This window comes from Saccoglossus kowalevskii, chromosome 12 (assembly GCF_978046115.1).
Source record: "Saccoglossus kowalevskii chromosome 12, keSacKowa6.1, whole genome shotgun sequence".
NCBI classification, from domain to species: Eukaryota; Metazoa; Hemichordata; class Enteropneusta; family Harrimaniidae; genus Saccoglossus; species Saccoglossus kowalevskii.
This window is the reverse complement of record NC_140652.1, coordinates 15,943,487-16,087,665: the sequence shown is the minus strand read 5'-3', so window position 1 is coordinate 16,087,665 and position 144,179 is coordinate 15,943,487. Positions and strand designations below refer to the sequence as shown.

General features: G+C 34.5%; 5 protein-coding genes across 10 annotated transcripts in view; 3 read left to right on the top strand and 2 right to left on the bottom strand.

Annotated features, from left to right (window-relative positions):
* Nucleotides 1–7,426: 7,426 nt before the first annotated feature.
* LOC144342135 (uncharacterized) lies at nt 7,427–15,517 on the bottom strand. The gene is made up of 8 exons (XM_085505923.1): nt 15,434–15,517; nt 11,206–11,287; nt 10,823–10,900; nt 10,067–10,171; nt 9,520–9,618; nt 8,202–8,300; nt 7,905–8,000; nt 7,427–7,467 (listed from the first exon to the last, which is right to left on the bottom strand). Exons 2-8 carry the CDS (start codon nt 11,264–11,266, stop codon nt 7,427–7,429), a joined length of 579 nt encoding a protein of 192 aa, XP_085362049.1. The 5' UTR covers nt 11,267–11,287; nt 15,434–15,517.
* Nucleotides 15,518–28,199: 12,682 nt separating this feature from the next.
* LOC146735567 (uncharacterized) lies at nt 28,200–28,979 on the top strand. The gene has a single exon (XM_085505922.1). The coding sequence runs from the start codon at nt 28,200–28,202 to the stop codon at nt 28,977–28,979; it is 780 nt and encodes a 259-aa protein (XP_085362048.1).
* Nucleotides 28,980–35,430: 6,451 nt separating this feature from the next.
* LOC100373465 (aldehyde dehydrogenase family 16 member A1-like) lies at nt 35,431–57,678 on the bottom strand. Of its 2 annotated transcripts, none has more exons than XM_085506444.1 (12): nt 57,575–57,678; nt 50,642–50,871; nt 49,253–49,431; nt 46,629–46,891; nt 45,845–45,997; nt 44,359–44,655; nt 43,119–43,361; nt 41,989–42,146; nt 40,884–41,051; nt 40,384–40,588; nt 39,824–40,009; nt 35,431–38,119 (listed from the first exon to the last, which is right to left on the bottom strand). In XM_085506444.1, the coding sequence occupies exons 1-12, from the start codon at nt 57,671–57,673 to the stop codon at nt 37,820–37,822; spliced, it is 2,481 nt and encodes an 826-aa protein (XP_085362570.1). In that variant the 5' UTR covers nt 57,674–57,678; the 3' UTR covers nt 35,431–37,819. The 2 variants fall into 2 exon arrangements, with proteins under 2 accessions (XP_085362570.1, XP_085362571.1); XM_085506445.1 differs by lacking the exon at nt 35,431–38,119 and adding an exon at nt 38,527–38,651.
* Nucleotides 57,679–57,957: 279 nt separating this feature from the next.
* On the top strand, nt 57,958–124,039 carry LOC100313746 (synaptotagmin 1). 4 transcript variants are annotated; one of them, XM_085505852.1, is made up of 11 exons: nt 57,958–58,288; nt 70,698–70,770; nt 106,380–106,604; nt 108,796–109,007; nt 114,432–114,557; nt 115,367–115,534; nt 116,409–116,582; nt 118,337–118,360; nt 118,702–118,822; nt 119,839–119,972; nt 120,918–124,039. In XM_085505852.1, the coding sequence occupies exons 3-11, from the start codon at nt 106,409–106,411 to the stop codon at nt 121,095–121,097; spliced, it is 1,335 nt and encodes a 444-aa protein (XP_085361978.1). In that variant the 5' UTR covers nt 57,958–58,288; nt 70,698–70,770; nt 106,380–106,408; the 3' UTR covers nt 121,098–124,039.
* Nucleotides 124,040–129,463: 5,424 nt separating this feature from the next.
* The window catches only part of LOC144350706 (uncharacterized), an 18,998-nt gene continuing 4,282 nt past the window's right edge, over nt 129,464–144,179 (top strand). For both annotated transcript variants that reach the window (XR_014931227.1, XM_085506443.1), the window contains exons 1-19: nt 129,464–129,555; nt 133,933–134,168; nt 135,064–135,205; nt 136,220–136,339; nt 136,986–137,108; nt 137,510–137,617; nt 137,937–138,074; nt 138,207–138,341; nt 139,018–139,128; nt 139,285–139,395; nt 139,876–139,986; nt 140,452–140,490; nt 140,902–140,919; nt 141,255–141,293; nt 141,951–142,254; nt 142,375–142,484; nt 142,594–142,757; nt 143,629–143,718; nt 143,965–144,070. Coding sequence is in view for 1 of the 2 variants with exons in the window: in XM_085506443.1 (XP_085362569.1) it covers nt 133,959–134,168; nt 135,064–135,205; nt 136,220–136,339; nt 136,986–137,108; nt 137,510–137,617; nt 137,937–138,074; nt 138,207–138,341; nt 139,018–139,128; nt 139,285–139,395; nt 139,876–139,986; nt 140,452–140,490; nt 140,902–140,919; nt 141,255–141,293; nt 141,951–142,254; nt 142,375–142,484; nt 142,594–142,757; nt 143,629–143,718; nt 143,965–144,070 (2,179 nt within the window). In the remaining variant the exon portion in view is untranslated. The remainder of the gene's footprint in view (nt 129,556–133,932; nt 134,169–135,063; nt 135,206–136,219; nt 136,340–136,985; nt 137,109–137,509; nt 137,618–137,936; nt 138,075–138,206; nt 138,342–139,017; nt 139,129–139,284; nt 139,396–139,875; nt 139,987–140,451; nt 140,491–140,901; nt 140,920–141,254; nt 141,294–141,950; nt 142,255–142,374; nt 142,485–142,593; nt 142,758–143,628; nt 143,719–143,964; nt 144,071–144,179) is intronic.

Here is a 144,179-nt window from a genome sequence, read left to right as displayed (position 1 = left end):
TCCCGCAGTATCTGCAATGCATTTTCCCGCAGTATCTGCAATGCATTTTCCCGCTGTATCTGTAATGTATTTTCCCGCAGTAGATACAGTATTACCCCGCAGTATCTGCAATGCATTTTCCCGCAGTATCTGCAATGCATTTTCCCGCTGTATCTGTAATGTATTTTCCCGCAGTATCTGCAATGCATTTTACCGCAGTATCTGCAATGCATTTTCCCGCAGTATCTGCAATGCATTTTCCCGCAGTATCTGCAATGCATTTTACCGCAGTATCTGCAATGCATTTTCCCGCAGTATCTGCAATGCATTTTCCCGCTGTATCTGTAATGTATTTTCCCGCAGTATCTGCAATGCATTTTCCCGCAGTATCTGCAATGCATTTTCCCGCAGTATCTGCAATGCATCTTCCCGCAGTATCTGCAATGCATTTTCCCGCAGTATCTGCAATGCATTTTCCCGCAGTATCTGCAATGCATTTTCCCGCAGTATCTGCAATGCATTTTCCCGCAGTATCTGCAATGCATTTTCCCGCAGTATCTGCAATGCATTTTCCCGCTGTATCTGTAATGTATTTTCCCGCAGTATCTGCAATGCATTTTCCCGCTGTATCTGTAATGTATTTTCCCGCAGTATCTGCAATGCATTTTCCTGCAGTATCTGCAATGCATTTTCCCGCAGTATCTGCAATGCATTTTCCCGCAGTATCTGCAATGCATTTTCCCGCAGTATCTGCAATGCATTTTCCCGCTGTATCTGTAATGTATTTTCCCGCAGTATCTGCAATGCATTTTCCCGCAGTATCTGCAATGCATTTTCCCGCAGTATCTGCAATGCATTTTCCCGCAGTATCTGCAATGCATTTCCCCGCAGTATCTGCAATGCATTTTCCCGCAGTATCTGCAATGCATTTTCCCGCAGTATCTGCAATGCATTTTCCCGCAGTATCTGCAATGCATTTTCCCGCAGTATCTGCAATGCATTTTCCCGCAGTATCTGCAATGCATTTTCCCGCAGTATCTGCAATGCATTTTCCCGCTGTATCTGTAATGTATTTTTCCGCAGTATCTGCAATGCATTTTCCCGCAGTATTTGCAATGCATTTTCCCGCAGTATCTGCAATGCATTTTCCCGCAGTATCTGCAATGCATTTTCCCCGCAGTATCTGCAATGCATTTTCCAGCAGTATCTGCAATGCATTTTCCCGCAGTATCTGCAATGCATTTTCCCGCAGTATCTGCAATGCATTTTCCCGCAGTATCTGCAATGCATTTTCCCGCTGTATCTGTAATGCATTTTTCCTCAGTATCTGCAATGCATTTTTCCGCATTTGTATACATTTTTACTTCTCAATGGTTATAAACTTTATGAAACATCATCTTCGGCGGCATCGAAGATGATTAGTTATATGGCATGGTAGTGACCCATGTTGTCACAAATTGGTTTAGCTTAAATGGTAGTTATTTATGGGTGCTATTCCATGTCATGGTTAGGTAACAAAATAGTCATCAACAGCAATTCATACTTGTATTGAATGTAAGGTCTAGGATATAAGCTTGTTTTGGATAATTTCTGCTATTTTTTTATTGTATTCACACATAATTAGATACATCGACTATGTACTTTTATAGCCTCATAATATGTTAAAACTACCTTATAACAAAATGGTTTTAGGTTTTAGTTTAATTAGTTCTGGTTCTATGTTGGAAGACAAATAATTAGTTGAATTTAATATGATATGAATTGCTATATGGTATGATTGAACCATGTTTAGAAACTATGAAACACATGTGAATCAAGATATATTTTGTTAGGGTATGTGAAACACCTAGCACCAGATTTATGCCCAATCAAAACACATTCACTTTCAAATATACATTTGCAAGGGTTGCTAAATTGTGAACTTTCAAGCACTATCAGACGATTTGATTTTTGTTTGTTTCTTTTTACTTTTAGACATTTTTTTCACTCCTGATTGAACAATTGCTAAAGGTGGAACAGCAATTCTGAGTCCTTTCCAACATTGTTTAGATGTCTTCTTTACCTGTTTATATACTTGATGTTTTAGTTTATTATGACCCGAAGCTTTTCCCTGTCTACACACTTGATATTTTTGTTCATTATCATCGCTCATAGCCTTTACCTGTATACACAATTGATAGTTTTGTTTATTATCATCACCCATAGCCTTTCCCTGTCTACACACTTGATATTTTTGTTTATTATCATCGCCCATAGCCTTTCCCTGTCTACACACTTGATATTTTTGTTTATTATCATCGCCCATAGCCTTTCCCTGTCTACACACTTGATATTTTTGTTTATTATCATCGCCAATAGCCTTTACCACTGTACTTGGTTTTACTTGAACATCAGCAGCAACATCACCATCACAGCACGTTGTATCTTCATCAACATCATTATCAACAATATCACCATCATCATCATCACAAACACCATCATCATCATGATCATCATGATGATGATGATCATCATCATCTGCATTGTCGTCGTCGTAACCGTCATCATCATCTGCATTGTCGTCGTCGTAACCATCATCACCATCACTGCTACTACTATATAACAAAAACAACATGATCATATAGTTGTTTATAACACGAAAAAAACCCACGACATCGTATAGTGTATCCTCAGCTAAAACAAGCAGTATTCCCTGCTATACCACCATTAATAGCACTACTAACAACAGGCACACAAAGCTAAAGAATATACTCTATGTGCTGAATAAGTTGTAATATATAGAACGAATTTTTTTAAATAAACATAGAACGCTTACTACAGTGGTATTTAACTTGGTATTTGTAGTTAATTTAAAATTAATAACAAATTATGTTGTCGTCTATGGTTTTGGGTCTTATGTAGGAACAACCATGCAAAACATAAACGCCAAAGACACAAACATGAACAATCCACTGAACTATGTATTGGGGCAACACAAAAACGAAATGTTACGTATACATAAAGAAAGAATATCAAATCGTTCAGATGATGGTGACACATAACATGGACTTTCCATTTTCGACATTGTGATTTTTTTTCGTTTGAGGGGGCTGAAGACAACTGATTTTGATAGACAAAATTCTGTAATATATTGAGAATATTGAATAACAAAATGTATTCCATATGCTCACCGCTGATAATTGTCATAATAACCGACTATACAAAAAGAGATAATATTATATTTTGCGTTTAATTTGTCTTGAATTATGACTGAAAAAAGTGACTAAAATTACAAACTATGTAGTGTGTTCAACAACTCGGGTATAAGTTCAATTTAATGAATGTGCATTTTTCTGCATAAAATGAAAAAATCTGTAGATCTGCATCGTACTGTTAAGTTGTAAATTTAGATCCAGGATCAAAGAAAGACGTATTGAAACATAGCCTAAAATACACAAACAAATGGAAAGCTACAGATTTAATTGCAATATGTTGACATCTCTTGTAATAAAGGCAAAAACAATGTTATATAAAATATATATTTTAGGCATGGGGACTGGTAATACAATCCGGGAAACAATAAACAAAATTATGAGTACAAAAAATATATCAAAATAATTAAAAAGTGATTATGAAATTATGTTTCTACAGACCAAAATATAGCTAATGAGTTTAATAAAATTTTTAAACCTCGCTGAAATGCAAATCCAGATATTGAGTTGACAACATATCTAACGAATAGAGTAACATGTTCAATTTATTTTCAACCGACTATCCAAATAATTTGCTTCAATTATCTACTACCTACACCCTTACATTGTGACCACTGGATCCCAATTAAACAAATATATTATGGATATTAAAAGGAGTAGGTTGCATGGTTACATTGTTACATTTATAATAGAAACAGTTTGTTAGGGTAAACAATGCATTGTCAATAAAATTAAATATAACCAGTGGAGATTCCCAGGGTAATATTTTAGTCCTTATAATTATTTATATATAAATTATATATGTAATTAATCGTCTGCGTTTAATGTTATGTTTGCAGATATCACAGACTTGCTACCCTTTTCGCGAGAAATTTAATAAGGTGATTCATTGATGGAAAGTCAATAAATGAATGAATGAATTCTTAAAGTGCACGTGAAATGACCACTAACACATTTACGTTTTTGGTTTTCGTCGTCCTAAACATTTATAGAAAAATACAATACAACAATAATCATGACAGCAGTGAGAACACAACCAAATACAGTTCAGACAAAATCTGACTGTCAAATTTGTAAATCTTCCAATGCCAACCACATTGAACAATAGTACTCTCTTAACTGCATATATGTAATAAACTGACCAATTAAAAATTCAGAAAATTAGTTCTCACCCTATTTCTCCATGTAGTTCAGTTTTCTGGATACCACATTTATTACTGTTCCCATATTTAAAATCAACTTTAGTTTCTAAAAAAATCGAAAAAGAAAGAACTATATGTTTCATATTTCAACTGAATATATACATTCATATTTGTTCGATTAGTATTTCTTCAGGCAAGACTATGCGTTATATACGACATGATCAGTGAATAACACCTTTGTCATACACATAATTGCATGATCCGAGCACTTGGAAATGTTGCTACATTGTGTTTATATTCCGCTGTAAAGTGAGCAAGACATCAAATTACCATTATAGTGACCATAATGACAGGTTGAAACAAGAGACTGTATTTGGAATTGTGCCGTTGATAACAAAGGTGACATGATAACTGACAGTGCATGCTCTTTACTTACCTGAACGAATGGGGTATTTTCTATGAACAACTATTTCCCCGGATACAAGATTTAAAATATCAACTTCACTTTTTTTATTTCCAGCGATGAATATCAGTTGAACTTGTTTTTTAAATACATTGACTTTTATATTTTTCCAATCCTGAAAGTAAGTTCATTTAATATGATTTTGCATTATTATAATTAAAGTAGTTGATTTCGGATCTGTAAATATTTTAGTACACTCTGTACACAAGGCTAATCTGGGGCGATAGAATGAAAATGTACTATGTAACGACACACTTATCCATGTATGTATGATTCAATACAAACTAACCCAGATAATCCCCTGGACAACATTGGATTCGAACTTCCAGGCATAGCAACATAGCAGGTCTCACCAAAGCTTCACATAAAAACGGCCAATGCTATATTCAGTTCCACCCACTTACACTGACACCAATGATGAACTGTTCTCATTCATGTTCTTTCGGGGTAATAGAAATAGTATATTCAAAATATACAAACCTCGTTCGGATATTTTTCTATCAACCTTTTGTATGATAATTGTATGCAGTGAACATCATCCGGTGATAAATCAAGTTCTTCAATAGCATCTTGAATGATACCATAACCAAAGTTTTTACACGTAAAACTTTTGATAATATGCTTTTTGGTTACCAATTCATCTGAAATGACTAACATAATATGAAAACGTTCACCATCATTGATTGCAGAAACATGACATTATGTCATTCTCCAAATTCTAATTCTGGGATTATTTGCAGTCATTATTATTTGATTTTTGTCATGGCGCAAAAGGACAACAATGACACCAGGGTTTCCTCAAGCCATGTAAATAATATGTAGAACTGTCTATAAAGAATCGGCTACCAAGGAAGACATGATACATACATGATACTAATCCTGTTCAATACTTATTCGCTCATTTATTTTGATCATATTTAAGTTTCCAGTAGGGAAAGTTGCTATAAAAATTGAGGCTGCCGATAAATACATGACAACTCAACACCAACCAGGTGAAGTACATGGGAATGCTGATCCGTTGAGTAAACCGTTTTCACATAATTCACTAATATTGCAGGCCACATAGGGCGATGGACCAGACAAGTTTGCAGTATTTTCGACTATATTTTTGGCTGATGAGTGCGTGTAAATAAAACTACATTTAAAGGCTGATTGCCGCTTCCATAGAATTGGCATTGTGAAACCAAGTTTGAACAATCTACTTGTTGCGGTTACTCACGGACTATAATGATTGGTGCTATGTTGAAAAAGTTCCCATGAAGCAATATTTTAATTACCCGTAAGACACATCTGATTTTCATGCTGTGACATTGATGTTTCTTTTGGCTATGCTATATAACAGGTGAATCTAGGTGACCAGATTATAGATTCCCGACCCAGATTCCCACATTTTGTTATCAGAAGTGCTTAATTTATTTGAGTGGATTTTGGTTGCAAGCATAAGATATAGACAATATAAACAAAAGTATGCGCTTTTTCTGTTGAACATAGTTTATCCAAATTAAAACTTCAGTAAAACTCTCATGATAAGGCTTAATTTTGGATAAGAGAAAGATACTTGGTTTGACATTCCAAAATTCAAAATTATCATGAATTGTAATTTGACCTAACAAATTATCCATTATTTTGTGTTATAAAAAAGAAAGTATTGGCAAAAACTTTGCGCCAAATCTATCTCCTCCTATAATTATTGTGTGGGCCAAAAGTTTCTTTCTTACAATTCCAATTCATTGCTGCGAGATTGGGGTTTTTAACTTTTCTGTGATTGGCGGGAGTGAGTGTGGGACTGGCCCAATATTTGTCAAACTTGACCGGCAAATAACACCTGCACTATAGATAGGTGGAGAAATTTATAAATACTACTACTAGTACTACTGTTTCCTTGACAACAACCAAAAACTTAATTTGTGGCCATGTATTCTGAAACTTTTTCAAATAATAATACAATAAATCGACAAATATTCACCTCTTTGTATGGATTGTCCATCACAGTCTTGCACATTAATCTTTTTTTCATCATTGGCGTCTAAAAAAGGAGTACCAACTTTATCTCCATCTGCATCTGTTTGATATTGGAATGTAAATTGTAAATTAATTTTGTAAATCAGAGGTAAATTTGTATGCAACCATTCCATGTTAAAATTAGTAATCCTTTCTCTATCCTTATTTCTCAAATGTACATCTAACCAAGATACTCTAAATGTCACATGACTTAATAAAATAACATACTATGAAAGAGAAACAATTCAAAACACGCTCTCACTAGTATTCCTTGATTGTCCATCGTCTTCGTAATCACTATGTTGCTCCATTTTGTCTTCAACATAAGGAATATCACTAAGTAATTCCGCCAATATATCATCTAGATAATGAAAGAAATTTTGTATTATTCAACCTTAACCTGAAGGCATTGTTAGTGATAAATACATATTACCATAACTGTCCAATACGGACGGAACTACTACCGCATACATTAATAGACAGGCGGACGGACCGACCACCCGTTCGTCTTAAAGTGCGCAAACAATGTTTATTCATGTTAACATCAGACACAATAATGTCTCAGTAACAAATAATACAAAAACAACTCACAGTGGCAATATAATTCTCTGCCCTCACTTTCTCTGAAATCGTGATGCATATTTGAGTAATCATTGTGTATCTCGCATACCATCAATACTATCACTACTATCTGATGAAATGAAGTGATTTATTCAGTATTTCTGAAATGCTAACTAGTGTCTCTATGATCTCTTTGATCTAGGGTCATTCAAAATAGGGGTTTTATAGGATGTCCAATGTTGGTATAAATTAATGACATAATGATGTTAATTTCAAGCCAATATTTTTCTTAAGTTTCGTTGACATACTAAAATACTGGGACTATTTCCTTGTCAATAATGTGTTACTTTATATTGCCAAATTTACCCAATTTTTATGGTCATGTAGTCTGAAACTTGTTCAAGGTCAGCTCAGGTAAAGATTAGAGGAGTTTTGCAAAATGGGCCATTGGTTGAAATCAATAAATTGATTACAACAGGTTTTATCACAAGAACTACTGAACAGTGTTGCTTAAATCTCCCAATATAATAATACAAATAATAATACAATAAATGGACAAATATTCACCTCTTTGTATAGATTGTCCATAAATGTCTTGCACATTTTTCTTTTTTTCATCATTGGAGTCTAAAAAAGGAGTACCAACTTTATCTCCATCTGCATCTGTTTGTTATGAGAATTTAACTTGTAAATTAATTTTGTAAATCAGAGGTAAATTTGTATGCAACCATTCCATGTTAAAATCAGTAATCTTTTCTTTGTCGTTATTTCTCAAATGTTCATCTAACCAAGATACTCTAAATGTCACATGACGTAATAAAATAACACAATATGAAAGAGAAACAATTAAAAACACACTCTCACTAGTATTCCTTGATAGTCCATCGTCTTCGTAATCACTATGTTGCTCCATTTTGTCTTCAACATAAGGCATATCACTAAGTAATTCCGCCAATATATCATCTAGATAATGAAAGAAATTTTGTATTATTCAACCTTAACCTGAAGGCATTGTTAGTGATAAATACATATTACAATAACTGTCCAATACGGACGGAACTACTACCGCATACATTAATAGACAGGCGGACGAACCGACCACCCGTTCGTCCGTCAGTCTTAAAGTGCGCAAACAATGTTTATTCATGTTAACATCAGACACAATAATGTCTCAGTAACAAATAATACAAAAACAACTCACAGTGGCAATATAATTCTCTGCCCTCACTTTCTCTGAAATCGTGATGCATATTTGAGTAATCATTGTGTATCTCGCATACCACTAATGCTATCACTACTATCTGATGAAATGAAGTGGTTTATTCAGTATTTCTGAAATGCTAACTAGTGTCTCTATGATCTCTTTGATCTAGGGTCATTCAAAATAGGGGTTTTATAGGATGTCCAATTTTGGTATAAATTGATGACATAATGATTTTAATTTCAAGCCAATATTTTTCTTAAGTTTCGTTGACATGCTTCTTCATTTTTAATTGAGTTTATTATCAATTGAGCCAACTAAATTACTGGGACTATTTCCTTGTAAATAATGTGTTACTTTATATTGCCAAATATACCCAATTTCAATGACCATGTATTCTGAAACGTGTTCAAAGTCAGCTCAGGTAAAGTGCAGTGGAGTTTTGCAAAATGGGCCACTGGTTGATATGGACACCTACCACAATTTTAAGGTCCGGTAATGAAAATGGCAAATTTATTATTCATTAATGTTTCATTACCAACTAACACATTGCTTAAGAATTTGCACAATGATTTCTTACTAAACGTTCAAACTCAAGTGGTCAAATGTAGAGCCTCAAATATTGAACTTAACATTGAGCAATTATTTCAAATGATATATCAAGTGCAGTTCACTAACCAATAACCAGTTCAAATTCAAGTCAATAAAGGGTGAAATGACATTTAATGTAATATTTTATTCCATCCGTTTTATGTGGATTGATTTAATCATTGCAGTCTAAAAACGGAGTACCAACACTATCTGCATGTGTTCGTTATTAACATATAAACAGTAAATTAATTAATTAAATCAAATGATGTAATGCTTTCTCTACTTTCTTATTTCTTAGATGTACATATGACCATGAAAATCTAACTGGCATATAATGCTATAAAATTACATATTACTATGGAGAGGAAACATTCCAAAACGTGCTCTTACTAGTATTCCTCGATTGTCCATCTTCTTTGTAATCCCCATGTTGCTTCACCTTGTCTTCAACATAAGGCATATCAATAACTGATTCCGCCAATATATCATCTAGATAATGAAAGAAAGTTTATTAGTGTAGTATTGAACCTAAACCTGAATGCATTATTAGTGAATAATTTTTAAATAGCTGACTAGGAATTATTGTCCAATACGGACGGAACTGCTATCATATACACACAGGCGGATAGACAAACGAACAGACGGAACAACCGGCCGACCATCCGTTCATCCGTCGGACTGAGAGTACACAAACAATGTGTATTCACTAACCAATAACCAGTTCAAATTCAAGTCTCATCAATAAATGGTGAAATTACTTTTAATGTAATATTTTGTTCAATCCGTTTTATGTGGATTTTCCATCTAACTCTTGCTCATTGGTCTTTTTTCATCATTGCATGTGTTCATTATTGAAATATAAACATAAATTAATTAATTAATTAAATGATGTAAATGATTACATATTACTATGGAGGACAATCAATTCAAAACGCACTCTCACTAGTATTTCTTGATTTTCCATCGTCTTTGTAATCGGTATCTTGCCCCATTTTGTCTTCAACATAAGGCATATCAGTAACTGGTTTCGCCAATATATCATCTAGATAATGAAAGAATGTTTCTTAGTGTAGTATTTAACCTAAACCTTAACTGGAGCTTATTAATAATACATTTTACAATGACTATGAATTATCGTCCAATACGGACGGAACTGCTATCATATACACAGGCGGACAGACAGGCGAACAGATGGAACAACGGCCGACCATATGTTCGTCCGTCAGTCTTAAAGTTCACAAACAATTTATATATAAATGTTATCATCATTAACAAATAATAAAAAAACAACCCAGAGTCGAAATATAATTCTTTGCCCTTGCTTTCCTCGAGGTTCTTCCTAAAATCGTAATGCATCACACCAATTCTATCTTCAGTATCTGATGACGTGAAGTGGTATATTAAGTACATATTTCTATATGTTTATGATCTCTTTGGTCTAGAGTTAGCATAGCGATTTAATATTATACCCAAGTTTATTATCAATTGAGACAAATAAAATACGAGGACTCATTGATGTCATTGCCAATAATGTGTTACTTTATATACTCAGATTTACTCAGTTTCTATGGCCATACATTCTGAAAAATGTTCAAGGTCAGCTCAGGTAAATGACAATTAATTTAATATTTTGTTAGATGCACTTTATTTTATTAAAATTCCAGAGACAGTACATAACAAAACAACCACTCACTTTCATAAGCTGATTTCAAAACATATTCTCCATCACCATGTCGAACAATTTCTTTTTCTAAACCATCCCATGAACGATCTTAAAGACAGAATAATGCTTGTTGTTTAAAATATCAGGAAGTATAATATTACGAATATGGTAATATGCATGTAGACAGTTCGTTCGGCAAAATTGTGTTAACCGCTGTTAGCAACAAATGGATAGTCTAGTACTAAATATACATTTAATTTATAGATATGCAAGATCGTAGTGCAAATATCTTATAGAAAAATATTGAATACGTCATTTAGTTTACACACATTAACTTCTTTGATAGCTGCGAATTGACCATGTGAACTGTATCTTAATAGCTTTAAACACTGTTCATTCATGAGTTAACTTACTTTGGTAGTGCCACTTCTTAGTGACTCCCATGAGCACGCCCGCTATCATGAAAAAAACCATCTTCCCGCAAGCTAAACGTCTCTATAAATATAACCATAAAGATGGAAAATATTAGCACAACATACATCGACAAGTTCAAACCACGCCAACCTCATGTTTTGTCCAAGCCAAAATGTCATTATTATAGATTTTCCATTACGTATAATGTTATTAATTAATTTGTTTACACATAAAAGTTCCCCCTGTGATTATGAGGGACATGCCTGGTTTAGGCCAGTTTGTTTTAAAATAAACAAATAAACTGATCCCTATATTTTTAATCCATTGTAATTTTGCATTTACTATTCTTTAGCCGTTGAAATGTTATTCTATCCATTCTAACCACTATCGATAGTTCAGCGCAAGGGCAGTAGCCAACTGTTGGGTCACAGGTAGCATAATGGATGTCACATCAGACTCATGAACGGTAGACTAGAGCCGAAATCCCACCAACAAAAAGGGTCGACCCTAAAGTATCTGAGGGTGAGTGAGCCACAAACTCAATAGGTAGGCCAATTCCAAGAAATGCTTTGATGAATCTTGGCAAGGTCCGCCTGTGCTCGACTGGGTCTGGTTTACGCCAGGATAGCTCAATAAATTGGTAGAAAGATTGCCGCAGAATAAGTCAATGACATTAAATATATGGATCTGTTTGGATTTTAATTCCGAATCGATATATCATTGAATGAATAAATACATTTAGAGCCGCGAATTTATGGTAAATTATTATAACTGGACAATAGTATAAACAGCAATAGGTCGTGCACAACGTTTATCACTGACAATGTGATTTTAATGCATATTTTAGTTAACATCAACAGCGGTCTTTTTGGTTACACAGTCGTAGTAAAATGTGATCGTGCTCTGAATAAGTGAAACTTTACAAAATTTCGGCGCCGTTTGCGCTTTTGGTCGCGCTTGTTTTAATCGTTCTATAACATGACGGGTTAAGACAGCGCATTCCATTTTTGCTCAAACAGTCATTGCAGTTGTTGCTATGCTGTCCTAAATACAGTCAAATAAATTGATCTTGATCGTTCAGTAGAAAAAAAGTAGAAAGTTTTTTTTCAGCCATTTTCGAAACATAAAACAAAATTTCCATCTACATTGCTTGATCGAACCTAAAAAAGAAAAGAAAAAGTAGAAATTGTTTTTCTGCATTTTCAAAACATAAAACAAAATTTCCATCTACATATTGAAGACATTGCTTGATCGAGCCTATTTATCAAACTTGTAAACGTACACTGAATGTTTGGGGCGTTTTAGGGAGGAGCATGCCCCTGGACCCCAATTTTAATTCGAGCCTTCGGCGCGAGGGATGCTGAGCAGATCTCGACCCTCCATGCTAAACTTCGTGCCGCCGCCGACCATGATAACAAAAACAAGGAACGAGTAAAACAGGTGGGGAGGGGGTGAAATCGTCTCGTTTACATAAATTATGTTCACGAGAAATTAAATCATTGTTTTTTTAGTAAAAGTAACCACAGGTATGTAGTTTCACGAGATCATAGCAAGATATGAAAATCATGGTAAATACAGAGGTTAAGTGGTGAGTGAAGTTCGGCTCATTGTTGTCGATGGGGCTAGTGCGCGAAACTACAGCTTTGCAAAATAGCTATCGAATTTGCAATCTAATTAGCAAACTAGCTAACTGATTTGCTAAAACACGTACGCTTGCATGGAACGGTTTGGGTGTGCTCATTTGGACCGTATCATTATCTTAGAGGGGTGGGAACATAAAAACATAAAAGCGTAAAAATATAATAAATGTATATTTTGACGTATTAATGTACGCCATCAACGTAGTAAGTCATATAATCAACTATTAACTTAACATGAAAAGGATTCATATGCCAAACTGGCCAAGTTGTTTGAACCTCTGCTCCCTGTGGAAATAGAATAAGTCTACACAAGGCGGCTTGGGAAAACCCCGGAGTTAAAAAGATAAACTTCAGTATTCACTAGTTATATGGTAGCTTGTAGCTGTAAACAAATCCGTAAAAAGGGGTATTTGTATTACCAGCAAACAAGAAACAGTGTCATTTCAACGTTCTCGAGTGGGCGAAGTCTGGCAGAAATTGCATGAAATATAATTTTTTATCACTGATACATTGACGTATTCTAAAAATGTTAGTCAGATTGTGGCGCAGAACAACTCTGAGTCTGAGTCAAAACATGTCACCACAGAACTGTGTGCTGTACTGCTGTTCAATTATGTGGGCAATTAACTAATAACTTATTTTAGCCAAGAATTTATATTTCTTGTCTAGCATTGAGAAACTGTAGCTTACCCTCGCACATTTACCTACTGCCCTTGATCAGCGGTCTTTTGACCATTTTTTGAACCCTGGCTTAAAGTCATACATGCAATATTAACTCAGCTAAGTTAATATTAGACCTCTAATGTATTAGTGCGTAACACTCGAAACTAAACACATAATCCGAAATTTTCAGTTTTCTACGAGATCACGCCTGTTGCGAGAAAGTCATAGGCCAAACGCCTGCTGCAAAACTAGAACAATTTTACACAATTTTTATTTCAATTTTGACTAGCCTATAGTGACAATGCATATCCATCATTATGAACCACATAGTTGTAAATGTAACAAAATAGCGCGATTATTTTTTAACGATTTTTAGAAGCACTTGCCTCACCTGGGGTATAAACAAATTAAAACCTGACATTGAAGGATACATCGTTATTATAAGACCAACAAACGCGGGGTATCACCTGATATGCAGTCTATTTAATAATTTATTTAATATCTTACTTAGTTGTACGAATGTGATGTTATCATGTTTGTTCAATCAGTGGCGGTTTAATCGGAAGTAAAGTCTGTGGATTCAAGTGGCATCATTCCAGAATCCAGGGTATGTTGAACTGTGTTAAGCTGTATTTGCTACACACGTTCACTATACACATAGTGGCGTAACGAATGATATTCACATAACGTTGACAGTCTAGCAACCTTGGAACACAAATCCCGTCTGCAGACACTAATCTATATAATTATACAGCACATCATCATCGTACGATGTTTGACAGAATTACAAGAAGTCAAACAAATAAAAAATGTATACATAAAACACTACAGTTATTGGTATAGTCGATTTAGCATCAAAAGAAATTACAAACATACTTGGGTTTTAGAGACTCTAAGCAAAGTTCCCATGGCTACAGAAAGATGAACTTGTCTAGGTATTGCCCACGTACGTGTGCTCACACACCAACTGAACATATGTCAGGTACAGTTTAACAGGAATACATTTAAAAATTGTAATAGCAGTAACCTATAGGGTGACACTGATTTCAGCTAACGTACAAAATGTACATGGGGAAACTTCTGGCCAAAATAAGTTTTAATAAAAAAATGTCTTTTAACCAAATCACCACATACATCTTGAAATATACAGCCGCTAGTCACATTAAATTTAACCTGTTTTTGTATAATGCTGGATATACAAGTCTAGTCTAAAAAAATATACCGAGAAGATGTTTGTAAAAGTAAAAATAAATATTTAAGGGAGTTAAACATGCTTTTTAATTGACTTTCATCCCAGTCAAAAGTGATTGGCCATCGCATTGGGTCACATAGGATCCATCCGCGCCGTGATCAGGTAATTTACAGCCCCGTTTCACTGACGATAGCACGAACTCAGCAAATAGGTGATTTTCCGTTCTACTGCGAGATCTCGCGAGATGCATGAAAGACGCGCGTCGAACGTCTGCCGCAAAAATCGAACGATTTGATTTTGAACTCGAATTTCTTTATTTCGTAGCACACATCGACCGACCGATCTTCGACAGAGGAATATTGCTTTTGAATACCCTCACTAATTGAAATTGTCTATCATCAAATGTGTACATGTACAGCACATTATTAAGCATGGAAACGCCCCCAAAATATTTTCGCGTTTGTTGAATCCCACGCGATGTTTGACGCCACTACGACGCTATGACCTTTGTTTGTCCTGTTTCTACGTTCGATTTCACGCACAACGCGTGATTCTCGCAGTAAATGGAAAACGGAAAAGCTGTCCCACACTTGGAACTTTTGTACTAAAATACATATGTATAAATTTCGATCGACTATGTTGTCCTTACTCATATCAATACAAAGTAAAAAGTAATATGGTTTCACTGAATCATACATTAAAAAAGTCACATCAAAATACACTTATACGTACCTCTAATTATGTACTTCTGAAATAGTCTACCTCCACAATGAACGGAAGACTTCTCCAAAGTAAGTGTCTGAACTGCATCCAGTGCAATGAATGAGAAAGGCAACTGGCGTAGACAGATTAATAAATGCTGTGGTAACATGTGATTGGTCATTTTAATTAGGACTTTGTATTTTTGATAGGAAATGTCTGAGTTACATCTAGTGCCTGGATGAAGAGGGCACGAATCAACCCTCTGAAATGAGGGTATCAGTGTCACTGTGTATTCAACAAGTTCTAGCAATCTCTAAATTATATTCTCGTGTTAGAACAAGCTCCAGTGTAAGTATTATGCTATCTAATAAAGTGTGTACCCTTTACCAAACAAGATATCAGATGTAAAGACAATTACGAAGTAAATTACTTATCTAATAAATAGCCTGAATTTGGCAGCTAATTATGGAACTCTTGATGATCTGTCGTATTGCCAGGTTTACAGAAAATCAGCATCTCGTTCCCGTTTCAAATACACTGACATCGAAATATAATGCGTTATGGTTAAGACCATATCTGTGATAAAACACTATCCATAATTCAAAGTATAGCTTAATCTACTCCAGAAGAATTGTATTATCTACTCCAGGAAGATTTGGATAATCCATTAGTTGAATCATCCAGACAGAATAATCTAGTATGATAACAGAAAAGATGACAGAGATGTGTTTAGTTCATTATAAATCACTCATTATTGATCGTCTTCTGTAAGATATAAGAGTATTGTATATTACATCTTTGTATATTACATCTTTGTATATTGCATCTTTAATATATTGCTTGATGGTCCATGATTGAACAGAGCGCAATTCGTCAAAACTACCGGCACTGATTGGTTATCTTACAGTGCTAAGGATAACACGGCTACTTGCTAGAAGTGCCAAGTAGTGTGAAAAGTTAATTGATTGGTCCAGTTTTATAGATAGCATATTCTATGAATTTAGCTGGCGTTGTTCCACAATCCATAGTTCATCAATCCCTATGAATAACGTCGTGGTCGTTGTAGTTCGTAAAAAAGAACACTAAAAGAATAATTGTCCAAACAAAATAAGAGCTACACAATTCCTTGTTCATATTAACTTCTCTTTTCCAATCACAGTCATTTTCAGTGTATTTTTTTATTTTAGGCTTGGTTGGAACATTTAAAAAAAAATATTCTTCAGATAGGCCGTTTAAGTAGCATTACTAATTTCATACATACAAAATGTGCGTGATTGTGACTTGGAGAACAAACTCTACTAACCTTCGAAACTGCACCCAGTGTCAGAGGCGACAACATAGACAAGCACGTTGACGACTTGTCAGGGCATTGACCTTATTTTGAACTGCATCCTGTCCTTAGAACGAGTGATGTACAACCATACTAGTTGTAGTTGTTGTTTCTGCTCTGCTAGTAATTTTTAAAATAAGGCGATTCGCACTTGGTAGAATTGGTAAAAATAAACTAAATAAAACAGACAATTTCATTAAAATACTGACATACTTCATACCACTAGCAAAGTTTCTAAAAAAAGGCAAACCTTAAATCAAGTATATGAAAGCTATCACTTCTACAGTGGGAGAATCTTTTTTTTTTCAAATCTCATTTTTCCTATTATGCTTTTAAAATACCTCAATTTTAATTTTATCTTATCATAGTTTATTTTATTTAGCTGTATTGTTTATGATTTGTGTTTTATTTCATTTTATTTTATTTACCATACTGCGCCTTCTAATGGCATATTAGTGTTATAAAGTTATTATATAACTTGAAAAGGACCTAAAGTTGCGATTTGGTTTCGACTGCTCTTGAGAAATAAGTTTGGGTGGAGCTTCCTATTATTGAACTGTAACGCCGTAGAAGTCGACCATTGGCCGAGTTGTGTGATGGCTGTCAGAATCACGGCGATTATCAGATGCTCATCACCTTTGGTGTCACCAAGTCTGAAACTGTAGCAAGTCTCATAATTTGATCATTTGTTTGTTTAAAGTCGGCATTCTGAGTCGTAATTTTGAGTTGGAAGGTTTGTTCATGTACTTCTGATATTCTGACCAAAGGAGCTTCCATTTTGCTGCCGATTCCTGTTTGTGAACTTTTGATCCAAAAAATGTATTATAGTATGTTGTTTGTGTTTGTAACATGATGTTGACAATTTTGAGTGGGTGATACTTGAATAAAAAGTGGAAAATAACATTTCTTAACGAATAAGTTATCCCTCCCCCACACGAATCTATCTGATTACATAGCTCCCGGGTTCAAATGAGGATGACTTCTAATACGCGCTACACGCATTGACGATGGAAGTCGGTGTTATTACTACACCGATACAATGGCGATAGACGTATTCTAAAAATATGAGTCTGAGGAGCGAGTCGCAAAACATGTCAACACAGTACTGTGTGTGGTACTGTTTTTTCTGGGTGCGATGTAACTATTAACTTATTTAAGGCAAGAACTTTATTTATTTAGTATTGAGAAACTGTGACTGGCCCACGCACTTTTGCCTACTGCCCTTGATCACCGGTCTTTTGACCATTTTTTGAGCCTTGCCACAATCATTGATGTTTAAATTCAAGTCATACATGCAATATTAATTCCGCTAACTTAATTGTAGACCTCTAATGTATTAGTGCGTAACACTCCTGCGCGAAACCAAACAAAGGCAAACATATAATTGGTTGTTTAACAGTGATATCTTGCGTATTGAGTGAAAGACGTGGACCAAACGTCTGCCGCCGCAAACATAGAACAAAATGATTTAGTTAATTTAGTTTCATCATCGCTCAGTACATTGTTGTATAATACAGTGTAAATTTGTTTTAAACATTTTAAAAAAATTTGGAAGCACTTGCCCTGCCTGTGCATGGAAAGTCACATTATTATTATAAAAAACAATAAACCTGATATACAGTCTATATAATAAACCAAATACACCAATAGAAATTTATTTAGTGGTACGACTGTGATTGTATCATGTTTGTTTAATCAGTGGAGATTTACTCACATGTTAATTCTGCGAATTTAACTGGCCTGAATCCAGCATCCAGGGTAGGTTGAACCATAGACCTTAGAAAACAAGTCAAAGGTTAAACTGTGTTAAGCTGTATTTGCTACACACGTTCACTGTGCACATGGTGGCATAGCGAATGGTATACATTCACATAACGTTGACAGTCTAGCAACATTGGAACACATGTCCACATAATCTTACTTTTAAATATACTAGGCACAGTTTAGCAAAAATGCATTTAAGGAAGCAAAAGCATTGATGATATCAGCCAGTGTACAAAATGTAGATGACAAAACTGCTGACCAAAAAAGTTTCTAACAATAATGAACTTTATTTTTTAAATTAACCAATTTTTCTGTTAATAGGAAATGCCTGAACTGCATCTAGTACGTGGATGGAAGTCGTTTTGGACTTGAACTGTCCCTCTGAAATGGGGATTTTGCAGTGTCACTGTGTATTCAGCAAGTCCTAGCCATCTCTACGTGCTCATGTAACGTACAAGTGTACTAGCTGTAGTTTGTGTTTCTCCCGTGCTAGTACTTTGTTAAAATAAGGCGGTCCACACTTGGTAGAATTCATTATTCATACTCAAGTGATGTACGTGGACGATTTTTGTATTAACAAATAAGTAAAATTTTAAAACGAGTAAGATGTGTATAACATTATTTGAATAGGACCTGAAGTTGCAATTTGTAAACGCGGTGAGTGCTAATATCTCTAACATCAGTCTCGTGGCACATGTTTATAGATAACTCTATTGACTGAACACGTGGCCTTATATGTGAGGGTCGCGTTGTTGCGTATTAGCAAAGCATGATTACACTGTGTTACATACACCCCATCGTCAGGATAACATCACAGCAGATCCAACGTGTCGCGTATTATTGAGTCTTCCCGGGTTCTACGGGTATGTGCGGAATGTGTGGACATCGTCAACTGGGGTTTTCATAGATACCTTATATTATTTTTTTTACATTAGCACAACTTCAGAATACGCCTGCCTACCCCTAGTGTTGGCTGATGCAACCTTGGGACAGCATTTTTGTGTTGATAGGTGTACCCCGGAGTACTTTTAGTGTTGCGCGTTGTATCCCGGGATAGTTATGTCTACCTTATCCCTAGTGTAGACTTATGCAACTCGGGATGCTCATGTCAACCCCTAATGACTATTTGAATCACGGGACACCTTTGTCTTGTGTCACTGCTCTCTACTCATAGAGTTGACTGTTGTAAACACTAAATACTTGATGTTTTATTGACTACATTTGCATACTTCGATGTATAACAAATATTCAATAAAGCACACAGACAAGAATAAAACGTTAATTGAATATATTTGTATGATAGAAAGCGCCACACAAATGAGGACGAGTTCCCTCAAACGTTTCATTCTGCCGTGCGAGGGCGCTGCAGAAACGTAATTAGTGCGATCCTGACTGTTCAGAGTTCGTGTACAGTGTGGTCAATAAGAATTGTCATGTCGGAATGGTTTGACTGAACTTTCATTAAGCTGTGAGAGATCATTTTCAAATTATTTGACAGCTTAATATATTACCAACATAAACGAATAAATTGGAAGGAAAAATGTAATTTGTGAATTACTACTCATCAAAGTATGTTGGTATATATTTTAGCTCATAATTGCTTGCCAATAAATTTAACTATCTTTCAGGTTCTAATACTAATACTATTTTTCCGTAAGTACACAGCCTGGGTAATTGTGAAATTGAGGCATGCCATTCTTGTTGACAACAATATTTTATATTCTTTGAATTAATATCTCTAAAAAATATGCAGTATCCCCAACTTGTTATTCAAGCCGGACAATTCCGAAACCATATTTGAACAGGAGATTTTTTATGTGGGTTGCCCAAGTAAGTCTTCCGGTCTCGTCTAATCGTTCAAGCATTATATAACATGCTTTCTGGAACCAGCTATTTTTTATTGCAAGTAATTTCAACCAATACGAGATACAATGTTTGAAAGAAACACAGCATAATGGCAGCCTTCCACATTCGCCTAACACCGCCAAATTGTTTGTTGAACTATTAACACCAAGTAGATATCTGCAAAATTTTGTCTGTATCCCTTCGATGATCTCCGAATATTCGTACTCCCACACCTCGCTACCATGAACAAAAAGCTGACACAATTATATTATTGCATCAAATAATTTAAATGCATTATCCAATGGCATACCACCAAGTTTTCTTACAACTGTTTGATATGCGGAATAATGCTCTTATGGCCCTTAGAGCTAAGTTGCTTTCGGCGGGAGACCATATCAATCTAAATAAGATAACCAAACCTAAATAGATGTAATGTTTTACAAATTTTATTTGACGACCCTCATAAGACCTTTCGTAGTTTCTAAAAACGCCACCATTACGAAAAACTACAATTTTTGATTTATCTAAATTACTTTTTATGTTCCAATGCTGATAAAACTCTTCCAATTTGTTTAGTTTTCGTTGAACCCAAATCTGTATGTCCGCGCAACTCGCCGCGTCATCTGCATACAAAAGTATACTAACTGACGGAAAATCCTCTGTGACGTAAATTCCACCTGCATGGTCAAAATCCATGTACCTTTGCATTTTATTTACAAAAATAGAGAACTTAGGATACACCCTTGTCTAGTTCTCAATGAACAATTGAAATAATCAGTTAATGAGTCATGCATGTAATTAAGAGTAACACCCTAGCACCCTTAAAATGTTACCATGAATACCTTTTAATTTGTTAAAAGTCTGTACCATGGTCTTTCGTGATTAACTCTATCGAACGCATTGGAAAACTCTATGAAAATAAAATACATGCGGCCCCCCTTTTTGACAAATATTTCTGAACAATAGCATGCAAATTAAATATGCTGTCAATATTTGAATATCCTCTTCAAAAACCGGTTTGTGCCACAATGATAATAGTGTTTTCTGCTGCCCAGCTGTTTAGTCAAAATTTGTGACAATATTTTGCTAAGGGTAAAAGAGAAATGCCACGGTAATTATCAACTTTTAAGAGGGGGACCATTTTTAAAAATCGGTTGAATGAAACCTTTACTCCATTTGGATGGATATACCTCAAATCCGTGATTGTATTGAACGGTGTACGCAAATACCGAGAAATAATGTTTAAATAACAAAACCATCAGGACCAGGCGATTTGCTTAAATTAGGTTAGTTATTACGTGTTTTAATTCAGAAATTAAAATATACTAATTTAAAGATACTGGCAGATTGTCACCACGTAAAGCACAATCTGAATCCTGGGAAACAAGCGACCTTGTAATATTTAAAGACAAGACTGTTGGGTAACATTCATAACCTCCCACACTACTAAGTAAACTTTTAAAATAACCATGTGAATGGTGAAATATTACTTAAAGTATAGCTTATTAATTGTTTGCTAAAATGTATTACGTTCATACCGACTATTCAACAACGTATCTTTTTTGACATTTTGATAGTCTCTGAGTTTAGTTTTACATATACGTGTAAATGTGTTCCAATCAGTAGTATATTCTACCCGGTTATCCTCCCGATTTGAATGTCGAAACCTGCGTAAAGCGTCGAATTTCCTTTATCCTAATTCCCACATTCTTTTTTTACCAGAGTTTATATTTATAGAACGAGATTATGTTTTGCGGCGTAGAAGACATAAAAGTGTCAACAATATTTAGTGCCCTATTGGTGTTCAGATTTGAAAACATCACTTCAAATTCTCTACACAAAACTTGAGAATCCATACTTTGCAAATTCGAAAGAAAATCACTCGACAATTCTGACTTCCATGTAAATATACTTCAAGTCAAAACAGGAACATTGTCAGGCTCATCCGTACAAGTTAAAGCAGGTGTTGGAAGGGTTACTTTGCAAATCAAAGGGAAGTGGTCCGAAACATCCATGGAACCAATCGTAAGTTTTGTAAAGTACTCAAAAAGAGACGATTACGCTATAATGTAATCTAATACACTGCTGCCGCAATTCGCAAAACAAGTGAACTCTCCTTCAAATGAACAAAATGAACGTTACACAAATCTACCAAAAAATTGCTATAGTTGTTAACTATTTCATTTTTTGAATTTCTATTCATATTAAAATCCTCAGTTTTAAATAAGGATGGAGAGTTTTCGCTTATCTGCTCGACAAAGAAAAATCTGTCAAATCGCCTGTCCTTGAGTTAAAATCATCCCCATGGATGTCACAATTGTCATAATGCACTGCAATTACTTCTAAGTAATTCTCAATTCTGCCAATACCGTTTATTACACCTGGCCTTGCCTATAGATCGTTGGCCCTTTAAGTCACGATCTGGAAAATGGAAAAGATCTTTTGATAAAAACAAAAACACTACATCTCTTAAGTCATTAAACCCTCTTAACATGTATAGATAATTTAGATGTAACAACAATGGTAATACCACCTACATGTTTACCAGTGCTTTACATTGGTTATCGATAAGGGGTATAACCGACGTAACCAGGTAAAATGATTCATACGCCAACAAAATTAAATTCTAATAGAAAATTTGGAATATTTACATCGAACTCGTACTTGTTGAGACCATTGATATTCAATGACATAAAAGAAACTCTTTTGTTCACATGAACATATTCGATCCGACCAGTGTTTGGGGCCTGGCCTTCTCCCTACAATTTCACAATATCTTGCTTGACATCACCATGTTTGTGCCGAATTCCGTCAATAAAACAATTAATTATCGGTTCGAGGAAATGAGTAAGCATACCGTGCTGTCTAGTCGCATCCACCATGATTGGTCTGAACTTGTATTGCATGACAAGTGATGTAATCGTCCTGACAAGTCATAAGCGATCTGTATAGAGTCGTAATTAAGAATGCTATCTTGCATCATTTGTTTGACAGACAAATCATATTTGATAATTATCTGCTAATGTCTTCCATAAAACGCTTTGAAAGCCTTAACCAGTATATTTCTCGAATATTTCTCTTTGTTTAACTAGCTTTGCAGCTAGTAAGATATGTTTTACTCGAAAATCGTTCATATGACCTAGATGTTCTACAGTATCTTAAAAGTTATATACACCATAAGCTAGAGCTACAGGAATGTTTGTTATGTGTCATTTCGATGCATTAAGATATGACAATATAAAAATGTCCAGTTAAATTTAATTATGAAAAAACGGATTTTAAAATATTATAGTTCAAATTAGAAACATTTAAATTTATATTAAAATTTGAGTACTTGAGCTTAAAATATGAGCATTTAAATTGAAAATATGAGGTTTATTCGTTAAATAGCATAAACTATTGCGATAGTTTGTACATAGCAGAATGTGTAGAAGTTGTTGGACCTCTCCTGCAGAGAAGTAGTGACCGAACACTGTTACGTGCATTTATTCAGTGTAGTTATGCAGAGAAGAAGTGACCGAACATTGTTATGTGCATTTATGCAGTGTAGTGAGTGAAAAACATTTCGAAACTGGAGTTGAAAGTGTCATACCTGGATGGGTTTCACGTCCTTTGGTGATGCGAAGCTTATCCAAGTTTTTTTTCACCTGAGTTAGCTTCTGGACAATCACATAAGATTGCATGTACAATGTCATGGCTCTCACTGAATATATAAATATGTGTACAAAAGTATATAAATGTGTAATTAAAAATAAAAATGTGATAGGCAAAGACACTGTGGTCGGCTGAATGTTAGTTTAATCTAGGTTCCGGTTTATGTCATGGGAGCGCGGAAGTGTGTACCCCACAAATATATAAACACATTCCAACAAGACGGGATGAGTGAACTGGAAATACCATTGCGTTTTAAGCATCGATCACTCCTCCTGTTGTGACACTCCAATTTATTAACTCTGGCTTGATTCAAGAAATGACAATTTATAGTGGCTTATACCTGTGTGCAGGACAGAAAACTACAGTGAATGGCTGAACACTCTAGCAAGATAACCGAGTCGCCGAAGAACAATATTAAACACATTAGAATAATCCAGGCTGTAGTTTAATGAAAGGTGTGTGAGCCCATTCATAAGGTTCACAATAATACATTCCAGGTCGCTACTCAATAAAATTCCAAGAATGCAAAATGCTTTTCTAGTAACATTACCATGGATGAATGTGATTACCTGAAGCTAGCCGATGATAAATTGTAGGCGGTGGAGATGGAATGTTCATGAACCCCAAATGAGCTTCCTTTGCTGCTGATGGAATCAGATGCTTCTAAACTGGATATTTTAAAACCAAATAAAATCTGCCTCACATAGTACAAAGCAGCAAACAATACGTGTAGGTGACAGGAATCAAAGCAAGTGAGGAATATACTTGAGAATGATGATTTCTAGTTGAGATAATCCAAGAATAAATCTGGTAGGCAGTGATGGCGTCAGATTTTCCATTTTACGAGTGAGATCAATCATTGACACCAATAATTGCTATTCACTTTCCCTCAATGGAATGGGGTCGAAACATAGGCTGAACCTTGTTGCTGACTTAACTATTAACTATATGAAAATATGGCCAAGAAAGCATTCATCTCTGACATCTGCGCCAAAGCAGATTTCGATGGAGGCTACATGCAATAAGTTATTACTATGTACCATGGTATGCATTGAATTGATAATGCGCAACTTACAGAGCGTTCAGTATACAATATATCTCATTATACAGTGTACTCGCCTCGTGCATTTAGAGGATAGTTGCCACAACAACAACGATTACAATAATACATACATTCAAACTCGTGTGATTATCAGATGTTATCTATTATCGATTTTATCTGTAAGCTGGTGAATGATATTCTTGAAGTCATATGCAGTGGGACAAGAGTGATTCAATGGAGAAGTGGAAACACTGAGAACCTGCATAGTTGATACACTTCTTAAGTTCGTACATTGAAAGGTAAGAAGTCCACTTTAAAGTAGTATGATGTACGTCCTGCCATATTAGTCTAACCAAACATAAATCAAATACATCATTTGAGGCATGACAGCAGAATCTACAATACATTTTGTCATTAGGTCCTAATTCCTCCACATTTTGAAAGTTTATTATGAATCAAGACATCCAAAACTACACAATTTCAAGATTCAGAGTAGCTATATCGAAACAATACACGGTCAAACAAAATTGACCTCGAAATTCTTGCCATACATTTTTTGTAATACGCATAAGCATAAGGATTGCATAATGGTTTCAAAACTTCAGGTTCTTAATAATATTAAAGTAGGACAAACGCCTGCCTATATTTATTCATAAACATTATGGAGAAACAACAACACTGATGAAGACTCAGTTATGAAAGTAGTTTACTTTTCATTCTTTACAAAGTTCTGCGATCAGTTGCCAAGCAGCATTTTAGTTACAAAGGCAGTGTGAGCAACATTGTCCTAAATACCAACTTTTCCTGAGCACCTGCAAATTCTTATCCAATGCAGACCGATTATACCTCACAAAAACTCGTCAAACTAGTTGTGATGAGGAGGATCAGGACAGGAACAGGACCCCCACACAACCCAACTACAGCTCACACATGTAGAGTCAACAGTCACCTTTCTTTAAAGACTTTTTTATGAGAACCTAAGTAAAGCATCAGTTGCTAGGTATGTTGGCAGATGGTGTAAAACGACTACGTGCCATTGGTGAAGCCCATATCACATTGGCCAGAAATTATCTTGACCTTAAAGGGCGGTGGTCTTCACGTATGTGCAACATTTGTGTTGAAATTCGTGTTTTTTTTCTGCAATCCAATTCGCTGAGTTTTGACATCAGTCCCACCTGCACTAATTACCGGCAGAGATTCCTTGATACCTCCCAATCACAAAATAATTATCTAAACAGTCAAAGTCGTTATCTTTGTTTATATATAGTGCATGTTGCATGACGACCACCATCCTTTAAACTTGATGCATTTATTTAAGAACTAGATGTTAATGTTTTAGGTCACCATTCAGGACAATGATATTGCTGTTCAGCCTTTTTTACAGTTTAAACCATTTTCACTGTCATCATTATTTTATTGTAACTCAACCTCATATATCCAGTGGATGTGATTACAGTGATGCGTTGATAGTTGTGTTTTATCCAGTTGATTGTGTCGTGTCACCTTCACCTTCACCTTCACCTTCAGGCGAACAGCACGGACTGTTACAAGTTCAAGTATACCTAGCTCTTCTATTAATAATGTCAGGCGTATGAGTCAGCCAGAGACAGAAGGCGAGTTCTTTATTCGTGTCCTTCCATGGTAAATGTGTCTGGTAAATTTTAGACTCGCTTTGTAGGCTATACTTATAATTGTCATCAAGGACAAATAGACCATTTTCCGTTCACTGCGAGAATCGCGCGTTATGCGTGAAATCGAACGTAAAAACAGGACAAACAAAGGTCATAGCGTCGTAGTCGCGTCAAACATCGCGTGGGATTCGACAAACGCGAAAGTATTTCGGGGACATTTCCATGCTTAATAATGTGCTGTCCACATTTGATGATAGGCAATTTCGATTAAGTAAGGGTATTCGAAAGCAATATTCCTCTGTCGAAGATCGGCCGGTCAATGTAAGCTACGAAATAAAGAAATTCTAGTTCAAAATCAAATCGTTCGATTTTTGCGGCAGACGTTCGACGCGCGTCTTTCATGCATCTCGCGAGATCTCGCAATTATACGGAAAATCACCTATTCATGAGTGTCATATCAATCGCTGTGCCAGGTCCAATAGTTCAACGTTCACGTTAGCATTATCAGCTGACCCCTATATAATCTTGATGGGTAGGCATTGTCGGTGTTTCAAATGGGAACTCGGTAAGTCTGAAACATTTCTTGTTTGAAATTCATCTAATCCCTGGCATGATCATGGACATCGGTGAAATGGCGTAATGTTATCTAAATGACCATAACAATAATTAGTATGCTTTTCCAAACGATATATGTACTAATATATATATATGTCAATAATATCCGTACCAAATATATATCCATACTAAAGTGGCTGCACTATGCGTTTTACAAGTGAACATCGAGAAAAGGCGTTATTTATGTTCAGCTCACTACACAAATTATACTGAAGACAGCAGATTGTTTTTACTTATTTCATATTTTTTTAATTTTATTCACTTTACTCATTAAAAAAACGCACCCTCCGCTCCATTCAGTTACAGCAAGCCATGACCTAGCTTCCAGTTATCATGTCGATCTCAGTTTGCTTGAACAATCCAAGGCAAAGATAAACAACACATTGGCTCTGAACACCACAGTTGTTCAATTAGACTTTAGCTTTCGGGTATCAGCGCCGGGTCTGAGCAACCAGCCAAAGAATTCTAAAATGCACCCAAATTGATTTGGCCTTTAACCAGCATTTAATTTTTTTATAATGATATCAAATATATAAGATTAATGAAAATGTATGTAATTAGTATATCTTGAAATCACTCAAAACCTTGCATGCAGTTGCTTTGGTTTTAAATTGCAGCACATGGTGTACAGTGACAGTTATATTGACTGATACTTCAAAATTACAAAAATGCGCTAAACATATATACAAAATGACGTCAAATTAGGCGTGCTTGTGCATTAATTAATTAACATATATGAACACACATTGTTACTCACCATACTAAACCTAAAATTGGCTTGATCACTGTGAGCACACACTTACAAAACTCTACTCAGCCTAAGATGTCACAGTCAACATACTGCTCGTGTGTATACTTATTTTTTAACCACATATGACATATGAAAATTATTATATTTTCTCTGGACAGGTAGCAATGACGTCACATCCCACACGTCGTGTTGCAATATGGACACACCAAAGAACTACATCAACAGCTCTTCTACAATGTTTTGCAGGTCGTGAAAATATTAAAACGTTTATGGAACCTTATGCAGTTCCATTCATAGAAGAATGGAAACATTGCTTGGAAGATAATCCAACATATGTCAATAGTCGTTACAAGGAAGTAAAAACCATGTTAGAGTCCGACTACCCTGGCAGTACGTTGATTGTGTTTAAAGATATGGCTGATTTTATAGTTGGGAGATACGACAAAATCCCGGAAGGATACACCCATACGTTTTTGATTCGTGAACCAACACAAAGTATTTCAAGTTTCTGGAGAGCAACAATAAATACAGGACGAACATCATTTCCACGTAGATACTCATACGGTAGCATCAAACCAGTATTAGATTTGTACGATTATTTCGCTAAACAAAACCAACCTTGTATAATTATTGACGCTCACGATCTGTCTCATTTCCCTGAGATAGTACTGAAACAGTTCTGTCAAAAGATTGGTGTAACATTCAGCGACGATATGCTGAGATGGAAATCGCAAAACATCGGTGATTGGGATCCATTCTTGAAATATCGCAAAGAATGCAATATTTGGTTTGGCAGTGCACTTGAAAGTACCAGTTTCCATCCACTACCTACCAAAGACACTCCGATTGATTTGTCTGTAATACCAGAAAAATACATCTCTGCATTAGAGGAATCAAAGCCAATCTATGACGTATTGTTTGCAAAACGCATAAAGCCATTTTAGCTGAACATGTAGGGCACACATGATTCCGAAAGTAGATAACCGATCGTGAATTTTTCTATGACGATTATTCAATAATGTGCTTATAAGAGTTTAAGCCATATTGTTTATTTACTGATTTACTAATTAATATTTTAGTCATTGTATGTTTGTTTGTGTTTTACAACATTATTTCAAGTGTAATATGCATAATAGAGTATTCCATTTTATGGAAAAGCTCAATTGGAGTCATATTATTATTCAGAATGTTTTTAGAAAAAATGACTATTGTGTTATATGTATTGTACAAAAACACAACAAATCGCAGTATTTTTTACATAAATAAGTGTTAATGGAAGATCACGTTTTAGAATAACACAAATGTCCTCAGTTACTTAACTTTATATGATGGCATTTGTCGTATTCAACGAATTTAGCTGCAACGCATCATATTTATTATGGAGTAGAATATTCGGTGGTATTATTTTGTAGTTTCGTAGAGTTGTTCAGAACTCATAGTAGGACACTAGAAGAATAATTTCTACTAAGGCTATAGAGTGTTTTGTTCATATTAACTAATTGGCCTGGTGTTCATATTAACTAATTGCCCTTGTGTGGGTTTTTTTTCAAAAGAAAATTCCATTAAAAACAAATTATTTTCTAGTTAAGCCGTTTTAAGTAGCGTTACCAATTCCACACACTTGTAATGCACAAACAAACCTGCAATCCAGCAATCCTGTGGCTTGGAGAACAAACGCTACAAACATTACGTACTGCATCCAGTGTTTGGAATGATGACATAAGGTAGGCAACACAGTGCTTTTCTCTATAACAAAGTCGCTGACCTTATTTTATCATCATCATCATGTGTGAAATTACAGGATACATGAATAATCATAAACATTTTGTATCATGGTTTTCGACCAAATGTATATTTTATGTTCTGATCGAATGCAGGTTTCGAAGGAGGTTGCAAGTCTTTTTAATGTACCATGGTACGCATTGAATTGATCATGAGCAACTGACAGAGTGTACAGTATACAAAATATTTGTGTTTCTGTAGATTATTTTATTCTTTATTATATAATGTACTCGAAGATAATGGTCACAACAGTTTACATTCATACATACATTCTAACTCGTGTGAATATATGCTCAACGGCAAAGTTATAAGTTTACCAATATATACAATTCTTCATGTGATCTATTTATTTGTTATCATCAAAAATCCTTTGAACAATATTCACATATAAATGGACAAGGTGGTGTTGTGTCAACTTTTACATATGTATAGAAAATATGAAGTTACTGAACGTCGGTCTTGTTTATTGTGCATATACACATGATTTGGCTTAACTAAAGGCAGATTGGCTTGGACCCTGGTTGCACTAGAAGTAGACTCGAGTATCCAGAGTTTTCTTATTCTGGCCAATTGTGTCATAACAGATAACATATGTTATCTATTATCAATTTTATCTGTAAGCTGGTGAATGATATTCTTGAAGTCATATGCAGTGGGACAAGAGTGATTCAATGGAGAAGTGGGAACACTGAGAACCTGTATATAGTTCATACACTTCTTTAGTTTGTACATTGAAAGGTAAGAAGCCCACTTTAAAGTAGTATGTTGTACGTCCTGACATATTAGTCTAACCAAACATAAATCAAATACATCCTTTGAGGCATGACACCATAACCTACAATAAATGTTGCCATTAAGTCCTCATTAGGTTCTCTACATTTTTCATTGAAAATTCAACATGGATCAAGACATCCAATACTACACAGGGTTTTATGGAAAAAAGTGATGCACCTCGAATTGACACTGGGTCAAATTGTTGCCCGTCACTTCTCGTAATACTATTATCAAGGCTTCTACATTCATTTTGAAAGCATTATGAATTCATTATGGTTTCAAAACATCAGGTTTTTGGACTAATATTAAAGTAGAACAAGCCATGCATGGCACAGTCCCCGTTAGTTATCAAATTCTAGTACTATATATAGTACAAGTACTTGTTCATATTGAGAGGTATTGCCCTGGAACAGCATTAATTGAAACAAAATGGCCATTTGAATCAGATCGTCAAACCAATACATCTGTATATCTATGACATGGTGCATAATGAATATGTAAAAGTTATAGCTTTTCAGAGATATGGCTCTGGAATCGCATTCATGAAAAATGGCTACCTGTCAGCCATTTTGAATCCAATCTGAAAAACAAAATGACGTGCTTCAGGCACCTATAATGTCTAATGTATGTACCAAGTTTGAATGAAATTCATCAATAAACGACCGAGATCCAGTTCCAAAATGCCAGGAATGCTTGATTTTTTATGACTTTTTAGCACAAAAACGGCCACCATTCAGCCATTTTGCCAAACCAATAATTCTGTAGAGGATGCACAATGATTATTTACAATTTGAACATAATCAGTCAAAACATGTCAGAGATATGGCACAAGTGCCACATTCATTAAAAACAAAATGTTTGCAAGTCGCTCATTTTGAATCTTATCTGAAGAACAAAATGACGTGCGTCAAGGCCCCGTAATGTCCAATGTATGTAATAAGTTTGAACAAAATCCATCTGTAAACAGCTGCGAAATGCTTTTCAGTACAAAATTTTGAAATTGATGAACTTATGCATAATATTATGTATGATGTATGTGTGAAGTTTAAATGTAATCAGTCCAGGCATATCTAAGATACAGGTCCGAACGCATGGACACACAGTCGTCATAGTCATGGAAGATGTCTGTTATGATGGGTGACCAATATTAAACAACAAGGGGAAACAACAACCATTGATGAGGAACTCAGCAATAGTTTACCCTTCATTCAATCTAAGATTAGTTGCCAAGCAACAGCTAAGTTCCCATGACACAAAGGCAGTGTCACCAACATCTGTCAAGCGAAACGTAAGACTGCCCTAAATAACAAAATTGTCTGAGCACCTGCAAACTATTACCCAATGAAGAACGATTATACCTCACCAAAATTCATCAAAATGGTTGCTATGAGGAAGACCAGGATAGCAGAGATGAACATGACCCCACTCAACGAAACTAACAGCGATGACCCTGATCAACTGAATAACAGTCAAAGTCGTTATCTTTGTTTATATATCACGAATGTTGCATGACGACCACCAGCCTTTAAACTTTTGTTTAAGAACTAGACGTTAATGAGTTAGGTCACTATTCATGACAATCAATGATATTGCTGTTTAGCCTTAAATGCAACAAATTACTGACAGATATCATATATTATAGAGTAGCTGGCACATCTCAAAATCGTCAGGAATGGGAATGGCATATTCGCAATTGAACCTCACTATGACCAACATCATCACAAACATGGCCACAAATTGTACCACTTCTGTCAAATTCACAATAACCCATTACAGACAAGGTTGGTAGTCGCTAACCACATGATACAACTATAAAACATTGAGACAGCATTATTAGGTTCTTAAACTCATGCACCCATATGACAATGATTTTGACCTATCAATGTTATGCTCTTGGCAAGCTTGAGTTCACTTGTGATAGGCTTGTCACAAGATACACGCAAGTTTGATGATATCGAATAATTGGGAGTATTTCATCTACCAGAGGATGTAGGAGTTGCAGTTGAGTATCTTAATAAATCAATCAATCAATCATTACTTTTCGAAAACCAAACCATACATTCAAATGAAATGGTATTTTCACAGTCTCTGTCTGCATAGAATGGTGATGGTCATATCTGGGTATGAAAGTGCTCTAGAACGGATGGTGTGCCACGACTTAGATGACTACATTCAAGAGGGATGTGTCACAAAACATAGTTTATACTATTTATAGTTTATACACCCCAACAGAGCTTCTACCAGAGTTGGAAAAAGCTTCCCTAAGCATTGAGCAAATGTAACATCCATTCTCCAGCACCCAGAACAATCTGCCCTATTGCAACCTCAATTCTAAAATGGATTTGAAGGACAACTTGTTACAAACCTTCAATGCAACTCCGACGACATGTGCAACTCCTAACACTGTTTGAGGTCTAAAATAGTTTATGAATTATTGGGTTGTGTTGTCAGACACTATTGTGCTGCAATACTAGTCACACTTGATTTAGCAACTTCTAGATTGATGTCATAATACAAATTTCAATGGTTTGTTACTTTCGTCAAGTTAGCCCAAGCACTACTTTTCAAGTATAACACCATTATACTCTTTTGCCCATTAGGCCACCTCTGGGGATTGGAACTGATGGCTCTGTTACCTGACATGCCATCAGCACAACTCATAAGACAACATTAGTAGGATTTTTCACAAACATCAAATTGCATGATTACCATGTAAAATTGCATCGCCAAGCTCTATCGAGGAAAGTTCTTCGCTAGCACTTGCTTTAGTAAATACCAAGTTGCAGATTGCCACCTCACTGGTTGAACAAATCTACCACCAGATTTCACTAGCTGTAAACAACTTTAATCTGAGCCACTGCCAAATCATTGAACAAACTGAACATACTGTTGTACGATCATATTCCATTCAAGACATTGTCAGTTGCAAAACATTCTTCCATTTACTACTACAACAACAACTTCGCATCAATATTGAGATTGTTCACATAAAGAAGCAAATAAAATAAAAACTCACTAGTTGAACTTGAACTTGAAGAAGAACTTTTGCATCAGTACGCAATTATACTGGGTTAGTCTGGTCATTACCACTGTACGCTCAATTTTTGCATACGTTGTTGCGGTCATTCCACATGCAAAATAGGGACACAACGTTTCACTAACAGGCAGACTCTACTCTATGGATGTGAACTCATAAATAAACAACTCAAACAGCATAATACCAACCATCCATTCAGACTTCATCCTCCAATACGAGATGTTAAGATGGCAAAAAGTCACACATATAAACAGTAGATTCCATTAGGCCACATTGAAGGAGAATAGTACTTTATCAAGAAATTCTCAGGTTCACATCTAATCACTACTTCATACAAAGTTGAGTGCAAGTAAGGTACCTAGTCATCAGTTCTCAAGCAATACTCAAACTACATCACTTAAGATCAACAACTTTGAAGGAGAATACCAGGAGTGAAAATATTCAGTATAACCACACGATGACTCCAATCAAACTGCACACAATGACATAATGTATTCCTTTAATGATACTGCCAATGCTGAACTAGTATTGATAATCAGCCGTCAGACTCTGTGTATAGTTCGATAATCAGCTGTCAGATTCTGTGGCTATGTCACACGCAACATAATATTACCGTAATTGGTATAGTACAGGTGTGATGGTTCAAATACCAAAATGGCAACAGTAACATAAAGACTTTCTTGGCGGCGATGATAACATACGAACACAGAGTCAACAGATGAGGTTTCAACTGGTACTGGTATTATTATACTCTGCAAACATCAAGTACAATAACTCGGTAAAACTCCAAACCTCCAATAACTAGATACTTAAACTCCACCACAATTCAACGAGATCTCCGATCTAATCTCAGTGCTGAACAACTCCCCTATATATACCCACACGGTCTATAAATAGACCATTACATCAGCATACATAACGAGTCTGGAACATACTACAAATTTCTAGAATGTTCCATTACCTTCTATTGCCTTCTACAGTGTCCTATTACCTATTCAACCAACTTCTAAAAATTCCACCCAGACACAGTACGGTTCTAGAACATTCTCAGTCACACGGAAGTGGTAAACAAGTCGTATGCGACAGGCTAGTACTTACAAAATTTGATGATCACCAAAGACCACTGAAATGCACAGAAGATATTTTTCGTTACAAACTCTTGTAAGATAGTTCAGTGACTCCTTGTTACTATCAACTATCCATTAGTATGTTTGTATTGTTCTTGTTTACCAAATTGTATTTGATTCATGCACAGTCACTCTCCTAGTAGAGTGACTGTGATACACGTTTTATAACTGAGAGCTTGTGCCAGTGGTTTTAGATTATCCTTTAGCTCTCTCATTGCACGATGGATTTATTTGCCATTGTTGTTTTATTCGCATTAAAGGGGCACCTTCCAGTTAAGATTAATTTTACAACAAATTTACTTTCTGGATTAAAATAACAATGGATAACAAAAGATAGATTAACATTGTAAACAACATAAACAATAGTGTCCCATGATTCTTTGGTGCAATCCAAGGGATTGAGCGGTTCCCCTTTAAGCTAATTCATTACAGTTCACCATTACCGTTTATATTTTGTAGATCACAGCCATAAGCATGTGGCATTTTTTTTATTTTTTTTTACATCCAATAGGTTGCATCCAATAATTAATAAATTCGGGGTACTCTAACTTGTTTAAATGGAAATAATGACTGCGATTTTCTCTGTGTCAAGTCTAAATTCAGAATTGTTATATTTCATAATTGAAAAACTAGCTCAGGAAACTAAGATATTTTGTATACAAAATACAATAAAAGTACCTGTCTATATTTATTCACACTTTGTCATACACATACAACATCAGATGTGGTAAATACACACAATCTTACAGGTGAGACCGAAATTCTGAAGTAATTGAAAATAAAAAGTTTCAAATTACATGTCTCTATTGCTGGAAGAAGTTACTTGTAATACAACATGTTGAATATACAGTTAACGGGTAATTAAGTCAATGCAGCGGCAAATGCATGCTAACTGTCATGAAAAAAATGCATGTATTTGTCCAAAAGGCTAATTTGGTTTGAAGCTGAAAATTGAAAATTGGTTGGCACCTTGTGGTTGGTTGGATATTAATGCACGGAGAAACAAAATACTGCAAAGTATGCACAAAGACAGTACAGCAGGAGTATCGCCTGACACATAGCAGTGATCACCGAGACTGTTTACTGTGTCAGAGTGAATACTTTGTGCTATCATTGTAATTAGCTTTAGCTTATGCCCAGAATAGAGAAAAATGATGACAATTATTGGAACATCCTCACTCATTCTCCAGGCATTGACTGAACGCACTGAATCAGTCTCTACCACAGGTGAATTTGAATATTTAAATATTCTTACAGTGCAGGTACGTGATTACTTCAACATTTATAGTGATAATCAAAAATTAGTAGAAAGACTAACATATGATTACGACTTCATTTAACCAGAAAACACTTATTTTAGTTAGTTTTCTGTGATTTATCCAGATTCTTTCAACAGAATTACATTAATAATCAAAATTCTCAAGCTGAATGTTTTACAGAAAGTGCAGGTACGGTGGCTCGTTCATGCCACTATGCTCAAGAGAATGCACCTACTTCTTTGTTTTTGGCTGCTGAATTATGGCTGGAGAACATGTTTTATATGAAATATATAAATAAAAAAAAATATTAGTAATATAGCATATGTCACCTGTCACAGAGAGTGATTCTGGACCCTGAACCACCAATAGCAGTAATCAGTTGAGGCTTGGAGAATGATTCTCACTACAAACTTTGTTTTCAAAAATGCCCATCTTTTTGGGGAATCTTTTCATATTTGTTATTTGCCAGTTATGGAAATATCGGTGCTCGGTGCTGCCTTTAGTTGGGTGGTACGTGGTGTGGTGGTTTTTGTGTGCTTGGAAGAGTATAAATCAGGGTAAAAGTACATAGTAATCAATGTAACTTTACACTCAGCAATATTTTCCTATATCGATACAAATCTAGGAGTAATATCATATAGTGATCGCATTCTGGGCAATACTTCTATGGATAACATACACATATAGCTATAATATAGCGTTTACAGTCCCTTATAGTATTCATATCACAAGACAGACACACAGAGCACCATTATCTGATTAGATAATCTTCAATACTATTGCATCATTTGACTAAATTCATGCAGCTTGTACCACTAAATGAACAACTTACATTCTAATCAACCAAAAAAAAGATTATTTCCCGCAGTAATACTTTTATTGCTTATGCTTGCCCACATACATCACTTGTAATTTTATATAATCTTACAACATGACACCATGTGATCCATGTTGGCCAATGCTGCAGCACGAATTTGTTTACAGAATATATCACAATACATGTATATTATCATTATTCACATATTTCCAGATTGAGTTGCAGGCATCTACCTTATTTATAGCTATTTTATGATACAACATCAACAACAGACTAATAAGTTGTATTATTGGCATTTGTCTAGAAATGGAACTCCACACTGTTGTAACCATGGTAAATTCCTACTCACCAAAGATACAATGCACTAAATCTGATAAATCACCAAATTACCATATATAGTCAAATACTAGTCACATGACTGAGAAATGCATGATGGGTAGAATTACATAGAATATGTTAATAGAAGGTATGTAGTTATATTGGTGTCATATTCAAGTATGTCACCATGGAAATTATTTGAAAAAAAAAAGCTTGTGTTGGTGATTAACATTTCAGGAAGCACATAAATTATGCACTGCATTCATGTTTTGAAGTCAAGTGACATAAAATGTATACAATCAAGATTTTAGTGGAAGAGGTATGCATGTGGTGTGCTATGCGATGACGATCTCACAAGAATTGTGAGATGATCATGAAATAGCATGACAAATATACATAGTTATTGTTCCTCTTAGGGTGGTTGGCCACATATTCCAAAACAAAATTACGTCTATATCATGTTTTTGAAAACGGTGATAGTCTCAATCATTGCTATTTTCACAAATGGATTTTTCCACACATTCACTACATCCTATGATGAAGATCATTAGAAATGCACTGACATGCACATAGAAAAAGATATTCACCGCATATCATCGTAAATATATATTGAATATGCATTCCTATCTTAATAACCTTTGATACAATTTATTTATGATTTATTTAATATCTAGTTTGCAAAAGTTTCTCCCATTGGTATCCAAATATTCTTATTTTGCACAGCATGGTAAAGAAACTCTTCGCCTTGTCCCTGTACTTTATCTGACCAATCACGCGACTTTCCATAGCTGACCCAAGTACGCTTCACACTATCAGCCGACGTCCACTCTACGAACTTTGACCCTTCAGCTGATCCAAAATACCAGACAGATTGGATGTTCTGATGTTCTGCAAGATACTTTGTCAAGTGATCTCGATCTCCAGTGATGATATTGACAACACCACCTGGTAAATCTGATGTCTCAAACACCTACAAACAATTCAGAACAATAAGTGACAGTGATGATATTGACAACACCGCCTGGTAAATCTGATGTCTCAAACACATACAAACAATTCAGAACAATAAGTGACAGTGATGATATTGACAACACCACCTGGTAAATCTGATGTCTCAAACACCTACAAACAATTCAGAACAATAAGTGACAGTGATGATATTGACAACACCGCCTGGTAAATCTGATGTCTCAAACACCTACAAACAATTCAGAACAATAAGTGACAGTGATGATATTGACAACACCGCCTGGTAAATCTGATGTCTCAAACACCTACAAACAATTCAGAACAATAAGTGACAGTGATGATATTGACAACACCACCTGGTAAATCTGATGTCTCAAACACCTACAAACAATTCAGAACAATAAGTGACAGTGATGATATTGACAACACCGCCTGGTAAATCTGATGTCTCAAACACCTACAAACAATTCAGAACAATAAGTGACAGTGATGATATTGACAACACCGCCTGGTAAATCTGATGTCTCAAACACCTACAAACAATTCAGAACAATAAGTGATTTTAGATTTACTGTGGGATCTTGCGTAATGTTTGAAAGGCGCAGACCAAAAGTCTGCCACAAAAATCAAATGATTTGATTTTAAAATTCCTTTATTATAGTTCAAGTGTTGATCTTTGAAAGGGGAAAATTGCATTGTGATTCCTTTACTTCATCAAATGTGCATGGCACATTATTAAGTGTGAAAATATCCCCCAAATACTTTTACATTTGTCAAATCCAATGAGATGTTACAATATCACTGTGATGGTATGATTTTTGTTTGTCCTGTTTTTATGTCCTATTTTACGAATAATAATCTTTTAGGATAATTTCAGTGGTGACCATGTCTAAATAATAGTATTTTAGTAGCTGTGTATCACTGATATAAATATTGTATGAATATATATACTATTCATTATTGTTTGGACCATAGAAAGCAAATACACTAAAGGTATGTATGGTCAAATCAAGAGATATTACAATGATCTAGCATATAATGTATACAATTTGGGGTTTACAAGTTTTCATTTCGAGAAGAGTTTCTAATAGAGCAAATACCAGTGAATGTTAGATTGTTCTACAAAAGAGATTTCACCAAGGAACAAGGTAGGAGAAATTTGATAGCATAATGAACATGCACATTGAAGGGCCTTCTTTCTTTCTAGGCACTTTTTGATAATTAAGAAGTCATAGAAATGTACCACTTTTTAGCATTTCCAGCCTATTATTCTTCTTAAATTCTTTTGTTTAAAAAAGAAATATGCCTGCCAAGAGCTGTTTATAGTGCAATAGGTCTTCTAATGCACAAACCCCCCAAACGTCACACATCCTCCTATTTTGAAGGGGTACAAGTAGACTAGTAATGACAAATGCAGCAATTGTTAGTAAAGTCAAGTTAACCATAATGTATGCCTAATAAACATAGGAAATGATCGTTAAATTGAAATGACAAAATTATCCTCATAATGTATGACCTATTGTTGCTATATACACCAAGAAATTGCTCTTGAACTTGCTTATTGGGAAATAAAATTCACAACGAGGTGTAGAGGGTGGGCATTCCCCTCAACCCCGCCTAATGGATAAACAACTCCTATGCACGATATTTGAATTCCAATTGATATTTATATCTCTATGACAACTGTTACTAAGGAACTACTCACCTGATAAAAATCTAGCGCTGCTAGCGGGTATTTATCACTGGGTATGATGACAACACAGTTCCCGCGGATAACAGCAGGTGCAAATAATGAAATAAAACTAAGAAGCGGGCTTTCATCGGGACATGCGATCGCTATGACACCCACTGGTTCATGTACTCGTACTGTAGCACCATACAACGTGGTTTCCTACAAAACAATGGTTTACAACATTAAACATTGGAACCGACAATTGATTGGTTTATTATGCAAAAGATAAACATACTCATTAAACCTTTGAAAACCATCAGAAAGATCCTGAAATTTTACCTAGATAACAATCATATCTCAACATTAATCATTTTGACTGAAGTCTATTTTCACTGACATTTTGATGAGTTGGAAAAAATGAAATCGTTCCTGATTTTATTTCCACTGATTCATGTAAAAAGCCCCTTAGATTGACAACGCAAAGTTGCAAAATATGATGCCCACCATGGAGAATAAAATACAGATGTATGATATAGAGACTCAGCGTGGTGTTATTATTATTATGAGCACAGAAAATATTGATTTTTTTTTACCTGTACACTACCACCATATTTATCAGCATATGCACCCCAGTGAAACAATCTCTGAATAGACAAGTCCACCTCTTCTAACGCATCTTTCATTGTCCTACCAGTCATTCGTTGTAACTTTGTAGCAAACTCATCTCGTCGTAATTCTAAATTCTCTGCCATGTAGTAAACAATTTGAGCTCTGTTATGGGCAGCTCTCTTTCCCCATCTGAATACAAACATACATGACAATGATAGGGAATAAAGTAATTTTTCACAGAGTCGCAGATTTATTGGCAATATGACCCCTGACCCTAGATGGTCATTGGTCATATAATAAAAGTCATTGGTAATTTGACCTTTGACACATGTCAGTCATTGGTCATATAATGAAAGTCATTGGTAATTTGACCTTTGACACATGACATTTGACACATGACAGTCATTGGTCCTATAATGAAAATAACACCATGCCCAGGGTAGCCATGGGCAATACATTCACTAGGTTGAAAACATTCACCTACCCTGGTGCTGCTGCATGTGCCACCTCTACAGCATTCCTAATATCTTTTCTGTTGCCATCAGCAACTACGGATATCACTTCACCAGCTGGACTCAAAACCGGTCTGGAATACTGACCATCTGGTCTCTTCTGTCCTCCACCATAGTATAGTTTATAAGTCCTGTCAATGCTATTGAGAAATGCATATAGACTAGATTGACAATCAAGAAAATATATTGTGAATAGAAAATGTTTGATAATTTTAATTTTATTGAACACGTGTAGAAATTTTCCTAATTTCTGAGACTTTGACAAGAAACATAAGAAAATTATTACACAAAATATCGTCACAAAGTAATGTCACAAGCTCATATTGGAGTGGGTTAACGAAAATATCCAACAGATTGTACCATATGGAACAGGCATGATACATGGCATACTAATGTGAGTGAATATATAACAGGTAAGAAAACATTTTTTTGTTTACACTTACAATTTACACATTGCATCATGGGTGAATTTTGAGACACAAGACATGAACAGATCACATATTTGACAGCAACAAACTTTGACATTTGTGCCATAATTGACAAGCATGGGTGGATTTAGAGTGAATGCACAGGAGTTATCATGTGGGAACACATGTATTAATGCACATGTATTACCATAGAGCAAACTACTGAAACTATCGATTGTGCTACTTTCCAATGAGTAAGAAACACTAAACAGAATGGCAGACATAACTCAAATTTATATACCAAAGTTAACTTTTGTAACTAGTCACAAAAATGAAATGAACATAATTTCTTTATATTTGTCTCAAAATTTTGATGAAGACATGTAAGCCAATAAAAATTTGTATCTACTGTAGAATACTTTGCCGAAAGGGTGATTCCGTGAAATAAAATCCAGCGAATATACTTTTTTCACTATATTTCACATTCAACTCGTCAAAAACCAGTGAAAATTAATTCCATACAAAACACCTAAAATGCCTTTTCAGCAAAAATTAATATCAAAAATTGTTTTGAAAAATGCTTAAAAATAAGTGATAATCACTGTATCAAGCTGTCATGCATGTATTTAAGATACTGAGAACAAAGAAAACAAATTAGCATGTTTCTTACCATGGCATTTTGACACCGTCAATTTCTATTGTATTTTGTTCTACAGTAGCGTTACTTGGTGGTGTCGGTAGCGTTGCACCAAACGTTTTGTAATTAACATCAACGTTCTCAGGTTTGGGTTTCTCCATCCAAGTCGGCATAACATACTCGTATAGACCCTGTCGATAAGAAATTAACAAATGTATCCCATAATTCAGTGCTCTTATGCAGTATGTGCTGACTTGGTCAAATGGTTAAAAAAACTGCAAAAGCAAAAAAATTGGTTTGATACCAGTCTTAGACATATGCAATATAATAAAATAAATTTGTCTGATGATAAAACATTTTTATTGGCAATGTTTTCATCACAACTTCTTGCATGACGCCCTCTAGTGGCATTTGTGCATGCTCATCAAGAAAAATTTAATATAAAAACAAAGGATTATATCAACCCAAATACTAGAGGGCACTATACCATACAAGGAGGCAATTTACCAAGTGGCCCCAGAAACTCCAGGCAAGAAATCTAATATCTCTAGTTAAAAAAACAAAAGAATATAAATTCTCTAACACATGAGGGCATGATATAGACCAAGAATATGAATTAACTGTAGCAGGAACAATTTATATGAAACCTGTATTTCTTACAGGTACTGTATTCGCTATATCTGAAGCACATCTTCAATAAGAGCACATATATAAACCAAAAATCGAAATTATTAAAATATTATTTATTTTGATGACACTAAAAACTCTATAATATTTCATGTAAGTGCATGTGCTTCTAATAGAATGAATATAGTATCTGTTCTGAGAAGAAGGTGTTTAAAGAAAGTTTCGGCAACCCCAATGATTTTCTGAAACTGAAGTGTATTCCCATAAATATATATATATACACGGTAATAGAGGAATTAATACACAACTACATGAATATTGAAACTCGACAGCACTGTTTAGTAAGGTACAGGAGCTTTATATGAGTGAGGTATTTGTACCTTACTAAACAGTGCTGTCGAGTTTCAATATTCATGTAGTTGTGTATTAATTCCTCTATCACCGTATTCACCCGCTCTACATATACTTTATATTGACCACTTTTGTTTTGGAATAATCAACTCCCACATCTAGACTATATATATCTATATATCTACCTCTTTACCCCCATCTCTTCCATATCCACTTTGTCGATATCCGCCAAATCCCGCTGCTGCATCGAACATATTATGACCATTAATCCACACAGCGCCAGCTTTCAAATTAAATGCTACTTCCAATGCCAGGCTAACGTTCTCAGTCCAGACACTCGCTGCTAAGCCATATATAGTATTGTTACCGATAGCGATGGCTTCTTTGGCAGTACGGAATGGAAGCACAGTTAATACTGGGCCAAATATCTAGAAATAAATCATGATAGTATTTAAGGTTTTGTGGACATGTAGCTGGGACTTAGCATTGCAGGGTCTTGTGAACATTGAAGTCACTGTGAGTACACTTTGGAAAACAAATTTATCATGCTAGTATCGTTGCTATGATGCAAAAGACCACCACAATATCATAAACCATTGCCATCTTTTCAATTGAATTAAACATTAATTACTACTATGGTATTATTACACCAGGACAATCTTATCATCAGAAATATAAAATGGACTGTCGTTTCTGAAATTTCCAATTTTTTGGGGGATCAGTAGATTTTGGGTCAGATTTTTTGAGTTGTGTTTTGGCAAATGAAATGTCAAATAGTTTGGAAAGGATTGGTGTTTGCAATCTGACACATATGTGACCTCAGATGAGGGAACCATGGTCACGGTCCAAAACAATTAAGAATAACATACGTACAATGTATAACCTACTCATCTCAGTTCACAAACATTTTATACCTTCCTATTCATTTGTTAAGACCAAATTTGTGTGCTTTAAAATTCACATATATTATAATTAAATTTATTAAATACCACACTCAACACCACAGTTGAATTAGGCTGCATGTACTAAAGTAATGCAGTCACAAATCTGAATAAGAAATAAGAATAGCTGAAATTTCAGGAATTGCCAAAGACTTCTCGCAAAAGATTTCTCAGATTGCACACTTTTCCAAGGCCTTCAGTATGCTAGAGTTGGCTTATGTTACTTTAAAGCGGGAGGGTGTCACCTGCACAGGCACGGGAATTGAGTCCCCAAGCGACGATAGCAACACACACTAAAAACACAAAGGCTCGTGGGTGGACGCTTGTTTGTAAACAATGACACGCTATGACCATCTAACGATTGCACAGGTGACAACTCCCCCACTTTAATATCCAAGAGTCCTAGCTAGGTGCCTGAAGTTAACTGGTCTCATCATCACCAGTTGTCGTGCATCAAAGTTTGATAAAAATAAATGTATCTCACCTCTTCTACGACCACTGTAGATGATGTCTGTACATTAGTGATCAATGTTGGTGGATAGAAACATCCTTTTGTTGGGAAGCAGTCATGTGCCTGGAAGACTTCTGCACCTTCAGCCTTAGCACCCTGTACATACTCGTCAATTGTCTTACGTTGTGTAGGATCCACTATAGCCCCCATATCAATGCATTTATCAAGGGAATCACCAACTCGTAGGTGTCGCATTCTTTCTTTTAGTTTGTCAACCATCTTCTGAGCTACTGTTTCTTGTACCAGGAGTCGAGATCCGGCACTACACACCTGGTAATAAGTGTTATAAAGCAATCGTATTATAAATTCAAATTGAATACCAATTATTATTCAGATAACTGTTTCCTTCAAACCTCATTTACATATAAATTATTTGCATTTAACACTGAGCGCCAATTTTCCCCATGCTCAAAATGGAATACTTTAAATGCATTAAATATTAGCTAATTTTACTATTGTCGTTGGTAAGTAGTATTCTCTAAATTAAATCTATGCATGTAAGCATGTAGAAAAATAATAGAACTCAATTTTTCCCTGCCAAGCTTATGAGTTAATCCTCCAGTGAAATTGCTCAAAACATCAAAAACAGTGAAATTAAAAGCCAGCCAAAATAAATGGTATTACAGTGACTTTTTTTCTAATATTTTTGGGAATTTTCACTGAACTTAATCTCCATTTTGGACCAAAGAGACAAAATATGACATTGCTTCTATTTTTTTATAAAAATAAAATAAAATTTGCATCAATATTTTCTGTTGAAAGGAGCAGAATGAAAATATAATATAATAACTATTGTGCATGGTGAGTGTCATTGACTTTGTTGTTCAGAAGGTTGATGTCATAAATCAACAAATTCAATATTTAAATAAGTTGCTAAGTGCTAATTTTTTCGAGAAAGAATACATGGCTTAAATAATTTAAAACTTCACACAACACTCCTCAGTGCATGTATCTGTCATAAGATGGCTGCCTTTGAAAACTATAAGGTAATCACAGAAGGTGTAACCTCTAAGTTGGCGTCACGAACACACACAGATTTTGTGTGCCATCATTGACGCAACATAAATTGTACATTGATTTAGTTATCTTGAAAAACCGCCATAGTTATTGGATTTGTAATTTGGTAAATTAAAATTCTCATTTTACAAACAGAAATGAAGAAAATCAGTAGTTACATTTTCGTTTCCGCCTCAAGTCATCTATACCGTAACTTACACTTTTTTTCTTGAAGAACAACCCATAACTCTAAACAAGAGAAATTATTTGACCCTATTGTAAAATACTTTATTTTAGTTGGAATTCATTTTCGCTGAACAGATTTTTTGGGTGTTTTGTATGGAATTTATTTTCACTGATTTTTGATAGGTCGAATGTAAAATTTAGAAAAAAATAGCGAAAATTAATTCCAAGCAAAAATAAAGTATTTTACAGTATCTCGCTACCCCTAGTTTAAACCTACCTGTCCTTGATTAAACCATATCGCGTCTACAACGCCCTCCACAGCGCTGTCCAAGTCTGCAGATTCAAACACAATAAATGGTGATTTTCCTCCTAATTCTAATGAGATCTTTTTACCGGAACCAGCAGTGGCTCTTCTCAGTATCTGACCAACCTGGCAAATAAAAACAAATGAACATGTTAAGCTAACACAAGAGGGCACTATACAACAACTACTGTATGTTGTGTTGTGGGCACTTTTCTTGTCTTTCATGTTTCTAGTGTATTATTTATCTATTATATACAATTGTAAGTTCTCTTCAATAATATACTGCATATATGTGCAGTAACTTTCAGCAAAATTTACATTCAACTCAAACTTCGCTAATTTAATTTCCTCAATATTTAGCTGCTAGGCCACTTAGGCCAACCAAATTCACTACAGCATAAACAAAAGAAAACGTCAAGTCCAAAACAGGAGGGCACTGTACAATTTACAACAAGACATTGTCCCTTTTGCAACTTTATCTATGTATACATTTGCAGCCAGATCTCTCCCAAATCTACCTTCTCTTCATTAACTCAAACAAAAGAAAGACGTCAACTCCAACACAAGGGGGCGCTATAACATAGAAATATTGGCCACTTACCTGAATTGATTCAGCAAATGCAATTTTATCTATATTTACATGTCTGGCAAATTTACTTTCAAAATTGCCTTCACCAGTAACACAAATAAAAGAATATATCAACTCCAACACAAGAGGGCACTATACCATACAAGAGTCCACTGCTTGTTCACTCACCTGTGTTGACCCGGTAAATGCAACCTTATCCACACTGGGATGTGTAGCTAATTTACTTCCAAATCTTCCATCTCCAGTGACAACGTTGAACACACCGGGTGGAAGTCCAGCCTCAGCACAGATCTCCGCAAACAATAAGGCTGTCAATCTGGTATACGTAGCTGGTTTTAGAACGACTGTGTTACCCATGGCTAACGCTGGGCCTACTTTCCATGTAAGTAACATGAGTGGAAAGTTCCATGGAACAATTGCACCAATCACACCTACAAAAATGAAATACAGTAAATGAAAAAATCAAATACTGTACAAGCATTAAATATTCTTGTTTATATTTGCACAAAAATTCGTTAAATTAAAAATATTTGAACATTTGAGTTGCTGAATTGTAATTAAGTTCTTGGTTAATTGTTGTTGTTGAGAGCATGCACACATAACTGGTCAGTGTAAATAAATCTGGAATTTGTTCTTGAGGTGCACAGATTTAGATTGTTTTGATAATTCAGATGTGAAAATGTGAAATGTACAACCTACAAAATTAGAAATAAAACACTTAAGAAATTTAACAATTAAATTTCTCCAACTTTTGGAGACGTTTGGAATTTTATTTGATATTTTGTTACATTAATACTTTGTTTACATATTACATAAAATAACACAGTGATTGCTCATGTATTAAAAACTGATTTAAGAATTTTGATGAGTTGCATAGCAAAGAGTCAAAATAAATGAAACAAGCAGACTGTCGGCTGAGATAGCTCCGCTGTTAGCAATGCACATTACAATCAACAAAAATTCAAAAATATTCAAAATTAGATACCCCGGTAATTGATGATATCATCACAAAATGAACAAATCTGAGAGAGGTCCACATGTAGTACTTATATATGTGATATCGAAGCAATTGCACTTGCGTTTTTTAACAAGAAGTCGAAAATATCACATTTTACCAAAAATGACAAAAATATTCATCAAAATTAGAGAATTGAAGATATCATCATGAAATGAACAAATCTAAGAGAGGCCTACTCAAGTATCAAAGCATTCAGGCTTGTAGTTTTCAAGAAGAAGTCGAAAAAGTAAAACATTGACACGGACAACGACGGACGCTGAGGAACAATTACTCATATGATAAGCTCCGCTCGACAAAGTCAACAGCAGAGCTAACAAATAAAGCAGTGTATAACCATGTAAACACTAACTTTTTGAACAAAAGATGTGACTTTAATAATCAGGATTGAATACAATGTTCAGTAAAGTAATTCAATAATCAACTCAAAGTGTTACTTGGTCACAAATCAGGTGACTGTCCTGAGTTTGACTGCCATTTGGATACGTGTATCTGATTATGATTATAAAACTTGACGACATTCTATACTCATACTTGAAATGTAATGAAATAGTTTGCATTGTTCAATTTTCTACCAACTAAAATACCCTGAATTCTGTTTGAATACTTATTCTAGGAGGACTGTGAAATTCCAGATAGAAAATTGAGTACACTAAAAATATAGTATTAGTTGTTGTGTAACTTTGAACCAGATGCTACTTTTGAAATACTGTAAAATGACTAATTTTCACTGATTCAGTATTTCAGGCAAATTCAGCAGGTTTTAAATTCATGGTTTCATCATTTAGATAATGTGTTCTATGCTCAATTTTACATGTTCACTGGGTTTTAATTTAGCGCATTTTCCAGTCAGCGAAATAAGCAAAATTAAAACCCAGTGAATAATTAACCCTTCTACAGTATTTGGTATTTCCTGTATCACAAGCCAAAGGGCCTGAACATGAAAAATCTAGGAAAGTAAGGGATGGATTTTTCTCGAGGAACACATCAGAAAAAATTATTTTTTTTGTTTACCATAGTAACCATCTTACTATGCAAGAAAAATTATCCAACTTACATTTTTCATTCACCATGCCAAGCTCAGGGGAAAGTATTCTATGTTCGTTGTGTAGGCGTTCATATGCACATTTTCCACACAAAAACAAAGAATTGGTCAAATTTTGTTAGCGGTTGGCTTAATGTAACCCCAACGGAACATTCGGCTGTATAAGATTGGTATTTTTTTCCTGATTTGAAGGAATCTGAAAACCTTGTTTCACAACACTTCTCTTTATTTAGTTCCATGCCGTATTTAAGATAGTGTCCCCCATATAGTAAATATCGCATTTATTTTATTATCACTTGTGCGCCAGCTGACTGCATGAAATTAATTAGTCTGAGTGTAATCCATGTCAATAACATTCATGCCGAATTGCAAAGCAATCTGACAAGCAGTTGTAGAAAAAATAATTTTTAGCCATAAATTACAAAAATATTCGGTTGAAAATAGAGATTTAATGTGATGTCATGAAATGAACAAATCTGACAGCGGACCATCCCAGGTAGGTGTAATATGTATAGCATGGCAATCCAGCTGACAGTTTTGGAGAAGAAGTCGTTTCAATGACGACAGGTGTGGTCAACTCATGAGCTGCACTTGATGACAGCGGAGCTAGTAATAGTGGTTGGCTAATACTTGGGGAGGGCTTATGATCAGAGCAGTATGGTATATCATGAATATATTAAAAATGCAACTATTGATTTATTCAATCATGACATGGTAACTATGGCAACTTACCAACAGGTTTCCATCCAGCCATTTCAGTGTCCATCAACTGTGCCCATCCTGCATGGTGGTAGAAATGCCTAACTACAGTCGGTACATCGGCATCACGTGATTCACGAACTGGTTTACCGTTATCCAAACTTTCCATAACAGTTATCAGCCGTTGGTGTTTCTGTACATGCCGTGCAATACTGTGACAATAATAGAGACACTACATAATGGTATAATGTCATATTTTACCAGAAACTCTTGAAAAATATTAAATTCAGGTACTGATAACAAACCTTTTGACATAAATAACAAACACCAGAGGTACATTACTTGGGGTTTGCAACGCGCATAGTACTGTATGGTGACATCATGTCAAGATCCTATTCAAGTCTCATCTCGTAGATAGTGAGACTGATGCTACGACCTTCTGACATGAAATAGGCGGTTTGTTATAATCAATAAAACATGTATTACCACATTCATAGTGAAAAAATGTAATACATCAAAAATGTACAGAAAATATAGTTATCGTATTCCGTCATATCGTGAGCAGCTATTTTGATCCACTTGGACATCCCGGTATCCTAGTTACCTGAGGCATGCGCATTTTTCTGAGTTGGAACGCTTTTGCGAGAGCGAGATTGAAACGGGATCTTTGAATTATGTCACCGTAGTTGCAAACCCCATGTAATGTACCTCTGCTTATACCTAATACATGTTTATGAAATTCAGCCATATTTATTTACTATTAGACCACAAATACTTACAATAACATATTGGTTGCTATGGGTAACTATGTCATTCAAAAAGTAAACAGGTGGTTGTATGTTAAAACCGAGTTGACCCCCTCCGCAAGGCAAGGTTGCCACAAACTCAATGGAGCAGTCTAAGCCAATGTTGGACATTCTCTCACTAACGAATGCAACTTTAGAGGACCTTGGTTAAGGTACTTGGGTACTTGTGTTTGACTGGGATTTGTTGATGCCAAGATAGCATTGCCATTTGTTGCTTACTTAGATGGTTATACATCCCTATCATAGGAAGTCCTTAACAAGCAATATTTTTTCTGAAGAAAGTTACACTATATGGACTATCAGCCATAAAAATGGTGAAAACAGAATGAACCTGTGTTCAAGTCTGTTTTGTTTTTAGATCACACATGTTTGGTCTAGAAAGATTTTACAGCACATAATGATTCTATAACCATAATTGTAAGATACATGTCCATATATGGAAGTTGCATGATCATAGGTCAAAGTAATATGACCATATATGGAAGTTATATGAGCATAAATGAAAGTTGCATGACCATATATGGAAGATGCATGACTATATATAGAAGTTATACATGTATGACCATATATGTAAAATATGTGATCATAATAAGAATAAACAGTTATATTTACTGACCTATACAAATATCTAGCTCTGACATGGCTTGGTAGAGTACTCCATGATTCAAATGCTTTTTTGGCTGAAGACACTGCTAACTCAACATCCTCATCTGTTCCTTGCACAGTAGATGTTAATTTTTCTCCTGTTGCTGGATTCTTGCTTTCATATGTTTTTCTTCCCTCAGGTTTTACCCAGCGGTTGTTGATGAAGTGACCCAGACTCCTGCCATGATTATCCAACCATGCCTGTGAACCAAATACATGCATTAATCATAATGTAACATATTTACACAAAACACAATCTGTACACATTATTTAATTTGAGTTGTGATCACCTATATACATGTACATCTAACAAAATGACTTTTCAAATCTTGTTAGCAGACAGTCTCTTGTCCTCAGGCTTTTGTAGTGCCTAACATACATTTACTTTGAGGACTATGTAATATAGCCATAGGACAACCCAATATAGCCATGGGACGACCCAATATAGCCATGGGACTACCCAATATAACCATTGGAGTACCCAATATAGCCATGGGACGACCCAATATAGCCATGGGACGACCCAATATAGCCATAGGACTACCCAATATAGTCATGGGACGACCCAATATAGCTATGGGACGACCCAATATAGCCATGGGACGACCCAATATAGCCATGGGACGACCCAATATAGCCATAGGACTACCCAATATAGCCATAGGACTACCCAATATAGCCATACGACTACCCAATATAGCCATAGGACTACCTAATATATCTGTAGGACTACCTAATATAGCAATGGGACTACCCAATATAGCCATAGGACTACCTAATATATCCGTACGACTACCTAATATAGCAATGGGACTACCCAATATAGCCATAGGACTACCTAATATATCCGTAGGACTACCTAATATAGCAATGTGACTACCCAATATAGCCATGGACTACACAATATAGCCATGGGACTACCCAATTTAGTAATAGGACTACCCAACATAGCCATAGGACTACCTAACATAGCTTTGAGACTACCTAATATAGCCATGGGACTACCCAATATAGCCATAGGACTACCCAACATAGCCATAGGACTACCTAATATAGCAATGGGACTACCCAACATAGCCATGGAGCTACCCAATTTAGTAATAGGACTACACAATATAGCCGTAGGACTATCCAATACAGCCATGGGACTACCTAACATAGCTTTGAGACTACCTAATATAGCCATGGGACTACCCAATTTAGTAATAGGACTACCCAATTTAGTAATAGGACTACACAATATAGCCGTAGGACTATCCAATACAGCCATGGGACTACCTAACATAGCTTTGAGACTACCTAATATAGCCATGGGACTACCCAATTTAGTAATAGGACTACCCAACATAGCCATAGGACTGCCAAGCAGCAGGCTTGGATGGTTTATGTATTGAACTTTTGAAATACAGTTGTAATTTCTTAATTGATCCTCTAGTTAAATTATTTAATTTAATTCATGAATCTTCAATATTTCCGGATATTTGGAATACCAGTATAATTACACATTTATATAAAAAAGGTGACAAACATGATCCCCAAAACTACAGAGGAATATCTGTATCTAGTTGTATTGGTAAACTGTTTTGTAACATAATAAATTCTCGTCTTAATAACTATATTGAAGAGAACAAACTAATCTATAATAACCAGGCTGGTTTTAGAAAGAACCATCATACTATTGATCATATTTTTATCTTAAAAACTCTAATTTCAAAACAATTATGTAAGAAAAAGAGACTTTTTGTATGTTTTGTTGATTTTGCTAAAGCTTTTGATTCAATTTTGAGAATATCCTCTTTTACTTGACATCAAAAAACAAATAATAAAATATTGGCTGCATATCGTGGAATTACCAGATGATAATCTAACTAAACAAGCATTCTATGAACAGAAAAAGTCATCTATATCAAATAGTTGGTTCATTAATCTTAAAACCATATTACAGGAAGCATCATTAGATTTTCTTCTGAAAAGAAAAATCCTCAAAACACAAACAGCAACAATTTGTAAAATTTTACAATCAAATTTACAAAGCAGGTATGTGAACAAGTGGAGAACTGCTATATCAAATGAAAATTCTAAACTCAGAACATATTCAAAATTTAAAACAAAGTATAATTTGGAGCCTTATTTACTTAATTTGAACGGTGAAAATAGAAAAATGTTCACTAAATTCAGGGTTAGTGATCATAGTTTAGCTATTGAAAAAGGCAGACATTCTATCCCAAAAGTACCAATAAATAACAGACTTTGTCAATTTTGGAATAATTGCATTGAAGATGAGATCCATTTCCTTTTAGATTGTCAAAAATATGAACAGCAGAGATCTCAACTGTTACATAAAATTAAAGTCCCGGCTGACAATAACATTTCTTGTTTCACATATTTACTTTCACATCAAGATAAATTAGTTCAACAAGAGATATCAAACTTTATTTTAGCTGCGACCAAAATTAGAAATTAGATTTCTTTAATAATTTATTTGTGTATTTTTTTTTTTTTATACATATTTATTTATTTGTGAATTTTAAGTACATTCATTCAAGTTATTTACAAAATTTGTTAACAAAAATTCTTTATTGTTGCAAACACCCTATGTAACCTACTCTTTTTTACACGGGAACAATAAAGTTCATTCATTCATTATAGAAATGGGACTACCCAACATAGCCATGAAGCTACCCAATTTAGTAATAGGACTACCCAATATTGCCATAGGACTACCTAATATAGCAATGGGACTACCCAACATAGCCATGGAGCTATCCAATTTAGTAATAGGACTACCCAACATAGCCACAGGACTACCTAATATAGCAATGGGACTACCCAACATAGCCATGGAGATACCAAATTTAGTAATAGGACTACCCAACATAGCCATAAGACTACCAAATACAGCAATGGGACTACCTAATATAGCCATGGAGCTACCCAATTTAGTAATAGGACTACCCAACATAGCCATAGGACTACCTAATATAGCAATGGGACTACCCAACATAGCCATGGAGCTACCCAATATGGTAACAGGACTACCCAATATAGCCATGGAACTATCAATTACATGTATAGCCATGAGGCTGAAAAATTGTATACCTTCAAACCATGATGCATCTTAGAGCTACAGTTGCTGTTCTAACAAGAAATAAATAAAGTTTTTTATATAAATTCTTATAAATTCAAATTGCCTGATTAGAATTCTGATTGACCAACCAACTAAAATAATATTCATGGCTCAGTTTGAAATTAATATTCATATTAAGTACTATAAAAGATAAAATAAAAAAATTGTTTATTATAAAAATAATTCAGTCATCGCTTACAACTCGATCCTGGTAAGAGATCGAAAAATAACCTGCATTGCGGCATGTATGCATGCATGCAAGATATAGGGAATAAACAATAAATCTGAACACGGCACAATTGTGAGTAACACTGAATGTTTTATATTGATGTCAGACACATCTACAATACCAATTGATAACAGACTGATTTGTGGGGAAAAAAAACACATTTAGTGTGTTTTTTTATCTGAAAATGTCTACGAATCTGTAGTCAATCAGCTTTGATTGGTTTACAGGATTTGAAATTACAAAGCCTTAAACCTACCAAGTACCAATATGTTGGGTAGTTTTAAAATTATTAAAAAGTTTGTTTTGAATTTTTATGAAAATTGAATTTAATGTCCATTGCCTAATATTTTAAAATCTGGTGGGATAAAGTAGACTGTAAACAAATGTTTATTATAGGTGGCTGAATTGTTGGTAGTAAACCAGCCAATGATTGAAGACAACATGCAAAGACTCATGGGTAATTTGCATTACAAAATGGCTACTATAACCAATAGAACCGTCTTTCTTTATATGTGAATGAGAACTAGTTATAGATCCATAGCTCTTCCTGTGTTGGTCTTTAGTCTTTACAATGGTATTTTTGTTATTTCTGATGTATTTTGTGTCATTAAATTTGTTATTTTCAGATATTAGGACTTATCAAAACAGAAGAGTTATGATTCCTCCCATAGTAAGACATTGATCCTTGTTTGGTAAGTATACAAGTAGCCAGTGTTGTCACCAGGAACACTACATGGCCTACATGCTAATTTGCATAACATTATAGTATGTTAATCACCTCCACTGTTTTTTATTGTTATAATTAAGCTTAATTGTTTCTCCAAAATCTATGGAGTGGGGAGGGAGGGGTTCTACTCAAGAACTCTGATAGCTCTGCTTGTTCATCTTCAATGCAAGCTGAATTAACAGCAGGGTAAGATTTGTGAGAAAATAAAATTGTGTTCTTGTAACACATAGCAGTATTGTTAAATTATAATGACTAAGCTATTGCGCTTCTGTTTCAAATTACATGAAAATATTCACATGTGTACTTGTTTGCATCTAATGAATACTGCTATTGACAAAACAATTTTACAATACATCATACCAGGACTCAAACGTTTTATCAACATGTTATAACATCAATCAATTAAACAAAATATTAAACATTTTCAAAAATGTTCATTCACCTTGATTTTTTTAATTAATTTATTATTGAGAGCGTAAAACTTTTTAGTTTTCATACAGATTATGTTCTTTGTCTTGCATATTGCATGTAGTAATGAGGGTTTTCGTTAGAAGCCGGTCGCCGGCTTATTTGTCGTCTACACGATCTCGCACGGCCGTCTACTGTTGCAGAATTCAATTGCAGGTCTAAGGTCACACCTGTTGTCACATGGTGTCACATGGTTGATTTGAAAAATGGTGTCCAAATGTAAGATCGCACAGGCAAACAAGAGGGGAACAAGTCATCTTTGTGTTCGTCATACTAAAGCAGAGGGGTTGTCACGAGCGTGTCCTTGAAACTTGAGTTCCAAGTGGCGTATATACAACAGATTGTTTATTTACATCAAAACGCATGTTCCATGTAGTAGTAATATGGCCAAAAATAAAAACAGCCGTTATTCGGCCATCTTTGATCTGATTATGAAATACTGAAATGTATGATGTATGTGCCAAATACGAATGAAAATGGTACATAAATTGTGGAAATATAGTAGTAAGGCCAAAAAGTCAGATGACTGTCAATCGCCCATCCTTGACCAGATTTTGAAACAAACCGTCATGGACTTGTATCCTAACATGTATAATCTATGTATCAAGTTTGAATGACAACTGACAAAGCATGTCCAAAATACAACATTTTCAAAAAACAAGATGGCTGCCAGTCAGCCATTTTGAATCGAATCGCTAAACCACTGCATGTGCATATGTCCCACATAAGGTACTAGGCACATGCAAAGAATGAACAGAATCGGTCCACAGGATTCTGAAATATGATTCTGGACAGACTGACGCACGGACGGACGGACAGACTCAGGAACTCACAGACGGATGGGGACATGTATCCTACATGTATGATCTATGTACTAAATTTGAATGAAAACTGACAAAGCATGTCCAAAATACGACATTTTCAAAAAACAAGATGGCTGCCAGTCGGCAATGTTTGATCCAATTGTGAAATAAATCGTCATGCACATGTATCCTAACATGTATAATCTATGTACCAAGTTTGAATGAAAACTGACAAAGCATGTCCAAAATACAACATTTTCAAAAAACAAGATGGCTGCCAGTCAGCCATTTTGAATCGAATCGCTAAACCACTGCATGTGCATATGTCCCACATAAAGTACTAGGCACATGCAAAAAATGAACGGAATCGGTCCAAGAAATTCTGACGGACGGACGCACGCACGAATGCCCAGACGGAGACTGAATTATAAGTCCCCGTTTTCAGACTTTGTCTGAACGGGGACTAATAAAATGTATAAATAAAACGACCACAAATAAAATCTTTCACAATGAACAAATTACTATTTTGGTCTTTACTTAAACCATATGCCCACATATATTGAAACCTGCAACAAAATATGTCTTGCACTTTCCAAAAGTCTTCGGTCCACAGAGGGAAGACACCCCACTCCTGCCCTTCCCCCGTGAAAGCAACATGCTCGCATTGCGCTGCGAAGCCATTCAGGAGCCTTCTAGTATTTTAATTTAGCCTCCTACTTTGAAAGTCAGGGAAACCCCTGATTAATAGCAATTATACTAAATTTTATTGAGATAATGGTCGCATGACACTGACATACAATTAGTGTGCTGCTTTATTTGTATCTGACTGATGTAAATCCAGGTGTGTTGAGCAAGGAAGTTAAATATACACGTAAATGAATTTGTGAGCCACAGTATCTGTGATTTAAATATAAACAGGTAGCAAGTCAAAACAACCAGCTACCAGAGGGTAAAAAACAAAAATTATAAATGTGGACAAACCAGTGGCTTTGCAGTATTTTGAGGACCATGTCTACAATCCAATAGACAAGATCACAAGATTTTGAAAAATCTATAAATAATAGTAAAAGTTTTTCATCATCAAAATGGAGTTCCGTTGACTTGTTACTTCCAAACCAGAATTCATTTGTTTATTCAACAAAGTATTTAGACACAACAAATATAGATATAGTTTATTCGCTCCGAGATTAAGCTGATTTATAACTTTTCAATTATAGATCGGTAGTGCCCCGCCCATCTATATAGGTCAAATGTGACCGTTATGTAAATAAACAGCTGGCTTTTGGAAATCAAAGAAACTGGAATATCAATAAAAAATTAATCTTGTCGACAAATTATGATCTGACAAAACCGAATATATTCATGTATGGAGCAACTCGTTAAATTGAAGCACATTCTCCCGACCAAAGTGCCCTCGTCCGTTCCAGTCAATCCATTATCATCGAGTCGGAGATGAATCCGCGATGAGCAGTCATAATTCATGTCAAAAACCTAGCGATATTATTTTCACAAATTTCAAACAGAAGTGTCGCTTCAGCTGTTCTACAGACCTGTGCAACGTTGGCTGCTTCAGGGGCTGGTCCATATGACATGCTTTTGAATATTTCGCCAACTGAGTTCGGCGTGCTTTTCCCAGTCACGGCGGCCATTTTCAAGAGATGGTAGTTTGACCTTAGACGCAAGCACGTTTTGCAAGGGGGGTCAGGAGGGCAACACCTTTCTTATGAAATACAAATTAAAAACACGATAATTAGAAAACTAACGAAACGATTAGCAATATTTCAATGTTTCCTTATTTTTGACCAAGGTCATTGGTGCATATTGATATTATTAGTTGGCGACACGGCCCCTCTGAATGTTTAATTGCTCCCCTGTAATAAAATCACGTGAATAAATTATATCACCCAAATCTCGCGAGAGAGAACCTGCCCACGCGAATTGTGGTTACGTTTTAGAATGACATCAACAGCTACCGCTTTCTGTACGATGTGAGTGTGGTTGTCATTTCTAATACGAGGGCATTTATTGTTGTCTAGCTTCTGATAATTTCTCCCACGCTCAGACGATAGGATATCAACCAGAAGAGATTCAAGAAAGAAGTACGGGCGCTGGGAGAGTGGTAGGCGACGATTGAAAGACGACGATACTGGCGATAAAATAAACAGGAGCAGCCATATACCGGTAAAAGCAACCACCTGCGATAACAATCTTTGTGGCCCCGATACTTTTCGTCGTTTGGTAATTTCATACCAACAAAATAAAAGGTAAGTTTACTCACTGATAAATTAACACAAAATGTGTATCATTATTTTGTGCGATCGCTCCCCAGTAAATATTTAATGGGTCTGTGGAAAACATTGCGATCGTCAACACTCAGATCTGTAAACACGCCCACACTTTCATTATCTCTCCGTGTTAGACAATTACCGTTCGTCTTTCACGTGTTTCTTTTCTCCTTATTCCTCTGCCATTTAAACATTCTCGGTCAACGACTGCTCCACTTCTTTACGTGTCGTTTTCTTTAATACTACATTGATTATAAGGGTCTTCAACGCCAATGTTTATCACAAATATATTCGTCCACATTAAAAAACAAACAAACATTACATTACATTTTGCTAAAGTCATTGAATTAATCAATATACCTGGAGTAGGGGAAAATGTGGTCAAATTCAAGTTAAATTATCTTTACTAAGAACTGGCTGGTACAGTTAGTAATTGTACTCGCCAGTGACCCACGATAATAAATAATGTTGTGGTTGTTCCTATAATAAATAGGGAGGGATTTTTTTTATTTTTCTATATATTTTTTATTTGTTATAACTCTGTTTTATATTTTGACTTATAATAAAAATGAAATGATATGAAAGTCATAAATCATTTTAATTTTCCATTAAAATCTCAATCAAAGCCTGCAACTTTTTCTCAAATACAGCCCAAAAAGTTTTGAGTTGTAAAAAATAGGGTAGGTCTAGTTGTAAACACCACATAATTTTTTTTTACTTGAATGAAAAAGTAGTCTGGCAATATTAGGCTGAAAACAAAATAAAAATATAGATAGATGTGACAGTTGCAATAGTAAGCTAGTATCAATATTGCTACTTTGTTAGAAAAACGGAGTTATATTGAAATATAACTGCTGATTGGGTTGCTTTTTTGTTCACAGTAATTGAATTCCTGGGTTTAAAAGTAAATAAAAAAAGTTGCATGTCCAACGAACTGGTTGAACTGTATAAGTATATAAGTAATTCTTCAATTGGCAGAGTAATTATCTTTAAAAAAATTGTTAATATTTTATTCTTGCTTGTCAGGGTAATGTTTTACATGTGCATGTACCTCTCTGTATGTCCTAATCCTGAAACATCACCCTACATGAACATGCAGTGTGTATCGCTTTAACTAGAGTGTTTACAACATTTTTCAATTGTGTGGATTTTCAAATTTGTTTATCAATTCTGTAATCGCCAGTCATGTTTCATTACCTTACCTGGTAAAATTTGCATGTTCATATTGAATGGACAACCCTAGTAATAAGGCTTAACTCTATTAAGAATTGTATCATATTTTACTGGTATTGAAAAGGGTGTAATTTTTTAAGTAGCTGACAAGGTCAGATTACATTTTTTATTACATCCCTCCCCATCTCTCTTTCTCCCTCTTTTTTATGGAATACATTCCTATCTATGTATAACTCCTCAAAAAGAAGTTGTCACCCCTCCTTTCATCTGCTTCTGCCAACTCCCAAAATACATGTACTAAACATACACTAGGTGCAGTTAATCTAGGTGTACAATACAGACTAACACTAACAGGTTGACCATTAGAAACGTTAGGAACAAGAGGAGTGGTGTTGGGGTGATGGGATACATTTCAAAAATTCTGCAATAAACAATTAAATAAATTTTACATACCTAAAAAAACCCACTCAGATGTACATGTAACTGAGAAATACCGAAAAAAAATGATGCAACATCATCGTGAAAAAACAAATCTATCTCAAAACTATAAGTGAACACAACAAAAATGCGCAGTTATTCTATCATCTTCCCTCTCAGAATTTCTAACGGTCGACTCCTAAACCAATCTAAAGTAAGCAAATAATGTCAGCTAACAACAAGACCTCACATGTTCCCTATCTTTCCTGGCTATCTTGTATTCTTGACATGTGTATTTATTGGCAGTTGGTTATCTATGACATATTTGTGTCTTTGTAATCGTCTGCTGTTGTCACCTTTTGACCTAGACAATGTTTCTTCTTTTCTGTTCATAAAATCTTGATGAAAATCACTATGTGAGAATCTTCAAAATGAAATCTGAGTGAATTCTCAAAATTCAAAGGTCATGGAGGTGATCACTTAAGGTAGCTCGCTAACATTGAAACATAGAAAAAATTTAACATGGTAAATTGTTGTGTGATGATGTCCATACATGCAAATCATTCTTATTTGAAGTTTTTACGACGAAAGAAGCATGTGTTTTCAAAAAGTCGCATGCAAAATAATTCAAAAATTGCCATTTGGAAAAAAAACCAATTGTAAACTACTCAAAACATTTTTGATTAATTAATTTTTGAGGTCGTTTTGTGGGAAACCTTGTTTGGTGCCCATATATGTTTATTTCAGAGTTTTGAACATTACAGTATTTTTTTTTAAATAGCAAACTACCTTAAACGCGCTTCCAATGTCTTGATACCTCTCAGTTTTTGTTTCCAGTAACCTATAGTATGCCAACCCATACTTTTTATGCAAATTACCCAGTTTTGTTATTTATATGCAATTAGCTATGGTCATTCCATCAATGCTTTTACATTAATGGAGTTACATTTACAGCAGTTCTGAGAGTTATTCAGACATGAGTCAGTTAGATAGATGGCTTACAACTGAGCTAAAACACTTTGCCTTGTTTTAGACTTGATGGCGCCATTGTACAGATAGCATATTTTGCGGTATTCACTATGGATTGTTAACATATTGTAATGATTTGCCATTCTAGTTTACAAATTCAATAATTATCCTTCAATTTTGTTTGTATCTACATTATATGTGTTTTGAGAAATATTAAATTTTAAAACACAACAAAATAACTGTTCGTTTATTTTGATTATTGAACACGTATCATTTTGAAAAATTGCACTTGGCTACTGTCTCGCTAGTATGTGTTTATACAACCATGGTACATATATACACAAACTTGGTAACGGCAAGTAAAACCCCCAAAATAATCATAAATAAATAATAAAAATCAAAAACAAATAAATAAATTATAAAAATACAACAAATTCATAAATAAAAAAATATGAAAACAAAATGGAGCTCCTGTATTTGATTTTAATCAGAATGGAAATGGTATGACTTGTGCGTGTGTCAGTTGTAAGTCATCTTGCTAACTGACTGTCTGATTAATTCTCAGAACTGATGTAAACAAATCAATCATGAAAACTTAATAGGTAGTAGAAAACCACGAATATATACCAGTGCAACAATATTCAGGGGTTAATGGAATTGCCAAATTGTTTTCATTTCTTCCCTCTGTCTCTGGTCATTACAATGAGGTTTTGTGATACGATGTAAATGTACAGAATGCATTTAGCACCAAGTGTAACTGTAGTATGTTATCTTTAATTGGCTAGATTGTTTATATCTACAACAGTTACTGTGTAGCACCAAGATTAACTTAATGCACTCTGCTCTGTATGTAAGATAAAGTCTAATCCAGTATGTTTTAGTAAGAATACATAATTGATTTAAGTTATAGTATTACTTGTACTTCCTCGCATGTACTTTAATACTTTGATTGTGGCATGTACTGTAAAGTAATGTATTTCTGCTTGGAATTTATTTTCACTATTTTTTCCCGAAGGGATGATTCAGTGAAAATAAAATCCAGCGAATATACTTTTTTTCCTATATTTTACATTCAACTTGTAAAAAATTAGTGAAAATAAATTCCATACAAAACACCCAAAAAGCATTTTCAGCGAAAATTAAATCCAGCTAAAATAAAGTGTTTTACGGTATATACAAATATATTGCTGAGTGGTAGAAATTTGTTAGGGGTATGGGGGATTTATAACTTCACTGAGGCATTCAAGTTATTATTTCAAAACATTCTGAGGGATTCAACAAACGCCAAACAATTTCTTGTGTATTTCCCTGTCCAGTAATGTGCTACACACTTTTGATGATGGTCAATTACGATGAAGTAAGTTCACCTCAATGCAGTATTCATTTCTGAAAGATAAGACATTAATATAAAAAAGAGAAAATCAAGTTCAAAATCAAATAATTCAATTTTTGTGGCAGACGTTCGGTCTTCCATGCATTACATGAGATCTCGGCTGTGAAAATCATCAATTTCAAGGCATAAATATAAATAAAAAATGTGTTAAATTTACTACATTTGCTTTGTTACTTAGATGCATCCCTAATGTATGGGTTTATGTGATTGAAATCATTGATTTGGTAGAATGTTTTTATGCCACACCTAACACTGAATGTCACACTGAAAGCTTCTAATAAAACCAATATAGTTATAATTGTGAAGGAAATAGTTTGAAGGTCACATGATGCATTTATAACAGTCAGATGAGTCATCTAGTTTGCTTAGCTTTCTTTTTCTGACAAGTCAGGGAAATAAAATTGTGGGTAGAATATCAATTTTCACTATTCAGTGAATGATAATTACTATTAAAGGTTGATATGACGATTACTGGTCAAGCCATCTTATTTTGGTAGATTTTTGAAGAAATAGCCCTCATTTTGTAATTCAAGGTAACCCTGTCTTATTTTTTTAGGGGAGGCTAATTCTGTAACAGGACTTGAAAACCCTCTATTCTGAGGGAACCAAATTGCATAATTATTTGCCATATTTTGGGTGTAAAACAGTAAATTTAACCGAAAACACTTGGGTCCTTTGTCGGAAATGATTGACCACATTAAGGACATTTTGAAAAAAAATAAAAATACCAGAAAATTGCTGATATTCATCTGGTAAGCATCTGAATCACTGAATATTGATGATTTGTTGAATATATATCATTATGCTTTCTCTGGAAATTGGTTGTTTTTCTTATTTTATGTTCAAAATTATTATTACATTTACAAAATCCAGAGGGCTTCCAGATTCACACTTTACCAAAACCAAGTGACTGTAACATTTGGATTTAAATATTGACAATTTAAATCCTCTTCATATTTTGTCATTTATGTAGATTCTTCAGATTCAATTCATTTGAATATAAATCAGCAGTATGGGCAATTTAGTAGATTTTTTGGATCTGTTATTTATTGCTATTAGGCAATATGCTTGGCAATCATGACCTCAAGGAAAGTTGTTCATAAGATAAATAAACCCATCAAAATCAATTGAACCCCTTTTCTTGAATTAAGTTATTACTGGGTAGTCCCTGTTGAAATAGTTTTGTTATCTATTAAGTCAGGATAAAAATCTTGTTCATGGACCCCACACACTTTATAAGCAAGCAATTACTTGGTGTTTTATTGTTGTGTTGTATTGGAATGTGTTTCTATGTGAGGTTTTGCTATGCATGCTACGCATGAATAGTGTATTTCTGCTTTCCATTGTTAGAGAGTACTGGTTAGAGAATTAATAGTCTCTTAACTACAATTATTGTGAGTCAGTTTTCTCATGCATTATAATCATTTTAAATTGAGGTCACATGCATGCATGTAACACTTTACATTCAAATGTACGTATTTTTAGTTTTTTCATCACTATGGTAATATACACATACTAATGTATACCAATACTGGCTAAAACTGCATTGTTTTCACAGCTAATTTCAAACTGGTTTAGCCACTTCAAAAATTGAGGGAAATTAAAAATCACACATTTTTGTGAAACATGCTACTGTAATGTACATTTTCTATTAGCAATAAGTTTTCCTGATGTTTAATTTATACTTCTATGAATGATTACTGGTATTGCTTTAAAATGATATGACCTAAACCTTATAATATACTGTGGAATACTTTATTTTCGCTGGAATTAATTTTTGCTGAAAGGGCTTTTTGGGCGTATTGTGTGGAATTTATTTTCACTGATTTTTGATGAGTTTAATGTAAAATATAGGAAAAAAAGTATATTCACTGGATTTTATTTTCACGGAAACATCCCTTCAGCGAAAATAGCAAAAATAAATTCCAAGCAAAAATAAAACCTAAATATATAGTGGTATATATTAGGTATATACCGGTAGTGTTCAATATTTTTGAGTTTCATGTTATTTATACTGCTGTGCGTTATAAACAATTCCATTGATAACTAGACATAGCTCGCTTTTTCCAAATATTGACTGATCAAAAACATTTTGTTTGAAGTCAGTTCAGCAGAATTGATATGAAGTACGATGTTTATAGTCAATGTTTACTTTATCTAACAGCTTCAAGTAGCAATAGCTAGATAAGGAACAAGAAACATTGGTTCTTGAAGTACTCTCTTCCGGCAGTAATATTTTATTGGGAAATTTATCATTTTCAATGAAGTGCTCAAGATGTAATCAATCAAAAGTTTTACCAAAATATTATTTTAAGATCCCATAAAATGAAAGATTATAGAGATTTCTTTGTCTTGTCTAGAAGAGGTTCATTTGTATATTTGAAGAAAAAGTAATAAATTTACCATATTGACAAATACTGTCTTAAATTTAATTAGTATTCTGAATCTGAGGGGACATTAATTAAAACTTATGGAGGAATTAGCTGTCTATTTTGAAGGGCACCCATTAAAAAGTTGTTAATGAAAAAGTTAATGAAAATGAAAAAAAAAAATAGGGTCACCAAATGATTTTTGGAGATGCATTGTACAAGGTACAAAATTGTGCTCGGTAACATGGGGTGAAATAGTTGCATGTTTTTATTGACATGATTCCCAATATTGGGCCAGTGGGGTGGGGTGGGGGGTGGGGGGTGGGTGCAGATATAAACTGGAATGGCCCATTGTGAAAACATTTGAAAAAAAATGACATTATTTAGTGAGTTTACAGGGTGATACTTATAGTTTTCCATTATATATGATGGGAGGTTCGCTCCCACGATGCATTGCATATGTGTGCAGTAACATTCTGAGTAAAACAAAATTTGAATATAGCTCTAACTGTCTTAATTATGAGAAATATATAATAAACATTCAAAATTTGGATGTATTTCAATGCATTTGGACATGGTGATTATTTCAGCTTCTCATTCGATTGCACGTTTGAATCACTTTAATTTGTTAATGTTTTTGAATAGTACATGTTGCATCGTGCATGGATTCACAAAGATTCGCTTCTATTCTAAATCATGCTACATGGAAATTACCTTTGCTTTGCGTTAAAAATAGAAGCCAAATAATAGACATAATAATTAAATTTATGAGATTATTGAGTATTATTCTATTATCAAAATGACAACTTTTGCTGAACAAATGAAAATGACTTCGTTTTGTGTTCATCTTTTATGTCCAGGAGGACAACTAGAGAAAACTTAAAAATTCATTTGTTAGACCACATGGGTTTTAGAACATGTATATTTATTTTAAAGTCATATGAGCTTCAATCGTGACCTTCATAAATTTCAAGTTCATCTTATGAATCTGAACACTTGAACTTGTTATGCAGTCAAAGGTTATGAAGGATTCAACAAGTGAGAAATCGTTTTATTTAGTTTGAATACAAACCTTGTCTTTGAATACACATAGCAGCCCTGTATATGACACCGTTTCGATATGTGTGACTCATATGGTATGTAATCTCTTCCGGATGTTTTTGTGTTTGTTTTTTGTTTATACTTTTTGTTTCTCACCACTATGGCAACGTGTCACCCTAACCTTTAAGTGGTGTCAGTCTCTTTGGCAACTATGGTGCTAAACATACATACCTTCAAGTTATTTAGAGTATCTTTTTATCTGATTAAAGTAGGCTATATATATATGCTTGCATCTATTATTATGTAGATTCTAAGGTATTCATTCATAATACAAATACTTTCTTATTTTGAGTGTTTGCTGTGCCAACTAGTTGTATATCAGTACGTTTTTCAACTTTTATATGCCTTTCCAACAAAATTCTAGTGTAAACATTTTGCTTTCGGATGAAGTAAACAAAGTTTAATTTTCCACTTCCAAATTTTTTTGGAAATAAAAAAAAAATTCAAAATTTTTCTGGAAATGAACAAAAAATAACCCATTTTTGTTTTTGTTTTTTGGTTTGGTTTTATCACAATTTTTTTATGGAATATAGCTATAACTATTATATTAACATTATTGATATGCAAATAGCTTACTTACACAATAACAAAATAACAAATATGTCAACAGATTTTCCAAAATTAGTCTGGACGCTGTTTGGTACCTATGAGAATGCAATTAAACTTCATCATTCCTTTAATTACGAGCTAGATGCTTGTATGAATATGGTAGTTTTATTGGATGCTCTCTAAGATGGATTACTATTTTCTTTGCTTTTTCATGGTAGTGTGAAAGATTGGTAGATGCATGTACTTGATGCTGTCCAGGTGTACAAGTCATATGAATTCATACGTCAGGTTCCCGATTTTGCTCACATTTCGCCTAAGCCGCCCATAACTTTTTACATCGACTTGATCAGATAAGGGTTAATGTATTCACTCATAATGTGAAATATTCATTATTCTTTGTTAATTAGTTACAGGCTTTTGTGTTGCCGGAGAGTAAGCCCAAACAGACAATGAACTAAATATATAATTTTTTTTGAGTATGTGTATATGTACCAAATTCAAACCATTCACCATGTTAAGTGCCAACAAATGTACCCTGGGTAAGTCTAAAATTACTCCACGACTCATTAGCTGAGGCCACTAGCTAAGATTTATTTAATAATGCATTCATATTTAAGTGAGTAAGGGAACACCATAACACTGAATACAATAGAGTGATTAACATATTGTATGGTTTTGCAAATCTATCAATATTCTTTGGAGACCACTGAGAACCTTGGTTAAAGTCGACAGGTGGTTGCATGCGTTTATCATTTTGACAGCACATTAACTTCATATAATGATAAGAAAATGGTCATACAGCCCTGTCACATCACCAAAAATGCAATTTCTGTGTAAAAATGCTCTATATTCGTTCAGCACTTGTAATTTTCATAAAAAAAGTTGATGGAGATGTTGAAGTCCGTAGTCTGGACTACGTGTCAGTGATGTCTCTCCTGACTGAATGATATTTAATGCGGGAACTGTTGCGTGTAGTGTTTCTATTTTTAGCCAATCATTAGTAGGTGATTGCATCCTGCTTATCTGTGTGATACTACGCAGTGCGTTGTTATTGTTCTCATAATCTCGTTAACTATTCATTAACTCTCACTCTAATTACTTGTTGTGAGTGACTTGAATTAACTGCATTCATCAATAAAACAATGGTGTTATCACTAGGAGCAGATAAAATGGCTCACCCCTGAGAATTGAGGAGCGGTCCTATCTGCTGTATAATTGATGGCATAGTACAAGTTATTACTATGTGGTATTATAATTGACCCATAGTTCACAGGTTTTTGATGACAGTTGATTTGACTAATAAAATTGGTATGGACATTGCTAAATTCATAAAAGTACACATACAACTGTATGCCTAATACAAAGAAAACTAGATTCTTGGTTCTTGTTTGCATTAATTTTAATAAAAGGTGTGCATTTGATGGTGTTAGCTGCCAAAATATTTTTCAAAATGATTTTCTTAGAAATTTACAAAGATAAAAAAGAAAAAAAATGTGCATAGTTTTTTTTTTTTTAATATGCATGTATCTGTATTGGTTCACTTTTATACCTCCTCAGTGTGTTGGTTGATGTAAACATTATGTTATGCAAAACAGCTGCACATAGCTGATACTCTGCTGTTGAATTTAAAAGTCATCCAGTCTTGAAAAAAAATCTCATTTACTAGTACTATTTATTAGCAACAGAGAGAGCATAGATATATTTTTATTTTTACAGATATGTATTCAAATATTATTTATTTTGACACAGTGATGGCATCAGCAAAGTGCAAAGAACTGCATCTATGCAGACTGATATATTATATAAAAATATTATGTTTTTTTTCAATCCCCCATTGGATAATCTTGTATATAAATAAATAATTGATTGGTTTCAGTATTCAGAGTAGACTTTGTGAGAGTGCATGGTTTGATGACATTTCTTGAGGGTTTTATTGAATAATTAAATATAATTCCAGGATATTTTCTAGTAAGTTGATGTCTGTATTCACGAGTGATTACTGCCATTATTTTGTATCAATCTGAGCTGTAGGCGAGAATTGATTCTATTCTGATGGCAACCACAAGTGTCTACCTGACAATACCTGACAATATTGTGGGATTATGTATTCATCACATACAAAAAGTGAAGCAGTTGAATTTTGAATGTGGTGGTATGGCTGAAATAATATCAAATAGGGATATACATACATGTACTTGCCTTGTACAATGTATGTTAATTTTGTTGACGTTTCTTCATGATACTTTCACTAATATTCTAGAATTCCTTTTTAATTTCAACTGATTGTTTTAAAGCGAGAGGGTCGTCACCAGCGGATGCGCAGGAATTGAGTACCAAGCGACGATAACAACGCGCGCTAAAACGCAAAAGCTCATGGGTAGACGCTTGTTTCTAAACAATGACATGCTATGGTCATCTGACGCATGCACAGGTGACGACTCCCCTGCTTTAAGTGACTGAATAGTAATTGTGAAAGTAAACACATGAGCTTACCAACATGAATCATTTTCCAGCTTTCAGTGAAATCAGCAAAAATATGAGCCAGTGAATAGTTAAGCTTTCTACAATGGTTGACACATATTAGATTGAAAGTGTACTGAAATTGCTTTAATAGACCATTTTCCATTCACTACGAGAATCACGCGTTATGCGTGAAATGGAACGTAAAAACAGGACAAACAAAGGTCATAGCGTCGTAGTGGCGTCAAACATCGCGTGGGATTCGACAAACGCAAAAATATTTTGGGGGGCATTTCCATTCTTAATAATGTGCTGTACACATTTGATGATAGACAATTTTGATTAAGTGAGGGTATTCAAAAGCAATATTCCTCTGTCGAAGATCGGCCGGTCAATGTGAGTTACGAAAATCAAATCGTTCGATTTTTGCGGCAGACGTTCCACGCGCGTCTTTCATGCATCTCGCAAGATCTCGCAGTTGAACGGAAAATCACCTATTATGTTGGAGACATATTTACACGAGTCTCGAGAAAATCGCAAACACATAGATTTTACTGTGGTTTTAATTCTCTAGGCATCGAATGAACGTGTTGAATGCATTTCTGCCACAGGCTAATTTGAATATTCAAATATTCTTGTATTCTTAATGTGTATATTTAGTGAATGCTTGAACACCTGTAGTGATACAAAAAGTGTACTCAAAACAGACAAACACGTCATTATGAGCTCACTTAAAGCGGGAGGGTTGTCACTTGCGCACAAGCGGGAATTGAGTCCCAAGTGATACTAACAACACACGCTAAAAACTCAAAGGCTCATGGGTAGACGCTTGTTTGTGAACATTGACACGCTATGGCCATCTGATGCATGCGCAGGTGACGACTCCCTCGCTTTAACCAGAAAATGTTTGTTACGTTTTCTGCAATTGTTTCAACAGAATTACATTGGTAATCCCATTCATGTGATGCTCAGAAACGCCCAGATAAGGATCCTTCATGCCAATATGTGTAAGAGTGGACTTACATTTTTGTGTTTGGTATATAAATAAATAAAAAAAAACTATTAGTAATATAGCGTATTTAAAAAAAAACGCTTAATCACCTGGTGTGTGTGTAAAATGTTGCCTGTGGCAGATACTGATTCTGGTTCTCAGCCACACTACCAACCGCGGAAATCAGTTGAGGCTAAGAGAATGCGTGGTCTAAGAATAATGACAGTAACATTAATAACATTTCATTGTTGTTCTAATAAATGCCCTTGAATTAGCTATACCTTAACTGACACATGTGAAATTGTTACGGTAATATTAAAATTTGACTTGATGTCAATCATTAACACAATAAAAATATGAGAAGTGCTTTTCCCTGAATGCACATGTATTTGATGCACTGTGACCTCCAGTAGTAGCATAATGCATTCCAATCACATATTGCACTCACATACATGTATATATGCCCTGAAAACTGATGTGACATGTTTGGTAATTGCAGCCATTTTGAAGAAATAGGATCACGTTCTGTCTAACTGTTCTATCATAAAGAATTATAGGTAATTTTTCAGGCAAAATTGAACATTTTTTTTATATGACAGACAGGCTTAGCTGCAGTTTTTCCAAAAGAAACTATTGGTATCAATTATAATTTTTTCTGCATCTAGAAATCTACTACTGGAGTCTTGCATACTATACATGCACCAGGTGATGCTTGAAGCAGAAAATGCATGCTTATGAATGGTAATATGAAGGCATTCTAAGGCTAGCACTTATAAAAATCAGTCCATTTGAAATTATTACCAGACTCTCCTGAAGGCACCTAAGGCAGTCAAGTGGGGCACATTAAAAAAATAGTCTTTAAGAATTTTGAGTTCTGAAAATGGTAACATATTTATTATATAAATGGATCATGCTTTATTTTATATCACAGTAAATTACTTTAATATACATTCTTTTTATTTTCAGACAAATCTCCCGTGTATGTAGATATCTATATCTATATCTAGATTGAACCTGGAAACAGAGCAAGACCTAGTAGGTGAGGCAACTTTAGTTATCCCTGCCATTCTAACCCTTCTCTCCTTCAATTTTATGGAGTATTCCAATTACAAGAGGTGGGTATGGTGCAGATGTTAGCATGTTCAGCTTGCATCAGGGTCTGAGGAATGTCCTCAGCTGACTTGTACTCAGCAGCATGTTGAATTGGTTGTTCTGTTTTTGGGATTGAATACCGTTGACCCCATGAATTATATTGAATAGAAGACATCATTTCTTTATCTGTAAACTGATATCAATCTGGAATTACAACTTGAATTAGTATAAAAAATACTAATTTCCTAATTGATGTCTTTTGGTACATTTAGGTACTACCGGTACTTGTTTTATTGCTTTATAATTTTTCTGGAGTATTGTATTTGTTGTATAATTTGTTTGTGAAATAGACCAGTTACACCTGAAAAGGTGCTAGATGTCACAAATTTCTGTATTTCAAATTTTGTTAAAGTACCACATTGATGTTTATTATTGGCCTTTATACGGTGTGTATGTATGTGATTTGTTTGAAAGTGTAGTGACTGACATTCTATCAATTGCAAATAATTAAGCCTTGGTTTTTAAATTGTATGTGTATGATTAAAATAATCACCATACGTGTGAAAAATACATAAATTGCAATGCGGAAGAGTTGTTACCTGCACATGCACAAGAATTGAATCCTAAGCGGCGATAACAGTGCATGCTAAAAACGCAAAGGCTCATGAGTAGACGCTTGTTTGTAAACAACAACATTGTAAACTGAGAACAGACTTCTCAAGGTAGAGTGAACCAAGTGAGTATTGGTCACCAGATCCGGGAGGAGAATAACACACTGGAGAGGAGCACTTGTAGCCAAGGTGTTTATTGCTCAACTGCTAGGCCTGGAACTGAGTCTAAATACTCACGAGATGTTCCATACAATGTATCAATATCATTATGCAAATAACTAAACTAAACGTCATAGCCTCAAATCATTACAAACATGCTATGTCCATCTTTCGCATCCGCAGGAGATGACTCCCTCGCTTTAACTGAGGGAAGCATACAGCCACAACCAGTGTACCGCATAATGCCTGTTAATTATTCTGTTGGTCGGCAATAATCAAAATTTTGAGTTGGGTTGATAAAAGATCATTATTTATCTACACAGTCAACGTTCTATTGATTTTTAAATTCTCCGTCGCTGACATTCGAACACAAGTGGCGTCAGCTGCCTTCCTGATCAGATCAACAACATTGATTTGCATGACTTTACTAGACTAAAACTTTTTCATTATTCAAAATGTTGAAAACTTCCCTTTCATCATATGAAAGGGAAGTTTCATTTCATCATAAATTGTCTTTATTGTTTTTGATTTGTTTTATTTTTTTAGAAAAGTTTTTTATTTTTTGTTTTAATTTCTTTCTGTAAGACCCTTTTTATCCTTTCCTAAGGATTTTATGCGTCTAATAAAAAAAATAATATGAGTGAGAGACGTTGTGTTTGCCACTGGAAGAATTGATGTATAATAATTTAAAACAAAGTAAAATAAACATTTTGGACAATACCTCTAGTCAAATATTTTTATTTAATTTAATTTTTATTTAGTTATTTTGATTTAATTACAAATGAAAATTATCAACTATTCTAACAATAATATAAATTGTGAAAATATTATTTAGGAATGGAATGGCTTTCTTTAGTCCAGTTCCTCATATCAGTGGGTGTTGTAAAGTGATCTGAATCATGTCTGAATAGAATCATGCCAGTCAATAAAAAATAGGAACGTTGAAACAAATCAAATGTGGACTAAGTGACAATAGATCTTTTTAAACCATCAATGTTGTTGAGGCGTTTAAATATTTTTTTTTTTCAAGTTTGAACAAATTTTAACTTCATAAATATACCTGTTATTATCGTTTCTGTATCCTTATTTGTTTGACGGAATTAAACAACTTTATTCGCATTATTAAAAAATACTTGTATTATTACTAGTAATGTTGGGTTTGAACTTCACTATTTGCTCAAAGCATATATATATGCATTATGCTGGGCCTTCATGTACATAGTGCATGTGTATACATACATGTACCATGTCAAAGCTATATTCCAGCCAACCAGTACATATAATAAAATAAAGTTTGGTACTTAAAATGTTTTAATATTCACTACACTCTGAGTGTATACAGTTAACTTCCAACTTTCTCTTAGCTGGCTGGCTTTTCACAAAAACTTACAATTTTTGTATGTAAGTATTATTATCGTCAATTATTTTAATGTATTCTTTGTGGTGTTTACCTATGTTACAAAAATAAGATGTATTTAGGCAGATTTCATATTACACACATTTGAGATATGTGGCAATTTGACACGAGCTAAACTATAGCTTTTAAGCTACATGTAGTTAAAAGCTGCAGCTGCGTTTACTTGATAGATTCTACAGATTCACTTTATTCCTTTGACTACCACCCCCCTGTTCAGTTTATGAAATATGCATTGACATGAATAAGAGTAGATTGCACGGTTACATGTATTGAAATGCCAAACAGAATGTGTAGTTAGTATACATATGTTGCAGCTTTAATACATTTGTAGGTCAATAAAATTTGCTTCACATTCCAGCCAAAATTTTAAAATTGTGCAAAGATGTTGTTTTATGGTTTTTTTTGGAAAATTAACATCACCTTGACAACAAGATCTTTATAATGTTCAATGTAGCATTTATTGACTACTGGTATATACAGTCTAAATATATACAGTCTATAATATATTTAAAAATTGTGCAAAGATGTTGTTTTATGTTTTTTGGGAAGATAAACATTATCTTGGTAACAAGATCTTTATAATGTTCAATGTAGCATTTATTAACTATATACAGTCTAAATATAACTTAACAAGTTTACCAGGCTAAGCTAGCTTTAAGTCAGCTTAGTGTAGATAAATGCTAATCTATTCTCTGACTGTACTGCACATGCTTCAGAAGAGAGGGTGACCTTTTGGCTGTGCAAGAAACAACTGGAAATTCAGATGTGTATCTTGGTATGTTTCACATTCAATAATGTAGTGATTATATATATATGATCAGAGGTACATTACTTGGGGTTTGCAACTACGGTGACATGATACCAAGATCCTGTTTCAATCTCGCTCTCGCATAAGTGTTCCAACTCAGAAAAATGCGAATGCGCATGCCCGAAGTAACTAGGATACTGGGAGGTCCAGGTGAATCAAAATAGCTGCTCATGATATGACGGATTAACATAACTATATTTTCTGTACATTTTCGATGTATTACATTTTTTCACTATGAATGTGGTAATACATGTTTTATTGTTTTATTACAAACTGCCTATGTCATGTCAGAAGGTTGTAGCATCAGTCTCGCTATCTACGAGATGAGACTTGAATGGGATCTTTGCATGATGTCACCATGCAGTACTATGCATGTTGCAAACCCCAAGTAATGTACCTCTGATATGATCCATAGTCTTTAACAGAAAATTCTACATTGTCCCCTGATGTTAGGAATGCTGCAGTCACAACTGAATCTACAGAAATGTAGTACCGGTATCAGTTGATGATTTTTGGCAATTTGCAAAACTTGCGAATATACTATAACTGTTGCATTTAAACAAAATGTTGCTGACAATACAACTCTGAGATTCCCCAGCTCATAAATACTGCTATAAAATGTTTCTTAATTCTTGAAATGCTTGAAATTAGAGCAGTTTACAGCACACAGCACTTGAAATCACCCAGAATTCTCTATTATTGGTACCACTGATCATTGATTTCTCTAACACTTTTTACTGGTTTACCATACAGACTGTATTAAATTCCTAGAGAATCTGCTGTATTTGTTTTGCAATTTGTGATCAGAATGTCAAATCGACCCCAAAGTCTGGTGAAGAACAATTTATAGAGGTGATAATAATGCTGTCAATCTTTGGGGAGTATAATCTGCAACTTAAGTACTCGTCCTCATCACCTGGCAGCTAATTTGCATATTTATGTATAAAGCCACCCTGCCACTTGCACGATTCTGTGCCACGCATTGGCACGACTGAAGTTGTGCCAGTGCGCAAACTAGTCATAAACTGGAGTGAAGTGTGCGTGAACCTGTCGCGACTGCATGCCATGTCGGGAGGAGAATTATGAAAAATTTTGGTCAGACCTAGTCGTGAACTATGCGCAAACTGTTCGTGACCACGTTGGGACGATGCAGGAGGATGCGTGCCAGTGTGTGGCAGTGCGAGCGAAATTGCACAAACAGTTTGTGCCAATGGGAGAAGTGCGTAAACTATGCGCAAACCATGCGTGAACGTGTAGTGCCAGTTTGTGTCAATGTGGGCACTGATAGGCACACATTCGTGAACTATTCATGAACAGTGCGAGAGCCTCCCAAGTTCGTGCCCCAAAATGGCACGACTTGCCACGACAAAATCATGACCAAAAGTCATGCAAGTGTCAAGGGTTGCTTTACATGCATTCAAAGACAAAACCAGGTGTTAGGGATTTCTTTATAATTATCAAAGAATTGTATAATATGGTTATAAACTATGTTTGGTTTACTGTTGGCAAAAAAAAAAAAATACTACTCTCACAAAACATTCAGCAATTTGGAGAAAAAAAAAATATTTTGAAAAAATACGTTTCCAGAATGCATGAAGCATGAACACAGACTGCTGTGTATTGGAAAAATTCACCAAACTTCTACCGACCACTATATGTAATAACTACAAACCACACAGGATTGTGGGTAATCACAGGCGCTGTGCAGCAGAGCAGGGCTTGGAAACCTTGTGCATGCATGTCTAAGGTGTATTTTTTTCTGCAATTTAATATTGTGTGATGTTGATAAATTATTCCCATTGTAATTCGACAAACCCTTAGGTGTTTCATGGAAATCATTCAATTGGATATACTCATACTAAGTTGCCATAGTGATGCTATGTGTCTGATGACATCACTGAGTGTTGTTAGGTGTTTTTGTGATGAGATTTTCTTTGATTTCCCCGTAGCCTCGTTATAAAATAATATTCTTAGTTGAAACTCCCCCAAAGAATCTCCTAGATGTCTGTAATGCTTTAGGGGGGTGTGGATAGACAAACATACGTGTCCAGTAACAAAAGTTGATTTAATATTTGGGAGAAAGATTTTTATTTCATTTTCAAATGAATGAGGGGGAATATAAATCAAAGCCTTCAGTAGTTTAAAGTTTATTTTAATGCACCTTAAAGCATGTATCACTGTACATCATTGCCATTCTGTATTGATGCATTGATTGCACTGTATTTGCTTTATTAGAAGAGCATCTCTAATAGTGCGTTGTTAGCTTGGAATCTAGCCATTCTGATAACACCCAAGAGTAGCCTGGTGAATCGCTATATGTAAATTCTACGTACCGGTAGGCAGCACTGAACTCTGTCATCACTGATTGGTTGTCTCCATAACCTCAGTATATTACTACGAGTACATACATGCATTGACTGACCCGCATACAACACTTAATTCTTACTAGTTCAGTCTTTTATTATTCATAGCGATCTTACACATAGCGTCTATTCTAGTGCACATGGTTGAATATTGAAGTTCCACAGGCATATTTTTTTTTTGAAACATGTATGCAAATTTCCTGCAAACATTTAAACTATAAATAAACCACTTTCACTTTGTGTTTAATAGAAATATTTTCCCAAATTTTGTAATTCAGCAAAAGTCTTGATATTTGTGGCATATTTCATGTCAAGTGTCAATGACTTTTGTCGAATTTTGTCTTCACGGATGCCATAAAATTCTTGATTGTTGCAATTCACCTAGCAGAGCTATGATGCACATATGACAGCAATGCATGCTGGGTATAATGTAAGGAGATGCGGTCTTTGAACATGAGAAATTAGTTTAACACATATTTAATGGGCATCAGCCTAAATGTATCTTATTTTACATGGGCTCTATTGCTTAAATTGCAATAATTTTACCAAAAATGCAATGGCAGCATTAAGTCTGTGTCAGAATTTTTTTATCATTCTGAAAAAAAAAGTGTTATTGTGTTTGTATTTAAACCGCCCACCTTATACCATATGTTCCATGCTGCATTATTAATTTAAGCTCTTATCAAACATGAAGTGAAAGAAGAAAAATTTGATTGAATAATATATGAAAACAGTCTGTTGCGTGACTTTTTAGCGCTTTTATATCAAGGTATTTTTTAGTATTTTTTCTTCCAGTAGAATCACCTATTTTCACAGCCAGCTTTAATATAGCTCTTTCCTCAGAGTTTAATTCTTCAAGATAAGTGTGCAAATTCAATTGAATTGCTTAATTTCCATTACTTTCATAAAGCCACATGGGTCCAGATCAGCTACATGTATTTTCTTGTATATGATATATTTATCTCTAACACTTCCGCAGACTGAACCGAAGCATTCTAATTTGTTTTTAACTACCCGGTATATAAGTGCACTATAGATGAAATGAGAATATTTCAACTGTTTCAATCAAAGTTTTCAAGTGTTGAATGGCTTCACTGGGCTTCAGAGTAGAAGGTTTTGATTTATTAGCAGTATTATGGTGATCATGTCGCAGTGCAAACAGAATGGAGAAAATGATATGTGATATTTATGAGAGATTTTGTTTTGTTGAGTCTAAGCACAAGGCACAATTTGATACGATGAAACAGATCAACAAACAACCTGTTCTTTGATTGGTCTGACTGTTTGGTATTATGGTTGGGTAACCAATCATTCAAACTCTTGTATGTAGTTTTGAATTGATTCAAAATGCCTGGGTATAGGTATATGTAAAAGAGTGTTACACTAGAATGTTTTGTCACCAGGGGAGTGTGATAAACTGTCTTCATCAAATAATATGGTCGCCTGCCCTTTCAGTTGGATGAATTCCCATTACATGCCTCAGTTAGAGTTCAGTTTTGTGTTTCTATGGTTGCTGCAGTCGAGCGTGTACCTACAGCAGAATCGAGTGCTGATTTTATAACCAAGTTTGTTTGCCTCGGAACCCCGATATAGATACTTCATAAAGTGCACATTATGAAAGTGTAGTAAGATTGATCTCCCCCGACATCATTGTTGTCCATATGGTAGACAGACAACCTTAAAGTCTGCTATTCACGTTACTGGTGCTTTATGTGCATTCATGCTGTGTTAGCATTGGGTCATGACAATCATTAACCAACTACTAGTACCCTATATGTTATAAGGCAAATAGTATGGACCGTGCGGATCATCCCTAAACTGCACCCTAACACTCTAGCCCCTCAATATGCCCCTCCAAATAACTATAAGTGACCAAAAGAGGGGTATATACAATTGAAATGGGAGAGGTGCACTGGAGGGACAGCAGAGTTAGGATTTATAAGTGAGGAGCCCGAAGGAACTCTTACCAGCAGTGCTAACACAGTACATGTACATAAAAATGTAAAGTTGAGCATTAAAAAAATTGTCAAAATCACCAAAACTGCTGTCAGGCACAAAAAAAGTTGAGTATTTAAACTAGTGATTATCTCTTCACATCATGAAAGCATGACTGTCGTCAATTTGGCATCATATGGCCTCTGACTCGGCTACTGACGTCATATAAACTGTTACCATAGAAACACTACCCAGTGTTCCCGGATACTTTACTTGTTTGATATGCTGATTGTTACTTCCATAGACTGTATTAAACTTTCCAGTATTGATGTAACATATTGTATGCACTTCATGTGTGGATTATAGCTGCTGATTGCATGACGTGTACAGTACATGTACGTATTATTATTAGTTGCATAGCTTTGCAACTCAACCAACAGACAATATTGTACTTCTACTTTAAAGGGCGGCAGTCGTCGTGTCACGTTCTGTTCGATATGGGACTCATATCGACGTATACAGCGCATGTAAAATACATTGTTTATTTACATGAAATTCAAACACGCGCTGCACGAAGACCACTGCGCTTTAATTGCCATATAAAATAATATTTTACCAAGCTGGCTCTCAACTAGCTTTGGATTTTTGAAAAAAAATTTTAATGTTAGTATTATTGTCATTATTAATTTTAACTTAATAATATTTACCTAAGTTACTAATAAGACATATTTATGCAGATTACTGAGCAATTTACATACCTAATGATTTTAAAAGAAAGTTAAAGCGAGTCGGTCGTCACCTACGCATGCGTCAGGTGGCCATAGCGTGTTAGTGTTTATAAATAAGCATCTACCCATGAGCCTTTGCGTTTTTAGCATGTGTTGTTATTGTCGCTTGGAACTCAATTCCTGCATGTGCGCAGGTGACGACCCTCCCGCTTTAAGCTAACTTTAAGGCACCTGAAAGCCAGCTAAATGTTTAACTACACTTGTTCTGTACTGTAGATGTATAGTAGATTTAAAAGCAGTTTTAAGCCAACCACCTGTGGAATTACCAATCCATATTAATGGTTTGTTGATAGGTTAGCTCATAACAATTGAACATCAAACCGTGATTGGCCAAATACCTGTATATTCCATATTTCTGATTTGCTAATCATAAAAGCACACTAAACCTGGTCTTGTTTGGTTGGTGTTTTTTCAAACTTTGTAAAACATACCATGCACTCATCAGCTGCATGTAATCACATGTACATGGTTGCAATATGAATAATATACCTGCCAATCATGTCTTTGATTTGATATTATGTTGGTACCAAGTGACCTATCAGTGAATCAGAAATTGATTGATGTTTCACAGGTGGTAGGCTAATATACCAGCCAATCATGTCTATGATTTGATATTATGTTGTGGCCAAGTGACCTATCAGTGAATCAGAAATTGATTGATGTTTCACAGGTGGTAGGCTAATATACCAGCCAATCATGTCTATGATTTGGTATAATGTTGTGGTCAGGTGACCTATCTGTGAATCAGAAATTGATTGATGTTTCACAGGTGGTAGGCTAATATACTAGCCAATCATGTCTATTATTTGATATAATGTTGTGGTCAGGTGACCTATCAGTGAATCAGAAAGTGTATTGGTCTTCCATTATCACAAGTAACATAGGTAGCAAACAATCAGCTTTCATAGTCCTGTGTCATAGTCCATCAAGCTTAAAGCAAAACAAGCAACTTTCATAACCTATAAACCCATGCTAGTCAGTTTAATTTGTTTTCATTCACAAGATGCACAATTTCTTATTCTTAATTTAATTATTAATTACTCGATCTCCAGCAATCTCCATTGGCCACAAATTTAATTAAGTTGTTCTCTGCCATTTCCTGTTATATAATAAACCTCACTCATTAATAAATTGTATGTCAAAACTGATTTGTCCCGGATTAAAATTCATGAAAGCATTAACATGTTGTTGACTCTTGAGTGTTGGTTGGAGAAGGTGAACATGATAGCATGAATAGCATACATGTATATGCTGGAATTATTTGCACCAAATATTGTTTTTTTATTGTAAAATGCACAGAAATACGTGATTGAAATGTAAATGTGATGGGTTATGTCAACGCTGTACTGTACCTGATTGTCCACATACACCTATATATATCATGTAACAAACAAGCTAACATGCATGACCTTGTCGTCTCTACCATTTGTCTTACAGTAATTGTCACTTTAAATGTAAATAACGTTGTAAGGTGCAAAACATTTCTAGAGTTAAGGCATTACCTGTCCGCTGTGTTAAGACTAGAGAATACATGTATATGTCTAGATGAGAGATGACTGTTAAGGGAAATCTGGTGATATTCATAGAAGATATTCAAGGCCAAAATTTAAACTACTTTATATTTGATCCAGCCAGCCCTATTGAATATGAATACTATTTTTTACTAAAAACAATGTTCCATACATTTACATGACACTTGCATATGTTATACAGGAAATAATATTCATCCATTTACAGGAGTTTTTGATAATTCTAAGTTAAAATGGAGCATTCTATGGCTTCCTTGGGGCCAAAATTACTATCAGACAGGTCACAGTTGAAGACTGTGGCCACATGTGATCCCTGGTCAATCAGAATTTTATGGTTGCTAGAGGATCTGCTCCCTGGGGTAAGGGGGGCGCATGACCATGGGATGAGGGCGCTGCGCCCCTGTTCCCTTGTTTAAACAAATCCCTGCATTTATATATCATAAATTTTGCTTAGGTGTCACTTTGTCACAAGTGTGAGTGCTGTTCAAGCTGTATTATCTGTTAAACTTATTTGAAGTCATTAACATGTACTAAAAGGAGCCAGGAATTGGAACCAGCAGTTTTGGCGTTTATGAGTTCTGTGTGTTAAAACATGTCTGATTGTTTTTTTATCCCAAATGTATCTAAAATCCCAACATGCAATGCTGTTTCGATTCCTGCTTTAGAACACACTCAACACAACTAGGTAGCCTATGAAGTATAAAATGTTTCATGTTTGCTTGGACACACTGGTAACAAAATGCTATGAAATCTCTATATAACATTTATAAATTTAAAAAGGAAGAAAAGAACAGGACAACTTCAGAAGTGGGTGTTCATCAAACAAATGCCCTGACTTGCATCTTATCCAATTGATTAATTAAGTTGGCTGCATTAGAGAGTTGTCAGTTGCATATGTGATTTAAAGGACTTGTTAATACCATAAGTTACTGAAAAATTTGATCACGGCCAAATCTTCATAAATGCTCGGCGATGTTCATCTATTTGCTAAAAATCTCTGACCCAGATATCTTGCAGATCTTGTATTTGGTATCCTTGAGGGCAGACATTTTCACCGCCTGGCAACCCTCGCGGTGAAAACAAAGGCCTAAAACTCGCAGAAAACAGTACTTTGGGATGGTTGTTGAGGCTCTCAAGAACAGTGTAAGATTAGCCCTACGTGTGTAACATATATACCGGTACATTTGGTTGTTCAGGATTACTTCAAAGTTGAGTCTGTGTTGTCTTCTCTTTCAACGACATGACCGGCGTTCCACAGCAGCACGCATAGAGCTCATAGAAATGCATGTACAGTGATGCGCATCTTAGCAATGTGGAACGTCTTGTTACGTAGCTCCACCCCAAGGATACGGCACATATTACTTTATACTTCAAGTGCTACAAAAAAAAAATATATCTAAGATAATATTGTCATCGAATGGTGAATATTTCTAAAGATAATTAAATTTAAGTTCACAGTATTTGACATGTTGGATAGAAAGTTTTTACTTTCAGTCATATCATGTCACATGGTTGGTTATGTACATTCAAACTTGTGCATATAGTGATCGCTTTTAGGCAGTCCCGAGACATAATAACCTGTCTGTAAAAAACACCTGTCTATAGTGACACTCTTTCAGCAATATTTTCGCAGATTCACCATTTTTTAGGAGTCAAAAATAATAATTTCGCTTATAAAGCAGTACCATCTTCTTTAATAGTTTCTTGACAAAACGTCAAATGCATAAGTTGGCGTTGATCCATAAGAAAAAAATAATCCAATCTACATCTAAAGACCACAGGTTCACATTGTATATGTCTGTTTGCTTTACTTAGGTCTGACTGTATGTATACATACATTTGCCTTATTTGGATGCAAGTCAACAAATAATTACAAATTCATTAGGAAAATGTTATATGAAATATATCTATGAAATGAAACAAGTATGCCATAGCCATTTTTTGAGGTCTCTGATCTGGTTAGTTAACTGGCATCCATGAAAGTGACGTCTGTCTTTGAGACAATCAGTCAGGAACGCAGCAATTAACTGATGAGTTTGGCACCAGTCATTCGTCACTCGTGAACATCCGGTACATTGTACATGTGCTTAACAAATGGCTTACTGTTAGCTGATATGATTGATATACAAGCCATGTCAGTGGGCGATGTCTCAACAGTAAATGCTTATCTAGTCTGCTTATAATGTTTTTAGTAGGCTAACCCATTCTGTGATTTATCAGTCAACTTAATCTTATTCATTTTAGCTCTTCTATGCCCAGCAGAAATGTTCTTTAAAGTGCAAGCATGTACATGCTTTTTAAAACTTAATCTAGTTGTGCTGTAAGTGTTGACAAATACTGTAAAATATTTTATTTTCGCTGGAATTAATTTTCGCTGAAAAGACTTTTTGGGTGTTTGTATGGAATTTATTTTCACTGATTTCGAGTTGAATGTAAAATGTAGGAAAAAAGGTATATTTACTGGATTTTATTTTCACTGAATCATCCTTTTGCGAAAATTAATTTTGAGTGAAAATGGCGATGTATACAACGCGTGTAAAATACATTATTTATTTACATGAAATTCGAACATGCGCTGCGCTGCGCGACGACCACCACGCTTTAATTAAAAAATCATTACATGTACAGTAGTTTGATTGTCAGGCTTTAAATGCAGTACAATTAAGTCACGAACCGTTCCTCGTGTTTATTAGTAGATAAGTCCTATTAAGTGACCATAGAAGGCCAATTGGATGCATGCGTCTACTTGATGCTAAGTGTGCATATTCTTGTTATCTCTGACCTTTTTTGACCTCAAAACTGGTAGGTCTCATTACGGTATATTTACCATGGTTCTGTCAAATAATCTGTCTGTGCTGTTGTTTGTATACTACCGTGGTTAAGTAATGTACATGTACATGTAGATGTAGCACAGAAATGTTTAAAAACTATAATATTTACATGTCCACCAAACTGAATATTGCAAATGTAATTTCTTGGCAGGTTGTTGTAATTTGTTGGCTCCTAAAACTCAAACTGATCACAGAATTATGTATTTTTTGATACTCCAACTTTTGTTTTATACGGTTTAACACTAATGTAAGCTTAAACACTATTAAAAGACAGTTTCTCACTCACTATATACGTTTGTATAGTTGCACTAATAAATGCACATGTAAACAAACAGATGTAAACACACTCCATTCAAAAGATAAAGGCAACTAATGGTACACTTCCTGGAAAGGTCAAAAGGTCATGTGAGGGCCCTCGTTCTGTAACTTTTGAGGGGTGCAGCAAATGAAGCTGGCCCTTTCAGACCTGATATACTAGATGACTGGTAATAATTAATTTAAAAACTGTCATTTACCAAAGCGCTACTAATAGAGCTGATGTCATTTTTAGTTTTTCTAGGAAGGATATATATAATGTAAAATTCAACTTAGTTTTATTGAGAGTGATTGTTTTTAGAACACTTAATAGATTTTGTTTGAAGCTCAGATCTGTCCACAGGAGCTTGTTTCGTTAGAATGCACAATCCTAAACTAATTACGGTATGAAAAGTGGCAAATCAAGATTACTGAGCTGAAAATTTACTGAGTTTGACTGAATAAGAGAAAACTTGAATGTTGGAATGAGTGCAGATATGGCTTTTTCAAAACTATAAATTCTATGTTTTTTAGTACTAGGTACATGTACCTGGTATATAATATAATGTATCATATTCTCGTTGTGTTCTTAAGTGAACTATTAAAATTTAGTTTTCATCTGTTTAGACAGAATAATTTAACTATGACATGTACTTTTGTGTATGTTGATAATACATATACTGCGACGTCACACAATTGTGTTTGATCAGAAAAACTGCTAATATGCGTGATGCTTATATGCAAACCATTATTAGTCCCTGTTCGGACGAAGTCTGAAAATGGGGACTTATAATTCGGTCTCCGTCCGTCCGTGCGTCTGTGCGTCCGTGTGTCTGTGCGTCCATGCTTCCGTCCGGAGTCATATCTCAGAATCCTTTGGACCGATTCCGTTCATTCTTTGCATGTGCCTAGTACTTTATGTGGGACATATGCACATGCAGTGGTTTCGCGATTCGATTCAAAATGGACGACTGGCAGCCATCTTGTTTTTTGAAAATGTTGTATTTTGGACATGCTGTGTCAGTTTTCATTCAAACTTGGTACATAGATTAAAAATGTTAGGATACATGTTCATGACGATTTATTTCACAATTGGATCAAAGATGGCCGAATGGCAGCCATCTTGTTTTTTGAAAATGACGTATTTTGAACATGCTTTGTCAGTTTTTCATTCAAATTCAGTACATAGATCATACATGTTAGGATACATGTCCCCGACCGTCCGTCAGTTCCTGAGTCTGTCCGTCTGTCTGTCCGTCCGTCCGTGTGTCCATCCGTCCGTCCCTCCCTCAGTCTGTCCAGAGTCATATTTCAGAATCCTGTGGACCGATTCCGTTCATTCTTTGCATGTGCCTAGTACCTTACGTGGGACATATGCATATGCAATGGTTTAGCAATTCGATTCAAAATGGCCGACTGGCAGCCATCTTGTTTTTTGAAAATGTTGTATTTTGGACATGCTTTGTCAGTTGTCATTCAAACTTGGTATATAGATTATATACATGTTAGGATACATGTCCATGACGATTTATTTCGCAATTGGAACAAAGATGGTCGACTGGCAGGAATTTGTTTATATTTTTTTTTCATGCGGTATCTTAGACATGCTCTGTCAGTTTTCATTCAAATTTGGCACATACATGTACTTTATACATGTTAGGATGCATGTCCATGACAATTTGTTTTAAAATCTGGTTTAGGATGGCCGATTGACAGCCATCTGACTTTTTGGCCTTACTACTATATTTCCACAATTTATGTACCATTTTCATTTGTATTTGGCACATACATCATATATATATCAGTCAGTGTGTTTCATAATCAGATCAAAGATGGCCGAATAACGGCTGTTTTTATTTTTGACCATATTACTAATACACGCTATTTGTATACGCCACTTGGAACTCAAGTTTCAAGGACACGCTCGCGACAACCCCTCCACTTTAATATGACGAGCACAAAGAGAACTTAATTTAACAGGGTCTGTGTCATTTTCAATGACTTGTTAGAATTTGAGATATGATGCATTGTTGATCAGGCAGATAAAAAATGTGTCACTATTATAATAATGATTGAACCTCAGTCACTTTATACTGCTAAATATTGCACAGAAGTATTCCATATTCAAACTGATTTCAATTAAACATATGACTTAATATTTTTAGGACTTCGAACTTGCTTTTATCACAATTTTTCATCTAATCAGAAAAATTCTTGTAGTGCAATCTTATTAGTAAATAATGTAAAGAATACAAACTTATATTTGTTCAATATTTATAAACAATGGACATGAGCGTTCAATTTATTATTGAAAGTATACATGTATGTATTAAATATATCGCATTTGCTCTAGTAATGTATGCGCTTATGTAAATTACAGAGTTGTTTCTATGGTCAGAATAAATATTTTAATAATTCAGTATACAGCTAATGTGAATTTTGGTTTTTAGTGATTCTAATAAAGTAAATGTGGTATTTTAACTCTATAATTTTTTTGAATTGACTCATTTCTGGGCGATGTGCCTGTTATCATTGACCTATGACCTCTAGGAATAACTTAAATTGAGTGGTATTAGAATTATTATCGGCCATATGGTGATAAAGGAATTTAGAGTGGGACAAGCATTTTATTTTACTCATTAGATTAGAAACCAACTCATTTTAGAGCCATGTGTATGCATTATCAGTCATATGCTTCCTGTTTTTTTAACTCAGAGTCAAGGTTGTCTGATAGTAATTCTATAATTATTATGCATTTTCTTTGTAGTAATCAAGTTTTATTAGAAAGTGGCAAACTGGAAAAAAAAAACTACCCCTTGAATTATTGCATGCTCTTCCCCCATACCAATTCATACCTGTGAATATAATATTAATAATAATAACTTTATTGACATTATTCATTTTGAATAGAACACACTGAAATAATGAAAATAAATATAATATTAACACTGGTTTGGAAAAGGCACTTTTGTTAATAAAAACTGCCAGTTCTATATGTATGTTGCCCATAATATATATAAACTTTGCTTCATTATCTAACATATTGAAATGATGATTTGAGGTTTGTGCTGATTGAAATAACCTCATTCCTGCTTGTTTGTCTTTTGGACAATGAATCAGAAAGTGAAATTCATCCTCAACTTTATTAGTACCACACCTTTCACAGATTCTATCATCCGCGTTTGTTTTTGGTCTTGTATGAATTCTTGTATGAATATATGGATACATTGTACAGTGCATTTTAGCACGTATAGGCTGCATACTTGAAAGATACGGTAAACTTTATTTATGCAAGATTATCAAGCACTCAATTTATATGACATTGTTTGTTGTTAAGTTGGCCAGGTATAATGTCCTATATTGTTTGAATAATGGTGAAATCATGGTGTTCTATAAGGCGTGTATAGGTGAACTGCTCAATGCCGAGTCAGAGCATGGAGCTCCTGGGACACGTACATGTCTGCATGATTGCTGCTGTATGCTGATTCAGAAAATGTGCCGATTTTATTTGCATATTCCCACTGAAATGTAGCACAAAATACAGTAATTATTATTATACATCTGTCACCGTAACACCATAAGTTACAGCGTGCCGTAATTTTGAGGTATTGAACTGGGTATTTTCATCTTACCATATTAGGAAATTTGAATTCCAAATATGGAAGGATTACGTGTGTAAGCGTTCTCTAATAATAAAAAAAACAGGGTTTGACCGGACCTCACACTAAGAAGTTTGCTAAATCTGTTCTAAGCGTTCCAGATTTCAGTATTCCCATAATATAGTCCTGGGAGGAAAAGAAGTATAATAATAATACATGTATGATCATTATGAGGATACTGCAAAGTATGCACTCAGACAGTACGTGATCAACTGCGCGTCGGTCGATACTGTCATGGTGCATACTATCCTCGCAATATTCTCATATTATACACATTGTACGGATATCATCATAGTTTTTCACTGAATATTGCAATTTGTCTATTATCTCTAAATGTAAAAAGTTCAGTATGCCAACTATTACGTATATTTTGACATTTCATGCTTGTTATTCATACTCAGTAGGTCTTGTTGTCTAAATGGCTTACTTTATGATAAATGTCAAGTGTCCGCTGCTACGACAACACATATTAATCTAACGCACCTCTCCAATACATGCTGGCCTTCAGCCATACATAGAAATCGCTTAGATGCATTAGTGGAAGACATGAATAATAATGTTTATTCAGAGCAACTATTTAGTTTGGTTGTCTATTGTTCTTTTAATTTATAGAAAATATTAACTGTACTTTTAGGTAAATTATCTAAAAGCACTATTTATTATATAGTATATAGAGTTGTTTCCACAAAATTAAAACCACTGGTACATGACATAGCGTAACTTTAAAAAAAAACAAAAAACATCCATGTCCTGTAAAGAAATAAATATTAAGTTTAGTATAATTATGTAAATTCCTACTAAAACACAATATATATATTTTTTTCAGTTTGCAATTAAAGCGGGGGAGTCGTCGCCTACGCATGCGTCAGATGTCCATAGCGTGCCATTGTTTACAAACAAGCATCTACCCATGAGCCTTTGCATTTTTAGCGTGTGTTGTTATCGTCGCTTGGGACTCAATTCTTGCACGTGCACAGGTGACGACCCTCCCGCTTTAATGTATTCATGAAAATGCAACGTACTGGTACATGTATGATCTCTCATTAACATAATTAACTTCTAAACTCACTTGTTGAAAATGCATGTTGCTTATATATTTTTTATAATCTTTCTATACTTGTAAGCGAGTTACTATTTAGTTGTCTGAATAGCAATTTTACTTATCTCGGCAATAGGACTACTAGTACCCTTACTGTCAAGCCTTGCTTTTTGTGTAAAAGCAGGAAAAAAATTTATCAAAACTCATTATTCATTCAAAAAAAACTTACTGTAGAATACTTTATTTTTGCTTGCAATTTATTTTTGCTATTTTCGCTGAAGGGATGATTCCGTGAAAATAAAATCCAGCGAATATACTTTTTTTCCTATATTTCACATTAACATCATCAAAAAGCCTTTCAGCGAAAATAAAGTATTCCACAGTAATTGAAATATAATGATTAATATGTTTCAGTCTTGCTTAAAAGAACAATGGGCATTTCAGCCAACAATAAAAAAGATGACATTTAATTCCTCATGTGTACCTCATGTGTACCTCATGTGTTTGATTACCATGGTGATAAATTATTCAAAGTTCCTGTCTTGTTTGCTTACTTTATTAGTTTTCCTCATCAAATCGAATAACAGCCAATTACTCTCTCATAAGGCTTAAAGTGCCTGTGAAATGGCTGCTATTTTTGCGCCTAAAATTATCAATTGATACATAAATATTATTAATTTTTATGTTTCTAAGCATGAATTATTTTTTTTAAGTGAAAAAATGTGTTTTAAACTCAGTCTATGGCAACTTTATTTTTGTGTATTTTAAAACGAGGCTTCTAGCTTCTCATTTGCATATAGAAATTCCCCTTGTGACGGCAGAAGGGGAAGTCGCATGGCAGCTTGCATTGCGGATACGTGTAAATAAGGCAAATTTCATGTGCAGTTTTCTCGTCTTTGACTATATTGTCGCTTAATATGTACTTGTTTGTCGAGGAAGAATGGACCACAATGAACACATAGTATCAATTTTTGTTGCATGGGGTTGAGTTAGATGCAAAATATATCCGTTTTGGTGTAGCTGGTCAACGTGATCGTCACCGACACCGGCGCACGTTTGTACACTGTTGCTGGACAAAATAGAATTTGACGTCGGAATTATCTCGTTATTTAGCAGGTTACTAGGCACGTCACTACACTGTTTTATTTCATCGATCGTCTGAGTAAAACTTTCAAAATTAAAATAAAAGAGAACATATTTTCACATTCTAAACATTAGACTATTAATAGTGATCACTATAAAATAATTAAAAAAACGACAAATCACAGTTACTAAATAAATGACAGCCGCGTGGAAATGAATTGACATTTTGTTGAAATAGGTGAACGCGTTGGGTCACGGCGAGGGCAAGTGCGTTAAAAGCGGCATTTAATTGGATAACAAAAATAATCAAGATCGACACACATACAGATAAATTCAGAGTGGATTCGAGTTAGCTTGATCCATGGCGTGATTGTCATAATTATAACATCGTATTAAAACTTTATTTGGTGGAAACACATTGACCAAGGCCGGATTCTTATTTCATAAATTATTACGCAGATCAAGCTGCAAGCATGGAGGTAAAAAAGAACAGAGGTGTGAATTCGACATTCAACACCAATCACCAAACAATTCAGAAACTTTTAGCCTTCGAAAATGAAAACAGTTAGCAGTGTGTAAGGGCTGTGTAATTTCCTGTTTGTCCGATGCTTCGTTTTCGTGTCACTGTCAAAATTGTTGCTACCTTTTACTTAACAGGGACTAAATGGTCTCTATAAAACGATAATCAGAATCGCAAAAAAAGTCAACTGATTTGAAACACTTGCCGGACGTCTCTCTCTTCTGAAATCCGCCTCGGTGATCATGGGCTGGTCCGGAATCTATTTCTTTCAAAAGTGTTGCGCCAAGTTTAAGGTTAAGTGATGTCGCACCTTCGGATCGAATAGAAACGTGTGAATACATACACTATGGCTATACGTTTCACTGCAACTGTCCACAACACAACATCTAAAAACTCTCTTTCAAAAAAAAAAATAAAATAGACAAAAAAAAAAGAAAAAACGCCGACTGCAAAATGTATATCGTTTAAAAGTATACTGAATGACCAGTGTTATTACGGCTCAGGGGTATGACATCCTCTCACATTTTGTCATTTGGTGGCGCACTTTTGGCGAGAGTCGGAAATCCGGAAACAATAGACCGTTTCACGATAGGTGGGTGTGGCTACAACACGAAAAATATCCCAAATTTATTTGAATACGAGTAATCATTTGCAGCAAAAAAATCAATAACTACCCTTTTCAGTGGGACACAGATCTAAAATGGGAAACGTGAGGGTGGGCATTGCACAGGCACTTTAAGTCAACTGTGAATACCATAATATATATATCCCATAATAGTAATTTTAAAACTATCAAACTCAAACTGTTTTTATCTTGGAGTCTTGATCAAATAGTTTTTTTGGTTTTCAATGTTGCGATAATTGATGAGTGTACTTTGAAGGACTGTGTTCCTTTTGACGCTAAGGTTAAAATTTTGTAAAATTAACAACAAACTTCATCTACCCATGCACTTATTCTGTAAACGCTTTCAGTGTTGTGAAAGACGAATAAGGGAATAAAAAGCGATATAAAAAAGCTGTAAATTGCATTCTTCTCTCTACATTCGTTTATCTGGACTTCCATGCTTTTCCATAGTCATATCTCTGACGCACACTCTGACCAATTTTTTTCAAACCTTTTATATATGTCCTACATAATGTTACACATTTGCACATATATTCGTTCGATGACTACTATATATTCAAGATGGCCGAATGATGGCCATTTTAATGTTGAAAATTCATCAAAATAAAGCATTTTTACCATTCCCTGAATCCGGATCTCAGTTGTGTACATGTATGAACGGATTTTGTTCAAACATGGTACATACATTGCATGAACATTACATCATTTTCACTTTATATATATTTATGTTATTTTTTGGGAAAAAATAGGTGAAAAAAATTCTGTGGGTATTATTCTGTTAAAGATGACAAAAATTGATCTAGTGTTGAATGAGTTAAAATTATGCAATTAGAAGATTTTACAATTTTATGAAATTTGTGGTTAACGATTATGTAAACAAAATATAATTACCATTACATCAGTGTACTTAATTCTAATTTAAAGTCTTATTTTTATTCCATATTTATTCTAATATTCAGTTTAAGTCAAGAAATGAAAAAAGAAAAGCTTTTTCAATTAAGAATAATTTGATCAATTTTTTTAATTTATCTGAGTAACGACTCGTCTTGCTTCCTCTATAGGTGATGTAGTTTTGTTGTATTTTTGTCTCATTTTCTTTTGTTGGCTCAGTTACCGCACTTCAATAATTTATTGATCATGAATTGATTTTTGTTATTGACGTCAGTCTGTGAGGGCCTCTCTTTCTTTCAAGGGGTTGAATACCAGTTGAGGTGAAACATTATCAACATTTAGGTACATCCATGTGTGTTGTCAATGATAAAAATATTAAAATAACTGAAAATTTTATTTTTATGTATTTTAACTCAAAAATTATATTTGCGTAGTGTGCTTTGTTTGCTGAATAATATCTCAAAAGTGGGCAATTGGTGTTAAAAAACCCTCACAATTGAGCATAGCACCCCTGTAAGTGAGTAGACTGATCCAGGGTTGTCATGGTTTATTCAAATGAGGGAGGAAATATTGAGCAGCTTAAAGGGTGATTCCATGATTAAGAGAGGGTGGATCAACATGGAAGTGGATGGGCTGAGCTGAGCTCTGTGTAGCATATCAGTGTACTTTTTGAAATTTGTCATGTTAGCATGACAATAATTTTTACAATTTAAAACATATTACGTCATGATAGTATATGATACAAATTTAAAATTTTAAATATTTTTCCAAATCAATATTTAAAAAAAAATCTTTTGAACTATTAAATATATGTTCTATCGCATCCTGTTTACTAATGTTTCAAAGTTAGTAGTTACTATTACAAACATGTTTTAAATAATTTGGGTATGTGATAAAGTATGTTTGTTCAAAATTGCATTATATTAATATTTATATGTGTGTCATATTTATTATATTTTATGTTTATATGTTCTAATAGCTCCAAAGAATTGTTATGATCTATAAACAAATCAGATTTATAGACAGCTGCGAGCTAATTTGATAACCTATCACCCCTTGTGAGAATAATGGAATATTCTGATTAAATTTGCCTTTTCTCCCTCATCCGTATTTGCATACATTACATTTCTACTGTGTAGTAGCCGCCATTGCTATCACCTTTTTTCACTGTTTTTTCTCGTGGATGAAATTTATTAATTCCATGTCAGATTGGACTATTTTTATTCCTCACATGTGATGATACCTCTTTATCTGTTTTTTTGGATATTTTAAGGAACTGGTATTTCCTTTATTCTTCATCTCTTTTTTAAGGTAAGCGATGTGAACGTTGACATAAAATCATTTTTTCCCCTCAATATTGATTTCCTGTGCATAGGATGATGTTGCAATGTAATCTCCCTCACCAAAATATAATTTTTTTCTTGCACCAAAATATCCTGTAATCTGTCGTGGTATTATGGGATGTTTTCAGTAGAATGGAAACAGTTTTTTCAGTCGTTTTCGCATTCCTTGACAGTTTGACATACTGCGTATTACTCTTTGAATTAATTTGGGCCTATCGTTAGGGATTTTCATCACACAAATTGGACAACAAGAAATAGCAATCATAATTTGTACCTCGCACCTTAATTTGTTGAAAATTGATGAAGTGTCAATTCCAACGTAATAAATATTTTCAAATTTACGTCACAAATGACCGGATATTCAAATTTATTTTTTTCAATTTTATTTGAACAATTCTGTGAGGCAATAAAACAACAGTTAGATAGACACACTGGATGTTGTTTTTTTACTGCATATAACGTCCACTTATCATAAGAGTCGTAATGGTTGAAACCTGGTCAGGGTTGTTTCTGTTTTGAGTACGTGTGGCATATAGTGTAAGCTTTCGTTCCGTATAACCAGTAGTTTTCATAACTCCGTAGTGATTAATAATCAATTAACATTCAAAAGGAACATTTTTTTTTCAGTAATTTACATAATATGAATAATTAATAAAATTATTACAAAATATATTATTTTGCTGTTGTTATTTAAATCACTTATTTGAATAAGACTCTTTTATTGTGATTCATTTCCTTTGCAGCATAAAAAAGTAGTAAAGATTTTACTGCATAGAAAGAACGTCATTTTTTTCTACTGTTTTTCACATTCTTGCCTTCAAATAGTTGTATTTTATATTGTGTAACTTTTAACACAATATTCACTTATTAAATTAAATTAAATCTCAAGTTTATCTAATATAAATAAAATGTTCCAAGATTCATTAAAGTCCTCACAAACATTAATATTTGTTTGCGACAAAGATTATCGTAGTTCATAAAATAATTTAATAACTCTACATGCTTCATGGGACACTAAATAAATAGGTATATTCTGTCGTTTTAATTACACATTTATTATTCATAATTATTTTAAATACATGTACATGTAGTTTGTTTTAAAATGGTCTATTATTTAAAAATATAATGTTAAAAATACTACCAGTACTACAGAATTTGATGACTTAAATTGCTGACTGGTTTGTTATTCATGTTGATAAATAACTTTAGTGTTTTTTTTGAAGTTGGTAGAAAATAAAGAAAATGACCAATATTAAATTTTCATGAAATTTTTATACAAATTGATTTTTTTCAAATTATTTGATTAAAATTACTCGTTTAACAAAATTAAAAATAACACTTCAAAAAACATACTAATACTCTAGTATGAATTAATAATGAAGCTGAAAAACAATATGATATTTAATTCTTCTATGAAATATGAAGGTTCTATGAATTATTATGAAGTTAAAAATTAAAATTAAAATGTTGAAAATGTATATTAGGTTGTGTCAATATGTCAAGTCGATGCATGTCCGTATACAGCGAGTTAACCTCCATTGTATACATTTCAACTGAATCACAAAATAGATAATCATGCTTTTATATCTGGTTGCATTGTTCCATAATGAAGCCGTCCAGATTTGTGTTAAATTTAACCATTTTATTTTTATTTCCAAATGACCTTTATGAATGTCACTGATTTCACCTACTGTGGAATACTTTATTTTCGCTGGAATTAATTTTCGCTGAAAAGGCTTTTTGGGCGTTTTGCTTGGAATTTATTTTCACTGATTTGTTCATGAGTTTAATGTGAAATATAGGAAAAAAAGTATATTCACTGGATTTTATTTTCACGGAATCATCCCTTCAGCGAAAATAGCGAAAATAAATTCCAAGCGAAAATAAAGTACTTTGTATTCTACAGTATTTTAATTCAAAATGGCTGACACTGTGGTCTTTAATGCTAGCAAAATAATATTACTGCATTTTCTCTCTAAGTGAGCCTTCTCATTCTTGTTTTACCAATTGTAGATTTTTTGATGTAGGTGACATATGGAACCTGCTATCACTGAATATAAATAAATAAATAAATAAATAAATAAATAAATAAAAGCATCATGTGTAGTCCAGCCATAACTTACCATTCAGCTTAGCTTTCAACTGCATAACCTGAAGCTATAGGTTATACCCAGCTTAGCTTGCTTTTCAAAACCACAAAACTACAACACATAAGTTGAAGTTACTCAGAACAAAATATATATGAAAGGCAATTCCAGCTAATATGGCCAGCGTGGATGTTAAGTTTTACCTGTGAGTTCACATTTACACTGTATATTCACTGGATTTTATTTTCACGGAATCATCCCTTCAGCGAAAATAGCGAAAATAAATTCCAAGCGAAAATAAAGTACTTTGTATTCTACAGTATTTTAATTCAAAATGGCTGACACTGTGGTCTTTAATGCTAGCAAAATAATATTACTGCATTTTCTCTCTAAGTGAGCCTTCTCATTCTTGTTTTACCAATTGTAGAACCTAGATTTTTTGATGTAGGTGACATATGGAACCTGCTATCACTGAATATAAATAAATAAATAAAAGCATCATGTGTAGTCTAGCCATAACTTACCATTCAGCTTAGCTTTCAACTGCATAACCTGAAGCTATAGGTTATACCCAGCTTAGCTTGCTTTTCAAAACCACAAAACTACAACACATAAGTTGAAGTTACTCAGAACAAAATATATATGAAAGGCAATTCCAGCTAATATGGCCAGCGTGGATGTTAAGTTTTACCTGTGAGTTCACATTTACACTGTATATTCACTGGATTTTATTTTCACGGAATCATCCCTTCAGCGAAAATAGCGAAAATAAATTCCAAGCGAAAATAAAGTACTTTGTATTCTACAGTATTTTAATTCAAAATGGCTGACACTGTGGTCTTTAATGCTAGCAAAATAATATTACTGCATTTTCTCTCTAAGTGAGCCTTCTCATTCTTGTTTTACCAATTGTAGAACCTAGATTTTTTGATGTAGGTGACATATGGAACCTGCTATCACTGAATATAAATAAATAAATAAAAGCATCATGTGTAGTCTAGCCATAACTTACCATTCAGCTTAGCTTTCAACTGCATAACCTGAAGCTATAGGTTATACCCAGCTTAGCTTGCTTTTCAAAACCACAAAACTACAACACATAAGTTGAAGTTACTCAGAACAAAATATATATGAAAGGCAATTCCAGCTCATATAGCCAGCTTTGAAGTTAAGTTTAACTCATACAGGTGACTATGCAGTGTGGTATCTTAATTTGCACCTTAATAATAACATACATAGGTCAGTGGAGTGTGAAATTATTACTAACTTCAATATATTCTGAAAAATTCCCATATGGTAAAAAACACTTTTATACAGGTATCACATTCCTATGCATCACATGTAGCATAGATTATATTTTATTTTGTTTGTGACCCTTAGTCTTTTTACTCGTCATTGTATTTTGAATGATTACAGTAATTTGCATGTGGGGCATACACAGCGGCCGTACATTTACTTGACTAAACAATGCAAATGACAAACAGAAAGTATATTCTACTCGCCACTTATCCAGGCTCAAAATAACGTACATGAGTACACTATATATGTACCTGTGTACAAAACCTCCCATTACCTTAATTGGTTCTTTTTTATAATTAAAATAGCCATTTATTTAAAATTAAATTTCTGAATCAACGCTCATGAGCAATTTCAATATGAAAAAAAAAAATTATCTAAAAAAAAAAATACACTTTTACAGTGCATTTGAACCTGTAACAAATTCATTAAGAGTTGACTGGTTTGTGTGATCACAAATTGAGTCAATACAGACAGTAAAAGATGCTGAATAAAGAAAAACATTTAATGAAAATTATCTAGGGGCCAACAAAAAAAAAATCACTAAAACACTCTGAATGCGGGTAAATGCCCTATATTTAGACTGACACAGATCCACAAATATGCAATGCTTAATTTAAATAACTGTACGGGAACTGTCATCTCATGTTAATATTTTGTACACGACATGTGCTTATCATCACACTATCTCAGACTAATTTGCCATCTTAATTTCCTTTAACTTGTATTTTTATTTTTGTTACTTTTGTTAAAATTTATTACATAACGGCCTAAAATGATTTATTGAACTTTTATTATGATGTAATAAGTGAAGTTATTATTATTATTATTATTATGTAGCTTTCAAAATTCCAATGTCAGTTGTACCAGATATTCCATAAAAATATCTGACTTTTCACATTAGGCAATTAAATCACTGAGGAATGCGTGAGGAAAAATGCTAAGTTTTCAGTGACAATTTACAAATTGTACCTGACTGACTAAATTTCCTGAAAAACAAACATGACGGATTTTCAGGAGATGTACAAATGCTTGACTGATCTAGTGACACAACTTACATGTACATCATACAAACAAGGTGACTTGTGCAGGGTAACTGGCCTCAAGCTTTGCTAGGTGCATTATTACTTTATTGTCTTGTATGTTTAAACCGCCTTTACAGCCCCTCTTGTCACATTGCATCACATGCTACGTTGATGAATACAATGCATACATTTTAACGTATATGTTTCTTTCCATTCACAACACTTAAGAGTGCTTACAACAGACTTTGTCGCTATACAGATGGTATATGTCTATTCACATGTCTGAAATGTTGCAAGGACATGTTCATCATTTCTGTTGCAGAAAAAAATGATTTGGTATTGCAAAAATTACCACAGTTAATAATAATGAGCGAAATCTAGGGGTATCGTAATATGAAATCTTTCCTTGGGCATCATTAAAATCAACAACATTCAATGTCTAATTTCTAAAATCCTTGAGAAAGATATCAGTTGTTATAATGAAGTAAAATGATGATTGCATGTTTACATCATTAAAATTAACAACATTCAATGTTTAAATTCTAAAATCATTGAGAAAGATATCAGTTGTTATAATGAAGTAAAATGATGATTGCATGTTTACATCATTAAAATCAACAACATTCAATGTCTAATTTCTAAAATCCTTGAGAAAGATATCAGTTGTTATAATGAAGTAAAATGATGATTGCATGTTTACATCATTAAAATTAACAACATTCAATGTTTAATTTCTAAAATCCTTGAGAAAGATATCAGTTGTTATAATGAAGTAAAATGATGATTGCATGTTTACATCATTAAAATCAACAACATTCAATGTCTAATTTCTAAAATCCTTGAGAAAGATATCAGTTGTTATAATGAAGTAAAATGATGATTGCATGTTTACATCATTAAAATTAACAACATTCAATGTTTAAATTCTAAAATCCTTGAGAAAGATATCAGTTGTTATAATGAAGTAAAATGATGATTGCATGTTTACATCATTAAAATTAACAACATTCAATGTTTAAATTCTAAAATCCTTGAGAAAGATATCAGTTGTTATAATGAAGTGAAATGATGATTGCATGTTTACATCATTAAAATTAACAACATTCAATGTTTAAATTCTAAAATCCTTGAGAAAGATATCAGTTGTTATAATGAAGTAAAATGATGATTTCATCTTTACCATAATTGTAGAATATAGAAGTGAGTTAATATTGACACATTTGTAACATCAGTGGGGCCCAGGTCCAGGGTAGAGACATTCATAATACCCAGTGCCTATATTTCCCATTTACGTTTTAATGAATTAGATATAAATTACAATCCTAGAATTGTATAATTGTTTGTAATTTAATGGACTTCTTTCCTTAAAACTTATTTTATAAAATTTATTTTATGGTAATTGACAGAATGAAGCTAGCAATAATGATGGAAATGATTTTGTTTTTAAAATGTGAATGCATGCATGGCTCATACATGTAATAGCATGCATTTATAATAATCGTACAGATCGATCAACATTCAATTCTATGTTCTTTTCTATGTATAAAGGTCACCCATCAGGAGGATAGTGGTGGGGGGGGGGTGCTAGCTAGCTCATCGAATAAAGACATATGACATAATGCTATTAGTGGTGAAAAAAGAGATATAATAAAAATGCGAATGTATATGTGCACAATAGCTTTTATTGTATTGTATAATATTCAATGTATTATCTAATTTATCATTAGGATTTAAAACAGCTCTAACTCTAGTGATGGGATAGCTCATCAAAACCATAAAGGAAAGATGTGCCTGTATGACATAATGCTCTTAGTGTTGGTGAAAAAAAAAATATAATACTAAATATTCAAATGTATGTGCACAATAGCATTTTGAAATGTAGTGTACATATGTACTGTAAAATTCAATGTAATATCTCATTTTCACCAGTGTACAAAATGCATTAGTAGCAGCCAAATTACATTAGGTTTTGGTAGTGGCATTAACAAATTTATCAAATTAAACCATTAATATATATATATATATATATATATATATATATATATATATATTATATAAATGCATGAACTTCTTTGCCGACAAACAAGCAGTTGGCAATGATTTAGGTTCATGCCTTTATTAGAATGTCTGCTGAAATACAATATGAGCATTTAATAGTCTCATTTATAAAAGAGATTGCAAAAACATTAAATTATTATTTTACTTAAGTACAGATTTTTACAAAGTACAGATGATATTTTATTGCTGATAGCATAGGAAAGTTGAAAGCTAACTATTGTGAAATACTTTATTTTAGCTGGAATCATTTTTTATTTTTTATTTTCGATGAAAAGACTTTTTTGGTGTTTCGTATGGAATTTATTTCCAGTGATTTTTGACAAGTTGAATGTAAAATATAAGAAAAAAAGTATGGATTTTATTTTCACTGAATCATTCCGAAAATTAGTTCCAAGCAAAATTAAAGTATTTTACAGTAACAAACTCTAAGTATTGTTTTAAGCTTTATTTATTTCATATAAATGTTATATTTGGTGACTGTAGAAAATGTGTATTGATATAGATATAATAAAAATGTGAATAGTCACAGGCATGTACACTTTATTACTGTTAACACGTTCTTACTCATAAAAAATCATTTGCAATTTTTCACCAAAAAAATGTATTATCTAAACCATATAAAACTAACCAAAGTAGTTATAATATTTGTAGCAGTTTATTGTTTGTCATATACATGTATATTCTTGAAAAAATTGAGAAAGCTGCTAATTAAGACTGATAAATATGATATTTAGAAAATGATTGTAGGGAATCATAGTCCCTGCTAATTAATCGATATAACAAGATGTTTCAGGCATATTAAGATATTACACTGTAATTGGCCTGAAATGTTTGATTATATTGAATAATTATCATATATATTCATTGGTAAGGTTCATGTTGCTATATGAGAAATACTTCGACCTTAATGTAACATTATTAGTGTAATTTATTAAAATTACCAAGGCAATACGAGCTGTTTGTGTAATGCATTGAAAAAAGTTCCCTGCAAAGAAATTAACATTAATCCACTATAATTGTATACTTATTCAATTTCAGCTGCAGTCAAGGTCAATTATAAGAAGCTGTTTATTGGCCGGGTGCTGCAATAATAAATGATTTGACAATTCTTAATTAACTTTTTCACCACCAGTTCCTTCTTTTCATTACAAATTCACAAAATACTGTGTTATAGTATGCATTTTTTTTTTTTAAGATTGGGACAAAAGTAGCAGAATTTTTTGAGTAAAAACTGAAAATTTACTCAAATTTAGTCTGTTGGCTCCAAAATTAGTGTTCATTTCCAGAAATATTGAAGAATATAAAAAAAAGTGCAGTCAAATTTGAGTGAGAAAATGGTGGTGAAAATGTTTCATTTTGAACACTAAAGTCAGTTTTTCATCATTGTTACAATAATTCTCCATAATATCTTCTATCTTTTTTTAACAAATTTGATCAAAAATTTTGTTAAAAATAAACAAAGGAATTATTAATTAAAAAATATTTAAAAATGGTGGTGGTCAAAATTATGGCATTCAGAGTTTTATTGTTTGCAAAATTGCATTTAAAGCTTCTTGCTTAATAAACAAATAAATAGCTACGATATTGCAAGATATATCTGCATCAAAAGTTACTCGTCAATGTAATTGAGTTTTCATCATTTTGAGATGTCAGCAAGTCACCGATTTGCACACAAGATTCTCTGTTCAACAGTTAAAGATTGCAGAATCAATATTTGATGAGAAGCATTTTCCATTAAGATTAGTCTGAGATACAAACCAGAATATAGAGTTAATTGTTTCCTGTTTATATAGCCATTAAAATCCTTCCCTTTTGCATTCGTATGATGGCTATTTAATTTATGTGATCACAGCCTCTGTGATTAAATTAGTTGTGTTTAGCACACACATGAAACAAAATTCAAACTGGTCACTGGTAGCATAGTGGTTGTCGCTTCAGACTCATGATCGGTAGACCCAACCAAGTTCAAATCTCACCTCAGGCTGAACATCAAAAGGGTCGACCCTCCCCTGGGTGAGTGTGCCACAGACTCAATGAGAAGGCCACTGGCCGAGATTCATTCACTAACGAATGCGACTTTAGGGGAACCTTTATAGTTAAGGTCCGCAAGTGCTTGTGTTCGGCCGAGCCTGGTTGGCGCCAGGATAGCGCATGCCCATTTGATAGGAAGTTGGCCGCACAGCCCTGTCATGTAGTCCAAAACATGAATATGACTTTAGTGGCAAAAATGCACTATGTGTCAGCACTAGCACTTGCAATTTGCACATACAAAAAAAAAGAAAGTCAGGAGAGACAACAGTGATATTCAATGTCTGGAAATGTCGCCTGGCAAAAAAAACCCAAAACAAACTGTAATGCATGACAGGATTTACATGTATTGTTACAGTAGTGAAAATAATACATGCGCAGTATATCATCTTTTGATTAGTATAACTTGCAAACTCTGTAACTATAGATTTCAAGTAGATATTCCCAACAATACAACTTTAAGATTGTTTGAGATTAGTTGTAGTCTACTAGAGGGGTTGTGGAACTAATTCGGCATTTGGTAGCCCCATCGTACATCTTAAAGTGTGGTGGTCATTGTGCCGTGTCCTGTTCGATATGGGGCTCATATCAACGTACTCAACGTACATTGCTTGTTCACATGCAATTCGAACACGCGCTGCACGATGACCACCGTGACCGCCCATTGAACAGGTTGACGATTGAGAGACCAAAATGATCGAAATAAATCTTTATATATTAGTTCTACCAGTATGCTATACTAGAAAAGAATTATATATAATGATATGATATATATAAAATTATTCATTCAAATTGTACAAATGTTTTTACACATGAACGCTACATAAATACATGTATTTTGATTATTGTGCTTAATACAGTAATTCTTTTTAAATAATGTTTAGTTGTTATCATTCCTCCTAGCTGTATGTTATTGTATAATGATTATTGTAAAGTTGTAGTAAAATACAATATTATGAGACACAACTTTCAACATTGACATAAATGCTGTATGAATAGAACTGCTTGGTAAAATTGATATTTAATAAATTGAATATGTTCATATGTTATCTCTTCCACATAATTTGCTGAGCATAACAAAAAAATTATTTGTTTCAGTCTGAAATGCAATTTTTTTTTTCTGATTTAAAAAAAAAAGGCGTGTCACAGAAAATATTTTTTAACTTATCAGGACAAGAAACAAATCTTTTAAATATTTTTTAATAGCCTTGAATAATAAAATAAATATTTTGGTACAATATTATTGGTAGTATTAGATATAATATATGCTCTTGGTAAATATATTTCTGTGTTGAGTATTTCAATCAAGTGTTGTGTCATTTGTATGATAATTGACATGTCTGTTCTGTACATAATTATTGTACCATGAATAATTAGCATTGCTGTTTCGTCAGCTCTATCAGAATCCTTGACATCAAATAATTAAAATGTCATAAATTTAATGATTTATTATAAAAATTAACATGCTCTAACTAACGTCAATGTAATAATTATAATGAGGTAATTACGAGGATACCGCAAAGTATGCACTCATGTAGGCAGTGCACTGATCTTATTGGCTGACACATAGGAGGAGGTCAGTGCAATCCTGTACTGCCTGAATGCATACTTTACCTAATTCTTATACATCTGCTTGTCGTAATAATTTAATAAATAATCGTTTATGTGCAGCTTAATATAGTAAATATGATATTGTCAACCACCGACTGACGTCACCGCTTTGTCATGGAGCTCTATGACATATGGGGCATTCAAAAAATATTATTTCAGCAGGAAAGTATGGTGAAATCTATTGGTAATATACTAAATCTGGCGTAATTTTAAAATATGTAATTAATCTATTCTGTTACTAATGGTGAATAATACATGTATATTGTGTGATTATGAGTAAGTATCACAGTGGTGGCAAAAATGTACTTCAGTTCAATTGTGTTTTTCAGTGTGTTATTTTTTTTTTATTTATAAAACTGTCATGTACATTGTGCATCCTGATTGACAACTGACTTTAATCCTTTCAGAAATTTGACCCTTTATGGACAACAGCAAACATGAATAGTTAATTCAAAGTTGAAAATTTAGCAGGCAATAATTCAGAGAGTTACCAGCTGAGATATAGGAAGTAGAACTCAATATCTTAATGCTGTACAAATTTTACCATTAAGTAATTTTTAAATAATATAGTAATATTAATGTAAACAATATTATACATTGTGCAGCTGTGGCATATGTAATCTAAAATGAAAACTACTGTCCTTGGGGTCACACCAGAGCAATATTCATCTAATTTACATAATCAAGATATAACTCAGACTCGAAATATATATACTGATAATTACATGGGCGTTTAAATCGAATTGAAGGTTATATCATTTTATTCATACTTTTTTGAGTGCATTTTATGAGTACAATCTGTCAAAGAATATTAGCAGGCAAAATGAAAATTAGGATCATCAAGAGTCATAATTGTTATGGAAAATTGCTCATTGTTGACTTACGGGTTTCCATGGTAAAAGTACTTTTAATATCATAAAACTTATTACTTATTGACTGAATGTCATATATATTATTATATATCATAATAATGACAATGTATTTATTTTCCATTGCATGAACTAGTTTTTGAACCTCAGTTTTATGTACATATTTAAATTTAAAATTATCCTAAGAGTATGAAAACACACTCTGGTACAACCCCCCCCCCCCCCACATATTATTTTTTTTCAATAAACATTTTGATGAAACCTTTGACTTAAAAAAATTTTAAGAATTTAAAATTTTTCATATTTTCACTATTAATAGTTACCATAGTTACCAACATCCATCTTCAAAATGTGTCTTCACCGGATATAGCTCAGGAAATTACCGATAGTATATTAGTAATAGTTATAGGTAGTCATTCATTCATTGATACAGACAGTTTAATATCAGGAGGAATATCACTTTTTGAATGCAAAAGTATAATTGTATTGTGACATAAAATGCATTTATAACATATAACCTGAATCACTTAAAAATTACCAGATTTTTCAAATTACTAAGTAACAAAATATGAGTCGTTAATTTTTATAATCTGCACATTTTTCTATTTATTCACTGATGGAAATATACTATATGTTCCTTTGTGAAATTCTGTTTTCACAAATACTTATTCCATAATGCATTCCTGAGTACCATCCCATTCTAATTGCCAGTCACTTGTGATTGTAAAATTTGAATGCTTTCCGAAAAACTAATTCTCATGAAAGAATATTGTATCTCTGTCTTGCACAGAGCCCATAATTGTCTCCATCCTGCCCAGAAAACAACATTGTGTCTCCATCCTGCCCAGAGAACAACATTATGTCTCAACCCTGCTCAGAGAAAAACATTGTTTCTTCATCCTGCCCAGAAAACAACATTGTGTCTTCATCCTGCCCAGAGAACAACATTGTGTCTTCATCCTGCCCAGAAAACAACATTGTGTCTCCATCCTGCCCAGAGAAAAACATTATGTCTCAACTCTGCTCAGAGAAAAACATTGTTTCTCCATCCTGCCCAGAAAACAACATTGTGTCTCCATCCTGCCCAGAATAAAACATTGTGTCTCCATCCTGCTCATAGAAAAACATTGTGTCTCCATCCTGCCCAGAAAACAACACTGTGTCTCCATCCTGCCCAGAGAACAACATTATGTCTCAACCCTGCTCAGAGAAAAACATTGTTTCTTCATCCTGTCCAGAGACCAACATTGTTTCTCCATCCTGCCCAGAGACCAACTTTGTGTCTCCATTCTGCCCAGCGAAATACATTATGTCTCCATTCTGCCCAGAAAACAACATTGTGTCTCCATCCTGCTCATAGAAAAACATTGTCTCCATCCTGCCCAGAGAAAAAACATTGTTTCTCAATCCTGCCCAGAAAACAACATTGTGTCTCCATCCTGCCCAGAAAACAACATTGTGTCTCCATCCTGCCCAGAAAACAACATTGTGTCTCCATCCTGCCCAGATAACAACATACTTGGTTCCCTCCTGTCCAGACAACCCAATTTTACTGCTCCAGAACTGAATGAACCACAGAAATAAAATTAAAGCAGTTATACTAAGACTCTGAGTTGTATAGATCAATGAATTTGATATTCACTCAGTGTTTCTGTAAATCCCTTTATAGTTTGCACACTTATCATGGAGTTGTGTCTGTTATCTTTCCCTTTCACTGGGCAAATAAAGTGAATTGTTGATAACTAATGCCCATAGTCATTGACAGTTTTTGTTCAGATGTTGTAAAGAGCATGCAGTTATTAGCTGGGTTTTATTTTTTTTGATGTGTAAACCTAAAACTTAGTGAATATTCAAATTTGACAACAGAATGTATTGTTGAATAAGCTAGTAAATTTAAAACCTAGTGGACATGTGAAATCTCCTACAATGAAATCCATTGAATATTCATATTTAACAGTGATGCGTATTAATTGTTTCCTTCATGACTTCATGAGTTAGTTTTTCCTTCCTTCATAAAACACAGTCATTATTACATCAATTATGCATCTATTCTATTCTATTCTATTCTATTCTATTCTATTCTATTCTATTCTATTCCACCATTTTTCAGATATTTCTATTTCTATTTTTCTATGTGTATGGACTCCATGAAAACTAGGGCATATGTGTAATTTTCATTATGAATATTTCTATAAATAACTCTTTCAACTCATCACATAATCACCAATTAACTCCGCTAATGTTTTTTTCTTGCTGAACTTTCATCTCATTTAAATAAATATCATGAGCTTAGTTATTACGAGAATACCGCAAAGCCGGCTTGCAATAGGGACCAAAATGCCTGCAAAAACATTTCACTGAATCATGCCTTGTGTTTTGAGATGTGATTCTATTTCCATCTCATATTACATTGCTTTTCAGTTCAATGTGACGTGAATGTGATGTGCATTCTAAGGAAGACATCCACCACTTCAAATTTGTCAGTTTATGTGCATGTTGGAATTTACATTTGTATCGCTTTAGAACTCGTATTGAATCTAATATGACATGATGACAACTGTTATTTGAATTCTTGTTTGTATGGGTTTTTGTTTAAATTAATGATAAATTTTGACCGTTTTTGCAGCCATATCGCATAAATTGTTGAACACATCCTTACTGACCTATTTCATTTTCATTACTTTCAGGTCACAACTTTCTCTTATTTTAACTCCTGATGCCTTTTGTCATGTCTGACAAATATCTAGGCAGGAGGCTGCAAGATGCTGCCGAGGCGACGGATGCCATGGATACGGCAGCTGCAGCAGCAACAGAAGGAGGAGATGGAGGTGGAGGTGGAGGTGGATTGGATTTGGGACGTGGTGCACAAAACTTAGCTAACAAATTTGTAGACAAACTGAATGAACTTCCAAGTAAGTGTAAATCTATTAGGGTGCTATGAAAACAATATGGCTGTTGAAATTTGTGGTTCCATGGACAAAGCTATATTGAAAATATATGTTAAATACATTTTATAAATTATTACTTTTTGTTTTCATTTAATTTAAAATTGTTTACTTATTATTATTTGATGTGGGACTGCAGATACTAGAATTTTGTGATGGTCAGCTGTGATAATAATAATAATAATAACTTTATTATATTTTAATTATAATAACTACAGTCATTTGGCCTTCGGTAAAAATCATTGATGAAATTATAAATGCATTTATTGGTTGTGAAATGGTTTTAAATTTAACTGCCTTTACTAAATAAGATGTCAACTGTTATAGATTGGTTGGTGAAATCCTACTATTTATTTAATCAAGATGCTGTGATGTCTATTTCTTAATTGCTAATCTTTTGTAATTATGAACCATATACAAAATTATAACTACACATGCAGTCTCTACAAGAATGTCTTTCTTAATTTGCAATACCAGGAGAAAACATTCTGTTTCAAATTTCATTCTGGATTAATTAATAATGTGTGTTATTCCTGGAATAGCTTGACATATTCTTGGAAATATGCAGAAAAGGATTAGATTCTGATTTTAGGCCAAAATTATGGAATTTTATTGAAAACTGCCTGATATTGAATCTCAAATTCGCATTAACATTTGCCCCCTGTTATGTGTGAAATTTTTTTCTACCTGTTCTGTTTTGAAGACAGACACATTTTGAGAACCACCTGTTAAAACCTATTTATCTGATATTTGTGTCCTGGCAATGTATTTATTCATGATACCACATATTTCATGGTGACAGCGGTTTGAGAATTGTTTGGCATCTTTTGTGTATTTAGCTGGTCTGTGGTAGAGACATTCGGTTAGTGTGGGAAGGCATGTCATGTTAAAAAAGATAAACCGCTGCTCATTGTTGCATTTTTTTCATCAAAAATCCAGTTCTGAAAATGTTGTTTATATTCATTCTATATTTTGTTTAAAATTTTTTCGAGGCAATGTGATTTGAATAGTTTGCTCAGATGTATTTTTGACATGTACATCAAGCTAATATAAGCCAACCAAAAAAAAAAAAAAAACTATTTTGTTTTGTGACATACAATTGAACTAAAATGAATATTTATTCTGCTTAACTGCTTTTCAAATGTGACATGCCTACCCATAATGCAACATGATATTCTAATTCACATAATTTTTCTCTGAGTTGACTCGTACTCTTTGGTGCTTCTATGCTGCATGCATGTCTCAGTTAGTCTGATGAAGAATGCCCTCTAGTGGTTAAATTGTGCACTACTTTTGTTTTTGTTCATGACTGAATTATGGTTTCTCTACCTTGATCTGATTTCAGGACAGGCTGTTTACTACTGATCTTTGAATTTTTTCACCTTTCCCAACACAAGACCAGATATTGGTTTTCTTGATTATACCAAACTGATACCTAAAACGATTGATATTCAGAACAAATAATTTATTGTAATTTATAAGGGCCTGAACCTTAGTATCAATTTAATTCATGAGAAAAAAAAAATTATCCAACTCGCTGCTGTAGAACAGTTTTACCAAATATTTAGGGAAACTTTCTGCGAACAATGTTTTTTTTTTTCTGCAAAAAAGTTGCAGATTTGTTTTCGAACTAAATTATTACATATACTTTTTTGTACTATTGAGAGTTAAATAGAAACTATCGCCTCACATAATTATTCCATTATTATTATTAAATTACTTGTCATCTGTATGCTCTAAATTTACCACTTCTGGCACAAATATATTTGTATCAATTCTGCTGTCAATTGAAAACGATTTGTTGCACGAACAAAACGAAAGTCATTTTTTACTAGTTGCCATATTTATTTTCCCAGCGGTTTTGAAAAAAACATTTATTTTGTTTTCGGCTATAATTTATTTAGTCAGTTGCCCAATTGGTAGGCTTAGATGCATTGCCGATATGTACTATAACTATATCATCAAAAGAAAGTTTTTAACTTTCATTTTATGTATTTCTTAGACTTTCAACCAAAAGCAAAAAATATGACTAACCAAAATCACAGGTCTTGTGTTGTATTGCAATGCATTGTGGGTGTATGTGCATGCTTAGAATGAGGTTATCCTAATAGGTGATGGTGGTGTATGATAAATATTAATATCCCACTCTCCATACTAGTAATAAATAGATGGGAGAGAGAGACCCTTACCACAGCAGCACCGACAACAGGTTCAGGTTCCAGCGATGAATTCTGGGATAGTATCCCGATATGGGTAGTCATTCTGCTCATACTCGGTGCAATTATTCTCGCAATTATCTTCTGCGTTGTCTGCTACTGCACTTGTTGCCGGAAGAAGAAAAAGAAAAAGAAAGATAAGAATGGGAAAAAGGTTATGCGTCACACTGCATGGCATCAGTTCAGCAGAGTTTGTGTTTTTGTTATCACTCTGTAAACTGAGCTTCAACACATTGAGAATCTGAAAACAATTTGTATATGAGTCCTATGTGATATATGATAAAACTAATTCGTCTTTTTCACTGGAAATTGTGCACCTTTGCAGTATAGGAAATAAAATTGTCAAATTGGGCTAAAAAATAAAACACAAGCTATGTTGAACCAGCCATTATCTAAAATTTAGGTGGGTTTAAACCGACGCTGCTGTCATAACTGTACATGTGTTCTATGTGTAGTGAATTCAATGCCTTATGGCAACTTGAGATGAATGTTACTCATGAACATATCTTAGTATGTACTTTATTGTTACTACCAGCCTGCAACTATTATCAACCCACTGATTTTGTGCAAATAATTTTTCATTTAGCTTTTTTTCATTGTCTGTCTTAATGCATACCTCCGTTGAATCATCCTATTGAAGATCAATGTAGTGTGTTTCCTGACAGACTAGAAAGCACCACATGCAAATGTACAGTTATGATGACAGTGTCTCTTGAAATGTAACATCATCATACAATGCACAGAACTGACATATTTATAAAATGTGAATGTATTCAAACAACCTTTTCACTGGTTTGCTGTTTTCCCAACCATATTGATTTTCTCTGGTTTCCATTATAGTTTTTGACATTTTCAAATTGTCGTGGATTTCAGTCAAAATTGCGTATAGAAACTTGTGTATTTTATACATGGTAAAATTGTGCTATCAAATGACTCATGAAATAAAAACCACTTACAGTTTTGGTATATGACAAAGCCAGTGAGAGGGTTAAGGGATGAAACAATAACCACTTTGAGGATCCTCAGGATTATTATTGTTCCATCCTTGATAAATATATATATTAAATTGGTTTAAGTTGAGTGTGATGCATGGCCATATGACACCCTCTTCAAGTTAACACTGGTTGCTTTCTTTTGTCATTCTCTTTTTTCACACACAGGTTTCATCGGTTCATATTGCCTGTTTAATACTTCACTTTTTTTCAGGTATCTTTCTTCATTGTTAGCTGTTTCTCTGTTACTCTTGTCAAAGCAACAAAGAATGATCATCTGAAAAATATATTACATTCTTAATAGCCTCATCGAAAAAACAAAACAAAAAAAAAACAGGATCTAGTGACATCCTTATCCAATTGACAGCTGCACTCAAATAAACCAATTGATTTTAATAGTTTCATTCAAAAAAATTAACCAATCAAGTGACAGCCACATTCAAAACAACCAATCAATTTCGTCTTGTTCAAATTATATAACCAATCACGATGAAGTTTCTTTGATGTACAAGATGTAAACCAGAGAAGCAGACTGGTGAACTTACTTTCATTACAATCTCCACTTTTCTGGATTCTTTCACTGTTTTCTGTTTGTGCACCATAGTACCTATGTGGGCAATCATTGCAATTGCCATAGTTGCTGGACTCTTACTACTCTGCTGTTGTTTCTGCATATGCAAGAAATGCATATGTAAAAAAAGGAAAAAGAAAGAAGGAAAGAAGGGTCTGAAGGGAGCAGTTGATCTTAAAAGTGTTTCCATGCTCGGAGCAAGTTACAAGGAAAAGGTCTGCATGTTAATCTTTCTCTTTGCATGTTTCCTTGTTTAGTTTCGTGGTGTGGCTCTGTCTGTCGTCTGTCTGTGGTGTTTGTGTCATAAACTGTTTAGTTTTTTGGGTGTTGTGTATTCAAATATTAGCATGGCAATTCCAATGTTCAACACATCAGCATACCATACTTGACTGACTGACTTTTTTTACAAGCTGAGATCTCTTGGGACAGTTTTTTCGCTTGTTTTGCCTTGCATTTCATGGAAGGGTGGGTGCATGAAAGTTTTGACTTTGACAAAAAATAGCATGCCACTTTTCAACAACAACTTTAATCCTTCAGATAAATGAAACAAATTGTCAGGTGACTCATTAAGATCAAACCTCCCTTCAACTTGTTTTCCTTCACACCCTATTTTCAACCTACTACCCTAATATCCACTGACAGCAAAATGAACTATAGGCTCTAGGTGTATACTCAGACTATCCCAAATTATTATATCACCTGTTTTTATCATCATCACCATTAATTATAACTGTCTTTACTTTGTGAGTTGATCTCTCGACTGTGGATGAATTTTGTATGTACAGCACAACAGTGTGTTGTGATGTGACTTGCCAGATGACTATATTGCTTGCGTGTCTGCTATTATTGGTATTTACGGCTTTCACAGCCATGCACATTTATCTCATATTTATAGATAACATCTGAACATACATGCCGACCATCATCAGTAAAAACCAATGATCTCAAATGTATCCACGAACTTTAAATGCAACTGATTGGCTATTGTTTCTTATAACGTATCAATAAAATTTAAATTGGTACCGGCGTTCTAATTGAAATTGTGACTTTTAAAGAATAAAATTAAGATTTCTTTGCGTGCGTTAGAAACTGCTAGTAACAATGTCATCTGGTGTCAACATTAATTCACACATGTACTCGTGACTGGACATTTACTTGGGAGGATAAATAATGGTCACATGTACCAAGGGAAACGTATCCACATTCTGGATGGTACGTGTACCAAGATGTATCCTTGATTACCAGTAATTCACTTCCCCTACAATAACTACCAACAATGAATACATACATGTAGGCTTTCATACTAATGAAAGCTCATTGACTTTGTTTCTTTCTTTTATTCTTGCACCTTCTGTCCATTATTGCACCAAATATTGACAAATTCTACTGGTTTGTATACTTCATTCAAAACTAAGAATCTTAAAATTATTTTTTGTATACTTTTTGCTAATAAGTTTTTACCAATTAAATCGTTTTTCTATCCATGCTAAAAATTCCCCCCTAACACCATTACGTGTACTGCCTGTGTCACCCGCCACATTGATTTGTATGGCTAGGAATGAGCATCCAGCAACCAATCAAATATCCCAACCACCTGGGTTTTTTACATTCAATATGCAAATTATTTTATGTCTCATAAAATAGCTAAAAATCGGCATGTGATTTGTATTTGACTATTGAAACTTAAAAATAATATGGCAGACATATGAAAATGTAGTCATGTATAAATTATTAAATATTCACTTCCAAAATGGCTACCCAATTTGCATAATCTCAAGTATTACAAGACTTGATAGAAATTCAATATGGCTACAGTCACATGACTTGAATGAATCCAAAATGGCTACCATGTCTGTATAGTGTGACATTTTACTTGTCTTCACTTATTAAAATTCAATATGACCTTGTCATCACGACTTGAATGAATCCAAAATGGGTTCTCAATTTGCACATTTTTGTGTAATTAGATATGCAGTCACATGACTTGAATGAATCCAAAATGGCTTCCAATTTGCATAATATTGCAATACTTCAATACATACAGTCACTTAATTTAAATATTTTGATGCTTTTAAATTGTAATTTGCATATCAAATGAAACCTGTTGCATGTCTATTGCAGGTTAGGACATTTTACACTCAGGAAATACAAAACATGTTGTGTTACCGTATTTTATAACCATACCAATTCTACTCAGCATGTTTATATGTTGAGAATAAAAGAACCATCTGTTGCCATGGCTACTGATTGATACACTGACACCAGCTTTCAGTGACCTCAACATTAACTTAGAATCTTTGAGCTTTTCAAAGTTTCAGGGTTCTCTACATGAATGCATAGCATCAATTAGTGATATTATTAATGGGTGTTTTGCCACGTACTGGAGTAGATGGCTTTTCTATAGATTGGGAGTTACAGATGCAAGCCTCATCCTAATAAAATCCCTGTTAACCATGTCATAGTATTCAGATGTCACATAGTTCCAGTCGACTTCATTCAAACCAAACAAAGTATAAAGTGCTCTTCATTCATTGGCCACTCTTACCTTTTAAGCGCCTGAATTTTGCTGCCCAGATTTTGTTGTAACTTTTTGCCTGTTTTTAGGAATTTTTTTCATATTTTTTCATAATTTTAAACCAAATGCACATAATTTTTTATTGGCTGCAGGTCTTGTTCAAAATTTTGGTAAAATGTCCAAAAAAAAAATATACATGTTTTATTTTATGATTGGTGATAAAAGTTTGGTACTTAAAGGGTCAAAAGTTAAACCCAACATTAATAAATCTTCAGAAGCTTGACACTGCACACATTGCATGGCATTTTCAATTAACCAATCAAATTACATGTGATGCTATGTATTCATGATAGTGGTCTTAGAGATTTCTGAAAAGGACAAAGATTTTATATAGGTTACGTTTTTATCTCAAAATCTATTTGTGATTATGAATGTTTATCTTAAATGCTCAAACCCACCCTCCCTACATCAACATGCATGCATCATATATATATATCACTGACACACACACAAACATAACACATATAAACTAACTCGCTATCTTGTTGCCGATTTTCGACTTAACACAAAGAGAAAGTGTTTTTCACTGCTTCCTAACAGATATGTATGTTTTGTAATATGTTGAATTATTATAAGTACTTGCAAATAGCAACATGATATACAAGCGATAAACTCATAAAAAAAGAAATACACATTTTTACGCGATCTACATTCCAAATTACAACACCATGCATGGCAAACAAATATATTTCTTGTTATTCACAACAACACTATTATTTTTGGTTGAAAACTGTTCTGGCACTAAAATCATTGGGTATGTTTGGTTTTACAATTAAGTGGGATGATTCAGTACAGAGGTGAAGCAGCAGTAGCTAGAAAGTTATAAACATGCCGATTTTGAGCATTCTGGGTGGCATTAAATGGCAAAGTTTTGACACAACTTGTTCTTGACTAATTACTGTAGAACATCTGAAACAGGTCACTGCTTTGAAAATCGAATATGTTAATTATTTGAGCATGGTCATGACATGAGCATGACACTGAGTTTATTTTAAGAGATAAAATGTTTTTCAAAATATTCCATTGTCGACAAGTTTGTCAGTTTTTCATTTTGTACAGCCTCAGTGTAACGCTAAGCATGAATTGATAAATCCTATCATTGCAATAATGTGGCTGTATCATATACTATTAGAAAGATTCTTCAGCTTAAAAACAAAGTAAATATTGAAATCAACACTAGAGAGTGCCATTTATCTTTAGAATGCATGCTGAACTGTTTGACCTCTCACACAGTTGTTAAATACAGTTCAGTTTCCATGGAAACAAGTATGATAATCACTGTTATTACCATGCTCATAGGCGTTTCGTTCTCTGATTTGAAATAACACTAAAAGACAAAAACAGTTGTCAAATATCTGGCTTCATTAACATGCATGTTAATATATTGTTTGTGAATACATTATTGTTTCTGAATATATACACTTGTTGTCATGATAACAGGTACAGCCTGATGTTGAGGATTTAGATGCTGGTGTTGAGGATCAGGAAGATACAGATTCTGTGAAATCAGAACTGAAGTTAGGAAAACTTCAGTTCTCATTAGACTATGACTTTCAAGAAGGAAAGGTGAGAATATCAGGAAACTTAAGTGGCCTAAAGTGGGTTGTCACATGGGGGAACTCCATAGTCACAAATTGAAATTTTGAACTACCTAACTACCTGAAATGCATGTTTCCCAATGAATCATGTACTAAAATTGTTTTTATCTTTAAAATGAAACTATGTACATTGTAGTTCTCCCATGGTGCATAGTGGTTCTCCCATGGTGCACTGTGGTTTTCCCATGGTGCATTGTGGTACTTTGCATGCATTGTTTATTTCACTTATACGAACAATGGAAAGATTGCTTTTCTACTTGACATTTTCTCCACCAGACTTCCTCATTCCTTTCTGCACACGTTTTTTCTTATAATTCTTCTATATTTCTGGAAATGAACCCTATTTTTGAAGTAAATAGACAAAATTGAAGTCAATTTTCAGTGTTTACTCAAAAAAAAATGGCTATTTGTGGCCAAATCATCTGAAGAAAAGTGCAGACTATAAACAGGATTATTTTGTGAATTTGTGATGAAAAGCGAGAACTGACAAATTTATTCCAACTAGTATTGATCATTCATCTTTCGCAACTGGATGTTGTCCACCTAATGAACGAGATATGCTTCACATGGTCATTATAATTTCCATAATTTAATGTTACAAGACAAAACTCCGCAAAGGTCACTGACATTCTATGTCAGATGACCCCAGTGATATTTTCCTTGCCATAGAATTACATGATTTCCATTGACTTGGCAAAATGTTGTCTCACAAAATTAGACGATTGACAATGTTGACAATATTGTGTACAAACTGACATGCTATTTCTTTGTTTGTAGTTGAATGTTGGAGTGATACAGGCAGCTGATTTGCCTGGTATGGATTTCTCTGGCACTTCAGATCCATACGTCAAGGTATACCTTCTACCAGAGAAGAAGAAGAAATTTGAGACTAAAGTGCATAGAAAGACTTTAAACCCAGTCTTCAATGAGACATTTACATTCAAGGTATGATAACCTACATTGATTATTTTTACGTAAAGCAGAATAAGGTGAGCTACCATTACTATTAGACATGTATTTGCCATGCATCAAAGAGCTTCCAGAATGTAACTTGAAAAAAACAGGCATACCATGAGCAGATAAAATACAAACTTCCACGGATTATATTATTTGAAGAAAAAACTAAGGAAAAATGACCCAATCAGTCAAAATTCAGCAAATACACAAAAAATTGGATAATATTTTACACAAAATGATATAAACTTCTGGAAAGATAAATTACTAGATCTTCCTAATTTGAGAACATATAGTAAATTAAAAACAACATGTGTTATGGGAGAGTACCTAAGTGTTCTTGATCTAAAACAGAATTTCTTGATCCATAACAAGTACCCATAACCTGGCAATAGAAAAGAGGAGTCATAAAACTCAGACTAAAACACTAAAAAGAACATAGGATCTGCAGTCACTGCTCTCCAACATATAAAGACACTTTCTTATAATATGCCCTAAATACTGAAACAATCAAACTGATATGTTTTTTAAACCTAATATTTCCATCTGAGATCACAATAGTTTTTCATGAGCATGTCAGTAAAAATAATGTTCTTCTGTAACTTAATTTGCGAGATTTCAGTGTGTTCGTGATTCATGTGTTCATGAGTGTGCAGATTGCCATATCATTAAAACAGTAAGGGTGATATTGTTCATGATCATTTGTGTTTGCAAAAGCTTTCTGGCTCTGTTTTATTTATGCAATTTTCAAAGATATGTTTCATTCCTATACTTTTGTCATCTGTCTTATCGATTCTGTTCTGAATGTGACATCTTAAAAATAGTACTAAATTTGAGACTTGTATTTGTTATTGATGTTGTATAGGTGCCATACAGTGACATTGGAGGCAAGACTCTGACCTTTGCAATCTTTGATTTTGATCGTTTCTCTCGCCATGACGTGATTGGTGAAGTGAAAGTTCCTCTAAATACTATTGATTTGGGACGTGTAATCGAAGAATGGCGTGATCTACAGAGTGCAGAGGTTCCAGGTGGCGAGGTACAATATATATTTATTTTTTGTCAAGCTTACAATTTGTATGTATATCCTCAGGGCAGAGTTACGTCACAAGACGTTCCACATTGCTAAGACGTGCACCACTGTACCATGCATTTCTATGTGCTCTGTGCGCGCTGCTGTGGAATGCCGGTCGAGCCAGTGAAAATTCAAGAAAACAACACAAACTCAACTTGAATTGATCCCGAACAACCAAATTTATATATGTTACACACGCAGGGCTAATCTTGTTCAGGGGAGTCTCAACAACCATCCAAAAAAGTATCGTTTTCTGTGAGTTTTTGGCCTTCGTTTTCATCGCTATGGTTGCCAGGCGGTGAAAATGCCTGGATATCCCCCCAAGGATACAACTTTTTTACACATATATACATCTGATCAGTGTCCCTCCACAGCATGATTCTCCACATCTACTGTTGTGCATAGTTTGGCTTGCAGAAAGCACAGCTGTTCTGTCTTAATCATACCATAACTTCAGAATATTGACAATAGTCTGTTACTCGTCCCTATACTTGGACATTCTGTGTTTCTATATGTAAATAGTATAGAGCAGTGTTACAAGAAGTCTAAATATTAAACATGCCTAATAATGTGTTAAGTATCAGGGATTGGCACTAAACATGTATTATAATATTGTGGTGTGGTAATTTAATTTTAAAATGGCCCTGAACATGCATTACGTTCTAGTGTGGTATAATTTCAAAATCGCCCTAATCCTGCATTACATTCTAGTGTGGTATAATTTCAAAATCGCCCTAATCCTGCATTACATTCTAGTGTGGTATAATTTCAAAATCGTCCTAATCCTGCATTACATTCTAGTGTGGTATAATTTCAAAATAGCCCTAATCCTGCATTACATTCTAGTGTGGTATAATTTCAAAATCACCCTAATCCTGCATTACATTCTAGTGTGGTATAATTTCAAAATAGCCCTAATCCTGCATTACATTCTAGTGTGGTATAATTTCAAAATCGCCCTAATCCTGCATTACATTCTAGTGTGGTATAATTTCAAAATCGTCCTAATCCTGCATTACATTCTAGTGTGGTATAATTTCAAAATCGTCCTAATCCTGCATTACATTCTAGTGTGGTATAATTTCAAAATCACCCTAATCCTGCATTACATTCTAGTGTGGTATAATTTCAAAATCGCCCCAATCCTGCATTACATTCTAGTGTGGTATAATTTCAAAATCGTCCTAATCCTGCATTACATTCTAGTGTGGTATAATTTCAAAATCGTCCTAATCCTGCATTACATTCTAGTGTGGTATAATTTCAAAATCGTCCTAATCCTGCATTACATTCTAGTGTGGTATAATTTCAAAATCGCCTTAAAGGGGAACCACTTAATCCCATGGATTCCACCAAAGAATCATGGGACACTATTGTTTTTGTAGTTTACAATGTTAATCTATCTTTTGTTATCCATTGTTATTTTAATCCAGAAAGTAAATTTGTTGTGAGATTAGGCTTAACTGGAGGGTGCCCCTTTAAGCTTGCATTACATTCTAGTGTGGTAAATTTCAAAATAGTCTTAAACTTGCATTACGTTCTAGTGCGATAATTGTGTATGGTAAAGAATATATTCAAAAATTCAATATGAAAATATATTGACTTTTTCCTGTCACAGTATCATATAATTGTATAATAGAATTGTTTATTACATGTAAACAATAAGTACAGAAATATATTAATAACAGTTGTCATGGTTACTGATGTTTTTGTTTCAGCCGTGGAATATGAATGGTATTGAGGTATACTCATGTCACATTAAATTCTGTTGATATGCATTAGATGGCATGTATGGATGGTTGGTGATGTGTACAGAGCATTGAAAACATGCATGCCAGTTGGGTATAGTGTTTAGGGTGCCTGGAATGAAGATGAGGCTGAAGAGACATGCTCCAAATCATGTTCATTCTGCTAAAATACAAGCGTGATTGGTGTTTTGGGGAATAGAATATGCAGAATTTTGTAATAGTGTAGGTTAACACTGTAGTGTGACTGTAGTTTTTACATGCTAGATAGATTGCAGCTATGATTACTATATTATGATTTTTAAATTTATATATAGCATAATATGTTTCATTGACAGGGTAAATCTGAGTTGGGTGATGTTTGTTTCTCTTTACGTTACGTACCGACTGCTGGTAAACTGACGATAGTTGTACTGGAAGCAAAGAACTTGAAGAAGATGGATGTTGGTGGATTATCAGGTGAGTACAGGGCAAATGAGTATGAGGGCGCTATGTCAATTGGCTTCGTATAACTATATTATGGCAGTATCCTTGGGGACGGAGCTACGTCACAAGACGTTCGACGTTGCTAAGACTCGCACCACTGTACTACGTATTTCTCTGCGCACACTGCTGAGGAACGCGGCACGCCAATCGAAGAGCATTGTTTAGGGGAGTCTCAACAACCATCCCAAAGTACTGTTTTCTGAGAGTTTTCGGCCTTTATTTTCACAGTGTTTGCTTTGTATATCTATGAGGGCGCTATACCAACATGTCACTATTTGCTTCGTATATCTATGAGAGCACTATATCAACATGTTACTATTTGCTTTGTATAACTACGAGGGCGCTATATCAACATGTTACTATTTGCTTTGTATATCTATGAGGGCGCTATATCAACATGTTACTATTTGCTTTGTATATCTATGAGGGCGCTATCCTTGGGAGTGGAGCTATGTCACAGGACGTTCCAGGTTGCTGCGACACGCACCACTGTACATGCATTTCTATGGGCTCTGTGCGCGCTGCTGTGGAACGCCGGTCGAGCCGGTGAAAATTCGAGAAAACAACACAAACTCAACTTTGAAGTAATCCCGAACAACCAAATTTATATATGTTACACACGTAGGGCTAATCTTGTTACACTGTTCAGAGGAGTCTCAACAGTCATCCCAAAGTATCATTTTCTGCGAGTTTTGGGCCTTTGTTTTCACCGCCGCGGGTTGCCAGGCGGTGAAAAGCCCGGATGTCCGTGCCAGAGGATATCAACATGTTTCTATTTGTTTTGTATAACTATGAGGGCGCTATATCAACATGTTACTATTTGCTTTGTATATCTATGAGGGCGCTATATCAACATGTTACTATTTGTTTTGTATAACTATGAGGGCGCTATATTAACATGTTACTATTTGCTTAGTATAACTATGAGGGCGCTATTTTTTCACTTGACAAGCACATCTTTAAATGCTGTGAAATATTTGTTTTCTCAGATCCATATGTCAAGCTGTCTTTGTACATGGGTGGGAAGCGTCTAAAGAAGAAGAAAACCAGTATCAAGAAGAGAACGCTGAATCCATATTACAATGAATCATTTGTATTTGAAGTACCATTTGAGCAGATACAGGTAAGATATCTACTATAAAATCATTTATTTTCATTAACATTTAATTTTGATGTTTTGAGCATATTCACTGTTTTTTAATTTAACGAATTTGTCAAGGAAACAATGAGTTTTATTGTTATTTTACATGCTCACATAGATTTAATTTAGCAGATTTCACTTATCAGCGAAAATAGTGAAATTAAAACCCAGTGAATAATTAATGCATTTAAAGTATATCATTATTAAGTTTGATGGTTTGTGAAATAACACGGTTCTTCTTTAGTCTTAAAACAGATCTCATAGCTCCATTTGAGTCTCTCACTCTATCCATCAAACTTTTTCCCACATTTAAATCGAAAATAGCAAAATTAAATCCCAATAATAATAATTGCATTTACAGTATACATCTGTTAGAGCTTAGAAAGCCTAAAAAGTACAGTTGAAGCGTAACTGAATATTTAGCTACCTTTTTGTTGGCTTAAAGATACATGTAGCTTTAAAACATTGCCTGGGGAAAGCCTCCATAGCTGGCCAATTTGAATGGTTAATGAAAGGTATATAACAGTGTCTGTAGGCATAGTGATAAGTTAGCTTGCTTTTCACCTTTTCACCACCAGTTCCCTCATTTCATCACAAAATAATTCTATATATAGTCTGCACTTTCCTGCAGAAGATTGGGACAAATATTAGCCGAATTTTTTAATAAAAACTGAAAATTAGAGTTTATTATCAGAAATATTGAGGAATATAAAAAAAGTGCAGAAAAATTAGGGCGAGAAAGTCTGGTGGTGAAACGGTTAAACCACTTTTTAACCAGATGTTTCTATGTATTGAGATTTGTATTTCTCTGTGTTATTTTTTACTGCTACAGAATTCATGATTGCATGTCACAAAATTTAAAGCGATTTACAGTATCAGAATCAACATAAAATATATATTTTCCATTTCTACTTTTTCAATCTGCAGAAAGTGACGCTATTGGTAACTGTGGTGGATTACGATCGTATGGGCAGTAGTGAGCCAATCGGTAAAGTTGTACTTGGATGCAATGCGTCTGGTGCGGGACTAAGACACTGGAGCGACATGTTAGCATCGCCACGACGACCAATTGCACAATGGCACACACTTGTAGAACCAGACGCATAAAACAAGATGGCTGCCAACATAATGAAAAAAACTAGTTGCTAGGCGACCTGTACTTACTAAATCTAATTTAATATATTTATTATTGTTTTATTCTGGCTTAATTACTACTTCAGCTGATAAAACAAAAATAAATTAAACAAAATATTTATTGAGGAGAACGTAAAAAGCATGTTACTGAAATCAGCAGAAATGTTGATTTACGATTTTATGATAAAAAAAAAATTAATATCAATAAACTGTGTATTGTTTTTAACTTTGGTTAATGTCAGAAAGAAATATATATATAGTTCTTAGTTCTGTAATCTTGCAAATCATGATACCATGGTTACCAGACAATTTTAACTTAATGTTTTTGTAGAGTAATAATACTAATACATGAAGGCAGTGTTTTTTTTTGTTGGCAGGAAATAGGGATCATGTACAGTTTTTCCCAAGTTGTCTTCACAGGTTTTTAGGTCTAAAATGAAATGCGAGGTAACTGCTATGTATTCTGGGAAATATGGTGGACAGTTGATTGATTATGAGAAGTGTTGTAGGGGTCATAGGTCAGAGTAATGTAAATTTGCCTGTCATGTGATTTCTTCTTCTTATTATGGCATTTTGAATTTATGATCTATTTCTTATCAAAACAGTGCCACTATTGACTGTCATTTTTTCAAATGATGCCAAAATGAGTTTTTACTGACTTTTTTTTTTCTTAACTTGTCCACAACGTGTGCTAAATTCAGCCATTTTCAGCCTGCACCCCTATAAGCAAAGTGAAAATGTCTAGTCCACTTAGTGACAGGGTGCCCCATAATTAATGAGGGTGATGTACATGATCCACAACAATGAAAAAACACTGCCTGAGGCTACAAAAAAAATGTTTCTGGCTTGCATAATTTTTCAAAATAAATAATATATTCATTTTAATTATTTAATCCACTGATTTTAGTTATTATTGTAAGCAGAAACATTTTTTGTTTTGTTTTAGCCAATTTGTATCAAGCTTATCACCCCCTAGTACTTAGTATCAAAATCTTATTCCTTGTATTAACTAGTCGATATTAATACAAACCATGTAAAGAATGATACCAATGGTTATCTCAGGTGTGTTTGTTTGTTTTTGGTTCCTCCAGTATTAGCATATTTATTTTTTACCCCAAACAGCCTATAGCAATCATGGAGTTAAATTTGCTTTTATTTAAAAAAAAAATAAAACAATTAGTCAGCCTTGTAGACTTTGCAGATGAGCTTATAAATCTGTGTGATGTGAACCAATCAAAACTTTAGTGCAATATTTTGCTGGTCATTATTCATGCATGTGCAACTTGATGCCCTTAAAGAGGTTATAGGTCAATAATATTGGTCACTGACTTCTCTGATCATTATCTGTATAAAGCATGAGCTCAGAGCATAGGGAAGATAAGGTTGCAATGACCTGTGGCCTAATTAGAGGTCAAGTCTTGTGATCATTTGGGGTTAGAGGTCACGATGTCATGTGACTTGGGTTAGAGGTCAAGCTGCTCATCAATCATTTACTTTTATCGTCATGTTCCGTCTGTGGAGAACAAAAATAATGGAAATAGTTTTATCTGGTTTGAGTGAGCAAGTATGCGCAGACAATTTTAATCTATATATTCATTTATCTGTATTTATCTTAATTACTATTATTTACATGTTGATAGAGAAAGTTATTTTACCCTTACTGTGAAGTTTATGGTGATTGTCTGTTCACCATCTGTCAAATTTCTAAACTTTTCACCCATATTAAATATGATTAAGTGACCTACCTATAACAGACAAGTTTAGTGAAAAAAAAATGTTGGAATTTCATGAATCTGATTGTAATGGGGTAGAGAGTTATTAATGAAATTAGTTGAGAAGATAATCAAACGTTGAGCTGGAGAATTGAAATAGGTTTCCCATGCAAGCTCGGTGTTGCCTTTTATTTAGGTTTGGAGTTCTGTGTGGTTTAATTGCATTGAAACCAAATGAAAATACTTAAATTAAGAACTCTGGATCAGAGGAATGATTGGGGGGTGAGAACAGTGATCGGCATGTGAAGCTCACTCACCTCGTACACTGCATGTTAGTTTTTGTGATGTTTGATATGGAGAGATTGCTGTGTTAAGCAGTTGTCAAGTGAAATTCCTTATATGGGCATAGAAGGAAACAATGCATTGTCTTTTTAGCTTTAACTGTGCCATCTATACATTGTTTACATTTATTGTATGTGCTGTGTGTATATAGAAAGAGAAATTATTATACATAATAAGAATTTAAACACTTGCAGATAAACTGGATGTTTTATTTTTTGAGTATGAAGTAGTTTTGACTGTAGAGAGCATTATTTCAATTTCACTACCATTGATAAGTGGAGTCACTATAATTATGAGGTTTTATCTGATATGTGCATTACTACATATTTAGTCTCTCTACAGTCAAGTAGAATTAGTTAATGTGTTGCTATGACAACATTTGGCATATATAATACCCAATGAATTATATTGCAGAATATATGCTGGCCTAGGGAGACTTGGAAATGTGATTTAACATTGTTCTGGGGGTACATGTGCATATAAAGCACTAGTCTTTGGGAAACAGACAATGAAATAATTAATTCTGGACATTTTGATGATTAGAAAAATATTTCTCAGAATCAAGTGTGTTTTTCCTTTGAATCTTCGCTTAGTGTTCTGAAGAAGCACCGACTTAGGGAGTGAAATTACAACACATTTCTGGGGGGGGTGGGGCTGCATGAAAGTATTTTAACTTAGTGTGACTTGTACGATTTCTGTTTGCTGATTTGGCAGTGAAGTAGAATTTTGAATGAATGAAAAAAGAAATGAAAATACTGTATTTATTTGCTCTATCTTGTTATATTGTTTTGTTGATAGTTTTATCCTGTACTCTATGTATAAAGACTGTTATGAAATAAATGTAAGTTGTATTTAGTTGAACCAGTAAGTGTTAGATTCATGTGTAATTCAACAGATAAAAATGGATAACATGTACAAAATAGTGCATTGTTTACAAAAATAGAGAATGATCAGACTGTACTTGATGCTATTAATATTCTTGAGGATTTTTTGCAGTTGATTAATTATTGGCAACTAATTCATTATTGGCAGCAAAAACAAGACTATAAAGACTGCATTCCAGCCAATTGGTAAATTAGTCACAAGCAATCACATTCCTGTGCATATTTTCTAGGTAGATGTCTAACTTAGTCAAGAATGAATAGAGTATGAATCTTAAAAGGGCGGCGGTCACCGTGCCATGCATGTGCGAGATACGGAACTCGTATGAACAAAGATGGCAACTTTGACTGTTGTGCAGACCAACGAGTACAAACTGATACGTTACAAAGCTTTAACTATGTAATTTCTTTGATGATTCGAAAGTATCAAAGGAGTCACCTGTGGTAAATAGAGTACATTGCGCTTTGGTCAAAACATTAGAATAGCACGATGAATTGTGGGAAAATCAATGTTTATCAACACAAATTTTGCACATGTGCAGTGCGGTGCGACGACCACTGCCCTTTATGCAGAGCTTTTCAAGCCCTGAAGTTAACCCCACACTGACAACGCAAGACATAAATGGTAATTCAACATTAAATATATAGCTTGCTTGACTGGATAGGCATGGGGGTTGGATGGACATCCTTACAGAAATGTCTTCATGACTAGCACAATGATGCTTCCTGAATTTGAAAGAACTATAAACATACTCGTCCGATTGCCGTCCACCCCATACTTTTTGACTCCCGTGTGCGAAGCACAAAAGGGAGTCTTTGCAGTTACCCCGTCTGTATGTCTGTATGTATGTATGTCACTTTTTTTGTTCCACCGTTATCTCAAGAACCACTAATCAAATTTTCGTGAAACTTGGTACATAGATGCTCTGGGATGATGCGCAGAGTTGATTAGGTTTTGGTAAAAATCTATGAATATTAATTACCTAATTTGCATGATAATTAGCAGATTTTTAGCTGTTCCAAGACTGTTCCACTGATATCTGAAGAACCACTCATTGGATTTTGATGAAACTTGGCACATGGATGCTCTGAACTAGTGCGCAGATTTGATTAATTATGGGTAAAAATCTATGAATATTAATTACCTAATTTGAATGATAACTGATTTCAAGCTGTTCCATGACTGTTCCACTGATATTTGAAGAACCACTCATTGGATTTTGATGAAACTTGGCACATGGATGCTCTGAACCAATACGCAGATTTGATTAGTTTTCGGTAAAAATCTATGAATATTAATTACCTAATTTGCATGATAATTAACTGATTTTAAGCTGTTCCATGACTGTTTCACTGATTTTTGAAGAACCACTCATTGGATTTCAATGAAACTTGGCACATGGATGCTCTGAACTAATGCGCAGATTTGATTATTTTTGGGTAAAAATCTGTTAATATTATTAATTACCTAATTTACATAATGATTAATCAATTTTCGGCTTTTCCATTGATATCTCAAGTACTAATCATAACATGTCAATAAAACTTGGGACATAGATGTCATATGACACTGCACAGACCTGATAGTTTTTAGGGTAATATCAGTACATATTAATTACCTAATTTGCATAATTAATTAATTTTCAGCTTTTGATATTTCAAGTAGTAATGATCATGTTTCAATGAAACTTGGAACATAGTTACTTGAGGACTGTGCAGAGACCTAATTAGTTTTTGGGTAAATATTTGTGCATATTAATCACCTTATTAGCATAATTAGTTAATTTTCAGCTTTTCACCTGATATCTCAAGTACTAATCATCACATTTCATTGAGACTTGTTACATAGATATTCTAGGACTGCAGAGACCTGATTAATTTTGGGATAAATAATTGTGCCTATTAATTACCTAATTTGCATAATTAGTTAATTTTTTGCTGTTCTATGGCTGTTGCACTGATGTCTAAAAGCCACTCATTTCAATGAAACTTTTAAAGAGTACCCATCACATTTCAATGAACCTAGGACGATACACCATATTAGTTTTTGGTAAATATTTATGCTTCTTAATCACCTAATTAATATAATTAATTAATACTGATATCTCAAGTATTGATCATCACATTTGAATAAAACTTGGTACATAAGTGCTCTAGGACAATAGACAGCCTGATTAATTTTGGGTTAAAATCTGTTCATATTAATTCTCTAATTAGTATAATAATTAATATTATTTTGGTTCTAATCACATTTCAATGAAACTTGTTACATTGTGCTGACCTTATTAGTTTTACACTTAAATCTGTTCATATTAGTTACCTAATTTGCATAATTAGTTTTCTGCGTTTCCATCAACATCTCAAGTTCAAGTAATTTTGAATTAATCTTGAATGTGTCTCCAATACTCTCAGCACACGGGAGTTCTTTCTAAGCTTTCTTTGATTTCCACATTTAATTTACCTTTCTACAATTTTTAATCACCAGTTTTGTTTTGTTTTATTTAAAAAATCAAAAAATCACAAGTCATTGTCAATGACACGTCCCCGTTCCGTTCATATTTGAGTGACATATACATTCAAAGCAGATCATGACCGAAATGCACCTGCATATGTACAACACATTGTGCTAAATCTGAACAAAATCCATCCATGCATGACTGAGATCCGGTTCTGGAATTGTGAAAATACGTGATTTTGATGCATTTTCGGCCTTAAAATGGCCATCATTCCGCTATTGTTAAGCAGATCATGAAACAAATGCACATATCTATTTGTGACATGATGTACCATGTGTGTGTGAAGTTTGAACTTGATCAATCCAGACATGTCTTGGATACGGATCCAGAACTGAATTCTTTAACAAAATGGCCGCCAGTCGGCCATTTCGAACTTGATCCGAAAAAAAAGACGTGCATCAAGGTCCTATTATGTTTAATGTATGTACCAAATTTGAACAAAATCCATCCATGCATAACTGAGATACAGGTCCGGAATGGTGAAAATGTGCGATTTCAATGCATTTTCGGCCTTAAAGCGGCCCCCATTTGGCTATTGTTAATGAGATCATGAAACAAATGCACATACATATTTGTGACATGATGTACCTTGTGTGTGTGAAGTTTGAACTTGATCAATCCAGACATGTCTCGGATACGGATCCAGAACTGAATTCTTTAAAACAAAATGGCCGCCAGTCGGCTATTTCGAACTTGATCCGAAAAAAAAAATGACGTGCATCAAGGTCCTATTATGTTTAATGTATGTACCAAATTTGAATGAAATCCGTCCATGCATAACTGAGATCTGGGTCCGGAATGGTGAAAATGTGCGATTTCAATGCATTTTCGGCCTTAAAGTGGCCGCGATTTGGCTATCGTTAATGAGATCATGAAACAAATGCACATACATATTTGTGACATGATGTACCTTGTGTGTGTGAAGTTTGAACTCGATCAATCCAAGCATGTCTCAGATACGGATCCAGAACTGAATTCTTTAAAACAAAATGGCCGCCAGTCGGCCATTTCGAACCCGATCCAAAAAAAAAAATGACGTGCATCAAGGTCCTATTATGTTTAATGTATGTACCAAATTTGAACAAAATCCGTCCATGCATAACTGAGATCCGGGTCCGGAATGGTGAAAATGTGCGATTTTGATGCATTTTCGGCCTTAAAATGGCCGCTATTCGGCTATCGTTAATCGGATCATGAAAAAAATGCATGTGCATATGTCCCATATAATGTGTGATGTATGAGTGAAGTTTGAACTTAATCGGTCCATGCATGTTCGAGATACAGGTGATCACGGACGCACGGACGCACGGACGGACGGACGCACACAGGGCAAAACATAAGTCCCCGTTTTCGGACTGCGTCCGAACGGGGACTAAAAATCGGTGGCAAAAAAATTTGCATACAATCAAAAACCTTCTACAATAAAGATAATTATGAAGCTATTAACTTTTTCTCACAAACCCTAAGAATTTTTACACTGTAAATGTTAATTAAATGTTCACATTTTTATTGATTGTTTCTGTTTCTTTGTTTTAAAAGTACTTTGGTTAATCATTGACAACGTACGTAACTCATTTCGTAATTATATTTATCACCTATAAATCTGGCACATGCCGGAAAGAAATTTGTCATTTGAATAATCTTTCGAGAAGGTAGCGAAACTTCTAAAATCGTGCCTCCAGAGGAGTTGCATGTATGCAAGTCTGATTGTCTCCAGAACTTATCTAGATAGTGTGGCACTGCTAGCTGGCAAGGGTCAAAGGGTAGTGGTCGTCGTGCCGCGTCCTGTTTGATATGGGACTCATAGCGACGTATACAACGCGTGTAAAATACATTGTTTATGTAAGGAAAGGAAAGAAAGTGCTCGAAAAGTCGGGCCTGTTGATTCTCTCCGAATTGACTGTAGCGACCATCCTGTGCAATACCTCAACATTACGACACGCTGTAACTTATGGCGCTTCGTTGACAGATGTATAATAATAATGGCACTTGATTTACGGTCACATTCCACTACCAGGAGAAATAATACTTTCCAAAATAGAAGAGCGGGTCGGCTAAATCATACACAATATTTTAAAATTCAAAAACAAATACGTCAGTGACAGGGTATTTACATTGATTCAAATACTCTGGGGGGGGGCACTCACACACATATATGCAATGATCTTCAATGTATTCCCCTAAAATATTTACAATTGCAAATGTTGCATCTTCCTGTACATTGAGTATTGGATCGGTATATCAATATATTTGGTTACCTGAATTTCCATTATCCACTCCGTAATATAAATTGTCATTCATAGCATATTCATTTCGCACGTGTTTACATCTTGAGTAAACACCCAATCACACGCTTTGCAGACGTCACATTAGATCCATATCGAACATGAGAGTACTTTCAATAAAAATTCTTAATAAAATTAATATTTCACAATTATATCAATTATATCAGACACGAGTAAATTAGTCAATCTGCCGTTGGTGTCAGTTTGTTGTCATTGAGCATTCAGTTTGTAAATATTTAAATATGACAAACTGACGAAAAAATTATAGATGTACGTAAGTGGATTATAATTCTATAATTGGAATTTTAATATGTATCAAACCGCGAGTAATACTAGTGTATAGTAGTAGGCATTCGTACAATACACTCCCCAAAAAACAGTTGCAATGGGGTCACTCGTTGCCTGGGTGTGCATTTCTCAGTTTAGGAAACATCATAAGATATGTACCATACAGATGATACCGGGTTGGAAACTTGCCCGTTTTCCGACAAACAAGAGAAATTACTGGTGATACACTCTGCAGGGCTTACCACCCCCACACCGAACGAGTGATCGCATTCGCGACCAATAAGAATCCAATAGGTAGATTAAAATGAATTTACGAAAAAAACAATACATGTTGATTTCCATCACAAGCCATCGCGGATACAAAAGCTGTGTTCATTTCGTAACGGCCATTCACTCCACCGATTTCTGTGAGTAAAATAATTTATCTTATTTTATTAAAAAATTAAAGAACAGTGGTCGCTTTGAAGCCATCTATTTTTTTGTTAATGTACACCAGTGGGTTTGCGACTACATACATTTAATCCTACAGTGACAATATATTTATTGTCATTGGGCGCTGGACGTCATTTAACGCGTGTTAGAACTTCGTGCAAATAGACATTGTATTTTGCGTACGACCATGGTCAAGTGGTGGTTATGAAGCAAAAACCAAAGCGCGAATGGTTTACGTGCCGTACAATCAAACGGCAATGGCTTAACACATTCGTACAACGACTGTCACGAATTGGGGAGTTACGTCACCCAAAGTGCTGTGAATACACGTCGCTTAATTGGCAGTCAATTTGTCACATTGTATGAGTTGTCGGTACTTTGTTTTCACAAACCGTGCCACGGCATATAACCACATGGAAATCCCAGAAATCCGATTCAATACTGTCGTGGTACAACCGCGTTGTAGTTGCAAATACGACAGCCGTATCGGACCAAAAGCAGCCGACAATCACCGCCTTTCACCGCCAAATTTGCGTACTTCATCTACACTCTTCGTACAACTCAATTTTATTATATTTATAATATGTCAACAATGTCAATTCCGGGCCATCTAACTCTGTTCTCCATAAAAAATACGATGGTTAGCAAAAAATGAGATGATTGAGTTGAAATTAGATGACTGGTTGGCTGACTGATCCTACGTGGATGTTGACAGGAATGACATGAAATTAATGACATAAAAAACAGTTGATTTGAAATTGTTCAGAACTTCTGCAATTATTTAATAGTAATATACCGACATACATAGTCATGATTATGTTAAGATAGTATCGCACTGCTTTGAGAATATTAAAACCCGTTCAATGCGAGATCTCGCGTAATGCGTAAATGTAGCGGATCGATCATCTGTCGAAACGCACATCTTTCAAAGAGAAATACGGTGTTGAGATCCAGTATTCTCCCACGGAGCGATTTCTATATAATTTACATACTATTTACATAATAATACAAATTTGCATATGAATAACAATGACCAAAGCATATTTATATCCACAAAAACTTAAGTGACATATTTATTAACATTATATATCTGGTGCGTTTACTTCATTAGATTTGACCCTCATCAAATGTGTACACACATTATTACACGTGAAAACACCCCAAAAATAGTTTACGTTTGTCAAATCCTACGCGATGTTTCAAGTTGATACCACTACAGCGCCACGACCTTTGTTTGTTCATTTCTGACGTCCGATTTAACACATAATGCGAGATCTTGCAGAACGAAAAACAATCTATTCAGGACTGGGGTGGGGGTCTGAATTTGACTCAGAGTCAAATGGTGTGAAAATGCAACAGCAGGCATAGAAACCACTGGCATACAGAATGTAGCTCTACATTTTCTATATTGTTGAAGGCAAACGTAAATATAGATACAAATAAATCAGATTCCCCAATCTATCAAAGCGACCACGAACCACCACGCGAGATAAACCAACCCACTTACTATAGAGACATGGATCATTTAATATCATGGGTGTCTGGCTGTACAATTTTTTTTTTTAATCCAGACACTCGGATAACAAAACTGATGCAGATTGTTTCAGTAAAACAATGATGGCACGTTCATGAAAAATAAAAATTAGCTCGATAAAAAACACTGGTAATATTCTTTCAACCACTGACCCCTAAACATATATTAATGCTCACACAAAAACGAGAACAGAACAACAAATAATACGGGCGAAAGGCAATGTATATTTTAATGCTGCAACCTTCTTCAGATTGAGTTACAAACGTAAATATGAAATAATCACGTAAAATAAAAATTGACCTGACAGCTGATGGCCCAATACGTAATCTGACTCAGAAATAACTGAATAATCGTCGATTCCACTAGATTACCATAAATATGCTATATATTTCTTTTATTTACATACATTGACAAATATGTGGACATAGAACTACCAGCAACAAGTAGACCATGAACCAGTAATAGGAACCCCCCCCCCCCCCACTTGCGGAATTTGCAAAACTCGTATTTCCTGTCATGTTGTGGGACACTGAACTTATTTTCGCTTGATTGATGAATTTAAATTATTGCCAGAAATAACTTTGTATTCGATTATACTATGTTTAACATACTCAGTGACGTCATGTGACACATGGACAAATCTATTGAACATTTGTGGAGAATGATAGATCCCATTTACTCCAGGCATTTGAAACATTTGGTCTATAACTGTACACGCATGGGCTAGAATCGAACACCTTTGTTGTGTATGGAATATCTTCTGATTGGTACAAATAGACCAGAATGGGTACATTGTGAATGAAATTGGTCATATTTGATCTGTGATTGGGCACATTTTCTCTAGAATTGTTAATATTATAAGATCTATTGCATTGATTTAGGATTGACTATATTTGGTTTACGATTTGTCATATTTTGTCTTTACATAACAAAACACATTAGCAATATTTTGTGCAATATTATTCACATTGCGTTTACTATAATGTTACAGTTTCTAGCGTTTCCTTGCTTCACCCTAATCTGATTTCGTCGTCAGCAATACGTGATGCACACCTAACACTAATGGCGATCGTTGTGAAGTTCTCCGCTGAAACCGACCGACTCATTTTAACTTCCGGATCAGGTCAGAGGTTATGTACTACGCAGCCATGGTGAATTTTTCATAACATACATATAATTCGTTAGCGGGCCCAGGTTGCATTTTTCATTATATATATAAATTATAAACCCTATCACCTTCATAGGGAACGTAAAGCCAACAACTTTGTTCGGATAACATCGAATATGTCACAGGGTGAAATTTGTACACCACGGAACCGCTTTATTCGCGAATAAATTGCGCGTTTCGATGATCAAGTGAGCGATTATATACATAAAATGTATTACTAGTATAACACATCACTCGTTAATACTGTACTGTAATTGGTCAAAACAGGGTCACTTGTTATCGGCTAAATTGCCATAGTAGCGCCAGGGAAATTACTAGTTCCCTAGGGAGACTAGTACATCAACTCGTGCCCGGGGATGACGTCACTCGTCACCTGATCGTGTGATTTCCAATATGTCGTCTGCTAGTTCGGTCGCTGATATCGATGGTCCGCCTCGAAAGACTGGACGATTTAGCTTCAGTTCAGAAGAAGAACTTGACACACTAGTAGAAAATAAAGATGCACCGAAGACGAAGGACGCAATCATGTTTTTTAGAATTGTCTTTACATCGTCTTGTGAAGAAATCGAGACACCGCTAGCAGACGTCGAGAAGAAGACGGCAGACGATCTATGCACGTTCCTCCAGCAATTCTACGTGTAATCTGCTATAAAACACATATTGCACGGCATAATTCGGGCACAAGTACTAGTGCCCTCATGGCCATGCAATATGTGCTTAATAGTGCCATTTCTGATATAATATATATAATTATGAATTGACATTATTTAACAGTTTTCACTGAACTAAAGATAACAATATCTCACAATCCAAGATTTTGAAACAATTTATATATATATATATATATATGTATAATGACAGAACGCCTGGTTTATATATAATCGTCTATGATACTGGCAAATACATTCCCAGAGTAATTGGTTTAATTGTATGTATTGGTAATATTGATACATCATTTCATTTATGTTTTGATTTATATACAAAATTTGCATACTGTTATATATGATATAATGATAAATAGATGATTTATTTTACGAATTAATAAACTTGCGCTATTTGTATCCATAAATTGAATAATTGATATGTATATAATACTTTGATTATGAATGTTAGAAACTTATATAAAAGATATCTACTGATACTGTACTAATCATAACATTTCATCATAGCTAATTACTATCCATAATAATTATCTAATTTGCATGAGAATTATTCATAACATCATATTGAAACTTAAAACAATACACAGATCCATCCACGTTTACACAGCAGACTTTAAGGGCGGTAGTCGCCGCGCTGCGCATGTGCGACATTTGTGTTGATAAACATTGATTTTACCATAATTCAATGCGCTATTCTAATGGAAATCACAAGTATGAGGTTTGACCTAGACGCGACTTGCACCAATTACGATCGGTAGCTCCTTCGATACCTCTAAATCACCTAAAAATACCTAACTGGAGCTTGGTAACGTCTCACTTTGTACTCGTTGGTCTGCCCAACAGTCAAAGTCGCCATCTTTGTTGATATGAGACCCATATATCTCGCACATGCGTGGCGCGACGACTACCACCCTTTAAATGTTAGTTTGTGCGTGGATATTTTAATACGCGTGTCGCTGATGGCTATCATGTATATTGTTACGTCTAGAGCAACAGACACGCCAACATAATAAGATGGGAATTTCTGAGAATACGTCCCGGTCAGCTATTGTTAATGACTTTATGTCATCGACCACAGCCCATGGTCTACCAAGAGCATTTCAAAGCAAAGGCGCAGTTATATCTTTATTATGGGCTTTTATATTTCTTACTGCCATTGGGGTTTGTGTATGGCAATCATATTTACTTGTGGCGAGCTATCTCCGGCGTGACGTCACCGTCAAGGTAGGAACGCATTTATTGAGATATGTGTGTGCATGCTTACCAGCACATATAATGAAATTTAAATATACTATAGATAGATATATATATATATATATATAGATAGATAGAGAAGTGCAAATTTAGATGGACATGATTTCAGTGAATTAAAATAGGTAATCATGGACGTGGCACAGTGGTAAGCCTTATTGCCGCGCATCATGGAGATTGTGTGTTCATTCATTTCATCTATTCCCCCTGCCATAATATTTTCCCCGCTACGCTACATAACAAGGCATGTATGTGGGAGCTATGATTGGCATATATCCACGAGTAAACGTTATGAAAGGAAATGACCAATCTGTGCTCGTTTTAGAATAAGGATACTTATCGTCTTTTCAACGAGTATATTGATTGGTCCCCTAAGAGTGGAAGAGATGTAGGCTGATTGGCGGCGCACTTGCATGCTACTGGATACTACAACATCGGCATATTTTACCATAGCTTTATTGCAGTAAACGCCATGTGTCCCAAAGAGACAAAGATTTTACGACGACCCCTCAAGCGAATGCTCACTCAACAGAATACACTAAACGTGTGAAGTCCAAATCACAGTCAGCTGGCGTACAATTGATAATTATTTACATATATTTACTATATGGGGACAGCCATCTTGAATGCGATCTGAAAGTATATAAACAGACTGAGACTCTTTATTTAGTTTCAATCCAAGCCGTCCTATCGTAAAACTTTCAGTCTCATGTATCAGCTCCAATGGAGCCCGTAAATAAGACAAGTCATCACTGGTGTTTCAAACAGTTATAAAAACAGTGATTGTGGGTTTGAGCCTTGAATACATTGTGACTGTGTTTATTGTAGTGTTACTTATTCCAAATAATTAGTATTATATCTTGTTTAGATTGAGATCGTTACAGCTCCACAGCTGCCATTCCCAAGTGTCACTATATGTAATACAAACAAACTACGAAAATCGGCCATATCAAAATCGGAGTACAACCAGCTACTGAAAGTCGACACGGGCATAGCAGAACCTTACTATGGTGAGAACATACAGTTGGCATGTTTCTGTGAACATCGACGCATCGCCGTTCTCTCCTACATCATCACACCAACACATACATACATATATATATATATACTACAAACCAAAGATATGGAAAGATATGATTTGATGTGATTACCGCGGGACAACTGACGAACTCTTCATGTGTATGTTTGTGGGGTGTATGTGTATGTCTGAATCTGTAATTGGGTTCGACCTGTTAACCAGAAATGATTGTATGAGTGGGTAGTATGCATCTTTTATATGATGAATACTGGTTGAATAAATAAATTATATTGTATATTAACGTCTCATAGTCTACCACCAATTCAATACATTACGTGGCCCATCTAATTGTCAGGTATCTGTATTACAGTATAACCCATATAAACAATCTTTTACTATTTTCATGTGGAACATAACAATGTCAGCCCAATAAAGTGAACATTTTAGGTAATGTTTCTGGCGTTCTCGGCAACTGACTCGAAAAGTGACCCATGAACCAACAATCGTCTTTCCCGAATAATGTCCAAAATGTGTTCGTCTGTGTGGTTTCTAAGATGATTCGGGATACCGAACAACGTTTTACTTTCCGGAAACACATGTTAAGGCATTTTTGAAGGGCAGGGGAAGTAGTTCTACCGACATGCGTCAATCATGAAAACAATTTTGCCAACCCCGAGAATTTCATACTGCATGTAGCCTAAATCACGCCTACAATAATTCGATAACACTTTAGATTTACTTAAAGCGCGGTGGTCGTCGCGCTGCACGTGTTCAAATTTCACGTAAATAAACAATGTATTTTACACGCGTTGTATACGTCGCTATGAGTTCCATATCGAACAGGACGTGGCGCGACGACTGCCGCCCTTTAACATTTACTAATATTACACGAATATATGCAGCTATAACACAATTAATAATATAGCACGGGTTGTAAATGGTAATAGTGTTTTATGAATTATGATGTAATATTTGTAAGTAATTAAATCACGTGTTGTATTTCCAGCTGAGAACTGCTTAGAAGGAGATTACCGGTGTAACAATACTGGTTGTGTGAAGAGTTACCTTCTTTGTGATGGCGTCGATAACTGCGGCGATAAAAGCGATGAATTTGGTTGCATTTACGGTGAGTGACGTCACTTAATACGTACTCTCGACTGTGGACTGTGGACTATTGCTGGTAACAGTAATGTTACCAAGATGTACCAATAGTGATGTCCGTGATTTGTAGTGTGTTTTGTGCGTCATAGGTCAACGTATTTGAATGTGTCACATTTCAATTTAATTAAACTTCGATACTCGATTTCATTACAACTACGTACCCCTTTTAAAATGTAATTAAATATAAGCAATGTTAAAATATATGTTTAAGCTAGACAAAAAACAACAACAATATGTTTACAATTATTTAATTGTTTTAATTAAAAGGGGGCGTTGCAACACATGGAGTGTGACAGCTCCATACGTTTCTATTACGTTTGCGAATCACTAAAACATTAGCACATTAATTGTGTTTTCTTTTAGTGTTTGCAAACAATTGATAATAAAGTTCTACACACTTGCTTGAATTGGAGATTTCTTCACATTGTCAATTCCTAATATCATATCACGATTATTAGCAGTGTATGGATCAATCAGCAATTTACATTGTTTACTCTTCAGAAAGTCGCACAGGAAAGTTTACAGTACAATTAATTCTTTGACAGGCTAGTCCATGGCATCGTATTTTATGATGACCAGGAAAATATTACATTGATTTATATTCTATGTAGGAACCTGTGATGTGGGAATGTTTAAATGTACAACGGGTAGTCCTGCGGGGGCATGTATTGACAGTAGACATATATGTGATCGAATATTGGACTGCTATGGTGGTGAAGACGAAAACAACTGCGGTAAGCTATACATACCCTCACCGTGGTTACACTATTATGTTAATCGCGAGTGACGTCACAATTCATGATGGCATTAGTCTGCGTGAAGACTTTCGAATCGGACAAACAGCTGCGAACGCGTAAACAGCGATCGTTTTAGAGATGACGTAGACATACCCCGAAACTTCTTTAAATTATCCCATACAACTCGTATTCGATGATCCATGACTCTGTAAGTTATTTCTTCTTTTTCTGATAACATTTGTAATTGTCGGTCACAAGGACTTATATAATATAAGGTACATTAGCATAATCACTAAAGTGATATTCTTAAGTACCTACTTATTAATTATGTTCCTAACACATACATTTGTATAGTTTATTGCATATTAAACTGCTCAATCGTGCTCAATTCTTTTTAGACTGCAAGAAACATGAGTTTAGCTGTGAAGAATCAGGTCGTTGTATAAATGGAACCAAGCGATGCGACGACGTTGTTGACTGCGATGACGGCAGTGATGAACAGCAGTGTAAGTACATCCTATGTCACCATTACTTGTGAGAGTACTTCGATTGATTATTCGTAATATATTATTTAATATGTTAACCCAACTTTTTGTAAAGCAGCATTTGTCCAGTAATGTGGCCAATGTCACTTACAGGAGATTCATGGGATGGCCTAAAATCCCAATATCACCTGTCTGCTGATTCAGATCTCAATACCGATACTACTCCTTGATATACATATCTATGCATGCCGGGTGGATTGTAACACTGTTAGAATGTACAATTCATGTGTGCGTCCACGTGTTTCACGAATATTAGACATACGATGCATTATATCTGTAGGTGATTCTGGGGGGACGTTTTGTGGGTCTGGTTATATACATTGCGATGATGGAGATACTTGTATCCCTCCAAATTGGGAATGCGATAGTTATGTGGATTGCAATGATGGAACGGACGAAGAGGATTGCCCTGAACCAGGTACACATCTCACATTTGTTTTCTATAGACAATACGTTAAGAAATGTTAAAAGACAAGCGTTTTAATTAATTTATTTAATCATCATACACGTTGGACATTCTGCATTAGAATATGTATTTTTTTTCTTCTAGAAATAAAGTTTTGTTTAGCAGACACAGAATACCAGTGTGATCTATATACATGCATACCATTATACTGGAAATGCGATGGATATATCGACTGTGGAAATGGGAATGATGAGAACGACTGTCCTGCAGTAATAGACGGTAAGTACCCATCGTTATTATTACTTTTGCACAATACAACGCAACACTCTTCTTGATCGTAGTCCCGTACTATCGATGTTTTAGTACATACTCACATAAACACTGTCAATTGGAAGGGCAAATAAAAACAATCGAATGAGAAAAGCAAACGTAGCGGGAATGATTTAGCATAAAACAAATAAGCACCAGTTAAAACCCTTAGACTAACTGCACGTTGAATATGTGCTTCTCAAATTTTATATACAATTAAAATTTATTCAATCACTATATTTCAGTATAAAACAATTACTCACCTCTCCCATTCATTGCATAATACGTCACCTTGACATACTGTTCTTTTTGTAAAAGTAAGCACGAAAATAGTACAGCGGGAGTATCGACCGACACGCAGCATGCTTTTCAGTATCCGCGTAAACATTCCATATTTGGAATTCGCATTTCCTAATATGGCAGGATGAAAAATATCCGTAAAACTGCCTGAACTTATGGCGTTATGGTGACAGGTGTATAATATTACTTATCATTTATATTACTGACTTATTACCGCACTACTTTATTCCTATTTCTAAACACTCAAGTTTGTTCTATGTATTTCGTTCACGTACTATTTTTTCCCCATTTATTGTCAGTAATACCATGGCATTAAATCACAGCAAAATTAATATTTTTTTTGCAGAATGTTACTTTTCCACGGATTTTCTCTGTGATTTCAACTTATGTATTCCCGATAACTGGGTTTGTGATGGACAGGCTGACTGTAACGATGGAACGGATGAAGCGGATTGTGGTGGGTACCAATGAACGTTACAAATCAGATACGACTGATCATGTGGTCAACAAATTTAAGAATCAAATTCCGTAGTTAATGTATCTCACAGACAGACATACATGGCAATATTGCTTATATTGTTTCTCTGTAAAATAAACATCTTTTTACTTTTAGAAGGGACTTGTTCAGGTTATCTTTGCGACACGGATACTAGATGTATTCCCGAATACTGGGTTTGTGATAATGTAGTTGACTGTCATGACACCACTGACGAAAAAGACTGCGGTGAGTATGTAAACAGACCGATTCCTTTTTACCGTCATCGATTGTTATTTACGCGCCCTAAATGCGAAATTGACTGTGGTTTCACAACAATAAGAACCACTGGCAATGTTTATACAGTGTTATAAATAAATAAACCAATGAACACACATGTGAGTAAGTAAATGAATGAATATGTTGCCATTATTTTGAATAACTTTGAAAATATGATTTCTTAGCCCTTTACGCTTAAAAATAAAAATTCTCGTTTTGCTTACACAAGTTGAGTGTAGATACTCGGCTTTTGACTATATTAAAGCGGGGAAGTCGTCACATGCGCATGCGTCAGATGGTCATAGCGTGTAATTGTTTACAAACAAACGTCTACCCATGAGCCTTTGCGTTTTTAGCGTGTGTTGGTATCATCGCTTGGAACTCAATTCCCACAGGTGGCGATCCTCCCGCTTTAACTAATGATTAACATGTATCCACGTTTTGATTTAGAGGAGTATTGTGGAAGTGACTTTTTATGCGATACTTCACGGTGCATATATGCTGAATGGGTCTGTGATTACACAGTAGACTGCACTGACGGCTCAGACGAAGAAGGTTGTGGTACGTATGAAGTATTGAGTAGAACAGCGAAAACAAATATTACATGAACTGACTTGATTTGTTTATCCTAATTAACCCAGAAATGGGATAGTATAAGTTATTCGTGGATACAAAGGCTAGCAATGCGTTCTTCCGTTATAAGCTGAAACCCATAACTAAACACAGGGTACGGTTCAGGGATATGTCGCACGATCTCGATTAGTAACCTGATTATAATGTACTATGTCATCGCAGACATGAATCAATAGTTAAAACTTATAATATAATTCTTTGATCGAACCTATACCCTTGTGTGGATGTCGGGTGTGGGGATACAACTTGTGTCCATTGTATCCATAGGAAAATAAACACACAACACACAATTATCTAAACCTATCTCTCGATATTGCGTAGATGTAACCCCCTTCTTAATATTGAATATTTTCATAATTATAACCTACTAGTTGTTTGTTTCTACATACACAGCTTTCATGCAAATGTCAGAAACGAACAGAAATGGCACAGGTAATAATATTGAAATGGTTGTGTCCGCACTTATCGTCCGTCTATTTTGATTTGTTTAATTCTCTTAATTTTGTGTTGATCAGTATACATAATATATATATATATATATATCCATGATAACGACACACTATCACACTACTGTAAAAGCATGAAACAAACACAACGCTTTAAGTTTTAATTCCTCATAATCATTCGGTAAGTGTAGTACCGTTCAAGGATACTGTTCACAATTATTGATGACCTGAACAAAATGTTGATGGATGCCAGAAACATACATATACAACTTTGTTCGCAGTACTATAGTATACGTGTACTTAATGTAATTATATTTTGATAGTAACTTGCAAATTATCGACATTAGTAATATTTTTTTCTTTTTGTCTTTTACATGCAATGTATGGGTTCACACAGCGAATGAAACCACGGAAAGTATGAATACCATTACATTTTTAATTATCACTTTTTTCTCCACGACCATATTGTGCTATGTAAATTACATGTATGTATACAAAAATAAAAAACGTCTATACCTACATTGGATTTCACTTACTATAGATTGATGTATATTTGAATATACACGCGCTCAAATGTTGTTAGCTGATGATTGACTACGAATAATTCATGATTGGACAATAATTGTGTCATTAAAACGAGCCACGATAAAGATCAATTTAAATAAAGAAGCACAGTACAGATGTTATGAATATCATTATTCGGTTTGTTATTCTTTGCATTAAATAATATATATACATGTTTGTTTACAGGCATTTATTTATTCGAAACATCAACAGAGAGCACGGAAGGTATGAGCATAATTAATTCCTTTGTTTTTGAAGTTGTTTTTGCTGCTCAATCATGTACTGCAGCAATGGCAAGGGACAATCTTCACACTAACTTGGCCGTTTCGTTATTTGAATTGGGGAAGGAAGGGGGGGGGGTACCTACACGAACCTATTATTGTTTGAAGCTACCCAGCTTACAATTGGGTAGACACTATCCAAATGTCTTTCCCATACACCATTAAAATTTTAACTAGTAAAAGTAAGATTAAATAATCACGGAGAAATATATTACTGTTTGCATAAAAAGGTACAGAACCATATATCAAACTATATATTGCTGTAAAATAACCAAATCCTACATTTTTATTTTGGGTTACACAATTGAATTAGTTTGCAGTGAATGAATGTATTATTTATCGAGTATTCGCAGTTATATTAGGCACAGCTGTAGGAGAAGGAACATGTGTTGTGAAAATCATTGATTGCACTGTTTCCTCAATATTATTATTTCAAATGATTTATGTAATCGCAAATACTTCACTATACACGATGTATACATAATGGTGAAGTACTTAAAATGATTTCCTCTCGCATGCGTTACCATATATACCATATAACCATGAACAACCATTCACTTGTGGAAACCTATGCTATATGGAAACAACATTTATTTTACAGAGCCAAGTCCAACGTATCAACCCTCTGCACACGACCTTCTGAAACGATATACAGAACTTTCGTACGACCTCTCAGTTTATGAAGACTTTGTGACAAATAGCTACCATGATCATCAGTTTGGACGTGTTAAAAGCGAAGACCCTCCTGATTGGCCTGGTTTTATCACATACAGCTCCACTCCTGATTACAGTGACTTAGAAAACGTGCTGAAACTCAGAGCAGATGAGATAGCGGAGCTAGGACATCAGCTGGAAGACTTTGTGTTGGAATGTTCATACGATGAACAAGTTTGTAACTGGGAAAAGTTAAGCCTCAATCGTTTGCTCTGGATCTCGATTATTTACATATCGGTTATTAAAATATTGAAAAATGCATATTTAGATTAACAAATATAAGCAATTATATTTACTTTGATGAATTTCAGGGATTTTAAAATGTTCCAAGACGAAAGATATGGTAATTGTTTCCAGTTCAATCACGCCTTTGACTCTGAAGATACAAGTCTCTATTCTACTAAAACTGGTGCAAAATACGGTTCGTATCTACATACCACGTTACGTCCATTTAAACACGAGTCACTATCAGTGTATGTCTGGGCTTTCAGGTCACTCGTCACACGATGATATTTTCTTACAATTTACAGGACTAAAGATGACCCTCTACACAGAACAGAATGAGTACATCAGTGTGTATGGTCGCAATTCTGGTGCCAGAGTAGTTGTTCATCCACCACATATACCTGCAATTCCGCAATCAGAAGGAATTACTGTGACTCCTGGAAGGGTTTCCTCAGTGGGCCTGAAAGAGGTACTGTATTGAAACAAGCAATAAGAACACATCGAATCAGTGTTTATCAATAATCCGAATAATTGCAGAATATTTGGAACAATACTCTACTTCTCTGCTTTAGTCAATAACTTCAGGAGGCCGTTGGTGCACCCTTGATCAAACGTACCTCCTCCAGCTCTTTCTGTCATCAGCAAGATGGTAAAGCTGCTTTCCATTCTCTGTCCATTTGTTGATGTAATCTTCCCATTCTCCTCTTGGCCTCAATCAGATTATCAATATACATGAATTAGCATATTACTAATACATTACTATTATTAGATTGATTATATTCAGAATACCAATTTGCATACAATCCACAAGTCGGTGGACCATTGAGACAAGTGGTTAACCAACCACCTATCTATTATGAATGTCTGTTGTTTGCAGTAAATAGACTTATGACGCAACTGGCTACCGAAGGTCTCGTTAGGAGCGTGACAGCCAGCCACGAGACTTGTATTTGTCTCTAAGCAATGCGCAATTATATTCCTGTAACAACATTCACAGTTCCAAATGACATAGTCATATGGGTTAGGATGACGGCTGAGAGTACATTACTGTATTAAGGGAAAAGCCTTTTAGCTCTCTCGCGTTCAGTGAGATCTTAACGACCCTTTGTGTTAAGAATTATGAATTTGAATATCAATTGGGAATGATTTTATTTTAGTTTCATTCACACATGATCATTTCCAAAAATCTAAGCTAATATAACAAATGAGGTTGCCCCTTGATTAAGCTTCCGAATTACTACTATGCCAGATCATTGGATATCAAGACGCACGTAAAAACATTTCGATCTACAAATGGGCATCGAAAAAGCTTAACATTATACTTTTACTAATCTTTTCAGAATCGCATCAAGAGAAAACCTTCACCATATGGCGAGTGTACTACAATAACCGAGTACGAGTCAATATTTGGCGACCACTACAAAATAACGGTAAATAAAAGTTTTTGAATAATGCGCAAATGCACAGTCTGTGACTCAAAGAAATTAGTGTGACAATGAGTAAAAATGTGACATCCACTTTACATGCATCGATCGTATGCTACATATATATGCCGATCCTCTGCGTTACATACATTTCTTTAGTATGCAAACCACATATATTTATGAACAATTCAATAACATTGGTATTGTTACCAAGTAAACGCAACACTAATATACCGTTCCTTGTTTGTGAAGGTATGTGAAGAAACATGTATGCAAACATATATGTCCAAATACTGTGGCTGTGTTGATACAATGCTTAGCAACGACACGAGGTGTATGCAACTCAATCGAACACAGGGTAAGTACTTCATGTGTTTTTTTTGCTACAGAAGTGAGTGGCGCTGCAACATATATCAGCCCATATTAGCCGAGTTCTACGCTATTCTGTGTGTCAACCCACTCAATGC

Coding starts and splice junctions, on each gene's coding strand:
- LOC144342135 (XM_085505923.1), bottom strand. CDS start 11,266: ATGGTTTTTTTCATGATAGCGGGCGTGCTCATGGGAGTCACTAAGAAG. Junction 10,172..10,822: donor TTTGAAATCAGCTTATGAAA/GTGAGTGGTTGT, acceptor TTCATTATCTAG/ATGATATATTGGCGAAACCA. Junction 8,001..8,201: donor TGGACTATCAAGGAATACTA/GTGAGAGTGTGT, acceptor CATAACAAACAG/ATGCAGATGGAGATAAAGTT.
- LOC146735567 (XM_085505922.1), top strand. CDS start 28,200: ATGACGTCACATCCCACACGTCGTGTTGCAATATGGACACACCAAAGA.
- LOC100373465 (XM_085506444.1), bottom strand. CDS start 57,673: ATGGCCGCCGTGACTGGGAAAAGCACGCCGAACTCAGTTGGCGAAATA. Junction 50,872..57,574: donor AAGCAGCCAACGTTGCACAG/GTCTGTAGAACA, acceptor TTTGGTTCACAG/GCATGGTTGGATAATCATGG. Junction 38,120..39,823: donor CAGCGCTAGATTTTTATCAG/GTGAGTAGTTCC, acceptor AATTGTTTGTAG/GTGTTTGAGACATCAGATTT.
- LOC100313746 (XM_085505852.1), top strand. CDS start 106,409: ATGCCTTTTGTCATGTCTGACAAATATCTAGGCAGGAGGCTGCAAGAT. Junction 109,008..114,431: donor AAGATAAGAATGGGAAAAAG/GTTATGCGTCAC, acceptor TCATGATAACAG/GTACAGCCTGATGTTGAGGA. Junction 115,535..116,408: donor ATGAGACATTTACATTCAAG/GTATGATAACCT, acceptor GATGTTGTATAG/GTGCCATACAGTGACATTGG.